The sequence below is a fragment of the Pleurodeles waltl genome, chromosome 1_1 (assembly GCF_031143425.1).
Source record: "Pleurodeles waltl isolate 20211129_DDA chromosome 1_1, aPleWal1.hap1.20221129, whole genome shotgun sequence".
Lineage (NCBI taxonomy): Eukaryota > Metazoa > Chordata > Amphibia > Caudata > Salamandridae > Pleurodeles > Pleurodeles waltl.
In genome coordinates, this window is record NC_090436.1 from 617,613,086 (window position 1) to 617,757,264 (window position 144,179).

The 144,179-nt window shown below is 46.5% G+C and overlaps 1 protein-coding gene across 1 annotated transcript; it reads right to left on the bottom strand.

Annotated features, from left to right (window-relative positions):
• Positions 1-430: 430 nt before the first annotated feature.
• NREP (neuronal regeneration related protein) lies at positions 431-78,328 on the bottom strand. The gene is made up of 4 exons (XM_069226474.1): positions 78,096-78,328; positions 76,778-76,844; positions 22,418-22,495; positions 431-2,131 (listed from the first exon to the last, which is right to left on the bottom strand). The coding sequence occupies exons 2-4, from the start codon at positions 76,811-76,813 to the stop codon at positions 2,018-2,020; spliced, it is 228 nt and encodes a 75-aa protein (XP_069082575.1). The 5' UTR covers positions 76,814-76,844; positions 78,096-78,328; the 3' UTR covers positions 431-2,017.
• Positions 78,329-144,179: the final 65,851 nt, after the last annotated feature.

Consider the following 144,179-nt stretch of genomic DNA (forward strand, 5'->3'; position numbering starts at 1 on the left):
TTAACTCGTCTCCCTGTGATGGTTGAATGAGTCTTTATATGGTGAAAGCAACTTGGATGGATCTGGCACAGAGCTATTTTAGTATGGTTATTCCGTTTTATGAACACTATTGAGTACCAATGGGTGTCTTTATTTTCCTCTAGAGTGCCTCTACAAGAACGAGTGGAAATCACGAATTGAGGAGCTCGCTGTTTGGCTGTGACGACATCCAGAAAACCCTGTCCGTCCAGTGTTGTCTTTCTGTCCTACATCTACCTCTGTTCTCGCAGGGAAGGCTGCCAACACTTGTTCTGAGTTGTGTGTTTTGACTTGCTCTGGGCGGGGGACTGGTTGGGCCATCTTCGCTCCTGCAGATTTGGAGCCTCAGGTTAGTGGAAGCTCGATAGACACGCAGCAGTATATAATGATAAAAAAAAAAACACTCAGACACTTGGACGATCCCTAGAACTTGCATATTTATTGAACAAATCCTACTAAAACAGTTAGAATACATGGGTTACTTGCAGTGCATTGTTAAAGAAACACATTGTTACAATACAAAAAGCCTGCCATTTTGGCAGTACACAACGTTAACTATACATACTTGTCACATCTATAGTATACTATTTACCGCTCTATTATATACAGCCCTGTTAATATATCTAACAAATATTTAAAAAAGGAAATCCTTAAAATGAAATTGCTACAGAAAATCAAAAGAGAGTAAGAAGTACAAGAACATGCATTAGTAAGTAACAGTCAGAAGCTAAAACGGTTCACAGGACAAAAGATGCCCTGAAAAGGAAGAGCCTAAGGAAGAAGGCCTATAAAAACACAAGGTGGGCTTCCAGAGTGCGTCCAACACAACAGCTTCCCAGATGTAGATAGTAGTGTGGATTGGTGGTGTTCTGTCACTGAGAGCAAGAACAAAAGTGTAACAACAAGTGCGTACTGCCAAAGACCTTACCCAGAACTGCTTGACCTGTTGGAATTTTTTGTGTTTACAAATTTTTCCATAATATCACCTGCTTCACCCCCTAAAATAAAGTGGCTTTTTTAGGAAGTTTTGATAATGGACTTTCACCTATTGAAAATATAATCTCTCAGTAAAAGACGAAGTGCTCTACAAGGTGAATTAGAAAGTATAGTTTTTTGATTTGTTAGGCAGGCATTCATACAGAGATGGATTTAAGTACATTACAGTCTTGTGATTGCTCCCGCTAAATTGCTCAGTCTCAAGTCTGAGGTTTGAAGGCTAGCTTCTATTTCTTATTTGCTGTTAGCATTTACTCACTCAATGATACCGGATAGGAAAGCCACACAGCAGACACAAGAAACACAATTCAGTCCTCTCTAAAGAACAACAGTCAAGAAAACAAAAGTACCAACACCTTCTTAGAACATGAAAATAATAATAAAAAAAAAACTCCCCTTCATAGCTACCTATCCAAGGAGCCTGTTTAAAGTCCAAAATAGCACCATTCATCAGTGTCTCAATCCCGTGGCAGCATCTCATTCACTTACCACAAGGAAGCAATGCGTTTCATACAACTACTTCTATACATTGAAAGTGCGCATGGTTAAAATATAGAGCAATATACGGGTAATGGGTGAAAAAAAACTACCTGGCTGGTTACATTTAAATGGGATCGGGGGACTCTCAGCCTCTGCGAGGATACGGTTAAGGAGAAGGACATCAGATTAGTCTCTGTGGGGAGGCAGGGGTTCACCAGTTGAATGTGGGCAGTAGAGTTTGATTAATGGAAGACGTTGTTGTGATAGAAACTAGCCTCAAGGCCCACCTGTAATGTTTGTAAACATGGATGTACATTGTGAAGTTTTGAGAGCTTTGACACTTTGTCCAGACTGTTCAAAATGATGTATGATGCACATGTCTCCACTGCAGTTCTCTAAAGCAAGGCTCAGAGTCCCAAAGTCTCTTATATTGGATGATTTACAAATAAACAATTCCCAGTAAAATACACCATTTCATTGTCAACACCCATAAACTAAATGTGATAACATGGAAGAGTAATGATTAAAAAAATGTGAGGTAATTGATTTTAGCGAAACTAAACCCATGATGGTTTCCTGTGGCTTCTGTATCGTTGCTCTCCTTATGGTTCACTTCTTTAGAGATGTACAGACGTCCCTGAATGTATGGAGAAAAGAGAACATAATTACTATTATTTGAAAGATTAACTAATTATGGAATATGATGCTTCTTCCTGGAATGCAATATTTGTGATGTTTCGTGTCGGTTTTACACTATGGCTCAAACCAATGTTACCAACCTTTTGACTCCTCAGCACCCCCACTGAATCACTACTGGAAGCCAGGGACCCCCAAGCAATTTGTACGCATTACATTTCAAACATTAAAACAGTAATTTGCACACAAAAAATACGCAAATAAGTACACACCAAAGAAATACTCAAAATACAAAATATATAATTATTTTATATTTTTAAAAAATGCAAAAATTGAAAACTTTTAAAGGGAAGATTGGTGCTGCATCTCGTGGCTAACTTTTCAATGTTTGTTTTTATTTTGTAAAGTTGAATCCTCAGGCGAGATTCTACAGCTACCAAGCAATTTCTGTATTTATTTTGTAGGTACATAAGATCTGAGAAAGCTTTTTTACATCAGTATGTGGTGGGGAAAGGAAGTAAAACCTTAAGTGCCTCTCATCTCTCCATAGCCCCTCTGTCACATGTATTTCATTTGTTTTATGGCGCCTCTCACACCAGTGGAGGGTGCCACAGCACTTTACATCACATCCATACAGAGGCAATTAATCATATGTGCATAAATCAGTGTACAGAAAATGTTACATATGACAAAATGGATTAAAGGGTGTAGGATTCACAGGTCATCCATAATGGTAGGCATTTTCTAATAGTGCTTGGTCTGGAGAAGCACAAACCCAGGGTTCAGAACATTACACAGCGGTTAGTGTCGAATTTATTAATAATTTATTTCTACGCAAACCTTTTTTTAGCAGCATGAGCATAATGAAAGACTGGGAAAAATACATAACTTTCTAACCTGTATCATGCAGTTTACATGCAGCTCTTTGATGGCAGTTCATGGCTCACTGTGCTAGATTACGATTGTAACTTAGGAACTGCACAATTAAAAAAGAATATCTGTGACAAAAGCAGTAACCCGCTGTGCTATGCACATAAAATAATGTTCTTTGATATGCATGATACACGTTCTTTGCAGCAGGCATTTTAACCATCTGTGCTACCTTAGATAAATCAAAACTGCCACTAGACGAATCTCCCTTCTCTCTCCAGCAGGTACATTAATCACTAGAGTTATCCTGACACTTTTATTTTTGCCCTAAAGCTGCTGGACATACACATGGAACTTTGTAGTGTTTTTAAAACTGCTGCACAAACAAAGTAAGGAATATAAAAACACTCCTGCTTCTGTCAGAGGCCCCAGCTGGAGAAGTGCCTTCTGCCAGCCAGGCATTGAGATGCCTGTGGACCCCTAGGGAATGTGTCACAGACCCCTGGGGGTCCACAGACCACAGTTTGGGAACCACAGGCTTAACATATTTGCTGCCTTATTTAGTATTTAGTGAATGCCAAAGAGAAGTAGATGTCCCTTCCGTCCTATTTAGAGTGTGCAGAGCCTCTATATGCCAAACTCTAAATTAGGCCTTTGGCTCTGTTCTAAAGGAGACTACAGGCACAAAAACCTCTCAGAGTGGACATCACTTAGCAATGGCTGGGATTTCAACCGTGAGCCTCTTGTGTTTCCATTACTTTCCTTTTTCTTTGTTTTAGTGCAGTTTTGAAAATCTTTATTAACAGAGCACTGATTCTAGCAATGTTTTAATGTACTTGTGATTACATCAGGGTTAAAAGCTTTGTTATTTCTACTTATGTCACCGGGATCAAAGGTCAAGTCAGTGGTTTTCAAACTTTTTTAAAGCCACCACCAAGTGGGTAAACATCACTGGGCCCCACTCAGAAATTTTCATTTCTTTTAAGTTGGCAATGTTTAAATATGTCTAGACTTATTAAAAAATTGAAGTTAAGTACTGTTACCTTTTTTTTAAATGCACTAAATGTTTTTCTGCTAAAAAAAAGCACTGTTATGTACATAATGCTTCTTTTGGCCAGAGCCTGGTGCTGCCCCCCCCACCTGGGATCACTTGAGGCCCCCCTAGGGGTGCCCGCTCCCCAGTTTGAAGACCCCTGGGTTACGTGAAAGCACTTCCTCGTACGTCATGCAGAATGGACCTGATATATCTCTTCAATAACCCCGTTATTTTCTTGAAACCGTACCATTGACTAGGAACTCTCCTGCAGCGGAAATATAAGCTGATCTCTAAACAAAAACAGGAAAGGTGCAAAAAAATACAGCCACCAACTACACTGCAGATTGTAATATGCTGGCTTCTAGGGTACCTGGAAACGTAATAAACATACATTTAGAAGCACAAGTAAGAAGTAAAAGTGCACTTGATATTCCTCTGAAATTTCAAGACACAATTATTGCTTTTAGGTTTCCATTCTACGCCTGTCATCAAATGCGCATTTTCCGAGCAGGGGAGCCATTCAAATGAGTAAGACCCTCGACTCTGGAATGCGAGCTGAGTGAGCGTCAAAGTTGTGGGTTCTTTTTATCGCTTACTCACACACCAAAATCTTTGCCTGGCGTGCACAACCAGAAAAAAACAAATCCCTTCCCAACTGTCCAAAGTTTCTTGAAAACAAACCAGGAACCTACTTCATTTCCTTTGCTAGCCTCGCCTTTTCACAAAACAGAAGACCTTGAGCACCGGCACAATACCTTTTAGGGAAAACCTGCCTGTAAATCGCAATATCCATGTGCATGTCAAAAGTATGAAGCAATTAAGAAAATTAAGCCCAGAGAAACCCCTAGTTTCATTGTGGAGGGGACCTGCACACATGGTAGGCTTGCGCTAACACACTCTACATAGGACCATATTTTCATGACATATTAACTTTAAACCAACACATAAGGGGTCTAATGATATGCCTCCCACAATCCTGATGCGAATAGTGACAGAGTTACCATCTCTTTGCAATGATAAGGTCATGGACAACCCCACTGCCTGTCAAGTCTGTCCCAGAGCTGGGGGAGAACTGCTGGGAAGAATGAGGAATTACCAGGGTAATCCAACAGGGAGTTGCTGATCCTGCCGGCCACTCCTCATTTGCCAGGGTACAACCTGCAACAAAAGTTAACAAGACTCCCATAAACCATCACCAGCTACAGGGGTACAGAAACAACTCCATCCTCCCCACTGGGTCACTCATAATAAGGCCTTTAACAAAAAGCAAACATGTTTGAGGTTCATAGTGGAAGAGCAAAAGACATTAGTTATTATGCCCACTGGGCGGAAATGCTATCCAATGCTACGTAGGTAATCCAGCTGACGCTTCTGTGCTTTAACACGTGACTACATCAAATCTGTGTCTCAGTCCACAGCACTGAAGTCTACCAAACAGGGAAATCAGGTGGCGAAGAACAGTCTAAGTTGTACACGCAAAGTTTACTATTGAAAATAACAATAAAAAAAAAACTAATTAATATTTACAAACGCTCCGTTGCACATTTAAAGTCACAAAACGTTTAAACAACGACCTTTTCGGAACTTGAAGCAGTAACTATCACAACATTTGTCTCTGTTTTAATAATTAGCCTCCATCAGCCACATTTGTGCTGCCTTTCCAAGGTAGTTGGAAGGCACCACAAACATGAGGGAATCTTGCTCATAGGGTCCTGCACAACAGGATAGAATTGTTGGTGTTGCAGGAGCAGATTGATTAATAATCTGTTTATTTTCATGTGATTAGGTTAGCACTAGTGGACTACAATTGAATTTACTGGGCTTCTAGTCTAGCTGCACTGACAGCGTAAGAAACTTGGCTTTTAAAAAGTTGCACTGCATACATGAGTTCTCGCTCTTTCCGTGTTTTTCCTTTTTCATAAAATAGAAGAAAAGGTGAGCTTTTCCATGATGTTGTTTATTTTCGCTACATCAATTAACCTGCTTTGAAAGAAGCCTGCTGGAGACGTTTTCGTAATGTTGCAAATATTCAAGGCTGATGAAGCCGCATGCTGGATCAACTGAGCGCCTCTTCATTGTTCCATAGTTCATTGTTTTTGTTTAATAGTTCATTGTTTAATAGTGCCATGCCATTTCCCCCTGCATGTTGGTTAAAGGAAATACGTCTTCATTAATTTTAGATGAGTTCCTTGAGTGTGCCTGCTTTACTTAGCACAATTTTTGCAACGCTGATTGGTTTGTGTGAATGTAAGTTTATTAATAAAGCCCATGGTGCCATGTCACACCATGTAAAGAGCGTGGCTTCCTTCTCCTGTGACCCTATAAAAAGTAACTTAGTGGGGACTGGTGCCAGGTCTTTCCTGGCTTTCATACTAAGTACATTCTATGGTAGTCTGTTATTTGACTATATACTTATACGTTTCTCTTGACTTATGATACATTGATGCTGGGTTGGATTGGCTAACCAATTATCTTTTTGCTTTAAATGATTCTCAGTTTTAAATAAACCTACATGGTTTTGACTTTGAATCTTGCTTCGTGTGGGTTTCCCTTCTTTGCTTTGGGCCCTCGTCCTTTGCTCTAATTGCACTGGTCCATCTACTCGGCCCTTTGCATTTATCAGTAGAAGGCGCCAACTGTGACATCATCTCTCTGTGAAGTTATCGCAGATCGCTCTATTATTCAGTCGCCCTTCAGCCTTCTCGTGCAGCAAGAATCTCCTTGCATCCGCTGCAGTGTCCAGTGCAGGGTTGGTTTCTGCACTGAGGTCCACTCTTAAAAGTTTTTCATGTGGTAGGACTAGCTTTAAACATTGAAAAAACGAAGGAATGGGATAACTAAATGTGGCAAAATGATCCCAGATAGATCAGCACATATTCAACTTGTGAAAACCACTCGTATACTCTCTTGAGCACCGTTTTCTGTTGTGCAGCGACGCACTGCTGCATCAAGCTCACAGGCAGCTGCATGGTGAGCTCCGAGAGTTTCTTCAGAAACGCAAGTGTACAGTGAATCTCTTTCAAGACTCCGCTGGGTCACTGCAGTAGAAAGGCACAGCTAGAAGTCTGTTTCTTCAGTGACGTTTTTAGGAGGCTCCATTTGTGATTTTTCTGGGACTGTTTGCAGGATGTGGGAAGAAAAACAGAAAACTAAACTGCATAGGCAGAACACACAGGCTGGGCCCGCTTCCAAAAGCATTGTGTTGGGCAGTTCCTCTCAGCTGCAAAAACAATCTCGCTTTTGAAAATTTGCCATGCAGTCATGAGCTGCGAACCCCACGCGCCCCTCCCGGATCGCAGAAACGATGGCTCGGTTGCACTTTTTCCTAGACCAGTAGATCCAGATTAAAACGTGTACCAGGCCCTGCGAACAAGAGCGAGATGAGAAACGACTTCGGATTGCATGCACCCACAAGTGATATGTTAAATACAGTCTACTTCGTCATCTAGGTGCAATCACTGCATGACTTGTAAGCTTCGTTTTATTCATTGCATTGGTAATCAGGTATATTTATTTCAATTCTAAGCCTATCCGTAAAATCAATCGATTTTCTGAACGTAATTTTTATTGAAAAAATATATATTTTGTTTTATATTTATGCCTTTAATAATTCTAATTCTAAAATTAAAAGTGTAACTCATTGCATTTAGTTATTGTACTTTATGAATGGGATTTGTGTTTTGCTTTGTTATTAAAATCCATTTTAAAAAGTTGTATGCCCACAAAAATTATTTAGGCAGCCTGCAAGTTCTCTGTGAGATCAAAAGAAAGGACATAATTTATTTTAATTTAGTTTTGTAACAATTTCCTCTGTACCAGTCTCTAACCCCTGTCACCAGTCCTCATTCTATGCGCGAGTACACACATAGGAGGTGGAGTCCGTACATGGTTTAGTTGACTGGGTTTAGGAGTGGGTGGAATTTTTAAATCCGCCTGCGGAATTGGAGTAATTTAGTAATTCCGCATTACTCATGTAACATGGAGTTACTAATTAATTCACTATAATTGTTTTCAAACAGAGCTGGAAGAGGGATCAGTCCCTCTATGTTTAAAAACCACTGCAGATTAAATTTAAATCTGCAGTTATTTGTAAACATAGAGGGACTACTCCCTCTTTTAGCCCGGTTTCAAGGAGCCACTGCAGGGCAGTGCATACCCATCGGCGCCCTTACGCGAGTATATAAGGGTGCTGAGTGGTACGCACTGGAGTGAATGCTGGTGCTCGGTGGTATGCACTGGAGTGAATATCGCTCAGTGCCCTTACATGGTAATATAAGGGCGCCGAGGGGGTATGCAATGCACACTGCAGTGACCACTATGCCCCTTCACGAAATTCAGAGGAATTTTTAATGTAATTCTGTGGAACGAAAGTCTGCCAATACCGCCCACGCCCTACTGGCCATTTGCCATTCTCTGCCAACTGCATCATTCCCATTGAGGACAGAAAATGTTACTTTTTTCTGCGAGATAACCCCGGATATTCTATCTAGGACTCCTGATTAATTGTATCATGTAATCGCTGTGGCTTCAAACCAGTATACTTCCCTGTGATATGTAACTTTGCCAGACACTGGATACAAACGCCTCTCATCTCTTTTGCATGGCAGTACACCGAACGTACATCCAGCAACTGTGCAATCTCTTCTTGTATACTATTATTCCAAAGCATTCAGATGAGAGAACACTATTCAAACAAGAAGGGATCTTTCTAAAGGAGCAGTGAAGTGGCACTAGTCATAGACACATTAGGACAGGGAACTGCCGTAAGAATAGTGAGGGGAGCTGTCATGCCTAAAACTGAAAACAGAGTAAGTTCTAATGACTCTGATGTCAAGTCGAGCCAGCTGACGGGTAAGTATCATAACATCATCCACTGAGAAAGAAAATCAAACTCCTGGATGGTCGTACATCCAAAGGTAGGCCAACACTAAAAAAGTCTCAAGTCTGTACCTATTCAAGTGATTCTTGCACAACGAAAACACGAGGGGCGGCTCCCCCATTAGAGCTGAGGAGCATCGCCTCACTGAAATGCCCCCAGTGGGACTGGGGAGAAAATACTCCCACAATTAATGGGGGGCATTGAGTAAATAGATACTACATAGAGAAAAACGCTTTCCTGTGCAGAAACAAAAAATGTCAGGTGCAAAAGAAAATTGTATCAGCTTTCTGCTGAGTGCATTAATTATCTACCTGGTTAAAGTTCTGCATGAGTACATTTTTACATCTCAATCTTGAAAAACTATGACTATTGTAATTTTCAAGCGTACTTTCAGTAATTTTTGCGAATCTTTGAATAGTTAGGCATTTACTCAAAACAAAGGTGTTATCCTGCAGAAGCAAATTTTTGACTTTTCTTCCTTCAGTCAATCAATCAGGAATTTGTAAAGCGCACTACTCACCCATGGGGGTCTCAAGGCACGGGGAGGTGCTGCTACTGCTCGAACAGCCAGGTCTTGAGAAGTTTCCTGAAGGTAAGGAGGTCTTTGGTCTGGCACAGGTGGGTGGGAAGTGTTCCACGTTTTGGCGGTGAGGTGCGAGAATGATCTACCACCGGTTGTAGTTCTGAGGACGCGTGGGACGGTTGCGAGGGCAAGGTCGGTGGAGCGGAGATGCCGGGTCAGGGTGTAGAATGAGGGTCGTCTGTTGAGATATTCTGGTCCGGTGTTGTGCAGTGCTTTGTGAGCGTGGGTGAGGAGTTTGAAGGTGATTCTCTTGTTGACTGGGAGCCAGTGCAGGTTTTTCAGGTGGTCTGCGATGTGGCAGTGGATGTCCAGGATGAGGTGTGCAGAGGCGTTCAGGATGCGTTGCAGCCTTTTCTGGAGTTTGCCCGTGGTTCCTGCATAGAGGGCATTGCCGTAGTCCAGCTTGCTGCTTACGAGGGCTTGGGTGACTGTTCTTCTGGTTTCAGAGGGTATCCCTTTGTAGATCTTTCAGAGCATGTGGAGGGTGTTGAAGCAGGAGGAGGAGATGGGGTTGACTTGCTGGGTCATGGATAATGACGGGCCCAAGATGAATCCTAGGTTGCGTGCGTGGTCGGTGGGAGTCAGAGTGGCAGGCCACCAGGAGTCATTCCATGCAGAGGGGGTGGAGCTGAAGATGACGACTTATGTCTTGTCGGAATTTAATTTGCGGCAGCTCCTCTTCATCCATTCGTCAATGGCCTTCATTCCTTTGTGGAGGTAGGTCTTGGTGGAGTCCTTGGCGATGGAGAGGATCAGCTGAGTGTCGTCGGCGTATGAGATGATGTTGAGGTTGTGGGATTGGGCGTTGTTAGCGAGCTGGGCCATGTAGACGTTGAAGAGGATCGGGCTGAGGGACGAACCCTGGGGGACGCCACAGGTGATTTCGGTGGCCTCCGAGCAGAATGGGGGGAGGCGGACTCTCTGGGTTCTGCCAGTAAGAAAGGAGGTGACCAAGTCCAGGGCTCTGTCACGGATTCCAGCATTGCTGAGGCGTGAGCGTAGGGTGTGGTGGCAGACAGTGTCGAACGCGGCCGAGAGGTCCAGGAGGATGAGGGCCGCGGTTTCGCCGCTGACCAGTATGGTTCTGATGTCATCGGTGGTGGCGATGAGGGAGGTTTCGGAGCTGTGGTTGCTGCGGAATCCAGATTGGGAAGGGTCCAGGGTGCGTTTCTCTTCGAGGAAGCGGGTTAGTTGTCTGTTGACGGCCGTCTCGATAATTTTGCCAGGAAGGGGAGCAGGGAGATAGGCCGGAAGTTCTTGAGGTCCTTTGGGTCCGCCTTGGGTTTTTTGAGGAGGGTGTTGATCTCAGCGTGTTTCCAGCTCTCAGGGAAGGTGGTGGACTAGAAGGAGCTGTTGATGATCTTCCGTAGTTGGGGTGCAATGATGGAGCTTGCTTTGTTGAGGATGTGGTGAGGGCATTGGTCAGAATGAGAGCCGGAGTGGATGGTCATGATTTCGATGGTGTCGTTGTCATGGACGGGGGTCCAGGAGAGCAGGAGGTTGGTCGGAGGTGAATCTGTGTTGTTGGTTGTTGCCGGGGGGTCTGGATGCTGAAGCTGTCATGGATGTCTGCAATCTTGCAGTGGGAGTAGGAGGCTAGGGAGTCGCAGAGGTCTTGGGATGGCGGGATGTGGTTGGCATTGGAGCTGGGCTTGGAGAGTTCCTTCACGACATTGAAGAGCTCCTTGGGGCTGTGTGCGTTGTTGTTGATTCGGTCTTTGAAGGCGGTTCTCTTGGCAGCTCGGATGAGTTGGTGGTGTCTGCGGATGGCGTTTTTGAAGGCTGTGAGGCTGTCCAAAGCCTGATCTTGGCGCCACTTTCTTTCGAGTCTTTGCCAGCTTTGCTTAGATTCGTGGAGGTCGGCAGTAAACCAGAAGGCCTTTCTGTCGGTGCATCTGTTGGAGGGATTCTTGATTGGGGCAAGAGTATTTGCACAGGTGTTGACCCATTGCCTGAAGTTACGGGCAGCTGCATCAGTGTCTGTGGTGTCGATGGGTAGTTTCTGGGAGAGGGTCGCAATAAGTTCCTTGACGTTTATGAATTAAGGCTCACTGTTCTTCCTTCATTCAGTGTTAAATCAAAGCGCTGCGAAATGAAGCAACCACATGCAAGACTTAATAAATTTAGTTAAGATAATGCTAGCTTCCATGTAGCATTACAGGAGAATTAGAAGTCAGAATTTCAATTAACAAAAATTTGAGCTGGCTTATAAATCACAACCTATCAGTAAGTACCTCGACTCTCCAAACTGATCATTGTAATTACTCGAAGTCTGACTCCGTGATATCATCTCTAAAATTATCTAATCTACCCCTAATCAAGATCAGAGAGCAAGATGCAGAATTGAAAGGAAGAGGGAAAGAATTCCACAGCTCAGTTGCAATAATAGACAGAGGTACCCTCCCAAGTGAGATGTTTTGATTCAATGGACCATGAGGAGCTTTGAAGAGCAGGTGTCAAGTGTTCAAGGAGGGCAATACATTTTAAACTAGGTTTTAAAACAGCTAGGGCTAGAAAGCTTCGTGGACTAAGCATAAAGCTTTGAAGGGACTCAGAAAGGAATAAATGTCAGATGTAATCACTTTACATAATGGATTATAAATTTCATATTGCATCATTCCCTTTCGCTGGTACCCACCACAAAAAGCTATGTAGGTGAGGAGAGTTCTCTGCTACTGGATTGTTAACTGCAGAATTTGCAGACGGCATCCTAAAAGCTGATAAAACCACTAGTAGCTATCGGAGGGTCTTATTTATTTAGGTTTTTAAAACAATCTTTTTAATTGAGGAGTTTTGACACCTATTTCCTTTCCAGTAAACTGATCCTTTTTTATTAGAAATATTTATTAGAATTGGTCCTTTTTTGCTTCTGCTTATTTGTGCTCATTAAGTGATTCATTTTTGTAGTGAAATGATTTGTTTTCAATAATTAGTTGTTAAAAACTTTGGTCCAAATTTCGACAAATTTCCTATTGTTTGAATTAAATTCATCGAGCACTACTACTCTGAAGTTAGTGGTATGGGAAAGTGTACATCAAGGCCATCGCCTCATTGCTTACCATAAGCAAATTGATAAAAGCTCTGATATTCAGCAGAAGTTGTCCAGCTTTGATCTTAAAAAGTAAAAATCTGTACACCAATTCATAACTTAAACTACTTTCACAGGCAGGCCGATTCTTGCACAGACATACTGTATTACAATCTCAGAACGTAGTTTTATGGCCAAAAATTGGCATTAGGATTTTGCATAAGTCTATTGTTAATATTAGGCAAATTGAATGATCATTTTGCAGCAACATGTTTATAGTGCTTAATGGGTAGGTTAGTCCCTGGGAACGAGTCAGCTACTCAGAACAATATTCTCTATTAAAAACAGGAGGCTTTCAAATGTTTATAAAACACAGCAAAGGATTTACACTGTTGTAGTTGTTACAGTAGCTTCTTACAACCTAAAACGAGTTGCACGGTACTGAGGGTGAAGCAACACGGTTAATAGCTCAACCAGTGATTGCAATGTGATACCTGCCAGGTTCCGTTGATCAGATGCTGCAGGCTACGTTTTTAGATTATTATTAAATGACAGTTTGAACTGGACAACATTCTTCATTGGCAGTCAATGTAAATGCTTTTAGACTGCTCAGACATCTTTCAGTCTCCTCAACTCGTCCGCCAGGTCAACGACAGTTCCTGTGCTCTCCTCTGACTCAGTGAAAGCGACAGCAATAGAGACCGACACACCGTGCACTTCAGTCATTTATGCTGCCGTCCAAGGAGGCCCTTGTCACGCTGGTTAGTTACACAGGGGCCAGAAATTGAAACATATCTTTAACTATCTTTCTTTAACTTGATGTGTTTACCAAAAACAATTCGAGGCATAATTACAGATTTGTTGCACCTTAGTCCTGACAAGATCCAGCAGGACGAGTCGGTTTTTTAACTGTAGACAGTACAGACAAGTAAAAGATAATTGCCCCCCACTAAAGTTGCGCTCACGCCAAGTATTCCTCATTCAGTTTTTAATACTGGCTTAATGGGCAGGTTTGGCAAATCAGGCGAAGACGATCCCATTGTTAGCTACCAATTGAGAGGGCACTGGTGTTCAGATGTAAACCGCTCTTCGTACTCGTGTGCACTTTTTAAACTTTTGCAAAGGTCTACGGAAAGGTCTGCAATTTTATGACGGCTCCAACGTTTTCACTTAACCATTTTTGGCTTGAAAGTCATGACTTCTGTAACAACTTATGCAACACAAAATTTTATTTGACACTAACAAAAAAGTTGTGCGTTAGATACACTTCTCAAGAAAAGAGTATTATTCTGCAAAGAAAAACACAACACATAAACGTGCAGAGAAAAAATATGCAAACGTGCCACCTTACATAGAGAAACGTTAAAAAAAGGTTAACTTGAAGATGATTCTGCAAAATATTTGTAGTTTGTCTGGGTCGGGTGGAGCAGGAAAGATCTTTCTGTGAAAATATTATTTCGCAACTGAGAAAAAACATCACTTGTGTAGGGCAATCCGGGAAACTGCATACAAGTTTACAATCAAGATCTTAGCTAAACTTTACAAAACATACTTCCACACCCCTAATTTCCAGGGCATCCAAGGGTTTTGGGCCCTCTGTTCGGGAATAGCTTTGAAATTATGATCCAGTTTCACCACATTCATGCCCTCCTTGGCCAGGTCACTACCAGTGCACAGGCACATTCATCCAAATTCTGAATGTGTTTACATCTAATATTCAGGGATGGTGAAGTGTGTTTTCAATATTGTAACACAGCAACAGCTCACTAATATTATTGCAAATAATCTCTGTGACACCCTCCAATTTCCCATATGTGAGGTCTTGTTTTTATCTAGTAGGGACTTTTTCCAGGATGTTGTATGAAACACAAATACACATTTCTCTGCAAAATGTCTGTATTAGACTCTCACAAATCACTCACATTAAAGATAAATTAAAGAGAAACACCATTTAGAACAATCTATTTAAAATGACTCAAGGCTATTAGGGCAGGACTCTGCAGAACATAGTTGGCTCTATCGGAGGGTGGGTATGGGGGCTGAAAGGCTGGGGCCCTGGGCCAGAGACCACTTTGCCAAAGCCCTGTCTAATTGTGATGGCAGGAAGAGGAATACGTCATGCATTCAAAAACGTTTTGAAAGCTTATGCTACAGGCTGCAACAGTGTTCCATAAGCTCCAGACAGACATTTTGTACAGTAAGATGGCCATATTTAAAGATTTTTGTGTGTGTGGCAAATGTAAATAGGCAACATTATTTAAAGTTGTGGATGCCCCCTAACCCTCTCTTGAGGTAATTTGGAGACCAGAGTGGTGTGCGGCAAATCGAACACAACACAATATAACAATCAACCTATTCCAGTCACTTAATATCAGTGTTATAAAGGACTGTCAGCACTCTGAAAGAGCCACAGGAGGGCATGAGCTGCATATAGGCCCTAATTATGACAATAGCAGTATAAGCCGCCTACCGCCGTGGCGACGGCCACCAAAAGACCGTCACCACGGCTACCATCCGTGTGCCAAATTATGACCACAGCCGGACTCCCACCACAAGAAGGGCGGCAATCCGGCTGTGGCCATACTGGCAAATCGTGGTAAGGTGGCGCTGCTACCACCAGCACCGCCATGCCAGTAGACCACTGCCAGCCGTATCATGACATATGATACGGCCTGGTGGTGTTCTGCTGGTGGGTGCCGCTGGCGGTAGCAGCGCCCGTTCTGTTCCCTGCTGGAAGACCCCCTGGATGCAGGTAAGTTGGGCTTCCGACCGGGGAGTGGGTGGGAAGGTGTTGTGTGTGTGTGTGTGTTTTGAGGTTGTGTGAATGAATGTGTGAGTGTGTGCGTGAATGCGACTGAGTGTAGTGTTGTTTGCGTGGGTGTATGCATGTGTGGGAATGCATGTAAAAATGTGAATGTGTGTCTGCATGTCAGTGTGAATGTGTGTAAGGATGCATGCATGAATGAATGAGTGTATGCCAGTCTGAGAGAGTGTGTGTATGTGTGGTGCGTTTGCGAGTGTGTATGAATGGGGATTGGAAGGGGAGGAGCATAGATGGAGGGAGTTGGGGGGCGTCTGGGGAGTGTTTGGGGTGGTGGGTGAGCCTCCTACCAGAATTCCTTCCCTGTCACTGGTAGGGCCTACCTCCCTGGTTTTTGTGGCGTTGCTAACGCCACGAAAACCATGGCGGTAGGCAGGGTCAAAATGCAGCCGGCTGTACAATAGCGCCCGCCGGGCTGAAGATTGTTATCTCCGGCCCGGCGGCTGCTACTGTCATGGTGGTTCCAATGGTAAATTAGGGGGTTGGCTGCAGCCAACCCACCAATGTCATAATGTGGTGGCATATACCACCAGCCTGTTGGCGGTACTATCGCCACATTATCACCTACCGCTGGGGTCATAATGACCCCCATAGTCTTTTCAGGTCTATGGATACGTCGTTTTCCTTGCAGACTCATTTTTCTTGTCTACTCTATTTGCTGTCAGCAGAGAATTGTACCATGGTTTCTCTCCTCTATCCGAAACCCCACTTCATTTTACCAGCCTCAAGTTTCCATTCCTTTCTGTGGCAGGCTCTGTCTCTCTCCAAGCAGCTAACTACACTCTCATCTCAACCAAATAAATCTCTTAGTCCTAAATGTTCGGCCATCGTGCCTCGTCGTCAATCTCCTCTCTCCCTAACCACAGTAGTACTTCTTTCCTTTAACACTGCTGAGAGTCCTAGGCTTGCTTGTCAGCCCCAGCACCCTCAATGACCTCCAGGTCAGTTGGTCCTGTGAGATCTGGACCTCCTCCTCTGCACCTCCAGGGCCCTCCTCCAATAGTGTCAGATACCCCCTCCCCCCCAAACACCCCTCCCCTGTGGGGAACCAAATTTGCAAGTGCTGAGACCAGTAAGATAGATAGATAAGATAGAGGCTTCATCAAAAAGGGTCAAATGAATAGGATTATGGAACTAATGTTATCTCCCAGTGCATCTGCATTGTGGTGTACAGGAAATATACTGTCAGGCATGAAAATCATGTTTTTAAAGTAGCATTTCTAATCCCTAGATATGAACTCATACATTCAAGACCACGCCACAGCACGTGTTCTGAGCTTTGATCTACTGAATGGTTCCTTCAGCTTCTTTCTGTAGAGGGAGAAATAGTATACTCAGCTTAAATGTAATTAGGTACAGCTTGAGTTTGTTTTCTGGCTAAATCTGCAGCCAGGCAGTGAGTCACTAGCAGACCCCGGTCAAACAGAGCAAAACAGTGTCTGTGGTTTTTCTTCTACTGTTTTAACGAAAAAAAATATGCTGTCTAAGGTCATATTATAGTTGTAGGTGTTGGCCACAATGTCTACCAATGGCACAGATGCACAGCGTTGTTGGAGCACTATTCCACAGGTTTCCATTAATGTCTGCCAAACTTAAAAGATGACAAATACAATGATTTTGTTTTGATGAACTGCTGTTTCTAAAGGATGGCATCATATGATTTATTTCAAAACTAAAAGTGATCTACCAATTAGTGGCAACTCATCCATTATGGTGCTCCGGCATTGACCCTCTGTTTTCTCTCCCTCTCACTCTGAAGGTCTACACTAAAGCTGCAGATCCATTTTTGGGCTCTCAGAGTGACGAGGCTGTGGAAAAATGATACATAAAATGAATATATCTTGGCATGCGAGAAGACCTTGTCCATGTTGTCATGCACAGTTTATGTATGTAGAGTGCTCAGCAGAAGCGGGTCTTCAAGCAGTCCTGACAGCTCTCAAATAGAGTGCTACCTCTTAGTGATCTAAGCAATTGCAAGACCTCGTGATACATTTACAGTGATAGACAGTGCAGGGTCAAGTGAGGAACTACACCGACAAACAAACTTTACGTATATTTTCAGCCCCCACAGTGCAAGGAGTTCAACTGCCAGGACAGAGGCAGAACACTTTCTGGTGGTAGGGCGTAAATACCATTTTCAAAAAGACTGTTAAATGCTGTGTCGGTGTGGGTGACCGTGTGCATGTTTGTGCATGAGAACATGAGAGATTTAGAGTTAATGTGTGCATGCATGAATAAATACATGAGCAGCTGTATGTGTGGTATGTGTATGTGGGTGCAGATATATACGTAGCCCCAAAACTATAACAATAACCAGCTGCTACTGCTAACAAAAGCTGTGCCATCTTCACATATTTAGGCATCTTTGAGGTTATGCGCGCCATGGGCTAGACTGCAGAAGGGAAGCTACAGGCTGGAATTCATGCAGTACTTCTGAAGCAGTTTCATTTGGTGGCAGTCGTGTGAAGTTTCCCATCATTAGAACCAGCAGGCCTAGGTAAAGTGTGTAGGTTCAGAGGGTTCCAAGAATTCCTTAAGTAAACTGCACAGTCAAATCTGATTTTTGTATTTCACACTGTGACCTGCATATTAATACACTGCTTGTGCCTTCACAGTAGTCTCGTGAAGTCTCGTGATCACAGAAGGTCACTGAGGTCTAGCAAGAAGGAGTTAAAATCGTTTACTTGGGCTTCCAAGTAAGTTAGACTCTGAACTCAGATGTCTAACTTACGTATTGCATTCCACCTCACATTTTGTGTAAAGCTAATAGCCAATACTTAATGGGTACAGCACCATTCAGAAAACCATTACATTGAAAAAGTAAATACACTGTCATCATGTCAATCGGGAGTACAGAAGAGTCTATGGTCAAGGACAATGGATTAGAGGCACTTGTGAATGAATCCAAGATCGGTGACTAACACGTTTTGTTCTGTCAGACATTAGTTATGTGGAATTTCCCACAATACCTTTGTCTGACACTCTGAAAGACAGGAAATAGTGGCAGAAACAACCAGAGCAGGGCAGGTCTTCAGCTTAAGACCTCATTTAGAATTTAGCGGACAGAAACCTCCATCAAAATTTCTTTGCAATCCACCACTACTGTATTGTACGTGCCATAGGCTATAATGTACTTTTAATATGACAGATGGGCATCCACCACATTTTCAATGGAGTATTACATCTGTCAAATTCTAAATAAGGCCCAAAGACAAGGATGAGACATACAGTCTTCTACCTATCCCTTTTCTTATGCTTGAGACCGCCTGGAGATTGCTATGGGTGTACTAGGCAATGGGAACAGAGTTGGAGACCAATGCTAACCTCAGAGGGGCATATATCCAACTACAAAACCAACATCAGACCTTCCATTAGCAGTTGATGTTCACTTTGGAGAGGCATTTAGCTCTGGTGTACAATCTTAAAAATCACCTCACTCTAATTGATAACAGGGAGACCATTGAACAACTAAGCATTTTTTCACATGCTTGCCTACAGCTGGCACTGAGTGGCCAGAACATCTTCTGAAGGATAAAGGTTTCCTCTGGATGCTCTTCTCAGTTTTTAATGTAGTGCTGTACTTAATACGTAACCACCTTAAAATGGATGGCAGTCCTCAAGGTTTGGTCGTATCTCATGTACTTTGTTTGAAAAATCATATAACGCCTATATATGATGCAGCTGATCAGCTGGAATTACATTATAGTACTGCAACAGGCAGCAATAATTATGTATGTTTACATGTATGTATATGGTATTTCTATAGCGGAGTGCTGCACATGGATAAAGACAAGAATGGGTAATAGGAGTGGAAGCTGGCTTGTAGATGGTTACTGCACTGTGATGTAGTGCTCTTTGAAAAGGTGAATCTTCAGCTCTTACCTACACTGGAGCAGCATTGGGGTGGTCCTCATGGACTGATTGATATAGGGATGTATGTTGTGGGTGCATAAATGGAAAATGCCTGCTTTTCTTTCATACTGCTTAGTCAGCCATCAGATGGAGTTGGTGCAGTTGATGGATTCCTGGCTGCTGGTGAGCTTGTCTGCAACATATAAGGGGTGCTGGTCGTGATGGCTTTGTCTATAATGCAGCTGGTTTTGAAGATGGTGCGGGTTGGCAAAGGCAGCGAAAGTTTTTTTTATTAGGATTGGGGAGATCTGATCATATTTCTTCAGTCCCTAGGTAAGGTCTGCTGCAGCACGTGGGATGCCAGTAAGGTGTGCAAGTGTGAAGTCTGGGAGACCATTGACTTGGACATTACCATAATCCAGATGCAAGAGTAAGAGGGTGTAAACAACAGTTCTTAAGTCTCTTTCTGGAAGAAATACTTTCCCTTTCTTTAGAAGAGAGAGCTGGTCCCAGGCCATCTTTGTTTTTTTGGGCAACATATTTCTTGATGGTAGGTGTCCAGGGTGAATCCTTGTGACTTGTCTTTTGGTGGAAGAAGAGGCTTGAAGCTGTCAAATTTCATAGCAATGAGTCAGGTTTGTACTGTATCTTGTTTTTTGTCCTTAGCAATAGCAGGAACTCTGTCTCGTTTGGGCTGAGCTTCATGTAGGCGCTGGACGTTCAGCACCATAAACTCATCAAGTCAGCATCAATAATTCTTTAATTGGAAATGTTTGTGAACAGCTGTAGCTGCGTGCTTCTGATGGTTGGTTCAAGTAAAAAAATAGCCAGTTCAATTAAGTTTCATAAAATCTGGGGACAAAATATCCCAAAATCGGTCTTTTCTTCAGCAGGCTCAAGTATCCACCAAACTGCGGGTCCTTGCTGCTGCCATACTACGCACCACAGAATTGAAAGAAATACGTTCCAAACTTGCTGCCTTGTATTATCAACAAAGAGCATCAAAAGCAACCTAACTGTCCTTCAGAATGTCCACTGCCTAGCTACTAGTAAACAGCCTAGATCAAAATCATAACTACTAACCATAAGATCTGGTTGTTTTACCTAAAATATATGCATGGATTTTCATTTACACTTTCACCAGTCTAACGTGCAATTCACATTTCCTCCCTAACATTTCTGCCTGTTAGAAAACCACTTGCCTGGACAGTCATTTTCACCCATATCGCAGAGCGCTGGGATCACCATTGTTGTCCACAATGCATTTAATTTTAGAAGTTTTTCCTTTTCACTGTAGAAGAACTAGAAAAAAACCTTACAACCCTTGGATATCCTCTTTTGGGGTATGGGATTCTTTTGGTTGCTAGCACTAAATGCTGAACATTACTCAAGAGAATAATTCAAACTTGGAATGGTTTAACCGAAATGAAGCCATTCAAACAAGAGAGCTGGCCGATTCCCTATCCAATTTCTTTTTAATAAACTTAACAACATAAAAAAAGAAACTGCAAAAGAGAGTATAACCTTCTTATGTATTCATGTACTGAATGAAGCCTAAGGCCTGGAGTTTTCCAAATTGATAAAGAACTTCTCTCATTTAATGAGCATGAGAAACTGATAACTTCCCTGAAACCAACTGGCTCTGCTTTGAAACGCTGCTATTACAAAAATGTTGTAGAACTGTGATTCCCAACCTTTTGACTTCTGTGGACCCCCATTTTATCATTACTGCAACCCAGGGACCCACACTGGATCATTATTGGAATCTGGGGACCACCCACTGAGTGATTACTGAAAGCTGGGGACCTAATCTGTTAATATTATTTCATTTTCCAAGTAGTCGCAGACCCCTCCCCCCATGGGACCCCGGACTATAAGTTGGGAGCCACTGTTGTAGAAGTAAGAACTCTGCAGGGCAAGTAGTCCCCAGTGTCATGTTACATCATTGGCGAATTGGTACGGATTACTGCTGGATTCTTGGATGAGAAGGTACAAAGACAGGGGCTGCCCCTCCAAGCATGATAGCATCTGGGAAACTGTGTTGATGTGATGTAACCCAAGACCTCCCAGTGGAAATATTCACCTTACACCCCCACATATCACTGGCTACCTGTAGCCCCATTGGCATCTCCGAGTTTTACTCAACTATCTTGGAATAAATAGACTGATGGGGTAGCGGACAATATGTCATTATCTCTGTGTATATAATGTACGGCAATTAGGACGATTTGTATCAAACTTACTATATGTCCTACTCATATATCAGTAATGCTTAGGCGTATGCCATGTTTATTTGTTAAAAAACAATTTTAAAAAAGTTTGGGGAAAAAGTAAAAACTGTGTGTCATTCTCATTTGAAAATGGTCAACGGCTCCTTATTGACATGTATGATTTTTAAAGTACATTAAGTCAACACCAGTTCATCCTTTGAATGCTGCACAATCAAGAATATTTTCATCTGCATTCCTTTTGATGGATTTTATCAGTTTGTGTTTTTTCCTAAAATGGTGATTCCAGGTCTCGGAGGAGAAAAATATTGTGAAGGTAAGTTTCTATGGGAAAGCAAAGTTTTACTATCTTTAACTCCAAATCTACACACCCTGCTGAGATATATATATATATGTATATATACCTTCGAGGTGCGTAGATGTATCTTGAAACTTTATGGTTTCTACATCTGAAAATGATGCCTACATGTTTCAGCCGAAATCAATAAGCTCTCGCAGGTCACTTGGATTTCTTCAGGTCTAGCTCTCGTTATTACTAAGGGAGTCTATATAAATCAGGTAGCATAAGGTTCTCCTACCTGTGTCCTCAGTTAATTAGGGTGCTGATTAGCTTCCTAGGCCACTCTTATCAGCCAAGAGGGAGTGGGCATTTCCCTGTAATCACACTTACATCAAGGGTACTATGCCTCATTGCAACCTAGCGTACCTCTCCTCTGCTGCACTGGATAAGATAGGTTTTCAGGCAATACTAAGGGCATTTTGAAGCAATAAGTGAGAAAAATGAGGTCTAAGGAGAGGATGTTAATGCTGTTTCCTACCCTTGACGTTATTCAGGGGTTTATAGTGAATGTAATGCAACTGTGAATTCTGCCATGTTCTGGTACCCTAGTCTGGAATAGGGGTACAATCTATGTCTGAGGACCTACAAATAATTGTCAGACTGCGCTATACCTGGGCAGTTCATAGACTGTTGATATAAAGTGTACTTACCCGAGGAAATCTTCCATCTCTTTGGCTGGTTACATACGGCTCTTGGTTGCCCCACATGTTTAGCGCTGGTTGATAGACCTGTAGGTCAAAAACACACATATCAACTCAAAAACCTCTTAGATTAATATCATAGTAAATGACTAAGAAATTGTAAAAGACTTCAAAGCTAAGCCATACAAAGCATTTAATGAATATTCAATATTCAGATATTACATGTAACACAATAGCCCACCAAAGAGACCTGTTTTGGAAAAAGGTTAAAGATTGAACTCTAAGGTTTGCAGGTCTTTAAATGGCCTCTTGCAGCTGAAACAGCCACTAGTTTACGAACAGTGATTTACTATTATCAGTTTACATTTCATTTTTAAATCATTGTTTTATGTCATCTTTACATTAAGTAGAACCATACCAAAAGCAATGCAAGTCACAGCACAGCTTGATAGGAGTGGAAACATTTAAAATAGTTAAATTAAAAATAAAACAAGGCGTGCACACACAAGGTACAAACTTAGTAAGGTTGATTTTCTCTGCCATGTGCAACTGGCATGTCTATTTCAATTCCAACAAAATATGTGAATGTAGCAGACTTAAAACACATGAACATCTTGCAGAGGTGGGCAGGTCAAGGTTCTATGATATGCTATATTCGTGTAACATCTGCTATATGAGCAAAGGCAGTGTAAAAAAGGAATAAACAATAGTTACGTTCAGATACACAAATATTGTTTCCCAATCGGTGCATAACACATTGGGATAAACAATTTTTTTTCAAGGTATAATTCACAAAAGGATTTGTGTACACCCAATTTGCACTGCACGTGAAAACTTTAGTGCACACACACACACACACGCACCTTTACCCCATGGCAAGCGTTGAGGGCTATGGCAGGCGCAAGGCCTGGCTTATTCTCAACTGGATGCAATACGCAGGCCTCCCATCACTTGAGCGAGTTCTGGGCTGGTGCAGTGCTCCCACAGAGGAAATTCAGTCTATATTGTTTAACCAAGTACAACCAATGGTGCAATGCATGAACAGTGTTGTACAGGATAAAAATCACCCATAAATTAGGACCACGACTGGGTTCCTGACCATGTCAACGAGCCACATGGATGGAGGGGATTGTTAACATAAACAGGCCTCTACCCTATCGCTCTACCAACATAGATTATGGAAGTCAATGAGTGCTACTTTAATATTCTTGAGGAGTTAGCCTACAATACCCTTACTAGCACACTAGCTCTCATGCCTTGAAAGGATATTGAACAGGAAGTATTAGAAATTCCCTGGGTCGTGGATATGGCTGGATCACCGTGATGGTAAAGGAGTTACAAAAATCTCAGGGTGGCCTAAATTAATTCCAAATATGGGTATTCATTGATCTTGGTGCTCTTCCATGTTCACAAAAATCATTGTTCCCAAGATAGTGGAGAAAAAACGAATGCTTTCCTAATGAAATCCTGTTCATACTGATGGATAAGCCCGTTAGTACCGCCACCCATTGCACATCCTCTGTACCCCTTGGCTGCCATTCCCCATGTGCACAATGGTAACCCTGTTCTAGTCATACAGGAGTCAGCTCCACCCGAAAGGTTTCATCTGTGCTTGCTAAGGCCACACAATAAAAAGGTTTTCATTTGGTTATTTTCACTGGAGCTATTTTAGTCATATGAGCGAAAATCCTTTACTCCCCATAAAATGAGCAGTTCTCATAATACAAAATGGAAACATTGACATAGCTAATAGGGCTTTTAGACTGCATTCTCAAAAGCAGAGCCCTTAAGATTGAAGGAGTCCATTGTCTAGGCCGTCGAGGTCACATACTTCACACATGAGCTAGTTTTGCACACTCACACAGCAGACATTATAACTGAATTGATTACACAACAGAATGATGGGCGTTTCTCAGAGACTTCATGAATAGCATGTCTGCTTTGTTGAATTGATGGCTCTCTTCACATCCGTCCATCTGTGGGAGCGCTTTCATGTACTAAAAACCCTGCAGCCAAAGGCTTTGTACCCTGCCTTGGCTGCCCATTCCAATATCTATGACATCCCTGGCTATGAAACTCCTTTCTCTCTCAGACATCTATATAGTTATATTATATATATTATATATGTTGAAGATGGCTCTAGTGCTAAGGACGTGATCACAATGTCCTGAGCAATAGTATTCCTCTATTCGTAGCACTTCAAGTGGCACTGAGCAACGTTTGTTAACCATGTAAGTTTGCCAACAACACGTAGGACAGGGAAAGGTTGGCAATGTAATTGAAGCATGTGTTCTGTTATTTACTGATGCACTACATTCCCAATGTGCCAAGCTGAGCCAAGCGGTCACTTTTAGTAAACTGATGCTCCAGACATTATTAGTGACACCAGCTGCTACCATGAGGTTGGCACAGTAAGCCCGGTACTCCACTTCCAGAGAGAACAATTCAAGGTGTTACAGTAGCAAAGCTTTAACGGATGGTGTACAATTCTTCCTACATATGCATTTCTCATGCTTTCAGAATTCCCTTAGGGTATACACCTTTCAGAGCCATCTACATGCCTCGCCGATGCCTTTATCTTTCACTAACAGACTGTGTGCTCTAACTGTATAGGTAAGGCTGGCGACATCGGACAGGTGGCTGGAAAACACTATATATATGATATAATAATTATATAGATTTTATATATGTAACATACGATGATTAGTTTCAATATTATTTACTCACACCATTAGAGAATTCAGAGCAGCCCACCAGCATCAGTATAGAATTGAGATGATGCATCAAGCCATACAACTTGCTGCTGTGCTCTCTCCACCAATGCGTGGGGCCTAACCACCACCCTCAGACAGCTAACATGGACTGTTCTAGTCCCCTCTGAATCAATGAGCAGAATCAACCAACGACAACACAACACTTGTACCTGAGACCGAACAAAAAAGTACAGTACAGTCTTGGGCATCACATTTATTACATTGAGAGCTCTTGCTTCTATCAGTATGGGTCCAGCAGCTCCTAAATAAGCCATTAAAACAGCTGAGCTCCTCTAGGTTCATGTCATCAAAATATAGGTTATGGCACAATTGAAGTTTAATGTGGAAATCGCAATTAGCTCCCACGTTTATTAATGGCTTTCAGGCACAATTCAAGTTTTACATGGTAGCAAAATGCTGCTTTGTGTGAGGAACCGGACTGTGTGGAATGCTCCACATTTAAGTTTCTTTACAAGCAGGACTCAGTACAGGCAAACCATGGTTGATAATTTGCTCGAGTAAAGCTAAAGATTTTTTGTGAATAAACACTGACGCTATTTTATGTCATTTGAGCCAGCGCTTGGTGCAAACACCTTTCAGCGCTGTATTATGAAAGCAGATTTCCGGGGGTGGTATTGTGAGAAGAATTGTTCTGCGAATGTTTTGTGTTGCATTCTGTGGTGCTGTTGTACCAAAATATTCCTTTGTAACAATACAGCCAGTATATAAAATAAAGGATGACTGAAACTGTCCCTCTAATTGCAGCGCTACGCCCTAGCAAAAATATTTGGTAAAATATGCTAAATCAATTCAAGTTCTGGTTGAGATCCACTGTCAATTTCCGGCCTGCATTCGACTAGATCGAGGGCACCATTCCTGGAAAGCTTCGCCAGCTGGTTATATGCCTGAGGGCAGACTTACGGAAACCTCGGCCTGGACGCCATTCATCTCTATCGGGCCCTGCACGGCCTTCTCTTCAACTCCACCACAGTGCATCTGGGTCAATCAGAGCAGCAGCGCTCGTGCACAGTGGCAGATCCGGAAACAGATCAAGATGGCAGTGTGTGCGCTGCTGGACCCGCTGTCCTTTGTGTAACCCCTGCCCCATGCCACGTGATCTCTCTTGCATGGACTGTTTGCAACGATTCACAAAAAACATACATTTCACATAAATAATAGTGGGGTGGATGCTGTTAAGCTTACTGGGGCTGTCGAGCATGGTAACTGCAATCAAATTCGAAGCAGAAGGCAGGGAGAAGATAATAGCTCCTCCCCTAAATCCCCCAGAACTCGCGCAATATGTTTTTTGGCACAAACATTTTTTAACTTCGTTACGATAAAATAGATAATTTAAGTCTAGACACTCTCTTAATCCATCAGCTACTGCCCCAAATCCACACAATACTCCGCAGGCAACACAGTCGTACCTTTCCTTACTGTAAATGTGCTGTGGTGCGTTGTGATGGCTTTTCTGGGTTTGTCCCCCAAGTATAGAGGCCACAATATTATGGACAAAATATCGAAGAAAAAAATATCGAGAGGCAAGTAGGTTTGGATTTTCTATACCAAACGCCACAAAAATGTACATACGTAGCACATACATTGTTACGACACACAGATGAGGAGTTAGGAATAGTAAATCTATTCTTCCCAGCATGCCCTTTCCTTTTGATATTTTGTCCTCGAGATTCTTATAACACAATATTATTGGTGCAGATATTTATTATTACAATTTTTTCTCTACTTGTGCTACCACAAAGAATGCTGTAACTAAGGTCCTGATTATGATCTTGGTGGGTGGGGTTACTCCTTCACAAACCTGACGGATATCCCGTCTGCCCTATTGTGATCCAATTATATCCTATGGAGATCATAATACGCTTGTTAAGGAGTATTCCAGCTGTCAACGTAGTAATCAGGCCCTAAGACTTCAAACTGGGCAACTGAGACGATAGGTTCAAAATACAGAGTTTGTAATTGATAAAAAAAAGTCAGAAGTAGTGACTAGTTGGGGGATCAAGTTCACTTCAGTTGCTTCATAGGCTTCCCAGGAAAACAGAAGCAAAAAGTGTTTTGTACAAACTTTCAGGGAGATTACTAGATTCTGGAAGGGTTGGAGAAACATTTGTGCCAGTTACACAGGCAGCATACAGTGTCAGAGAGTTGCTGATGCCTTATATGGTGCTGAATTCCAGGACAAAGCATTTGAAAAAATACATGCAAAATCAGACAGGTAAAGATTTAAATTCAAATAGCTTGCTTCAGAAAAAAACACATAAAACATGTGTGATTGAACAATTATTACAATCCCTTACAGTGGGAACAAGGAACGATATAAACCAAGACTTGATGATCCATAGGGGTTGCACACACAATCTCCAATGGCCAAAATGCGGGAACTGAGGATCAGTATGATCTGGAAGACAGAAGAACATATATGTGTGACAACTGTTAGAAACAGAAGTGAGGAGTGGTGGTTGCCTTCGAGGAATTTACCAAGGAAATGCACCAGTGTGCCGGCTAATCATAAAAGTGAGCTCTTCACAAGAGGAGGGCTTAAAAAAGCATTCCGAATGTACTAGACGTGGTAAGACAAAATAATTTAAAGAAGGACAACGTTAAAGCAGATAAAGCGAGAGAGTGAGAGAGAGAAGTAGAGGAGGACAAGGAGCAACAAAAGGCTCTCTCAGTGTGTGACAAGCAAGAACTGCAGCAGAAGCTTGGAAGAGGTTTAACAGCATTAATAGAAAAACACACAGCTGCAACGTGGCGGCCATCCATTGGGTACCAAGATCACACTGCTTGTCTCTCCATGTTCTGTGCTGAAAGCTGGTGTACCAGGTGCCCCAGAAGAGCAAGGTACATGAAAAAGGAGATTGTGAGCTGGTCCTCGCACAATGAGCCACAGTCACATCTGAACCTGGTAGCATTCTGGTAAAGTATTAGCATTAAAAGCACTCAGTGTTCTCTATATGTATCACACGTTCACAGCCATATAAATGCGCCACTGCAATTAGGATTCATTAGAAAGAGTGATGAGTATTGATAAACCTTTGTTAATTTACCGTTCTTGGCTTACTTCGGAACGTCACATTTTCCCGAGATTTTCTCAAAAATTTCTTTTTAAGACGCATGCATGCATGGTTCCAGCTTTAAACTGCAAGTTAATTTTGGAATTTCTAACCTATCACTCTGTTTTTGAATCATAATGCTGTTGTGGTAGAAGAAAGATTAGGGTTCAAGATTCATATGGAGGTTGTGTTTACTTCAACAGAGTCGATGCTCACCAGCTTGGTGGACTTCCTGGCCACACACCATGGAGCAGTTTAAGGAAAAAGGGAGTTATTATTAGGTGTAGGCGATGAATTCCGCTCCACCTGTGGAGTTTGCTGAGTTTTGTACACTCCGCGATCTGCGCGGTGTTCCCAAAAACTCCACGGATGGGCACAGAGAGGAGTTTTTCCTCTCACTCATGCTCACCAACTGTAGGTTGGCAAGCGAGAAAAATCAAATAATAGACCACTTCCTGGTGAGATTTCTCAACGCTACAGCTCGCATTGAGAAACCTGCAGCTCGCATTGAGGAAGCTGCCATTCGAGTACAACATCTATTTGAGCGGTAATAAGAAGCAGCGCCCTCTTGCGCTGTGCATTTTGCCACTAGTGCTGATTTCACAGCGTGGGACAAACTCCTGGCATTAAAAATCAATGCGAGCAGCACATCTTACAGCAGTTCACTGCTTGCAGAACTCCGCATAGTGGGGCAGAATTTTTTCTGCACTTTGTGGCATTCCGCATAGCAGAATTCCACAAACTCCACCAAGGCCTAGGTATTATGAGCCTCAAAAGTGTACCTGAATGCCTGTCGCTCCCAACCTAAGTGTAAAAGATGACACTGCAAACATAAGAGGTCAAAAGGCTGATTCTACTGTTAAGGAACAAGTAAGGACTATTTAGATATTTGCTCTTATTTTGAGCTCTGGTTGTCTTTTCCTCTTGGTTAGACAGAGAATTCCAACTGGATCGTTCCGAAGATACTGTACTTGCAATGGTATTGTGAAGTGGAGATTCTTTCCTCTACTTTAAATTGACATTTTTACACTGGATGAATGTTTGAACTTCTAGAATTTGAGAGATCCACACAATAGAACTGGCCAGGCCAAGCTGCAACAAATACAATTAGAGTTCTTTCAGGTCTCCTAAACTCTGCAGTATCTTCTACGCCATCAATAGGGAACAGGAAAAGTCATAAAGAATGTTCGGTCCATGGACGAGGCATAAGGTCTGAGGCACCTTCATTTTTGGAGAAGAATTTAGACAACCCATGAGTTGGTATCATATCGGGAGGGGTTGAAGGAGATTATGAGCTTGCCAGGTGCTCGTAAACTCCAGTGGCTACAATATATCCAGGATACCGCAAGACATATAGGAAGGGATAGCCTGTGGAGGAACCAGGAGTTGACTTGCCCTGCAATAACCAAGAGTGATCTGGCTAGGTCCTACAGGGATTTTAAAGTGTTTACACACTTGACTAACCCTGTGCACAGCATCATGACTTCTAGGTCAGTGGTTCCCAACCTTTTGACTTCTGTGGACCCCCTCTTTATCATTACTCGAGCCCAGGGACCCCCTCTGAATCTTTACTGGATTTCGGGGACCCCCCCACTGTGTCATTACCAATAGCTGGGGACCTAATCTGTTAATATTATGTAATTTTCTAAGCAGTCACGGACCTCCTGTGGAGGTTTCACGGACCCCCAGGGGTCCGCGGACCACAGGTTGGGAACAACTGTTCTAGGTTCTTAGTTTTAAAGTGGTGTTCTGAGTGTGATATGTGCTCAGCGTGGGGCGGGATGTGGAAACAGTGGCACACTTTTTATTCTTTTGTAAAGCCTATAAAAGCCCCAGGTTAAAAAGGTTGGTCCCCCTCTGTAGGCAACTAGGCACTGCCCACTAAGAGGCTTTAAGAATTGTGAAATGAATGTACATCAACAAGCATTAAAAATGAGTCAAGAATACTGTAGACTGGAAAGAAGACTAGAAATAGGAATATAAAAAAAGAGTTTCAAAAACGTTTGGAAAAAGAAAATCTTGCCAACAAATGAAGGGTGAGAGGAAAGTGGAACATATGATGGGAGGGAGACAGTTCACATAACAAAAAATGAAGCATAGCTGAAGCTCAATTCGGAAGCATGTATTCTGGGCACAATGAAGCAAACAGAAAGGGAGAGTCGAGGAAGAAAAAGAGTGAAGATGGAATGGGCGAGGTGAAAAAGTGGCAGCCATGATTAAAAGAAGATGTATTCACATTAATAACAGACATAGAAGGGAAGGAGATGTGGCGTTGACTCTTGGATGTTATTGGCATGGTTTCGTAGCTCAATTGTGGAGTTAGGGAATCTCCCCCCTCTACAAATGCACTGCAAATAATATAAATAATATAAATAAAAAAGCTATATTTGGTTTTTAAACAGACTGTGGTATTATTAATACAGGTGGTTGTTTTTTTTCAGGTTCAGTTTATTAAAGCTCAATATTAGTATGGAACATTTATTTCAATACATATAATATTTCCAGTTAGTATTAGTGGTACAGTTCACGTTGATTCTAGTGGGCACACTCTAACATACATTCCTGTAAAATGGAACGATTCTTTTAGCTCGCAGTCATACCCACCAAATGCAGCAAAGCAATTGTCATCTGGAATGAGGGAAGCAGTTTCTCTCTTTAATAGATTTTGTTCTGCCCTCACTTGAAAGTGAAGATGCATTAATGAAGGGAAAGGAAAATGTTTTGATTAGGCAGAAGCTGTGTGCTTCCACAAAAAAGTGCTTGTCCACCACACAGCTATGATGATTTTGTTTATTTAGCCAGCTGCCTACGCTTGAAAGTTTTGGGGCACACATATGCCATCGAACTGCTATAAAAGTGTTTTAGATAACTAGATCATTTATGTTGTTTTTCTCTAGCAGTAGCATCGGTGGGAGGAGGGCAGTCATTAACCTACATGGATTTTTAGTCAAGTCCTGCCTACGCATTTGTAAAGAATATGGAGCCTCTCAAAGTTATACCGCTATTATCCAGATCATATTTAGCTTTCTTCAACAAATAGTAGAGTTTTAAATTGCTTTCTGAAAGTCAATCCCTCCTTAGTTTTGCATATCTTCAAAGGTGAAGCGTTCCAAAGTCTGGGGACGAGATTTGCAAAATACAGGACAACACTACCAGTCTTACAGATCTTGGTGATCTTCAGTTGATGTGAATCAGTTGATTTCAGCATAAAAGATCATATCAAATGACTAAGTAGTCAATGATCTTTAATATATAAGGCTTGGTGGGCCATGCAGAGTACTTCAAATGTAATCCTCCGTTTAACAGGTAGCTAGTGTAAAGAGGCCAATGATCCGGATACTTGCATGTTTTTTGCTATCTTTATTAGGATACATGCAGCAGCATTTTGCATCACCTGCAGCCTTTTTACCACATATTGTGAGCTTCCAAGATAAAGAGAATTCCCATAACCTAGATGCAAGAGAAATAATTACTGAACCACAAGTGTCTGCAATACAAAAGGTAGAAATTCTAATTTTTCCCTAAGCATTCTCAACATTCCACAACAACTAGCTGCCAAGGTCCATACTTGTTATTCCAAGGTGTGTTTTCTGTCCAGCCAAATGCCCTAGTTTTTTACCATATTTTTGGGGGTTGGAAGGCTGCCTAGGGAATCTGGCCAGCAAATCAGTGGCCATCGACTGAAGACATTACCAACCAACATAACTTCCATTGGGTCCTCATTTAACTTGCGACAGCTATCTGACATCAATTTCTCAACATCTATTAGGGACAACTTAAGTTGATCTATGATAAGAGTTGTAGCAGGCGTGAGAAAGTTAACAATCTGAGTGTCATCAGCATATGACACTACTGAAAGGCCATAAGACTGCACAATTTCCATGTGTGGATGTCTATACAGATTAAAAAGAGTGGGCCTCAAAGATGAGCACTGAGGTACTTTGCACTTCAGAGGATGGATCTTCTAATAAAACTGCTTCGTGCATACTTGAAAGCTCCTATCCATTAGGATGGATGAAAACAAGGTCAACACCACCTGCCTCCTTCAGGCCCTGCAGTAATACTGAGTGTGATACTGTATCAAAAGCTGAGCTCAAATCCATCAGTATTACTGGTGCTTAGCTGCCATGGTCAATAATTTTTCTCAGTTTTTCTGTGACAGCTAATATTGTGGTCTCTGTACCACATCCTGGCCTAAAACCCATCTAGGTAGGACTGAAACTACCACAATTTTCCAAAAATAATGATATGGTAATCAACATGTTTTTCTAACATTTTGCTTATCCCTGGAAGGAAGGATATAGGTCCATAAATTTCTACTAATGTAGGTCTAGCAACATTTTTTTAACAAAGGCCTTACAATCACGCTTCCACTCTGTATTGAAAGATTCAACAGTTCTTCCAGAACAGGGTGAACCGAACCAATGTCTCATAAAAGCATAGGAGTTAGTGAAGGGTCTCGTGGAGATTCAGATCTGACTGTTATTAATCCTGCTAAATCTTGCTTACTAATAGGGGGAAATTCTAAGAGATTTTTACAAGGCAGGATATCATGAGTACCAGGTATCAGGCCATCTGGGTATATTTCCTTATCTGAGTACAAGACATATATATCATTGCATTTTTTAGGAAGAAGTTAGCAGGTTCATTATAGTGATTCTCAGATTGCACTCTGGGGTTTGCCAACAAATTAACTATTAGATGACTTATGTATGTGTGATGAATAATAGGCAGAACGTGCCTCTTTGATAGCGAAGTGGTATCTTTTTACTGCTTTTTTTCTATTCTGATTTACAGTTTGTAGCATATGTTTTTCTCCACTTCCTTTCTTGAATTTGCATTCCTTCTTCAGTTCCTGCAGATCGGTATTAAACCATGGGGCTCAATTGGAGTTATGACCAGTTTTATTAGTCCTAAACAGAATACTCTTGTCTAAGGATGAGGTAATCCAAGCGTTACATTTTGGAATTGCCTCACTAATATAATTTCCTAGCTTCGGTTGAGTAGTTGGAAGGGAAAATTCTTAGCTATTAGGGTCTTATCGTGACCATCAATATCTAGCTTCCTAACATCAGGGTGAAAAATTGGGTGAAAAATTGGTCCTTCTCGGGAACTAAGAATAATAGGGATAAGATAGTGGCCCGACCAAGTGACCGCTTTAGGACACATTACTAAGCTACTGTGAAGATTGCAGAAAGTTTAGGTCAAGTAGGTGACCTATCTTGAGGTAGGTTCTTCAACTAATTGAAACAATTGTAGGGAAGCTAGGTCCTGTAGGAGATTCCCTGCAACAGCACAAATAAGCTCATGAAAATGTATATTCAAATCACCCAAAAAAGTAAAATTGGGCTGGTTTAAGATCATGCCAGCCAACGCATCTGGAAGTGTTTTTAAAAATTGTGTGGCTGGTCCTGGAGGGCGATAGGCTAGGACCCCTCAAAAAGAAAAATTAGGGGTAAGAGTGATATAAAAGGAAGTGCTTTCACAACCAGGTATGTCAAGAGGAGTACAACACAGTTTAAAGTATTCTTGTGAATGACAACTATCCCCTCACCAATTTTGGCCTGTCTTGATACTGCAACCATCACATGCTCTTTTAACCTACACCAATATTATTCTGCTGTTCCGTGCTTCCACACAAATACATATTCATTTCCACGCCATTTACTTGTAAGGCTTTACATTACCATAAGGCATCCCTTTAAAGCCAGAAGTACTGGCCTTGCCAATGCTCGTTTTACTTGCATTCTTACCAAGGGGCGCTGAAGTGTACCCTAGGATCCACCCTGGTCATCTTTTTCTCTAGGCAGCAAGCACTGCTGCATTACATGCACTCTTGCCAGTACAGAGAGGAAAAACATCCTGCTAACATCCCGCTCCTTAATAAATTACAGCTCCATTGTCTTTCAAGTCTACTGCCCTGCCAAACAATGGGCAGAATCTGCTCACAAAGGTAGCCTCCATGGATGCCAGAATACAAAGATTTTGGTTCTAGTGAAATACTTGCAAAAGAACCAGCAACCTCAAAGGTCTTTGTGACAGATGTACTTGGACAAGACAGGCAGCAAAGGGTAGCAGACAGGAGTGATCAAATGCTAGGTACCCAAATGTAGAGCCTGCAGAAGGCTTTCAGATGTTTCTGAATTGGCTGGCGTTGCAAAGAGCATGAAACAATGTTTGATCAACTCAGTGCACCAAATATGAAAATGTGGAGCACGACATATAGGGGGTCATTCTGACTTCGGCGGGCGGCGGAGGCCGCCCGCCAAAGTTCCCCCGACAGAATACCGCAGCGCGATCAAAAGACCGCCGCTGTAATTCTGAGTTTCCCGCTGGGCCGGCGGGCGACCGCCAGAAGGCCGCCCGCCCGCCCAGCGGGAAACCCCCTTCCACGAGGATGCCGGCTCCGAATGGAGCCGGCGGAGTGGAAAGGGTGCGACGGGTGCAGTTGCACCCGTCGCGATTTTCAGTGTCTGCTATGCAGACACTGAAAATCTTTGTGGGGCCCTGTTAGAGGGCCCCTGCAGTGCCCATGCCATTGGCATGGGCACTGCAGGGGCCCCCAGGGGCCCCACGACAACCGTTCCCGCCAGCAAGGTTCTGGCGGTCAAAACCGCCAGAACCAGGCTGGCGGGAAGGGGGTCGGAATCCCCATGGCGGCGCTGCAGGAGATTCCTCAGGCCAGGGGAAAACCAGCGGGAAACCGCCGGTTTCCCTTTTCTGACCGCGGCTTTACCGATGCGGTCAGAATTGGCCTGGATGCACCGCCAGCCTGTTGGCGGTGCATCCGCGGTCCCCGGCCCTGGCGGTCTATGACCGCCAGGGTCGGAATGACCCCCACAGATTGCCAAACTATCTCAAAAGAACTGGGAATATAAAATCCAGCAGGAAACCCACAAAATCACGGTTTTGTTCACATGGACTTTTCACCTTGAAAACCTGGTGCAATAGGCGGTGGCTGGGTCATCATGAAAAATCTGTTGGGAATTGTGTAGATGACTGATTAACGAGGTTATAATCCATTCACAAGCTCAAACAAGTAATACCTGCATCTCTGAAACACCAATGCCCGCAGTATTACTGCCAGGGCCCAGAAATACTGATGCAGGGTTCCGTAATTGGGTCCATGATTTTCTGGACTGAACAAGCGGCCCTTTGTTTTCATTAGGAAGGTATGTCTCTTAGGCATTAAAGGGCAAGCAGAGGGCTAGGTGTCATGAAAAAGCAGAAATCTCGTAGAGTTCTTGCCCTGCCCCCAATGTTTTCAACACTTTATTGAAAGTATCCAGTCACAATCACATTCTCAACCAGGCACTGAAAACGGAGTAGGGTTCATCTTGTGGACTCTTGCAGGCAGCCATTACGATACACTCCCTTGTGCACTTCAGTGCCAGTCTTGGTGGTTAGCTTTAATGTGTCCTTATGTAATGCCTGTACATTTCCCTACCATCGGTGATATTTGTACGGTCTTTTGCACAATGTCCCACATTTCTCAACGACCATAATGCACTGCCCATCCGTACATTACCACCTAATAAACATCCATATTATTACACTAACTGCTATTATGAAGAGACAACCATGAGATATTCTCACAGGTACATTTTCCCACGTAAATGAAAAGTCATACAAATGAAATAATGTGTTTATGGTAACAATGGAGAAATATTTTTTAAATTAACAAGGCAAATACAAAACATACATTCCAAATGGTGGCAATATGTTTACTTTCTCTGCAACTACAGGCCCTTTAGTATGTGTAACACTAAAGATATGAAAGTCTAAAGTATAAATTGTATGGCGATTTGTACTTGCAGGAATATGACTGTGAAATCTCAGCAAATAATTCGACTCCAGTGTTTCTTCCCTTCTTTTTTCCACAGTTGCTAGAGTTTTCAGTAAAAGCGAAAAGGGACGGATTGGACAAGAACTGGCAAGTCTAAAGAGCGCCTGGTCTACCAAGCCTTAAATTGTGATGAATCGCTGTCTGGCACTTTTAAAAAAAAGTGATAATATATATCACATTAAATTGTCCTTCCAGACAGTCCACATTGCCAGGAATGTATCTCTGGGAGGAATCTCAGTCTACAATAAAGCATGGGTTGATGTTGAAAACACTTCTGGGCAACAGAGGTACATGGGAATATGGCACTGTGTCCTAGGTTTGTTTTCATGCCAAGATTCTAATTTAGACTGTTAAGGTTACCAAGCTAGCTCTGCAGTCAGTGAAATGGTGCATACCGACCAGCTGCTAACAAAGGACCGGACGGATGTGTGTTGTTACTGCACATGAATTACAATTGTTTCGCATCCTGGAATGCAAATACTGTGCCAAAACCAAGTGTTGGTAATAAATGCTGCAGTGTGGTTGGTCGCACAGTTGCCAGCTTTAGATTTAGAAACTCATTCTTTTGTTGCAATGTAACAGGGGAAAGGTATCAGCTATAATAAGCATTGGAAAGCCACAAGCCTTGCCTCTTTAAGGGTGTTTTTCATGTATTTATTTTTCAAACATATAGAGGGGAAGCACTGGCCCTACAGCACAGGCAGTGAAAAGCACACCCTTTCGGTGGGCTGACCCATTGCCTCTTGCTCCATGCTGTGGTAGGCAGAAGATAAATGTGCATGACGCTTCAAGAGTCCAATGGATGAAGAGATCGAAAACCTCTGTATAGTATTAGTGGGTGCATACTTACTATTTTTTTTTTTTAAACATGAGGCCGGCAAAACAGTTAAAGCTGTCTCCAGGCAATACCTGAAAAAATATTGGGGGTTTACTCACTTTGTGCATTCATATCTTCTCCTATAGCCTTCAGAATCCTGGGAGTTTTAGGAGGTTCAGGCATATCCATTCATAAAAACCCACTACCCCCACCTTAAAATGTATGCCCTGCTTAGACATACAGCATGGTCAATGAGATGAGAAGATCTGAAGACAAGAAATAGCATGTTTGAATCTTATCAGGCACAGTGCAACAAAGCTACTGAGTGCTGTTTTGCACTAGATCAATACTAACCTGATGACATGCTCCACACTTAAGACCCAAATTAAGAATGAAACCCAAAACAAATAATTCCACACATGCGGTAAGAAGCCACCTTCACCCTTTCTCTGGATGTTTACATTCACTGATCTTGACTAAGATGTGGCACCATCCTTTTTCAGAAAAGGAACCAGGTGACCTCCTTTCTCAAATCAGTTTTGTGTTTACCCTTGATATTCGACAGGGTCAAGGCGAGCAATCGGGTGTGGACTTTGGATTCTTTTGTTCTCAGCTGACTAGTTTTAGGCACATCTCCATCTTGTAGTTGTGTGTTAGATAAGTACAGACACTGTAGCTATCCTGGCTTCACTGAAGTTAACAGCAAGCCAATCAAGTAAGAAGTAAGACCGCCTGCTGACAATGCAAACAAGAGCTAATAGTGCATTGATTCCAGAAGAAGCCAGAACTAGAAGCAGCAGAGCTTTAAATACTGAGCAGTTTGCACTGGACGCAGATGCACCCATCTGGTGCTTTTATTAATTTCATCATCCCTGCAATTTTGATCTATATTGGTAGACATGGGTTGCAGGTATCCTCATTCTTTGTGAATCGATCATGCAGAGTATTTTGCCGGTCTGTCGAGTCAGGTAAAACCTTTAATAGTAATGCTTTTTGTCAGTGTCATTCAATAGCTATGAGTGAAGACTAAAGATGTGATTTAGTGTCTGGTTAGCAGATATTTCCATTTTTCCAGCGGTCATGTTGGATGATTTAAAACCACTGCTAAGGATGATGAAAATCTAGCATATTTAGGTTTGTTCATTAGGTTAGCAGAGGTTTCTCCCACAAAGTGGCTGTGCTTCCCAATGGAGGAGCCAAATAGGTGGTAAACATTTTGGTAGTTAATCCAACAGTACTTGTCAAATACTGGCACAGTGACACCGGGGATGTCCTCCAAAGTGGGGGTTACCTAGAAAGTGCGCTACAGCAGTCTTCTTTAACATGCGGGTTTTTAATCCCTGAATGTTAGGGAAATTATACTTATCTTTTCCAAAATGTCTGTCATAACATCCTCTGTGGTCTTCCATGGCGTTAACTTTGTTATTGTGGTGGAACAGTCAGCCTTGACTGGGCTTCTGGTCCCTCACCAAGCGTGGTGGAATCAACTATGGACCTTGGTGGTGTTAACAGCAGAGCCTGAGGGGTGTACACATGCAAACTGTCTGCCACAAAGGCACACTAAACAGACCGGATTACAACCACATGAGCAGATGTCGAATCTGCCTGACTGTTTGCATGTTGACCCAGAAATGTATCTACAATAAATATAATAAACTCCTACTTAAGGAAATAAAGTGACGTTGGTTGTCTAGTAACTTTACTAAGTCACTCAACCTGTGGGTCTAGTCGCAAAGATTGGTCTTTCCTGGGCAGTATAATCTGTTACATCCACTTATATAACAAAGCACTCGGTTTCTACATTAACTTAACATTTCCAAGTTGAGAAGTGAAAACAAGCCTGTTTTGCTTTAAAAATAATACTTATATCATTGTTGCACTGTAATGCTAACAGTTTAACAATTTTCACTACCGGCCCAATGTAGGATGCCAATTTGCGGTCTCAAAAAGTGAAAATTGCCATTTGCGACCACAAAATGGCCTGGTACGATGTACCATCCCTATTTTGCAAATCGGTATACAGTTTCCGACTTGCAAAATAGAGAATGTGACTCACTAGTAGGAAGGGGCGTCCTGATGGTGTCCCTTCCTAATTGCAAGCGAGTCGCAGTGGTATGTATGATTGTTTTGTGACTGTGTGGTCACAAAACAATCGCAGTTAACCCCAATTTCAAATAGACCACTGCCTACTCTGAAAAAAATTAAAATAAAACTTTTCATTTCTTTTTTTTAAATGCAGCCTGTTTTCCTTTTTTAAAAAAACTGCTTTATTGAAAAGCAGTCACTAACACGGTGGTCTGCTGAGCCCAGCAGGCCACCATCCCTGTGAGTGCTGGCCATTCCCAAATGGGTTGGAAATTGTGACCTACTTCATGAATATTGATGAGGTAGGTAATTTGCGACCACACTGGGAATCGCTAAATGTGTCTGAGACACATTAGTACATTTCATTTTGCGAGTCTCTAATTGCAAGTCGCAAAACATCGCAATTAGAGACTCACAAAATGAAATGGTCATATATCTGGCCCTAAATGCGAAAACAAAATCACTAAAACAAACTAGCCAACGAGGCTACTACATCTTATGCCAGAATTGAACACCCTGATCTAATATTAAAATGATGCTATAATGCAGCACAGGTAGGTTATTCTAAATTCACACTGTACGTGGCCAATGCTTCCTTTTGTATATTCCATTCTGCAAGTGGCTGCATTCAGTGAAATCAACTGGGGACAAGGTGCACGTGCAATGAGAATGCACTGGGAGCCTTTGATTTGTGTTACTGCAAGAATTCTGGATTGCACTGAAACGTTTGCAGGACGCAAGCAGTGGACTGATTAATATATGTTGCAATTTTTCATGGCATGACAAAGAAAAGCTAATTTTAAGCCAGCATTCGAAAATGTCTTCTTGAAAAATTCCTTCAAGTTACCTCTCAGTACATGTGGTTATTTGCAAATGAAGTATACGACCTATATTAACTCTAGGGTTTAGTGCCTTCACTGAGGGGATTGGAGCAGGGCGACACTGACACTGCAATCAATAGCACACAAACTGCACATTTCAAAGGCTTGAGATATGGTGTGTGACAAATCCACCCTCGAAGCGCTATTTCATTCACTAGTGAGTTATTAGCATGTGGTAAACCAGCCCATTCCTCCTCCTCCGAGATGCTTGTACAACCCCAGAACTCAAGTGAGACCAGAACCAAGAAGACAAGCCCATCAAACCAGCTTTAATGTTTGAAGGGAAAGCCCCGAAATTCCTCTAGATGGGGCCTATTCTTGTTATTGTTGTTATGAGAAACTACTGTGGGCGGCGTTCGAATAAACAGAATAAATACTGTAGCAGGAAACAGGGCCAAACAGATCCCAGAGGACGACGGAGCCAAACAGCTGCAACCTGGCACAGAAATGGGAAACTGAGGACGACTTAAGTCTTCAGCCTCATCCTGCTCCAAGGTCAGAGGAGGCAGGAAGCAAAAGTACCAGCACAGGGGCACAGTGGGCACTACTCTGAGATGAGTATCACGGAAGTATTTACACAGGAGTCTTGTGCCTGGAATCCTTGTCTTAAAGAACTGCAGAATAAAAAGTGGAAACCATTTTTCTCTATAAGAAATAATATTTCTCTGCACCATACCTCCATGTTTAGGAATCTGAGCTGTGCAGGCTTTTCCCCTATTTGTTTGGAAGAAAGCGAGTGCGCGAACAGGCCTCAGTCAAGTCAGCGTAGCAAGCTCAAACTCCAGACCAATCATCTTTTCAAGGCTAGTATCCAGGAACAATCAGACATGTATGTATGTGTTTAGTTTTTATATTTATATTTCCTACAAGTTTTGACAAAAGGCATAAATATATATATATATATATAAATACACACACATACATGTACTTATATGACTTTTGTTTTACTTTTGACCTCTATCCATTTTCTAACCACCCAAAAAATCATTACTTCCTTTTATCACAACCCACCAAGAGCAGGACTGCAAGGAGAACTGAGGATGAAAAAGGTAACGATCAAAGAGTCACAGAACATCCAGATGAGCCACCCTGAGCCAAAGCATGATGATAGCCAGCACTCCTAAGGTTGGCAAAAAGAGGGCAGGGAGCCCAGGAAGCAGCACATGAGGAGCCAAAGGGTTGGCGTCAAGGAGATGAACCAGTCTGTCCTGACCACACACAAAAAAAGAACGGAGCAATGGAAGATCTAGCCCCAGCAGTGCAACCAGAGAGCACTGCTAAGACATGGTCCAAGCAACAAATCTGAGGGAACAGAAACCCCCAGCTCCCCAGGAGACAAAGTAACATGGGAGGTGGGATGTACCCAGACTACCATAGGCAGAATCTCATCAGCAAGGGCCCACTGACTACAAGACAAAGATGACGTGCTGCCAGTGGAGCCCACACTGTAGAAAGATGTCGGAACAATGCAGCTAGAGCCTTGTTGCGAGAGGGTGGCTGCCCACCCAGACAATAAAAACAAGCTGCAGCTACATAGCGAGGTGCCATATGGTGTCACTACCCAGATCTGACTGACACAGGAACCAGCTAAGCCAGATATAAACTATTAGTGATCAACAGAACACAGAGCAGAGCACAGAATATCTGCAAACTGAGAAACAGAGAGTGGACCACAAGCCAAAAGGTGCAAAAGCAAGAGAAAGCCACTGCCTGTGGCTTCATGGGGCACCTGTAACCATTGATCCCGGGAGCCAGTAACCTGATTTACTTGGACACAAATGAGGCTTACGCCACCTTACAAAGGGAAAAACATGCAGCAACTCTTAAAACAGAGACTTTGACAAAAGAAACATGGTGACACCAAAGAAACATAATTCGTGATCAAAACCTTCAAGTAGGCAGAGAACAGCAACAGAGGGACATTAAATCCCTTAATGCAAGGACACGCTCACAGGAGGAGGAATGGAAAGATAGGCCCATGGGTGCCAAGCAACACTCTAATGATTGCCCCAACATCGAGGAGGACTTGACACACCCCGATCCTGTGAACCCAGGTACAAGACGGGGGTTTCCTGGGCAGGAAAACTGCACTAACACTAGTCGACAAGCTAGTTGCACCTCAAAGTAAGGGAATGGCAGACTAAGGCAGATGGTGTGTAGGAGCCAGGTCTCCTTCTCTATGCACCTCATGAAAAAGTCCTCAACTGGCAGGATATATATACATATATATATATATGCAAAAAAGGAATAGAGAACTCTGGGTAGTTCCCAAGTTTAGGTGGAGAGCAGCTCTAGTAAGGAGGACTCTGCAACACCAAAGACACTCTAGATTTGCTCACCTCAAATGTCTGTTTATCTAGCAACGTTTTAAAGCATTGGATCAGCACAGTGCTATCCACGCCGAGCTAGATAGTGACAAAGTCTTTTGCCATTTATACAGCAAAGTCTTTATTTGAGGTGAGCAAATCTAGAGTGTTGCTGGTGTTGCAGAGTACTACACTCTAACCCTGAAAGGGATTTGTTTTGACTTATACTGGGTGCTCCCTTGTGTCTGGACAAAGCTAAACCTCTCTGATGAGCTCTAATGAGAGCGAAACACGTGTCAGGGGTTGCTTTTACTCATTCCAGGTTGGCTTGGACAGTATTTTACCAGTCCAAAGCTGTAATACTGTGTCTGGAGTGGTAAATGGCTTTTGTCATTTTACAGCCCGGCAAGGTTCACACAGTGTCAAACCCATGCTTAAAGACTTTGCTGTATAAATGGCAAAAGACTGTCACTATCTAGCTCGGCGTGGATAGCACTGTGCTGATCCAATGCTTAAAAACTTTGCTAGATAAACAGACATTTGAGGTGAGCAAATCTAGAGTGTCGCTAGTGTTGCAAAGTGCTCCTTACTAGAGCTGCTCTCCACCTAAACTTGGGAACTACCCAGAGTTCTCTATTCTTTTTTGCATAATTTATGTGTCACTCTAATCCTGAAAGGGATTTGTTTTGAATATATATATATATATATATATATATATATATATGTATATATATATATATATATATATATATATATACATACATACATATATACACATACATACATATACATATAAACACACACATACACATATATTTATATGTACACAAACACACACACATATATATATACACACACACATGTATGCATACTTATACATATACCTGTGTATATTTGTTTTACTCTAAGATCAATTTTTAGTGTAGTTGTGAACATTAAAAAATATGTATATTATTTTGAGTACTGGCACTTACCTACAACATAATGCCTCATGTGATGTAGTTACTCCCGATGTAAATGTGGTAGCCTACATGCAATATCAAGAACTCTTGATATACTTACCTTGATAGAACGCCCTGCAAGCACCTGTGGACCTTGGTGGAGACCGGAAGCAGAATCCTCAGATGCTTGTAGAATTCGAAACCGAAAACATTATTTAATCCCTGAGAAGTGACCACTGCAAAGTTGGGTGACGATTTTTCAGAGTGATACAAAGTGTGGAGGTTAGCTAATCGTCAGCAGGGCCTTGCTTGTCGGGATGGAGAAGCTAGTTTAATAAAGAAGCCCTAAAAAATAGCTTCTGGTCACATCATTCTGTGTAGAAGCCTCAACAGGACAAACAATGAGCACGCCTCCCTTTACAGACTGTTGTGTGTGATTCTTAACCCACCTCAGCATATACCAGAGACCAGTGGTATAATATGGCAGGATTAGAGGGCCACGACATACCCATACTTTTTAAATTTATGTAAAACATTTCCCCTACTTCTTAAGAAAAGAGAACCATCCTGGGACGGTTAATTCTGACAGCTGAAATGCTTCAGCAGAAGTGTAAGGCAGGGAGGGTCATGTGGTTTGAAACCAAAGAAGGGACAGACAGCTAAACAAGCCTTCTTGCCAGGGTGCCTGCTTTCCTGATAGAAATGTAAATGTACATCACTGGTTAATATGCAAATGTAGAGTGTGATTGAAAGCGGTATTAGTTTTAATAGATGGAATCACTTCAAGCTTTCTGGTGAAAGTCTAATTGCAAGGGAGTTACCAGCCGAGATGTGAAGTGTGTGCTTTTAAAGGCCAGTTACAAAAAAATTGCAATATGTTCAATCTGGGTATTACTAAAATCTATATTTTGGAAGCACTTTATCTTTAACCTTTTTGCACATTTTCTATCAGCCTATCTTATACTGTGTGTAATGCAATTTTAAAATAATGACTTACATATTTCCAGTGCTTTCTGTCACAGACTGGTACCTTGCAGCCCTAAACATGCACAAGTCACTATCCTCTACTGCATCAACCAGGATTTGATTCTGCGGCTGTCTGGTTACAGAGACAGACCTCTGCAATGGATTAACTGAGAGAGGTTTCTTAATATACGATAGTGCATTTCCCACTGATTGGCTTAATTTACATTTATTTTTCATTTAATATGTGCCTTATTTTATATGTAGTTACCAGACGCGCATAGAGCAAAAAAAGCTACGAAATATTTTGTGTTTTTTTCACGCCTTTGACCCCAACCCCACCCCACTGACTCACCCTGCCCGATTTGCATGTAGCATCTTAGGGTCGGATGTACGTAGTTATTTTCTGATCGCCAATGGCCCGATTCGCACCAATGCTATTTAGCGATTGGTAATCTTTTTACTGAATCGCAAAATAGGTCTGCGAGTCACTATTTTGAAGGGGCATGCCGAGGACCGTGAATGCGGTCGCAAAACAATCACAGTTGCCACCAACTTCAAGTTGGTGGTAACCCATTTGTGAATGGGGGCGCAAACATTCTTTCAAGGCAGGCAGTGGTCCCCTTACTCTGAAAAGACGAAAATGAAACTTTTCATTTTTTTGTTTGTAATGCAACCTGTTTTCCTTTAAGTTGCTTAAGTTATAGCTATTAGCGTTGCAAATTCCTAACTGGACTTTTCTTGCCACATAAGTTGAAAATGAAAAATAAAACAATTGACATAAACGAGCTAATTCGAAGCGCCACCACTGCCGTGAGAGCGAAGAAGAGACACAAATGGAAAAAGAAGTTCACTCGCAGTCAAACGTATCCGCAAACGTGCAATTATCCATGAAACGATGGCCAAGGCGGTAACAAAACTGCCCCAAGGAGGGACATACGTGAAGCATTTACCAATGATGACAAAGGATTTTTGGAAGGCAAGCCCATGAACGAGTGATAGTGATGGGCGTGCGGTGGGCATGGTTAAAAGCCCACAGATAGATTGAACCAGGTCAGAGCGCTGGCGGGCTCGACTTAAAAGGTTGAAACCTTTCCAGTGAGGTAATTAAGTGCTACAGTGAAAGGACGGAGGAGGTAGGTGGTTGTTAGGTGCATGACGTTAGTGCATTGGTTCCCCCATTGTGTGTCAAGCATCGAGCTAGTCTTATTTTAACATATTTAGAGCTTGCCGTACACTAGTGTTGATCACCGTTAAATATTTCATGGGTTTAGATGCAACATTAGGTTGGGAATAGACGAAAACAGAACAAAAGCATCCCTTTGGAGGAGAAATGTGCACGTTTAATTACATCAAGGCAAGGCAATATAACGACCCTCTTTTACCTCATGCATCTACAGCTTGCCACAACTACAATAAAAGAAATGTAAACCAAAAAATGTGAATACAAAATATTGGGGACATCCTCCAAGGATGTGAATGGATAGACATCCTAAGCAAAGGATGAAAGTCACAGCCCTCTATGACATGCGGCTTAATGATCTAGCACTAACATGTAAACAAACCACTGTTCGACCATAACTATATGAAAAACCCAGAATCAGTATGCGGAAAGTGAATACCTAAAAGGAGAGATAAGACGGTTCAAAAAGCAAGACTTCTGGTGACAAAAACAAGCACTTGAATGTCATGTTTCTGGCTGTAGCACTTGAACTGAAATGGAGCTCATTCTACTAAAATTACTCCTTACTAGAAGGTGCATGCCTGGCTTAGGTGTTTTACTGGGTTTCAAAATAACGCAAGCATGTAAAAACATTGAAGAGGCCTTCAGCGTGGCAAATACTAATTGCAAAGCATGAGGTGCTCCTTCAAAATCCATATGATTAAAGTGGTTTTAGCTGGCCAAACTAACTAGCTGACCAAGCAAACTCGCCAGCCATCTTGTAATATTACTCTTCTTTGAGAACAGAGCTGTCTCTTTGGTACCAGATGTCTTGCGGACACCCATTTGGGAAACTGAACAATACAGAAGGAAGGGCAGCTGCATGAATGGCGGAGAGGGGGCGGGAAGGGACAGGCTCCCATGTGGCTGCAGAGGAACATACTGAAGGGATGGAAGGAGTAACAAGCACTGTTAACGTGAACGCAAGCAGCGAGGACAGTCATCCAAGAATCATCCTCGCTCAGTGCAACTCCGGTCGGATCACTTGGCTGTAAAATAAAAGGGCTGCATGAAAAGTGGAAAGTGGGCGAAGCACCAGGATTTAAAGGAGAAGGCACTTTTAAGAAGAGCTCAATGTAAATAACCAACGTAGGAATGAACGTTGGAATGAACAGAAGAGTATTATTATTAGTGCAAACCAGAATGTCTTACGCAGTCTTTTAGATACTGTGTCAGAGCATAGGGCGGCCAAAGTTACAAGCAGATGTAGAACACAAGGGGAGCTTCTGCTTCTTGTGATAGGCACTTAACTCATCGACTATGAAGCTCTGTACATTAAAAGTTAAAGCACTTGATCTGTTGCTGGCAGCGGGCGGAAGCCATTGTAGGCAGCCTGCTCTGTTTTGACTGTGGGCACAATGTAGGAACCAGTCACAACCCTTCTGTGTGCAGGGCACTAGACGTTAAAACAAAATAGTACCTTGATCATGTCGGGAGCAGCGGATGGGCACTAATTAAGTTTAAATTAATTAGTGCTTGATCCCTGCTCCACATCAAGGAACGGAAATGGTGCTGGACGTGCCTTGACAAATTATGTGTCTGTAAAGAAGAGTGCCACGCAAACCAACAAATGGTGAACGACAGGCAGGCTCCAAGCCCTTTACTGAACACAAGAGTGTCTTGCATATGAGACGCATGCACAAGCGCGTGCACTCGCAGGGTCGACCCTAAAAAAATCTACTTTAGTTAAAAAGCAGTCGCACACAAGATGTCTGCTGTCCCCAGCAGCCCACAATCCCTGTGAGTGCGGCCATTCCTAATGGGGTCTCAAATTGTGACCTACCTCATGAATATTATTGACGTAGGTCATTTGGGACCCCATTGAGAATCGCTAAATTGGTTTTAGACACATTTGTATATTTTATTTTGCAAGTCTCTTACTGCGATTCGCAATGAATCGCAATTAGAGACTCGCAAAATAAAATGGTCGGACATCTGACCCATAGTTCCTATAATTGTTTTAGACCACTGCCAGAGATCATGTAACGCTCTACACCAGTGGTTCCCAACCTGTAGTCAGAGGACCCCTAGCGGTCCGCAAAGTCTCCTCAGTGGGTCTGCAGCTGTTTAGAAAATTAAATATTATTAACATTTATAGTCCCCATCTTTCAGTAATGACTCAGTGAGGGGGGTTACCCGGATTTCAATAATGAATCAGTGGGGGACCCTAGGGTCCAGTAATGAAAAAGCAGGGGGTCCACTTAAGTCAAAAGGTTGGGAATCACTGCTCTACACTGAAAGGGACACCTAACTGTCACACAAGTAGGTAGCTGCAGCAGAATCCGTTCTTAAGACTGACTTAAGTGCTTGCGATGCTACTGGAAGCCCGGACACCCCCGTCGAAGCACACACTACATGAGGGGCGGATCTACCACATTACAACTTTCACAGAGATTTTGGGTACTTGTCGAGTCCAAAATCAGCCTGCAATGAATGAGAATCCAGATTGTTCTCGATTAGAGGCCCAGACATACCTTTCAGCTGAGCCAGTGCGTTTCTGCTGCATCTCGTCTGATTTATGAAATGGAGACTGGTGGGGAGGGCGTAGTGTAGGAATGCAGAATGAGTCTCACTCCTTGGCCACAGGGCAGTGGGGCACGAAAGCCTCGCAAGAGGCAGGTGCCGAAAGCCACTCGCTTAATAAAACTTTTCTTCGAAGAACCAATTAATCACCGGGCGTAGACGGGGAAGAGGGAAGTGCTGGAGTTCATTCGGGACAGATGTAAGACAGAGACCAGGAGCCGAGAAGCTCCCCGCTCACTTGTAATCCAACAACGTGTGCTAGCAACACGGTGATTTGTGGGCACCCAGCTGATTTTATTTGGTAAAATCCGCAGCCCTTGCCTCTGCAGTGACAGCAGCATGGAGCACAGCTCCTCGATGTGTGGCTCTGCCCTTGCCTCTGCAGTAACAGCAGCATGGAGCACAGCTCCTCGATGTGTGGCTCTGCGTCAGGGCACTCCCCAGACTTCACCAGTTTAACAAGTTCACGCATTTACTGGCTGCACCGCGGCCTAGTTTTGCAGACCTAGTGTGGGGCCAGGACTGAACGGGGGTCTCTGCTCCTGGCCTGTGGGCTGAAAGGTGCAGATATGAGAGGTAGGCCGCTGGAGTGCAGAAAATGACATCCAATACACACTGCTCTGTTTGGCCATGTGGACCCGAAGTGACAAACCCCCGGCCCCCTCGTATCAGTGAGATCAACGAAACAGCGAGAGAGAGAGCTTGTGACAGAGTGTGTGTGTGAGAGAGAAAGAGAGAGAGTGCGTGTGAGTGGGATAGAGTGAGAGTGAGAGGCTCTCTCAAGGTGACTCAGATAGCTGCTCTACTCCAACAGGTACGAGCGAAGCACTTACACGTGGCCCCTTCACTGCTACATTAAATGCACCAAGGATCATCCTAGCCAGGCCCTGCTTTTTGTACCCTTCATATCAGTTTGAGAGAGGCACATCAGCCTGAACCCCAAAAACACAGTTTAGGAGAGAATCACTTTAAATGTCTCTGCATGGTTCAGCACCTTTTCAATTGTTCAAGGCAAACTGTAGCATATATACCTTTCAAAACTTGACAATCACCTAGCATTGCTCTCAATTCTGCAGATTTGATAACAACTCTCAGGTTTTTAGGAATTCCCTTAGTCTGCATATTCGCTGCTGGTCGACCTATCTCATCTTTTGTACTCATTGAAAACGCCTCTCTTCTCACAGTAAATCTCTTTTTCTCCTTGAGCTACCTGAAGCCAAGCCTTGTTTCGGCACCAGGAACACTCGGGTATCTGTGCGTTTTACAAACGTAAATCAATCGAAACTAACCAACTCGTAGGCCAAGTCCTTCTCCTCATCATAAATGAAATAGCATTTTGGGTCAGCTGCAGCAGCCATGTGATCCAACAATATTGACCATGAACTCCAGGGCAGGGCATTTCTGTGGTGAATTGGAGCTGGAGGCAGGCTCTGCCACAAACTCTGCCAGCGACTGATGCATTCGCCAGACCATGAGACCTGGCATAGCAGCAACAGCTGGCAACGTTCACGGCACTCAACATTCGGTTGCAAGTAACTCTAGAGTAGAGGATGCGCGGCCTTTCTGTACACGGGAAATGAGGAGGCAGAAAGCCTATGCTGGCTGGCCAGTCGGATTACGGGCCATGCACAATTTGTCAAAAGCACAGTCCTCCAGTAGAAAATAACTGGCCTTTCTATAAGCTGTTGTATTTGTGCCTCTCAGGGAGGGTCAACAGAGATGCACTGTAGGAAAGGACCCTCATTTTGGCATGTTACCCCCAATTTCTGCCTGATATCAGTGTGTTTGACTGTGTCACTGGGATCCTGCTTACCAGAACCCCTGTGCTTTTGCTCTCTCTCCTCTCAAATTTGTCACTACATACTGGTAACCCAGTATCTCATCCCAAATTGGCATACTGTTTACCCCTTGTAAGTCCCTAGTATATGGTACTTATGTACCCAGGGCATTGGGGTTCAAGGGGATCCCTATGGGCTGCAGCATTACTTTTGCCATCCATAGGGAGCCCATGCTAAGGCTTCTGCAGGACTGCCATTGCAGCCTGTGTAAAATGGTGCATGCACCCTTTCTAAGCCATTTTCACTGCACCAGGTCACTTATAAGTCACCTACATGTCAGGCATTCCAACCTGAAGACTAGGTGCAAAGTACCTGTGTGTGAGGGCACTTCTGCACTAGCAGAGGTGCCCCCACGTCGTCCAGGACCATTTTCCCAGACTTCGCGAGTGCCGGGACACCATTTTACGCATGCACTGGACATAGGTCAATACCTATGTCCAGCTTCACAATTGTAACTCCAAATAGGGCCATGTAAGGAGTATAACACCTCGGAATTGTACACCAATACTGAATATAGTATTGGTTGTACAATTCTATGCACTCTGGGGGCTCCACAGTGTGCCCCTGGTACTGCCATACCAGCCTTCTGAGGTTTTCCAGGCAGCCCAGCTGCTGCCACCTCACAGACAGGTTTCAGCCCTCGTGTTGCTCAAGCAGCTCGAGCCCAGGAAGGCAGAACAAAGCATTTACTTTGGGAGAGGGGTGTTACAGGCGTGGGAGGAGTAGCTCCCCCAGAGCCTCTGGAAATGCTTTGAAGGGCACAGATGGTGCCCTCCTTGCATAATCCAGTCTACACCAGGTCAGGGACCCGAGTCCCTGCTCTGGCGCGAAACTGGACAAAGGAAAGAGGAGTGACCACTCTCCTGTCCATCACCACCCCAGGGGTGATGCCCAGAGCTCTTCCAGAGTGACCCTGGGTTTTTCCATCATGGATTCCAAGGTGATGGGGCACTCTGAGAGCATCTGAGTGGCCAATGCCAGCAGGTGACGTCAGAGCCCTCCCCTGATAGGTGCTTACCTGTGTAGCTGACCAATCCCCCTTTCAGGGCTATTTAGGGTCTCTCTCCTGGGTGTTTTCTCAGATTCGGATTGCAAGACTCCGGACGGAATCCTTTACTTCATCTTCTACAGACAAAACTGCATCTGGACCCTTCAGGGACTCTACAAACTGCAACAAAGAAGCAAGGATGACTTCTGCAACATTGTATCTTCAGCTCCTGTCAGCAACTGCAACTGTTTCTAGGTTGTGCATCGTCCGAGGACTGCCTGTCTTCAGCCTGCACCAGAAGAAGCAAAGGAATCTCTCTTGAAGTTAAAGGGTCACTTCCCTGTTACAGCCGGCACCCCTATGCAGCGACGACCAGTGGCGTGGGTCCCCTCTCCTGATGACGAGCGTAGATCCAGCAACAGCTGTCCAACTTTGGTGGAGGTAAGAGCTTGCCTCCCCACGCAAGACAGTGCACCGTGTGTTTTGCAGTTGTCAAGGCTTGTGTGCGACCTTCCATGAAGTTATTCGTGCACAGCACAGCTCAGACCCCTAGCACTCCTTCCTGAGTGGTTCTCCGGCGGCGTGGGATTCCTTTGCATCGTGCTGTGTGGGCTTCCATTTGCACCTTCTTTGTCCCTGTGCTGTGGGATTCCTGTGCACGTGGCCTGGTCTTCTGAGGGCTCGCTGAGTTGCTGAGAGCCCCCTCTGTCTACCCCTCCTGGGTGGGGGCCACTAGGACCCTACTGGTCCTGGGCAGCGCCATTTTCCACTAACCGCAAACTTTGCATGTGCCAAGGCTTGTTGGAGGAATGCAGCGACACAAACCAGACTGCAATCTTCCATCCGGCGTGGGACATCATCTGCACCAACCAGGAACTCACATCCATCTTCTTGGGCGCAGTACTGACAGTTGTTCTTCACTGGTGGTTCTTCTTTTGCACCTTCATCCGGGTTAGCAGGGGCTCCTGTTGTCCCTGGACTCTTTAGTGCTTCTTGGACTTGGTCCCCTTCTTCCACAGGTCTTCAGGTCCAGGAAATCGTTGTTGGTGTCTTTCAGTCTCTTCTGGTTCTTACATAATCTTCTATCAAGTGTTCTTGTGTGTTCTAGGAAACTTACTGTGATTTACTACTGCTTTCCTGGGCTCTGGGGTGGGTTCTATTACTTACCTATGGTGTTTTCTTACACTCCCAGTGACCCTCTTCACACTACACTTGTCTAGGTGGGAAACCGAATTTCACATTCCACTATTTTAGTATATGGTTTGTGTTCCCCCTTGGCCCATTTCTAACTATTGTGATTTTCACTATTTGCACTGTTTTCTGTTTTTACAGCTATTACTGCATTCTAGTGTATAAACTGTGTATATAACTTACCTCCTAAGAGAGTATATTCTCTAAGGTATTTTTGGCATTTGTGTAACCAAAATAAAGTACCTTTATTTTTGCAACACTGAGTATTTTCTTTCATGTGTGTAAGTACTGTGTGACTACAGTGATATTGCATGAGTTTTGCATGTCTCTTAGATAAGCCTTGGATGCTCAGCTACAGCTACCCCTAGGCAGCCTGGCTTCTAGACACTGACTACAATTCACTAATAAGGGATACTGGCCCTTGTATAAGGTGTAAGTACCTTTGGTACCCACTACAAACCAGGCCAGCCTCCTACAGGCACACAAGAGGCAAAGTGGTAAATTACTTAATGGATGCCCAAGTAATCCATCCTGTGGGCATTCAGTGTTTTTCAGTGGACTTCATCTGCCCAAAGTGATCACCGCCACACCTTTCAGGAAGCGGATGGAATGCTAAAAATAGCATATGGCATGAAACAGCAGTATAGCCCAATATAAACAGCTTGTAAGTCACCTTAACAAGAAGAGCGAAGGCAAATGGTGAGAGACAGACCCACCTGTCGTCTAAGTGCAAGACACCAGGTTCAGGTTTGAATCAAACACTCCATCTTCTTTATCATCAAAAAGGATGACTTACAGCTTTCCAGTTTGGCTTTATTCAACTATGTAAATAAACCATCTTTCTTGAGAATTCAATGTCCGCATGGTCTTAAGCTTGATTTCGTAATACGAACCACAATTGTCAATATCTAGTTATGTATGTAATACTTACCAAATCCCTTCCAGATGTGCGAGAGACCAGCTCGCTCCCAGCCGCAAATATACACCAGAGACTTTGCTGGAGTTATAACGGCCATAGTTTATTACTGTTAGAAATGGGGTCTTTGGTTGGCAGTCAGGTTGCCCCCTGTCCAAGCAAGGACCCTCACTCTAGTCAGGGCAAAAAAGAAACACACCTGGTTAACCCCCGCTTACCCCATTGGTAGCTTGGCACGAGCAGAAAGGTTTAACCCACAGACAATGTGTAAAGTATTTGCACCAAACACACAGTAATAGTGAAAACACTACAAGATGACTCAACACCAGGTTCGAAAAATAACCAATACGTATCTGAGCAAAACAAGACCAAAATGACAAAAATCCAACATACACAGGCAAAGTTATGAATTTTCAAACATTAAACTTCAATATAGTGATTAGAAACACAAAGCTTCAATTAGGTGATATCACGGCGTCGTGACGGAGTCGTTCCCAACAATCCAACGCCAATGGCGTCAGTCACAGAGTCACACGGAACCCCAAGTACAGTGCCTTGTGGAAATGAGGAAACAAGCAGGTGCACGGTGCCGGGGATCGCGGTGTCGCTGGATCCGGTGCAGCAGAACGTCATCATCACATATAGGTACTGGGTCCTTGCTGTGGAGTGGTGGAGGTGGGGTGGCGTCTGTGCGAAGCATTGGATCCGCGCACTTCCGGCGGAGTCGATATCTGGCGGTCACTATGTGGTGCGGCACTTCCACGGTGTTGCAGACTTCAGTGAGGCTGCAGCAGCATTGGGCCTGCAGGGTCGTGGCACTCCAGCGAGGACCCCGGCTTTGGTTGCAGGCGGCGTCACAGGATTCGACAGTGGCTTCAGTCCGGAGACGGTTTCCTTGGATATTCTTGATTTTCCACCAGACCCAGCTTTATGCAAATCAGTCTTGACCCTGTTCCCCCTGGGAATAGTCCAGCCTGAACTGCCAAGCCAGGTCCTCTCTGGACCGAAAACAAGCGTCCTAGGACCGGTTTCAGGGTATCACTCTTCATTAACCAGGGTAGCTTGAATCCAGTGGCACAGCGAGCAAGGGAACCTCGTCTGGGCATACTGGGGTGGCATGGTGAGCAAAAGAATGATGAATTAAACCCAGATCTGTGACTGGGGGTGAGTGCTTGCATTGTTCAGCACTCCATCCATCATCCTTTTACGTTGCTAAGGTCTAACAATTACACAACTCAATATCATTACATGGCTCATAACCCATCACACAACTGATCGTACACATGTGCCATGTTGTTTTAACATTCCTTTCTGTTTACTTATCCACCAGTAGCATAGCTTGTTAGGTAACCTGACCTGCTGGGGGTTTCAGCGTATGCCGGCGGCTAGGCTTCCCCTGCTGCCAGAGTGACTGTCCGTCTTGATTTGTGCTTTTTTAGGGGCTGACAGAGTGCCTCTCCCACCATGCTACCTGCGGTCCCCCAACCATGTGCAGCTCCCCCTTTTCTGAGACCTATGAGAAACAGAGTAAATACATCTCCCATACTATGTTAAGTAAGAACATGTCAATGCCCACCCCTGTCAAGTGTACTCCGTGGGCCGCACGGTACCCAAGTAAATGAGCCCGTGCCTCACGAACCTCCACCCATTTGCTCTGCAAAGCTTGGACTTTGAGATATTCAGTTTTCTCCTAGATCGCTCCACCGCCCTGCGGTCCCTAGCCCCCCTCCATTGTGCTCTGACAATGATCTCAGACCATACTAAATCTGCTGGACATAAGAGTCTTGCCACTGCCAGGAGCCCCTACGCCCAGGCAAGCCAGATCATTCCCTCCAATGTGTATGTCCATCGCATCTGGTCTGTGTTTTTTGGTCAGTGCATCTTGCAGTGTCGGAAGCAGTTCATCCTATCTCATGCCCGGGCAGCCCAGCCATACCATTTCTGTGCTGCGCAGCCATATGCCCTGGCAGTCCGTTTTAGCTTCCGCCCAAGGCTTCGCCCTGGATACGTAAGAGTAGCCTACGATTCACACCAGGCGTTGATTTCCATTTGGCCCTGGCGTAGAAAGAAATAACACTTAGGAGCTCATAGGTCGTAAGTAGCTCTTGAAAGCTCCCGGATCCCACCACCCTATGCACTTAAAGAATCCTTCACTCAACCCGCGTGCTACTGTGGTGGATGCTTCCCCGATGCGGAACGAATGGGACCCAAACAATTTTGGGGGAAGTCCCAACTTTTTTTAGGGCCAGCCGCAGAACAGTGATGAATTGGAAATGCCTCAAAAAGGCAGCATCCTCATGCCTGAGCAGGGGCAGTCCCTTTGTGAATCCTTGCCTCATGTATGCACGCAGCTGGCAGACATCCATGCATCCAGTACAATTCAGCCTTGTCACCTTTCCCTTTTCTTCCTGGTCAGTCTTCGATCTCTGCAGAAGGATTTTCACCAGCTTTCTCCCATGGTTATAGGCTCCCCCTGGATGCACGCCTTGCCAGTATGCCTCCTGGACTAGGCTACGAGCTTACTCACCCTAAAAGCCCCGAAGAATTTAAATGCTGCTGTGAATAGTGTCACTTCTCCCCTTCTGCTGCACACCTCCAGTAGTGCTACCAGCAGACGTCTAAGTATAGAGAAATCAATGGGGCATCTTTTTTCCCATGGTTTGGGGTGCAATCTTCCCCAGCCCCTCATGGCTGCTCTGCATATGACTGAATTGGTAGAGTCTGCCCCCCAGCCAGCTTAGTGTAGTAGGCTACAGCACTGAGATGAGCTTGAGCCCACAACTTAATCATGTCCGAAGAGTACGCCCATGCTATGAAACTCTGGACCTCCAGATCTGTGACCTCGAACTGGGTGCCTACCCCAGTAGCCTTTTTGTAAGTGTCCCAGCACTTACGGTATCTAGTGCTTGTCTTGGGGGCGAGCGCATTGTCCACTAACCAACTCAGATCTGCTCCACCAGTCTCCACAGGTGACTCGGTATCAGAATCCCTTCTGGCTCCACTTGAGGGGATAGCTCCTTGAATGTCTGACATTAAAAACTGGAGAGGGCATCAGACTTATTATTCTTGTTGCCTGAGATGTGCCTAGTTCAGATTGCAATGTTTACCCGTAGCTGAAAGCACACCAGATGACTCAAAAGGCATGCCACTGCCAGCCATCTCTCTGTCCCCAGGTTGATCGCTTGCACAACTGCCTGGTTGTCTGTCCAAAGTGTGATTTGCTTGTTCGCCAGTTGGGCTTCCCACAACGTGAAGTCAACTATATTCAGGAAGAGTTCCAAGAGTGTGATGTTGCGCGTTAGCCTTTTCTTATGCCAGTTGGGGGGGCCAGGGCGCCACAGCCCATACGGTCCCAATATTGCCTCTAGGCCGTCATCTCCTGCTGCATCTATAAAAAAAATCCAGTTGACGAGAAGATACCCATTGGTCCCTCCATATCAAGGCCCTGTTAAAGATGTCAAGGAACCCTATCCATTGCACGAAATCCTGTTTCACCTCTGTGTTCAACCTCACTCTGTGATGTTTTTTGACCAAACCTTTCATCAGCCATGTTAGCCTCCTAACAGAGGGCCGGCCTGCGGGGATTATCGTGCTGGCCAAGTTGAGTTTCTCTATCAGCTGTTGCAGTTTACCCAGGGTAGTCTTCCTTTTGCAGCCCAGTGCCTGCAGACATTGCTTGAGATCTGTTACCTTGTCTTTGAGGAATCCGGCTAATGCCTGGCACTGTGTCTAGCTCTATCCCCAGAAAAAACCGATGTGTAATTGGTCCCTCTTTTTTTGTGGTGGCCAGTGGCACTCCCAATTCCCTTGCTAATTTTCTAAATACTTGAAATAATGACTCACATTCGGGAGAGTTCCTTCTTCTTATGAATAAGAAATCATCTAGGTAAGGTGTACATTCTCCCAACATGACTCAGGACCAGAGCAGCCACTCCAAGAAACTACTGAAGACTTCAAAAGTTGCTCAAGAGATAGCGCACCCCCACTGGGAGACACTTGTCGTAGTAGTATGATTGCCCAAGTTTGAAGCCCAGGAGGTGGTAACTATTTGGGTGCACTGGTAAGAGCCGCAAGGCGGATTCAATGTCTGCTTTTGCTAGTAAGGCACCCCTCCCCGCTGCTTGTATCAGGTCAATATCATTGTCCACAGACAGAGACAGAGCAGATATTCTGCTACAGGTCGTCGTTCACCAACTCCCCTGGTGGGTAAGACAGATGGTGTCTCATCCTGAATTTGCCATGCTCCTTCTTTGGTACCAAACCCAGGGGGGAGACCACCATGTTGTGCATAGGTGGATTGAGGAAGGGGCCCGCTACTCTACCTAGCAGAAGTTATTTTTCTATTTTTTGTCTTGCCACCCCCGGGTTGTCCCTGACTGACTTCAGATTCTGGCATAGCCATTGCTTGATGGGGCTGTAGAATGGTATGGTGAACCTTGTCATAAAATCCTCTGATAGCAATTGTCTGTCTTTCTTCCTTGGGTAGATGGCGGGCGCCCTGATTAGCCTCCTATTCTCAATGGGTGTTGGGAGGGGAGCTGTTCGCTCCTGTATTTCTTCCCTCCCATTCCCCTCCTGAGGGGGGGGTAATTTATTGTTGTCCCTGTGGTCTCCCGCTCCTCTCTGCTTTTTGCAATCCACTGATAGGTGCCCCCCAACCCCACAACTGCTGCAGCAGTGCCTCAATTTACAGGCCTGCCCCCATTTACACTCGTCCTTTTCGTATCTCCAGCATGGCACTGGTCTGCTTCTGTGGTGCTCACTCCCTGTAGGATTCTTGGCATTTGCTCCCTTTGAAAAAAAAAATCATATTTCCCCCCCCCCCCCCCCCATGGGGATGAAAATTTGGCCCCAGATTGATCACTCCCTCCCTGGCTGCTACCATGTTGTTGGTAAAGCCCTCAACATTCTGTTGGTCCCATTCTATTACCGGACAGGTCTGCATTTTTTCTCTAAACCCTTCATCATAACGCTGCCAGGCACCCCCTTGGTATTTTTGTTGTGCTGTGTGCACCCGTTGTTCGTGTAAAAACAGGGCTGCTGCACTGCTCGGGAATTTTTCCACGAATGCACATGCTAATGTTCTGGATGCCTGCAGCCAATTCCCAATCGTTCTCTCCACCTTAGGATTGTGTCCATCCCTCCTGCCTTCCTCTTTTTTCTCTTGTGTCATAAGGTTGAGATCTGCCTTGTGTATTTCTAAGAGGGAGAAGATATCTATGAACTCTTTAGGCCACATCCTTTCCTTTATTGTTAAAGGGATTAGGCTGGTTAGGTACGTCTCTTTTGCCATTACTGGTGGATCACCTGGGGACGACAATGTATTCGCAGGCTGGCTTATCTTGTTCTGTTGACCCTGTCTTTGCGGGCTCCTTTTCCCTTTCCTTTGTTCCTGAGCACCTGCTGAGGTATCCTGTGGTGGGTTCATGTTGCTGCCTTTATTCGTGTACACTTGCACTCTTCTCTCCCCTTCCTTTGGCATAAGTTTTTGCGTTATGGTGTTGGGTCCTTCCACTCCTCCTGCATGTTTGGGCCATGGGGGCATCCCAGGCCAGCAAAAGGTTGGGAAACCCATGTTGTGGCTGCTCCCCACCACTGGCCAAACCCACCACGGGGAATTCACCTGCTGTGCCCCCATCACCCTGGGGGCCCACCCCCCTTGTCTTGAGTTCACCTGGCTACTCGCTATGGGGTTTTGCCCATCACTCTGTGGTTGTATACCTTGCTGCGTTATGTTAACGAAATGCCCAATTGCGCTTACAAAGCCCCCATCCATATTTGGGTCGAACTGTGCCGAGAGCCCTCTGGTGCAATTCTGGACTAGGATAGGGGCCCAGGAGACTGGACTATCTAGGGAGATATGGTCTGACTCGTGCTGCACATCAGTCACGCACTTATGAACCACCTGTAAAGACATTTTTTTTTAATGTAATCTTGACAATGTACCTGTCCCTCATTCAATTAAAATGTGGCTTTGGGGCTCTCTTGCCTTGTCCTCTTTGCCGTAACATCCATATAGCGCAGTTTAGGGAGGAAACGCAATGTAAAGTAGATTTGATTAAAGGCTGCGTTTGACTTCATGCTTCTAGTGCCAAGCCTAGGCACAGCTTGTTGTTAAGCGTGCATTTAGAGATTTACATCACTTAACAAGTCATTTGAAAATGTTGGATTATGAACACTGATATCATGATTCAGTAACTGCACAACTGCTAATTGCGATACTCTCAGGGACTTAGGACTGCAAGCGGATAAACAACGATTCTGTATAATGTCTGAATTGAAAGATGGCAACCTAGCATCATCTTTTTCTGAACAGACACAGCACTTCCGTGGTGCAGTGATGCCACATCACTTAAAAGAGCAAAACTGGATTAATTGGGCAGAAATCCCGTTATCCGCATTGAGCACATGTTTTTGCACTACACCACCGTCTGAAAATGAGAGATTTAACATTTCCTGTAATAGTTACAACTTGAGACTTTTTTTAAAGTTTGTTTCTTTTTACTGATGAACTTTAAGTGTCGACTGAAAGGATCATATGTCGCAATGTCTTGTAAACTCCTTACCTTATGCCAACACAACAGGAAATGCTACTCTATAAAATGACCACACAAATATTCTTTCCCATTCTCAAGCTAAAGCAATACACATTGTTCAAGTTTTTGGCAGTAGTTGATATTGCATCACACACCAAGCGTGGACATCTTTTGCTACAACTACAACAGGAATTGATTTGGAAAGATATTGCACTAGATGGCCCCTGGCACAGCAAAGGAAACAAACAAACATTGACAAAGCCAATAGGTTTCGCCTGTGTGGGATCTATTGTCTCTATCAATTTTTTTTAGACATGTTGGATAGCAGCGCAGGCTTTTGGCAACATAGCTTGACGTAAAAAAAAGCACTATAATAGAGCTCGCCCCTTAAAGAAAATACAAATGTGTACCGTGTCACAGTGCTTCTTTTTCTTTACTACTGTGTAATATATCTAAAAGCATTGACAAAGTCGGACAGCTCTTTCGTACATTAATTTTTATTGTGGCAGACAGGGGGTTGGAGGGAGGGGGAAATGTGGGGGGGGGTGCAGCAACATAATGGACAGTGTGAAGAGGATGAGTGTAAGCAACACAAGGGAGGGAGCAGTAACACAACGGACAGCGGAAGGGGAGCAGGGGGCAAGCAACGTGAGCGTGGTGCAGGGGACAAAGGGGGGAGCAGCAACACAACGTACAGCAAGAGGAGGACAGGGGCAAGCAACATGAGGGAGGGAGCAGCAGCACAACGGACAGCAGAGGCAAGCAACACAAGCGACAGGAAGGTGTTTTGGGGCAAGAGCACAGACAGGAGGAGGGAGGGCGAAAGGAGGGAGCAAGCAAACCGATGGAAGCATGATATGGGGAAGGACTGCAGACACATGCACTTTTATAGAGTGCATGAAAAAAGTAAAAAAATAAAATTAAAAACAGCAGGAGCGAATGGCCAGTGGAAGGACACTGGCTGCACTCAGGGAGCTGTACTTGGTCCATGCTCCACAGGTAGGGACAAACACTCGAAACCTCAGGAGGAAGCAAGTGGCGCAGAAAATAAAAAGCAAGGAAACAACAGTGACAGTGACAGTGAAGCCAACCAATGGTAAGTAATAGTAAGCAAGGGGAAGGATCAATGCCCGTTTCTAGCTTTTGTATTTGCTTATAAAGGATTTTGCCGAAAGGCCATGCGCTGTCTTAGGTGAAACGTAAAAATTATGAAAAATTTTGAGGAGTCATACAAAACCCTAAGCCAGACTTTACCTTGACCTGCAATTACTTTCACGTGCCAGTTACAGTTCTCACTCCAATTCTAACAACTTAGAGATGAGAGCCTAGTCAATAAAATGTAATGGTCTGGTGGTAATGGTGCATTTTGATGCTACATTAGAATGATGACAAAACAGGATGTTCTTTGGGTGTATGTAAGAACAAATATCTACAAACATGGTTGCATCACATTACATACATTTTGTGATTCAGTGAGGAAGTTACGAACAGCATTACAAAAATGGCACAAGTTCTAAAAACATAATTCCCTTAACAGAACATGCTTTCTGGACTATGGCAGCCCTGCCACTGAATATTTTGGGTGCTGTCAGTCAAGGTTTTAATTTCAGTTACACACAAGTGTCCGAAGATGGTGCCACATGGGCATGTTATGTGATCTCAGCTTTATTCTAATTCGAAAGCCATCACAGAGCATTTACAAAAGCCCAAATGCAGACTAGTGCAACACATAATTTTGCCAATATTACCTAAGGTTTTATTATCATTTTTCTTCTGCAAGCAAAATTCTTAATGGATTCGCCCGATAGTGGCACATGTTCAAAGAGGGGCTAGCTTGGACTAGATGCTTCTGCGAGAGATCCTGAAGTGAAATGGCTACACAAGTGAACTGATTTGCACCCCTAATGCACTTCAGACGTGTCGAAAGCCCTTGCAGGTTATAATTATTTTCGATCCCTGAAGGCTCTTAGTAGCTATTACACTGTCAGCCTAGAACACTGGCTCTCTACTCGCATTGGAGCAAAAAAGTCCTACAGCCTACACCTCAACATTCCACATGGACGTCAATCACCCTCAAATCTTGATTTCTCTGCTCTGTCACAAGCCTGAGCTCTCACAGAGATGAAAAGGCTTGCCACCGAAAGACCCTAGTTCCCCCTTCTCTCAACGGGGAGAGTGCTGTGGCAAACAGAGAGAGCTGGACGAAAATGGTGTGCACTGCCCTGCAAGAGCAGGTTCCTGGCAGTGCACACTAGGAGTCACACAAGACCAGTCCCTGTCGGTAGATGCTCACCGAGGAATAGGGTTTTTAGCATGCATTAATCAGGAGGCTGCACACTAACCTTGAAACTGGTAGTCTCCCACCTGAATCAGGAGGGTTGGCATGTGTAACATTGTACACTACCACCCCAACAATGCCAGTGAGAAGGGAACAAGCAATCTCAAGCATTAAGCTGTACAAGTCTTGCAAAATGACTGTGCTACATAATTGCTTGAGGACCTAGGTATGCTGGAATGTACACCACAAACCAATCACAAAGCAAATGGCATGCCATGCATCTCTCATCTTTGCATACTCGTAAACTGGCAGTAAGTCACAAGATTGGATTGGCTCCCACCAAGACTTCGTGATGATAACTTACAACGAAAAGTGAAGAAATGGAGCACAAGTGACATGAGAGTAGCTCGCCAAGAAGCGGAAATGCTGACTAGAATAACAAGCATTTACAATGCAACGGGTCTCGCGTTTGCTCATGTTAGAGCTGATCGCGTTGTAAACTCCTAACCCGACTTTTCACCTATCGGGCAAAAGTGCATTTATGTACATAACCCGAAAAAGTGAGATTAACTATGTAAAGCGCTCGACTTCTGCCAAGCGAGTTCGCGCTCGTAAATTAGAGAAAAAGAAGTCCACGAGCCCAATGGAAAACAGCGAGCCTCGCTTGTTTTCTGTACTTGGTCGCTGCGCTCGAGGAGGGCTAGCTACCGGAAAAGGCATGACGTATACGTGCCTTCGACTAATGAAAGCAAGCAGATTTTATTAGGCAAGCCCACAAACAAATAAAAAACACTGGCGTGAAGTTGACAGGGGTACGAGCCCTTTTCTAAATACTAAAGCGTCTCGCTGCGATACGCATGCGCGAGCGCATGCAACGCAGGCTCGACCCTAAAAAGGGACAAAAACGCTCAGGGTAGACAATACAATTAAACTAGGGCTACGCAGACACTGGGCTGGGTTGAGGTTGGAGGGTTTGAGATCTAATCGCCAGAAGAAAGGATTACTTTTTGGGTTAACCATTGTTAGGCTATAAACAACAAACTGCCTAGATGGACCACAAAAGCATAATATAGCGTTTAAAAATCTCACCTTTTACTGAAGAACAGTACATACTATGAATGCGTTGGTAGAGTGCTCTGTCAAATTAACCTTTAACAAAAAAATGTGAATTTCACACTACAATTTAGAGGAAAGTGGAGCCTTGAGGATTTTTCAAAAGTGCTCCAAGACACATTTAAGACTGGAGAAATGGTGAAGTGTCTTCATGAAACAGCAAGCCATAAGTTGCCTGATGAGATGAGCATATGTATCTGTTTATCTTAATACTCCCATGTCGTATCAACCACTTCCTTCAGTAAAAGCAGAGCCACTTTCAGAGGGTGAATGGAAAAACGCAGTTGATTATGTTTAGAATATCACAAAGTTCACCACAAAGCACTTCTCCCCATGAGATCGCTAAATACCGAAAAGCTACAATACAAGAGCAGCCTGTATGGAAGGATGGAGTTGTGTGCTTTCTTGGAACCTCTGAGGCACGACCAGGGTGATGGGTAGGAAAATGCTACTGTTGGCATGGTCACCCCCCAATTTTTGCCTAGTGTTGATGCCAGCTTTGATTGGAAGTGGGCTGGAACCCTGCTAACCAGGCCCCAGCACCAGTGTTCTTTCCCTAAAACTGAACCTGTTTCCACAATTGGCACAGCCCTGGCCCACAGTTAAGTCCCTTGTAAAAGGTACCCCTGGTACCAAGGGCCCTGTGGACAGGGAAGGTCCATAAGGGCTGCAGCATGCATTATGCCACCCTCAGGGACCCCTCACTCAGTACATGCACACTACTTTGCAGCTTGTGTGTGCTAGAGGGGAGAAAAGATAAAGTCGACATGCCACTCCCCTCAGAGTGCCATGCCCACAAACCACTGCCTGTGGCATAGGTAAGTCACCCCTCTTGCAGGCCTTACAGCTCTAAGGCAGTGTGCACTATACCACAGGTGAGGGCATAGCTGCATGAGTGTCTAAGTCAATTCTTAGACATCGTAAGTGCAGGGTAGCCATACTGAGTATATGGTCTGCGAGTTTGTCATTACGAACTCCACAGCACCATAATGGCTATACTGAATACTGGGAAGTTTGGTATCAAACTTCTCAGCACAATAAACCCACACTGCCAGTGTGGGATTTATTGAAAAATGCACACAGAGGGCATCTTAGCGATGCCCCCTGTATGTTAGCCCAACTGCTAGTGCAAGGCTGACCAGTCCGTGCCACTTCCAGACAAGTTTCTGACCACATGGGGTCAGTGCCTTTGTGCACTCTGTGGTCAGAAACAAAGCCTGTCCTGGGGGGTGGTGCTTCACACCTCCCCCCTGCAGGAACTGCAACACCTCAAAGGCTCAAGCCTAGTGTTACAATGCCCCACGGCACTCCAGACAGTGGAGATGCCTGTCCCCCTGGACGAGCCCCCACTTTTGGCGGCAATTCAGAGGGATAATGAGAAAAACAAAGAGGAGTCACCCCCTCAGCCAGGACCATCCCTAAGGTGTCCAGAGCTGAAGTGACCCCCCTCCTTGAGAAATCCTCCATCTTGTTTTGGAGGATTAGGACCAATAGGGATAGGGATGTGCCCCTCTTCCCAGAGGGAGTGGGCACAAGGAGGTGTAGCCACCCTCAGGGACAGTAGCCATTGGCTACTGCCCTCTGACCCTAGCACACCCCTAAATTTAGTAGTTAGGGGCGACCCTGACCCAGCTCTTCAGATTCCTGAAGACCTCACAAGAAGAAGAAGGACTGCTGAGCTGAAAACCCAGCAGAGAAGAGAAGGAGATGGCAACTGACTTGGCCCCAGCCCTACCGGCCTGTCTCCTGCTTCAATGACACTGCAACTGAAAAGCGACACGTTCTCCAGGACCAGCAACCTCTGAAAAGCCTCCAGGGAACTGCCTGCATCACCGAGGACCAAGCACTCCCATGGGCAGCGGCTCTGCCCAACCAGAAGAAAAGACATCCATCTTTAAAGGGACTCCAATCTCACTCTAGAAGCATGAGTCCCAACTACTCTGCACCCGACGCCCATGGCCCATGTCCGGAGAAACCAACTAGCCAGAGAGGTTCCCCTGGCGATTCTGACGATGTGTCCACCCTGGGCCAAACTCTCTGAACCCCCATGACAACACCTCCAGAGGGACTCCAGAGGACCCCCCTGTCCGCGCCCGCCTGGGATGAAGATATCCATCGCCTGGAGAAGCACTACACCCGCAGCTCCCAGGCCTGACAGAAACCGACCACCAGTGCAGCAATGACCAGCAGGCAGCCTTCAACCTTGCCCAGTCAGTGGCTTGCCCGAGAAGCCCCCCTGTGCCCTGCCTGCAGCGCCTAAGTGACTCCTGGGTCCCTCAACTGAGTTCTATTAAGAACACAATGCCCTGTTTGCACACTGCACCTGGCCGCCGCTGTGCCACTGAGGGTGCAGTTTTTGTGCCTGCTTGGGGCCCCTCCAGTACTCCTACCAACCCCCCCCCATAGTCTGCCCTCCGACAACACAGATACTTACCTGCAAGCAAACTGGAACCGGAGTACCTATTGTCTTCATAGGTGCCCATGTTATTTTGGCTCCTGTTTGACCTCTGCACCTGACCGGCACTGTTTTGCTGGGTGTTTGGGGTTACCTTGAACCCCCAGTGGTGGGCTACCTATGCCACGGAGACTGAACCCGTAAGTTTGTTACTAACCTCCAAAACTGTACTTTCTTTTCCTCCCCCAGGAACTGTTGAAAATTGCACTGTGTCCACTTTTAAAATAGCTTTTTACCATTTTAAAGAAAACGTTATTATTGTCGATGTAATTCAAAGTGTTGAACTTACCTATGCAAAGTACCTTTCATTTAATGTACTTACCTGCAAACTGAATCCCGTGGTTCCAGAAATAAATTAACAACATATATTTTTCTACATAAAAACCTATTGGCCTGGTGTTATGTCATGGAGTGTGTGTTTTCACTTATTGGTTGTTATTTGAAACATTTAGGACATCTGTATAGCACCCCGCACTGAGACAACAAACAAATGAATCAAACAAGCATATGCCAGAGACACCTTTATGGCTCATCCTGGAATTTAGATGACTGTCAGCCTCTTAATGCTGACAATCTTATCGCTCATTCTAGGGGCTCCTTTAGAATTTGACAGCGCAAGTGAACCATCATAAATTGTTAGCTAACCCACCCAGCAAAACACATGGTTCCCCCACCTCATATCCAGGTGGGGGGGCTGTAGGATAGCCACAGGTCAGGGCTCAGCTGGCGAAACCCTTGACCTGGCAGTCTACCAAATTACAGAATTAAAATCACCTCGTCCTAATGAAGGCAGGGGGACCATCACTAGATTTTCTTTACCCGGGACAGAAAGCCAAGGCAGGCAGTCCCACACAGAGAACTCAAACAATGGACCTTAAGCAGAGTGAGAATGCTCACTACGCCTCAGGACAGCTGTTTTTGTGTTTTTCAAAAAATAACTCCAGCTTTGGATAGTTTAATTTAAAAAAAACAAGAGTTTGCAGAGCAGATCCAAAACAACAAGTTGTTAACTCTGCCAACTCGTTTACCTCTGGAGCAACCACTACTGTAGCAATTGCTCTAAAGGCAGTTTGATACCCGCCGCATAGGTGGGAATCTCACAATAGCGTGGCCCTCTTACCCAACTTTTAATGATCCCTAAAGTTATGAATGTAAGTTAGAGAACGACACAAAGACTAAAGCGAGGTTTACTTACAATCAATACTTAGCACAACGTAAACAATGAGAACTGCATAACAGTACAGGATGAGGGTAAAGTACTACGTAAGTCAAGTTCCAAAATAAACCATGTTACACAAACACATTAACATCTCATAAATCTGAACTCACAGACACAACAACTGTACCTAGAACAATGAAAAACTGCTGGCCTTTGTAATGAGTGATGATTTAACCCAGCCAGAGTAATAAGAGGTAATGGGGAAAGGGCACCCTATCTCAGAATACTTTACAGTCTATCTCTGATTACCATATTTTATTTTTTACTTAAGCACACAGTCGTCTTAGGACCACTTGGTTCTCGGAGTACTAAAAGACCAAAAGAAGGAGAAACTAAGATAAAAAGAGGTTTTCTGGATTCTGCAGATCAATTCAAAATGTGAAATGTTCAGTTTTTTAATGTGTTAAAAGGACTGAGAACTTCATAGCCGGGGGCCCGGACTCTGAAAAACATGCAACCCCCACAGAGTCCACTTGTCGCAGGGAGCCCAAAGCAGAAAATGAGTCTTTGATTTGAAAGGCTTGCTTGGGATGTAAGGTACCATCAGATCAAACAGAAAGATCAGGTCATCCTCGGATTGTTCCCGTGTGCCAAAGTATCTTACACTAAATACTTGACTGGTTCAACTGCAAAGACTGCTGAGCTGTGAAACATGCTCAAACCCGCGGGGCCTACCTGTTCGTTGACTGCAGCATTCTGCAGTCCATAATACTATCATTTTTCGTCAAAAATCAGTTATAACACTGATTTGAATTATGTTTAAATGCACATTTGCTTTGCTTTGTCTGCTATACATAGTGTACCCTGTTTTGCTATAGTAACATGAATGGCACTGTGCTTGAAAAGTACTTTGGAACATAATGTGTAATTGTAAAAGAAACTATCAAAAAATCCACATATTCAACCAGGCAAATGGTTGTCAGCAGCCTTTGAAATTGTGAAATGCAGATGCATTCCTGATTAATGAAATGGTACATTTAAACACTCTCGGGTAAAAGGACAAGTGCCTTGTATTTTGTGAAGCCAGTTACTGTTAAACACGGGCTGACAATTACAGTAATCCACTCAGCAGCTTTCCTATGGTTAGGAGGCATACTGGCAAATAATGCCTGCTTACCTCCCAAGTGTGTCAGCGGAAAAGAGATTCATGTAAAGTCAAAAGGATTTAGTTAGATATACATACACACACACACCAGTGAAAAGACGTGTACCCATATAACATGTTATTAGGAGCAAATGTAGTAATGATGGAAGATTCGATTCATACATTTATTATTACAGTGCAAAGGTCAAATTCTATATTATGCCCATAGTTTAGCTCCACAAGCTTGACAATAGTCACACTACGGCCTATCCAATGAGATTGTGCTCTGGTTCTGCTTAAATGCCTATTTTTATAACTCATCTACCTGAAAAGGGAGCATGCCATAAACCATATATGTAGATGTGAAGACAGTAATCTGCTATATGTTACCTTTGTTGAGGGAGGGAAAGTATCATGAGCCACTTGAGGTTTTCCATGTTATCTCCCACAGGATCATGCCTACAAAAAAACTTCTGAACACCAAAAGTGGCATTAAAGCAGAATATTACCTAAACACGTGCTTTTGTTGGTTTGATGAAAATATACTCAGTGGGTTTTGAGAAATCAACGTTCGAAAAATATGCTCGGTGGACTTTGAAGTGTTAAAATAAATTGCATATCTCTGCTGTTTAAAGCTTAAGTCAGTGATTCAAAAATCTGGGTAATCACATTTGAATTTGATGAGTTCTCTGTACATTTTTGTCATCTTAAAATTCATAAATAGATTATGATTCGTTACTACAACAAGTACCTTACCTCAGGGCACTGGTAGGGGAACCAAGAGGCGTGGAAAATTCAAGTAATAGACCAGAAAAAAAACATACAAAACTGGTGTGAATGGCAAATCAAACTGCACTTGCAATCTCATTAGCGTCCATTTTAAGTAGTGGATGTGTGTGCTATTTTGTCAATCGAATTCGACTGGTTACTTTTAGAAAGGTTAAAAAAGACAGAAGGGGTGTGAAACGGAGAGATATGGTAAATGAGAGCAACTGAGGAAAAGTGACACAGAGGGGGAGAGTGAAAGTCCTTGTGCAATGCGGTTGTGCACAACGGTCTTGGCTGCGGCCAACCCACTGCACAGGGCCAAAGGCCTTGCTCAGGGAGGCTGGAGGCACATGACGGGGTGGGGCAGAGCCATTCCACAGTTTAAGCCACAGGCTAGGCCCGGTGGCCGACTCCTACTGTGCAGTGGGTTTGAGAATAAAGTTTATTATTTAAAAAAACATAGAAATCCACTGAAAAAACACTGTTAAAAAATGAGTTGTAATTCGAGCGGCCCCACTGAAATGTGCCAGTAATGGCATACAACACACACCATAACTCACATCCCCCACCATACACAAAACACCCATCTGCAAACTGCACTGGAAAAAATGCAATGAAGCAGGAGTTAAAAATGGCTCCACCTCTACGTACCGTGAAGATGTATACATATCATCACAGTACATTTACGTGAAGTTAAGCAAATAAACCTATACTTATATACCTACCTTCAAGGCATTTTTGTTCTCAAAACTTAGGCCTCACAATAATTGTGCCTCAATAATCTGGTGGAAAACTATTCAGCATGGGGCAGTAGGTGGACCTAATTTAGATTTCAGCGGGTGGGTTACTCCATCACAACGGTGACAGATATCCGCCGAAATATAAATCCCATTCCTAAGGAGTTTATATTTCGGCGGGCGGGATATCTGGCACCGTGGTGACGGAGTAATCCATCCACCGAAATCTAAATGAGGCCCTTAATCCCCTTCTAAGTGAGTGCCTGTTTTCTCCTCAAGCACAATGTCATCCACTCAGGAAAGTGTGCCTTTCAGTGCAAGTGACTTGGGGCAATGTGCCCTTTAAAACTTTTTTTTTTTTTTACTTTTTTTAAATTTGCAAGGACCTGGCAGCTCCCCAGACACTGATACCAGGCCTTCGCTGCGTCCCATTCAGGCAGTGGGTGTGGTGCCCATGTCTGAATGGGCTTTAAAATCATTCAAAGATCGCCGCCTATGCAAAACTTATACATGTACGTCCACAGGTGTCCAATCTTAAGAAGGGGAGGAAAATCCGGATATTAGGGACGCGATTTGCAAAGCTTTTTGAGAACCCACGTGACACTTAGGTTCACAAATACCTTCATTAAATTAAAAGTGAAAAATCATCTTTGATTCAAAGAATGTGAATTTGCACTGGTAAATGGATTTCCTCACAAGAAAATCTGCAAACATGAGTAGTTAACATTCCAGAGTGGGGACACCTGTTAAAGTTGGTGAAAACCCACATTTTTTAAAGCTTTTTTTGCATTAACTAAACTTGCTGTAACTTCCAGGTGTCTATCTGCAGAGGGAGTTTGGGTGTCTCAAAATGACCTGCAGTTTAATAAACAGAAAACTGATATGTTAACGGTGGGAAAAGTCTAAAACAGCTTGACTAAAGACTGGTGGCCTAACAATTTAGGGCCTACGCCCAAATTCTCGAACACAATAAAAAATCAAGGGTTACTTGTTGGGGAACCAAGGGGCGTTGAAAATTCGAGTATTGGACCAGAAAACGAAATACAAAACTGGTGTGAATGACGAAATACTGAAGTGAGATACCTGCACTGCAATATTTGCACAGTGTAGCAAGACGGAATCCTTTAGGCAGTCCGTTCTTAACGACTAGTAAAAAGTGTGGAGTCAGCAGTGTTACAGCACCAGTAATATCACACGAGGGCTGTAATCGAGAAGGTGTTTACGGCTAAAGCCCAGAATGAGCCCAGACAAAACGACACCCTTCTTGAGGAGATGGAGAGTGTGCAGTCCCCACACCAGTGTCCTGTTCCGTCTGCAACAATCAACTAATGCAGGAGATTCACCTCCCCATGCCACCACTGTTTCAATCTCCATCGACATGAGACACGAGACCTGTCTTCCGACCAGTCCAGGAGCAGCCATTTGCTTACCGCATATATTGTGCAAATGCAGCCTTCGGTTCTGCATTCCACACCATGAACAAGAACTGGTGCAAATTCAGGAATTTCAACTCGCCACAGGAAATGTACGAGGAAGAATGCCAAATCCTATTCAATTAGGTTATCAGAGACGTTCAAACTTGCTTGGGCAGCCCATCGTATCAACCTTGCTATCAACATGAGTTTCAATATGGTAGCTGAAACAAAACAAAAATATTTAATGACCTCCAGAGACGGGAGGGTGCTTAGCGAGGGGCATCCCTAAGAAACTAAAAAGTTCTGAGGCAGGTTGTGCAAAATGACTACAATTTTGCAGAACTCCTTAGGCTAAGCGCCCCTCCACGTATGTATACACATAAAGCATAAACTCTGATTTTCAAAAGCCTAAATGCAGGTCAGTGGTTTTCGTGTGAAAGTGTGGGCACTGTTCCGACTGGGCCTCTTGAGTTGTTGCTTGACAAAGGGACTGATAAAGTCAATATCCACAGCCGGACGTGGCAGCCAGTCATCTTTCAGAGCCCAGCGCATGCATGCGATGATTGTTTCATCGGCTTTTCCGCATCAGCAGACACCTGCGTGTTTCTGCATCCTATGTAATAGAACATAGGAAGGAGCACATTAAGTGCTATATGTGACTAGACGTTTTTGTTTGCTTTGTAGAAATCCCAGTCGTTAGCTCCTGTGTCTGGTATATATTCAGCAAGCGCCAGCTGAGCTGCATTAGCTTATGCTAGACAAGTGTCTTCTGTTTCTTGGCTACATTTTTTACAACAAAATGTGGTCCGTAGGGGTGGGCTAATGTGTGATGCATGTAAAACAAACCAAGGGCCTAAGTCCTAAGTGGGTGATGTCTCATCATGATATTCGGTATGGGGCAATTACCAATACAATTTCTACATCCATGAGTGTCGTGGAGGTCAGCACCACCGATGATCTGCACGTGATGGGGCAAAACATGCTCCTGTTCTGGAAAACCTTCTTCAGGTTGTTGTGGCAGTGCCTGGTGTGCGTTCAATCAATGGCTCCCAACCCACATGAGAATACATCAATATGAGAATACATCAATGACACAGAAAAGTCCTTTCACAGCTCTGGCATTATATGCTAATGCCATAGTATGTTGCCAAGTGCCTGTGGTCAAATAATACATGCCTATCAACGGCTTGAAAATCGGTGGTGTTTCTGCCTGGTAGTGATGGTTGGCATGTTCTCACCCTCTATGAGAACCCCTATGATGAGTATACTCCTCACATGAAAATAACAGGTGGTCAAAATGTCCCGTCCAGTGAGTCTTGCTGCGTTGATGCTGCTAATGTTTCAGTTCCTCTTGCTTGAAATTCATAAGTATTAGGAATATTTCCTGCAGCCTCACAAGGAAGGATGCTGGAGGACTGACTGTCTCTGTGTGAGTTTTGTTTTTCAGCACTTTTTCCCAAGCTAGCAGCTGCCTTACAGTGGTGGCAATTTCTGGAGCTAATGTCAGTGCCACAATCTTTGTGACGTCCACTTTAAATATTTCATGCTGGAGGGACCAGTTCTTAAGCGGAGAGCTGAGAAGCCACTGCTTCCGGGTGCGGTATTTCAGCACTACTCTATACAAGAACTGCACTCTTTCAGATTTACAGCCGAACTCTGAAGGATAGCATAAGTGAGAATCCAGGTACTACAACATGCAGGGGAACAGGCAATCTAGCTTGGTTTGATTTTATTATTCTGCCACTAAAAAAATAAAGGTGTAGTTCTCTGGTCGCCATCCTTCTGGTCCAAGGCGGAGAACTTGGTTGAAGACAAGCTAAACTACATGGTCTAAGTTATTCTTTTAAACTTTTAGCTTCCTCTGCAAACTCAGCACCGAAGTTACCCATGACCACAGGTTTGTGTTTTATCAATAAATATTTATATTTAACATCAAGTGTGACGGGTGAAGAAGAAGGAAGACAACAGTGATCAAACTCAAGTCCGGGCTCTATAGAGAACAGTTCCATTACGAACTGCAATTTTATTATTACATAAATAGCAGAGTACAATGTCGTGCAAGGCTGCCTCATGCTCACAAATTGGCTTGTTTTTATCCTGTTTTCTGTGGGAAGGTCAAATTAGCTAAAATAAATATATTAGATGGAACCTGCTTTTGTGAGTTTGCAGTGCATGGCATATTGGGTGTTCCCACGTATTTTCATTACATGTTGCGACTGATTATGCATTCTACATTGAATCCACAATGAACATGCCAAGGGTTGCTCTTGTTGAGATGGGCCGTAGCCTGGCAGTCTGGGATGGCTTGTCTTACTGGAGCAGGTCCCAGACTGATCTGCATGTTGGCCACAGTCTGCAGTGACAAAGTGAGCAACAAAACGATGGACTAGGATGCGACCAAAAGTAATTATTACAGAGGCTGAGATTAATTCACACATTGCACCCATAGGATTTTGCTTTTCTCTGTGAGACGCCCTATGATGAATGTGCCCAGTCACGCACCCTGCGATCACTGTACCACAGGACTCAAGCTTTGCCTCATTACTGAGGTAAAACCAGGCTGAAACCAAGCTGGGGTTCCTTTTGTTCCCTTTCAGAAGGGACTGGCAATTTAAGCTGAACTGTTCCATCTGGAGCAGGGCCAGGCATGATTCGCACAACGTTGGTGCATGTGTGTAGAACCATGGTGAGCAAAATACATGGCAGGCCACAGCCATGCCCAAAGATTACAAGCAACTCGGATAAATTCAAGTATTGCACCTTTCACTTTTATGCTTTTCTAAAAAAGAAGCTACAAGCGGTGTTGCGCTTTACAAAAATGAAGGTACCTCACTTAGTGTGAGGTGGCACTCGGCTCCTCGAACTCACTAATTCCATATGCGGCAGAGCGCTTCCCTTAACACAACCAACTGAAGGATGGGTCTTATCTAATCAGATAGATTAATGTGTATGCTTCAATCCCTACAACCTATCTTTGAATCTTTCCCCCAATTCGGTTATGCTGTTCACGGCACTCAAGTGATAAAATAAATGATAAACAAAGGTGAACACGGCGATCGCAGAGTTCACAAACAAACTGTACACACGCATTCACCGAGGCTGGGAGTGTCATGCTGAAACTTGTTGCGCGGTTCCCTTCTGTCTTATCCTGAAACAAACCAGTATGTTGCCTTCATCAGCTGCTGACTCCACATTCAAGTTTTTCAGGTCAAGGTCCTGTACTTCCTCCGTTTGTAGTAGTGGCCTCGTTGGCTTGGATGGAGTCCTCTTAGCATAGATGGATACAATGTTTGAATGAAGCCAGGTGAAATGAGCCGGCACGTTTACCCTCTTCTGTTCACTATAAGAAGATGAGGTGCATTTTAAATTTAAGGTCTAATTTAATGCTGTGCCTCTCAGACTGGCACTTAATGTCTAACCTAAAGATGAATTCAGGGTTGGGCAGTTGGGAATGTTGAAGTGTCAACTTCTGGAGAAAGTGCTGCTTAATCTTCCCATAATGTGTCCATCCATGAAAATCGTCTTTCATTTTGCAATGCACACTTGTAATGGCTGTTGTAAGCAAAGCTCATTATTTTACTGTTAATATTGCGGTCACTTGTGACTATTTCATGTGTGAATTAAAAAACAGATATCCAATTCTAGGCTAAAAGTGTGAGACACATGAAGCAGACAAATATGAAGCAGTGTATATGAAATGGGTTTTAAAATCAAGGAAAAAAAATCTCATCAGAAAAGCTTCAAGGTGCAGATTTAGGTAAATACATAGTAGGCTATCTGCCTTTTCGGCATGTTCAGCCCAGAATTTTCATCTTTTTTCCAGATCCAATTATTGCTTGACTTGGACCTCTATGTACTGTTACTCCTGCTAAACTACTGTAAAGCGCCTTTGCTCCCCTTTAAACATAGTTAAGTTGGATTATCTCTGATTGACATATTTAACTTGCCTATGTGTCCCTAGTATATTATGGTGCAGAAAATGCACCCAGTCCTGGAAGGTAAATGTCACCTGTAGACTGCAGCACCCACTGTACCATCCAAAGAGTGAGCCTGTAAAATATGGCTCCAGGTCTACCATGTGTAGCCTGACTGCAGCAGCCTAAAAGCATGCTATCACACCTGTCAAAATAACCCTATTGCTGGGAAGGAAATCCTGCTTTGAAATAATAATAAAATCCCCCCTAAATACACCTTGTTGTCCACAAGTTAGGGTGGCTCATTTTTAAACGCAGAGCATGTGAAAAATTGAAATTGACGTATTTTCCAGTGACAAGGCACCAAAAGCTATTTTCACCAGAAGGGTTGAAGTACAAATAATAAACTTTACTCTGTAAGTTTAGATAGGAAATGCCTACAAAAGTAATTCGAAGACTATTTAAAAATATTTAGTAAAATTCCAATTTAATGGTATCATCGAATTGTTATAACTATTTAGAAAAATTAACTTTTAGAAAGTTACTTTTTACCTGACTGAACCTCTAGTAGGCTAATAGCCACTAGCCTACTGACATCCGGTCTGCAGTTTGTAGCCTTAATGAGGTATGAAAACTGCTCCAAGAGCAGAACAATGGCTTAGGCCAGGATACAGGAGGGACTTTGTGTGTGGTATTTGATTCCTATCAGCACAGGAAGGACAGCTGGCGTGGGGCTAGGAACCTCATTAACTTGGACAGGACTGAGATGCAGCCTACCAATTCAAAGTTAAAGGTAAGGAGGGAACATCTTTCTCTCCAAGGATCACACTAGCGAGGCTGGCTCACAATCCAATGGGATGAAAAATTATCCATGAACTGGTGTGAAGAGGACACAGGGGAGGGTACTACTCACTTCCCTTGCCACGCCTCTTGGTGGGCACAAAAGTTCTATAAAAAGGAAGAAGGATTTCCCTTTTTGGATTTTAAGAGTGAGGGGTACTGTAGGATTGTCTGCAGAAGGGCAAAAAGGAACTGTTGAAAAGGTGGACAGAATTGCCCTTGGGGCACACTCCACAAAATAATTTCTGGATCTGTGGAAGATCACCAGTGATCTAGACCCTGCTTGCTGTGATGTGATAGGAGCCCTGGAGGAACAGACTTGCTCCATCTTGTAACCAGGACAAAGAAGTGGACTTAGCCTGTGGGTGACCTCCTGTGTGACTTGAGGGACCTCCTGTGTGACTAGAGCAGTACCGACTGGTCCTGGACTGCACCTTGCAGGCGGCCTCTGCTGGAGGGCATCCTGGCCCTGTAAGTGCTGCCTCTGAAGTCCTGGGAGCCTTAGAAGTGCCCAGAGGAGCAACTCCTGAAACTTTGGAAATGTGTGACTTAAAAATGTTTTTGGACTTCCAAATCCTTCAAAGCAGCCATGTGGACCTTGCAGCAAAGGAGTCCGATTTCAATGCACCCGCCTCAGATACAGCTTCAAAGGTGCCCAGCTACAGCATTTTGTGCTCCATTAAAAAAAATAAGTAAGAAGGCAAAATCTTTGACCAGTATGAACCCGCTTGGTGTATCCACCATGAACTCCATCGCATTCTGCCTCAAATCACACCTAGATCTGGGTCTACCACTTCCATATTCTATAATTGGTGTGTAGTTTTTTTGTTGTTGCTATTTTTACTTAAACTTTTAAGATGTCATACCTCCAGTTCCCCTGACTGGATTTTTGTTGATTTGGTGGCATTTTGTTTATTCAATTTTACTCTATTTTATTAATATACTTTGTGTTTTTATTATTATTTTGTGTTTTTACTTTCTTACTGTTATTTACGCCAACAATATTTTAAAAGTTACCCTAAATTAAACATGTTCGCTCTGTGCCATAACTACCACGGGGTTGACCTCATGTTGAATGTAGTGATTTGGGTGTTCACCCCGACAAGTTAGTGTCATTATTTCGTAAAGTGGGCAACCGCCCATCCCCAAAAAACAAATTACTTTCTTCCACCATAAACAAATGAACCAATAGGGTTCCTTTAAACACTTCTGATCCCAATACCAGACCATCTTACCTTTGCTTTCCTGGTGAGTCGTTTGTACACGGAAGAAATCACATAAGTCACAGGAATCTCTGAAATGAATATATGCCCTCTTTTATAGCACCAGTGCTCGCGCCGGTCACTGGGTTGAGCGCCAGTATGGGAACCGGGGCATAACACTGCCACTTTTGCATAGGATCACTCACACAGCCCATTCGACCACCAGTGAGGTCCCGAAGTGTGGTCCCGGATCCGAACTATCAGCACCACTCCATAGCGTAAAAATAACATCCGCTACTCAAGAAGCAAGATGCGTTTTACCAATAACCAAACACAGTCACAGCATGCAATTCTTAATTATGTACATTAACTAGACTATTCTGTATATATGAAATGTCAGATTTAAGTTAATACGTTTCTCAACTGGCATGGAGTACCTCCAAAGAAACACTTTAAAGGCTACTTACCATGCTGATGTGCTCATAGCATTTGTTCAACGTCATACTCGCCAGAGATACAGGTAAAACGAGCGCCCTGCAAGAGAAGCGTTGAGAAGAAATCAGGTGGTTGCGGGGCCTGAAGAGGCGTCACGAGGGAAACAGCCGGCGGTCACACGGTGCGCTTGCCGATGGCTAGAGGCGCAGGCTGCAGGAAGCCTGCAAGGTGCTGCGCCGGGATTCCGGCTACCTACCTGTCTGTGCAGAGCTGGGGCTAAGAATAGCTCTGAAGTCATCTCTGCCCAGGGCTTCACCCGCCGCATCAGAAAGGGGAGGAACCGAAAATAGCACCCTGCCCAGACTCCTCCATCCCTGCAAGCACCAACTCCAGCCTGCACGTCCACAACCGGGGAAGAAGCCGGCTGCTGAACAAAGAGCCTTCTCCCCCTCCCACAACGACTGCAAAATCAGCTCTGGATTACATAATGTGACTGCAAAAAGACCGCTACTCACAACAGGAAATCCCCATAGCTGTCAGACCCAGGACTCAAAGGCTGAGCAAACAGTGGACGTGTACTCAGATCACGGTTGAGGATGCACCGGGCGCAGTGTTTCGTAAACGGGAATATAATTAAATATCCACAAATTACTTGTAGAGCAAAATGGACGTTTCCCCAAATAGCTACCCCATGCCGATCCGGAGTGCTTCCGTCGTAACGGAAAAAAATATTTAGCCTGAAGCCAAAATCAAATAATTTGGTGCACTGGGAGCAATTGCTTTCTGCGTTTTCTGTTGAGAATGCTCTATTCGTTTGTACGAGACAGCCATTCATTCCATGGCACACGGGGAAATGATGGCCACTCACTGTGTGCTCTCTACAAGGCAAAAAGATGCCTTTCCGCAATTATAAGCACATACATACGGACCCCCCCCCCCCAAATATTATACATAGCAAGTAAAAGCACATACATACGGACCCCCCCCCAAATATTATACATAGCAAGTAAAAGCACATACATACGTCCCTCCCCCCACCCCCCTAATATTATACATAGCGAGCGCTAAAAAAGAAATATTATCTACACATATGCACGCATACTACAAACGGGCTGCAGGCGGTGTCCTTAAGTACACCGTGCCAGCCTGTGAGGGCTGAGGGATCCCCGCTCAGAGCTGCACACTGCATTGGGTGCACAGAGAAAGAATCTCACTGAGTGATGCTGTGCCCCCGGAGCATAGCTAGCACGGTGCATCCTTGCAGCACAGGGGTCGGTGCTGCTGCAGGAACCGGCCCTAGATGGAACACCTAGAAAAAGAGAGGGGCATGCAGGGACAATTCATACTCACGGCAAAGAGGAACTCTCATGGTCTTCCCGGTGAGCTGGGGACGCACCGCCGCTCCTCGGCGGACTGCGGCGGAGGGGACGCCCGGCCCGGCGCACACTGCCTCCAGAGGAGGCAGCCTGCTCCGCACACGGGGAACAAAGACCGAATTCTGCCTACTGGCCGCTGCAGAGGCAGACTGCTTACTCGGCACTCGGCAGCGGCTCAGGGTGCCCCCCGCCCCCACGAAACACGTCTGGGAGCCCGGCCAATGAGGAGCCCCGCCGAGCCCGCAGCTCCCCGCCCCAGCCCCGCCCTCCCACCGCCCGCGTCCTCGGTTGCACCCGGCATTTCCTAATTTAGCTCGGTGCTAGGCTCCGTCCCCATCTGGTCCTTCCCCGCCCGTCTACTCGCATCGTAGACTGCATATTGCTCCAGTCCTTACAAAAAGAGAAAAAAAAGCCGGTTCTGAAGCAGCCCTTGGTTGAGGTGATGCCCGACACTGGCCGAGGCAGCACCGGGAGGGGGCGCTGTAACCGACCGGTAGCAAAGGGCGTCTGAGGAGAGCGGGGCAGACGCGCCTGCCTCTTTCCATTTTTGTGCATGTCCATGGAAAGAAAATGCTGCTCACGTTCCCCGGTGCGCCGCGTTTGTCTACTGTTAGGCTGTCTTTGTCTCTTTTTTTGCCTCTGGTGTCTGAAATGTTAAAGTGCAGATTATGGTTCTGATAAGCATATATCATGGCTGTAATAATGTAAATCTATATTTGTTACAGTAAGGTGTGGTTTGTGTTGCAGGACTAATTTCATCGTGATTTGTTCTCGGGAAATCGGTTTCCCATTAGCAATCCTAACGGGGTTGTGTTGTACTGAGTGTAGCACACCAAGTCCATTGTCTGATTTGACAGAAATATATAGTCTGATTTGTCAAATAATAGTTTGTTAATTCGATGTATGGTAGTTAGATAGCATCTGGGATCCACCAAACTGCAGTTTAATTTGCTGAGCGAATGTATCAATAGCATGACTCCCACTTAGGGCTGGTAAATCCAGACTTCAGTTGATGTCCTCTTACCTCTGAAATAATGTATCAATAGCATGACTCCCACTTAGGGCTGGTAAATCCAGACTTCAGTTGATGTCCTCTTACCTCTGAAAGAATGGTGATTGCACAGGAATACTGTGCAGAGCAGTCCCATCTTTGGTCCTAGAGGACTTCTAACTGGAACAAAGTGGGGTGATTTGGGTCTCATTTTGTAGGTCAAGCGTGCAAGCGCTCTGGCCTCTTATAATATATCTGTTGGCATTTAACCCAGCCCTCCGCATGCCCATCACTATCACTCGTTCATGGGCTTGCCTTTCAAAAATCCTTTGTTATCATTGGTAAATGCTTTACGTTTGTCCCTCCTGCCTTGGCAGTTGACCCTCTTACATGGAAAATAGTACGTTTGCCGATACGTTCTACGGCAAGCAAACTTCTTTTTCCTTTTGTGTCTCTCTTTCGTGCTCATGCTCATGGGAGCCATGTCGCTTTGAATCAGCTTGCTTATGTCAACTGTTTTACTTTTAATTTTCAATTTATGTGGCAAGAAAAGTCCAGTTAGGAATTTACAACGCTAATAGCTCTAAGTCAAGCAAACGCGAGCCCCATACATTGCAAATGCATGTTATATACAGCTTCCAGGTAGAGGCTGTTGATCCGCTGTCTGAAACTGCGCAGCTGGTTTGAGGTGGTTCTCCTTTCAAGTGTCTTTTTCAGAGTGTGCTCCAGACACAGGCTTTGTGTAGGGTGAGGCTTCTCACAGCAGGTAGCTCTGGGTTGTCTCCACCCTTGAGCACCCACAACAGAGGCACAAAGAGGTGTGTGATCTCCACACCTGGTCATCAACAGCCCAACTGATTAAGTGATCATTGGAAGACAAAAAGGCAGGTCACAACAAAATCCGCAGTCCCACTCTTCACTGTTATCATCTACCAAAAGTTAGTTCTTAGGAAAAGTGATCAGCCGCTGCTTGCTAACCAAAATGCCTCGTAGAATATCGAAAAGCAGTCCTGTCTCCGCCCCCCTCCCTTCGCTCTCTGGGTTTTCTCTGTCAAGCAGCAGAAATGTAAGCAATACACTTCCACTGTCTGAGAGCCCAGTCGTCACCTTCCATCTTGTGTTAGAGCAGGCCAGGGATATCCCAAATGGACCCCAATGGCCTCCTCATTGTGTCTCACTCACACATGATACATGTGCTACACCTCCTACATACACAAATATAATTAGCACACATGGTATGGAAATTAGGGCGTGCTTGGTGGGCCTTTCCAGGTCACAGGCAGGTCGAGGGCCTCTCATAATCCAGGAACAGGCCTAGGCCTTTGCACACAAAGTAGAAGTCAGGAAAGCAAATTCACATGTACGCTGCCACTCAAGGCGGGTGGAACACACTTGTATGCCATGCAGCGGACATTCTTGTCCTAAGAAGGGCAATCTAGTAAATGCAAGAAAATTACAAATCTTTTCACATGATCACTACTACTAGAATGGCATTACAATTTGGACTTTTGAGCAATTCTGCAATAACATGTTTGGATACTGTATGGCACAGCTTGTTTGGAACAGAGAATGTTTTCAATAGACCCATAGGTCTACTCAGTGAACTTTTAATCTGAGCTCCAGTAGAACATGCCTAAATGTATTAACATCCGTAAATGAAGTTGGCCACAAAAATACCCTTGTGACTACAGCTCACATTCTGCTTCTCAATTGAGCAGCAGGTAAATACAAAGGCCCTCATTACAACCCTGGCAGTCGGTGATAAAGTGGCGGTAATACAGCCAAATTATAACCATGGTGGTGAGAACTCAGATAGACAGCCACTTTACCACACCGACCGCCAGTGCGGAAACAACAACCACCATGGCGGTAGCCGCCAACAGCCAGGCGGAAGTCAATGTTCTGCCCACCGCATTATGAGACAGGAAACCGCCAGCTTTTCCGGGGAGGTTCCGACGACATCAAAAGCCTGGCGGAAACACTGCACAGAAGGGAAAGGACTCACCTTTGGAGACACATGGAAGAACCATGCCGCCATGGAGCCCGAACTGCAAATATTTCCAATGATTTTCTATGTCCTGCTCCACCACGAACACCAATGACGCAAAGACGACCATGGTAAGTACAGTCGTCTAGCACACAGGGTGGGGGGGAGGAAAAAGAGAGTGACACACACATGCAACACACACTCCCCCACCCCCAACACCATACCCACATACAGCTGCAGTAATAAACATATTTACCCCGCACCCCTGAGAAATAATGCAAGGACAACAGGAATGTGCAAAAGTGAGTGTAATAATAACAACACAGTAGAAATACGAAAATACAATGTAATTTTATATACATATGTACAGTTCAAGGGACACTGCCCAGTCCTCATTGTGGGTGGGCCGCACGCCAAAGTCCAAGGCCCCACTTGTCACCTGCACCAACATGGAGAGAACACTGCAGGGGCATCAGTTGGAAAATAGGCAGGCACCTCAGGGGGACATGGAACGGGGGCACCTAAGCCGGCAGATGGAACAAGACCACTGGTACTGGTGGGGCAACATGCCCTGTGCTTGTTCCTGGGGAGTGCAAGGCCACAGTCTCTCAAGTGGGTGACTTGCCAATATGCTCTGGAGGGGGCAACATGCCCTGTGCTCTGACCTGGGGAGTGCAAGGCCACAGTCTCTCAAGTGGGTGACTTGCCCACTGGCTTTTGTGGGGGCAACATGCCCTTTGCTCTGTCCTGGGGAGTGCAAGGCCACAGTCTCTCAAGTAGATGACTTGCCCACATGCTCTGGAGGGGGCAACATGCCCTGTGCTCTGTCCTGGGGAGTGCAAGGCCACAGTCTCTCAAGTGGGTGACTTGCCCACTGGCTCTGGAGGGGGCAACATGCCCTGTGCTCTGTCCTGGGGAGTGCAAGGCCACAGTCTCTCAAGTGGGTGTCTTGCCCACATGCTCTGGAAGGGGCAACATGCCCTGTGTTTGGTCCTGGGGAGTGCAAGACCACAGTCTCTCAGGTGGGTGTCTTTCCCACTGGTTCTGGAGGGGGCATCGTGCCCTGTGCTCTTGATCCTTGGGAGGATGGGGTTGGTCGGTGTCTTACCCACTGGTTCTGGAGGGGGCATCGTGCCCTGTGCTCTTGATCCTGGGGAGGTTGGGGTTGGTGGGTGTCTTACCCACTGGTTCTGGAGCGGGCATCGTGCCCTGTGCTCTTGATCCTGGGGAGGCTGGGGTTGGTGGGTGTCTTACCCACTGGTTCTGAAGGGGGAATCGTGCCCTGCGCTCTTGATCCTAGGGAGGCTGGGGTTGGTGGGTGTCTTACCCACTGGATTTGCAGGGGGCAGGCCGCACAGCAACCCGTGGAGGCAGGACTACATACCATCCGCTGGCGGTGTCGGCTGCTCAGTGGTGCTAGTGGTGCTGTTGCAGCTGCTGGGGGGGGAAGGCTTCAGCCCATCCCTTGCAGCCTCGGTCGGCTGCCCACTGGTGGTGCTGCTGCTGCTGTTGCTACTGCTGCTGGTGGTGGGGTGAAGCTCCTGTCCATCCCCTGCAGCCTCCGATGGCTGAACAACCATGGTTGGTGGTGGGGGCTCCGCCTGAGTCCCTGCACCAGGCCCCTTGTCCTTCCTGCCTGCTGGTGCTGGCTTCTTGCCTTCCTGGCAGCAGCTGGGGCAGGCTCCTTGCCCTTCCTGGCAGCAGCTGGGGCTGGCTCCTTGCCCTTCCTGGCAGCAGCTGGGGCAGGCTCCTTGGTCTTCCGGCCCGCAGCTGGGGCAGGCACCTTGGTCTTCCGCCCTCAGCTGGGGCAGGCACCTTTTCCTTGAGGCTGCCTGCTGCCCTGGATCCTTACCCACCACAAGTGGGTGTGGAGCCTACTGGGCCCGTGGAATGGGTGGCTGAGGTGCTTGCCTGGGTTTTGCCACCCTGGCCAGACGTGAAGGACGGGGGGAGGGGTAGGGAAGAGGTAAATGGTGGAGAGGAAAAACGTCTTAGGGACATTGGGGTGGGCAGAGGGAGAAGGTTTGGGAGTGGAGGAAGAGGAAGTGGTTGTAGGAGGTGTCTGTCTGCTGTGTTTAGGTGCAGGTGCATGGGCTGGATGCTGTTGTGAGGTGGATGGCTGTTGGGTGTCTGAGTGCTTGCGTTTGTGTACCTTGGGAGGGGGGGTGACGGACACAGTGGGAGAGGACACAGGGGACGTGTGCATGGCTGTTGTGGAGGTGTCTGCCAGTGAGGTGTGTGTTCTGCTATGTGTGGTGGTGATGCTGGTAGTGGATGAGGATGTAGTGCATGGAGGTGTGATTGTAGACGCAACTGTGAGGGAGGTGGAGGAGGAGGAGTAGGGGGAGTCAGTGGAAATTGTGGATGTTGGAATTTCTGCATCTTGATGGTGTTTGTGTGAGTGCCTGTGGGATGATGTGTGGTGCTTGTGTTTGCCTGAGCCACTCTTGTGTGTTGTCTTGTGTGCATGCTCGTCTGCCTGTGTGCTTGGGATAGGTTGGGGTTGAGGGGAATGGGATCGGGAAGAGGAAGTTGGAGGGGGGAAACAGGGACAATGGCTGCCATGAGAGAGGAGGCCAGAGCCTGGATTGATCTCTGTTAGGCTGCCAAGCCAGAGTGAATGCCCTCCAGAATGCATTAGTCTATTGCATCTGGGCTGCCAGCCCCTGGATGGCATTTACAGTGGTTGACTGCCCTACAGAGATGGATCTCAGGAGGTCAATAGCCTCCTCACTCAGGGCAGCAGGGCTAACTGGGGCAGGGCCTGAGGTGCCTGGGGTGAAGGAGATGCCCACCATCCTGGGTGAGCGGGCACGGGCAACTCGATGAGGGGCTGCTGGGAGGGCAGTGCTGGTATGGGGGGTGGCGGCTGTACCTGTAGCTGGGGTGGGCATAGAGGTGTTCGCCACCACCAGGGAGCTTCCATCGGAGGAGGTATCTGTGTCCGAATTGCCCCCTTCTGTCTCCGCCGTGGTGCTCCCCTTGCCCTACGTCCCACTGGTGCCTTCACCATCGGTGGACTCTGCCTCCTGAATCCTGTGGGATGTAGCTCCCTCCATTGCCAGTGCCTCTGCTCCTCCGCCAGGCGATGCTAATGCACATAAGGACAGACTGACAAAACAAAAAGGGGGGAAGAGACAAAGGATACACTGGGTCAATGGCTGCACCAACACCACCGTTGGCATACACACCACACTCACTCATAGGGAACAGCCCTACGCACTGTGCATTGCACTACCAGTTATAATGCTAGACAGCAAGGCATGCGGAGGGGCACATACCGCCAAATGCAGCACACGTGGGACCCAGACAACTCTGACCAGTTGTGGATGCCTACGAGCTAGGTAGCAGGATTATCACTTCAGAACCCTGGCCCACATGGGACCTACTCTGCAATGTCAGGCCTGGCCTCTCCCATGCGTAAGTTGTAATGATGGGCAGTGTACTCACCCCCTTTTAGCTGCTTTGATGCCCTCAAGTGCCCATCCAGCTCCGGATAGGCCACCATCAGTATGCGGTCCATCAGGGTGGTCAGGGTTCGACGGGCACCCCTTCCTCGTTGGGAGGCCATCCACAGCTGGGCCTCTGCCGTCTTCCATGCCCAGCGTCTCATGTCCTCCCACCGTTTCCGACAGTGGGTTCTTCGCCTGCCGTAGACCCCCAGGGTCCACACTTCCTTGGCGATGGCACACCATGTACCCTTCTTTTGATGGGCGCTGACCTGCAGAGAAATACACACAGGAAATGGTATCATTCAGACCGTCCTGCCTGTTACACTTATGGCCCACCATACCCCTTCACATCACCATTTGCACACAAATGGCCAAGCTGTACGCCACCCAGGGGACATCCACCCACCCCCTTACACGAGGCCATCACACACATCAATCTATGCATTCATGCCACATTCATCATGCTCACATTGTACTCACCTGTTGGTCTGGAGGCCCATACAGCAGTCCGTACTGGGGTAGGACCCCATCCATCAGTCACCCCAACTCCGCCGAGGTGAAGGCAGGGGCCCTTTCCCCAGTCACACGAGACATGGTAGGTTCCAGACACAGGTCACAGCAGCACATGCAGTGTAGGTCCTCTCCTGCTAAAGGTCAGGTAGCAAGTGAGTGATCAGATAAAAAATGGCGGTCACATCCACAGCGGTGCATACCGGCACCACCGGCGTACATCACCATTGGCCACTGTACCCCATAGGGCCCAATGTTAACCAATGAGGAGTTGCACGGCGGTTCCCGACCGCCTACTGCAATGGCGCACAACATCAGCGGAATTACCTCACTTCCACCTGTCCCTCCACAAAATACAGGTGGCGCCATTTCAGGGGGGGCAGGCCCTGGATAATAACTGCATCACAGTTAAAAATAGGACATGCAGGACAAATACCACTTACCCATTACAAATTAATATCATGCATTGTACTTTTGTGGCTCCGATGTTCAGTTTGTGACCGGCTCCTTGCTCTTTTGTCCCTTAGACTGCAACTGCTGTGGATGAATAGGAGATGGAGACGTAGCCCTGTGTACTGACCCCTGGTGAACTTGGCAACAATGGAGGACAGGCACATTATCCTCACCTATAGACTTGACAGGGCAACAATCACTGAGCTGTGTGCCCAACTGTAGCCTGACCTGATATCTGCTATCCGTCACCCCACTGTGATCCCCCCTCTTGTGCAAGTCCTATCTGTGCTCCATTTCTTGGCACTGGTTATTTCCAAGTGACACTGGGCTTGGCAGCAGGAATGTCACAGCCAATGTTCTCAATAGTGCTGGCAAGAGTGTTGTCCCTGATTAAACACATTTGCAGCTACATTGTTTTCTCCCAGGTGGAGGATTTTGCCACAGTGAAGGCTGACTTCTATGCAATGGGACATATCTCCCATCATAATTGGGGCAATTGATGGAACTCATATTGCATTTGCCCCCCGTGGCAAAATCAACAGGTGTTCAGAAATCAAAATGGTTTCCACTCCATAAATGTACAGATGGTGTGCTTGGCAAACCAGTACATCTCCCATGTCAATGCTCAGTATCCTAGGTCGGTGCGTGATGCCTTTATCCTGAGGAATAGCAGCATCCCAAATGTGATGGCCCAACTACAGAGGCACCAGGTGTGGGAAAAAGGTGAGCCCTGGTTCCCACCCAGTAGATGTTGGTGTATGGGTATGGTATGGGCCATGTAGGATAGTGTGTGCCTAAATGTTGTCCCTCGATATTTGCAGGTGACTCAGGTTACCCAACCTATCATGGCTACTGACCCATGTGAGGAATGCCAGGACAAGGGCAGAAGAACATTACAATGAGGCACATGGGCGAACAAGAAGGATAATCGAACGGACCTTTGGCCTCCTGAAGGCCAGGTTCAGGTGCCTCCATCTAACTGGGGGATCCCTGTGCTACTCATCCAAGAAGGTCTGCCAAATAATCGGGCATGCTGCATGTTGCACAAACTTGCCTTTAGACGCCATGTGCCTTTTTTGCAGGAGGAGGAGGCTGGAGATGGCCGTGTGGCAGCAGTGGACAGAACGGCAGTGATACGACAATGCTTCCAATGACACAAAATTAAGACAGTGTTACTTCTCATTTTATTGTCATTTTTTAGATTATCTTTGGCGCTGGCATGCTGTTATTTCCCACTTCCATGTACCCTTTGGCAACTCATTTTGCAGATGTTGGTGCCCCACTATCGCTCCTGGTGTGATCACTGTAGCCAACTACAGGTCTTTCCTATGTGAACATTACTGTACAGTTGAATTGCAATGTTTGAACCTGGTTAAACTAATACATACTTTAATAAGTTTGACATACTCCATACTTGTATGTTTTCAAAGGGTGTTTATTGAAGTGCTAAGAAGAAGAGGGGCAAGTGCATTGGGATGGGGTGATGATGGTGGAAAGTCCAGGGTATTGTTCCAGTCTATTTGGTGCACAGGTGCATTGTCCAAGGGGACATAGGTAGGGGAGCAATGGCAGTTCAAGGTGGACAGGGTGACAGAGTGGGACACAAGGGTGACAATCAGGAGAGTCTCATTTCCTGGCGTGGGTCTTGGCAATAGTCTCTGGCTTCTGCCTGGGTCGCAGGGAACATTTGCAGGGTGGTTCACCTTCTGCAGGGGGAGGGGTGCTGGTGGCCTGTTGGTCCTGTGGTGGGGCCTCCAGTCCACTAGCGGAAGCGGAGGTAGAAGGCAGTTCAGATGTTTGGCTAGTGGCAGGGGCCCGCTGTTGTGAGACTGCCTCCCTCATAATGATGGCCATGTCTGCCAGCACCCCAGCTATGGAGACCAGGGTGGTGTTGATGGCCTGCAAGTCCTCCCTGATCCCCTGGTACTGTCCCTCCTGCAGCCGGCTGTTCTCCTGCACGTTGTCCAGGATCTGGCCCAGCGTATCCTGGGAATGTTGGTAGGCTCCCAGGATCTCGGAGAGTGCCTCCTGGAGAGTCGGTTCCCTGGGCCTGTCCTCCCCCTGGCGCACAGCACTCCTCCCAGTTTCCCTGTTGTCCTGTGCCTCTGTCCCCTGAACCGTGTGACCACAGCCACTGACCCCAGGTCCCTGATTGTCTTCGGTATGAGGTGTGCCCTGGGGTCCCTGTACAGGTGTAGTGGTGGACACACTGCTGATTGATGTGTCTTGGGGACAGAGATATGGGTACGCTGGGTGGGTGCTGTGGTGGTGTTTCCAGATGGGGGAGGCTCTGTGGTGGAGTGTGACTGTGCCTGGGTAACCGACTGTCCAGAGGTCCCCGATGGGCCAGGTTGGTCATCCAGATCCAGGCGACCAGAGTTGCTCTTCAGTTGGGGGACTGGATAGTGCTGGCACCTCTTCTCCTGTGACATTGGCTGGGATACCTGTGGGGATGTAAATGCTGTGTTATTGTTTCTGTTTGTGACATATTGTGCATTGGTGGGTTGCCCTCTTTGTTTGTATTTGCCCTGGCAGCTTTCACTTGTGTACGTTGGTGTATCGTGGGATGATTAGTTCTCTCTAGTGTGCATGCTTTAGTGATAGGTGTCCATGCAGGTCTGTGAGTGGTGTCCATGCATTGGTATGGCATGAAGGGCTTGAGATTGGGAAGAGTGAGATGTGATGGTGGGGGGGGTGGGAGGTGGTGAAGTGATTGGAGTGAGGGTGAGGGTGGGGGTATGTGATGGCATGCAGGTAGGGGGATGATAATAGTATAGAGTTGACTTACCAGAGTCCAGTCCTTCTGTTACTCCGGCCAGGCACTCAGGATGCATGATTGCCAAGACTTGCTCCTCCAATGTTGTTAGTTGTGGGGGAGGAGGTGGGGGTCCACCGCCAATAGTCTGTACAGTGAGTTGGTGTCTTGCTGCAATGGAACACACCTTCCCCCGTAGGTCGCTCCGCCTCTTCCTGATGTCGTCACATATTCTGGGGTGCTGTCACATGGCGTTGACCCTGTCCACGATCCTCTGCCATAGCTCCATCTTCCTAGCGATGGATATCTGCTGCCCCTGTGCTCCAAATAGCTGTGGCTCTACCCTGATTATTTCCTCCACCATGACCCTTACCTCCTCCTCTGAGAATCTGGGGTGTCTTTGTGGTGCCATGGGTGTTGTGTTAGTTGTGTAGGTGAGGGTGATGTGTTGGGGTATGTGATATGGGGTGCATGGGTGGTGTATAGGTGTAGGTGGTGTGTGGCTCTGGTTTTGTCTGTAGTCGTGGTGTCTGTCTCGTGCCAATGGTTTGTAGTCGTAAGTGGTTGTGGGTAAAGTGGGTGTGTGTTTTATAGTGGTGTGGGTGTGTGGGTGTGGTGTGTGTATGGGTGTCAGGTGTGTGTTATTTAAATTGACCAATGTAGTGTTGTTTTGTATGTGTGTGTGTGTATTTTGAGTGCAGCGGTACAATAGTTTACCACCATTGAATGTCCGCTGTGGTGATTCGTGGGTCATAATGTGGTGGGCGTTGTTCTGTTTGCGTAACGTGTGGGTTTAGATACCACCAGTTTATCACTGACCTTTGGTGTGGCGGACTTGTGTCTGTGGCTGAATAGTGACGGATTGATGTGTGTGTGTCATAATATGGTGAAGAGATATCCGCCGCTGCCGCGGTATGTTGGTGGCAGTCAGCATGGCGCAAAGTGGGATTTACCGCCAATGTCATAATGAGAGCCAAAGTCTCCTCTTGGTACAATAATTCATATTTATCACCTCTGCCTTCCTTTTTGCTAAGGTAGACTTTCTAATAAATAGATTGTAACTGTCTGAACTTATGCTAAGAAGGTATCAACAATGATCAATGCTAGCAGTGTGACTATTTTGTGTTCTAGTTAGCAAAATCAATTGAGATTCTAATATTTTCAATTTCAGGTTATTTCTATCAAGATAAGGCATGCACCTTTTCATTATTTTGAACAGATTTATATTTTATCACAAAGTCATAATCAGAAAAGAACACTGTCCATCTGAGTTGTCTGGGAGCTAATGCCTCCACTGATTTAAGGAACTGTATATTTCTATGATCTCTGTAAAACTCTATGTATGTCCAGTTCCTAATAAGTAATACCCCCACTCTTCAAAATATCTCTTTATTGCTAAACGTTCTTAGTCTGTGATAGTGTTATTTAATTCTATGTCAGGACCGGCGGTGGGGATTATGCTTATACTTTCATTCCTTTATTCTCCATCAGCGTTAAAAGCAAAAACTATATTTCCCAGAACTCCATCGGGAGTGAACGGTCAATAACCAATCAACACTCAGAACGGCAGTCTATGTATTTGCTCGTCATGTGTGTCCCTTCCTCTTTCTTTCCTGCTCCGGCGGCGAGATAAGTACTCTCCCATTTAATCTCTTTTGCTGCATGTAATAGAAGTTATGAGCGCAGCGCTAGTAAACTAAGGCAGCGCGCTGAGTAGCGAGATGCCGCAGGAGCACTTTCATCGCTTCAGTCACGACAGTTCCCTGGCTCACGTGCCTGCAGAGTGCAGTGAGGACAGACGGCCCTTAGAGGGCAACTCACTCACGTAACCCACGTCTCAGTGGTTACACGGGGCGCGCACTTTGAAGTTTGTTGCAGACCGCATCAGACCTGCTATGCACTCCCCCGTTCTCCGCCTTGAAGCCTTGAGACCCCAGAACCGGGGTCTGTACAATAAAACGCGCGAAGTGGCGAGACCCATTTTTCACGGGTCAGTGCTCTCCAGAAAAGAAAAAACATTGTGCACCGCTTGAGGGACAGGCCCAGCCGACTTTTCCCCAACTACCAAAGGTGGGGTTTGGAGACCAGGGCTTGACCCACCGTACAACTGTGCATAGCACACTATTGCTGGCCTACCCAGGCCCTCATATATATATAGATATATACAGATAGATATATATATATACAGATATTTACTTTGCATATGTGCCTGCCTTGCCTGCACTCCCTTGAAGGGTTTTTTCTTTCCTTTAATTTCCTTGAAACCCAGGGCACCAGATTTATATATACGTTCCCACTGGTCAACGCGTAAACGCTCTGGCGCAACGCTTAGGCACAATGCAGGCTAATGATGATTATGCTGAGGAGGAGACCATCTCGGTCCTTCCCATTGACTCAGAATTCTGTGAGGCAATGGATGCTTCTATCCACCATGCAGTGGCCTCCGCAATTGAGCCGCTAGAACAGTGACTGCTTCAATTGGCACATACATGCCCCATGCCAGTGAACCTTACAGGGTTTCTGCTCCTGACCAGAGATCCCCTGTCAGGGGTAGAACAGTTGGTGCCGCATCCTCCCAAGCGAAGAATGGGGGCGGGGATGGATCTCTCTGCTTTTGATAGGGTCAACCAGGCCCTCTTGGAACACCCATCCCCTCCCCTGTTGGCCACCTTGGGTGATGCCCTAAGCACTACTGACCTTCCAGGGATATTACCCTCAGGGGAGGCGAATGAAGATGAATCCCAGGGAAATTCCCCGGATGAGACGGGCCCTTTGAGCCCTTGGCGCCCTACCCCCATGGCTGGCCCCCCGGGGGTCGGTTCACTTCCACAGGAAACTTTGGATATGCTCCATCCCGACAAGCTAGTCCATACGAGATCTTCAGAGTGGTTCCCTTCGGACAAAGTGGGCACCTATGTACCTAACCACCTCAGGATGCCACTTGAGAAGGAGGTCCGCACGAAGCTCAAAGCTGAGTACCCGTGGCCCTCTTTGTCCGGCAAAGTGGAATGTCCGCTGTAGATTGATATGCACATGGCCACGTTCTTGCAGAAGTTCATTAAGGACCCTAAGAAGGGGATTGATAGATCCTGGAAGTCCTGCCAAGATAAACTCCTGCTTCTCATTAAAGTGGACCTGAACCTGGGTGACTTCGCTTCCACTGAGGCGGGAATGCAGGTGCAAGGGGGCCACTTTGGGGAACCATTTGCCAGAGAGCTGGCCAAATTTGTGGCCACCTTCACATCTTTAGATAAAGCGCAGAACTCAATAAAAAAGGTGTCCCAACCCCACCTTTTCAATGGGGCTGGTTGAAGCAGGGGCTGATCTGCCGTCCGCTTATACGTTCAAAGCCCCTCCAGAGGGCAACCTTATTCCAGGGGCCAGGACGCAACCAGGGCTAGGGAGTTCTTTCCCACCAGAAGAGGCCATTGTGGCTGTACATACAGTGGAGCCTCCATAGGTTTCTCTCAAGGACCCGCAACAGGTAAGGCTGTCACGTCTCTCCCTCTGAAAAGTGGGGGGACATTTGGCACATTTTGCTCACAATTGGGAGGCTATTATGTCAGATGCCTGGGTGCTGGAAACAATGAGGGTTTTTCGCATAGAATTCTGTGGGTTTCCTGTTCAGATATTGTTACACTTGACAGCCTTAGGGTGGTCACCCCTAACTTTTTGCCTGCCTCCCTCCACTTTTTAGACACTGTTTTTGCTGGTTTTAAGACTCTGCTCACTTTACCACTGATAACCAGTGCTAAAGTGCATATGCTCTCTCCCTTTAAACACAGTAACATTGGATCATACCCAATTGGACTATTTAATTTACTTATAAGTCCCTAGTAGAGTGCACTATATATTTGCCCAGGGCCTGTAGGATAAATACTACTAGAGTGCCTGCAGCACTGATTGTGCCACCCACTTAAGTAGCCCTTAACCGTGTCTCAGGCCTGCCATTGCAAGGCCTCTGTGTGCAGTTTCACTGCCAATTCGACTTGGCATTTAAAAGTACTTGTCAAACCTAAAATGCCCCTTTTTCTACATATAAGACACCCCTAAGGTGTTCTCTAGGTAACACATAGGGCAGGGTGCTGTGTAGGCAAAAGACAGGACATGTACCTGTGTAGTTTACATGTCCTGGTAGTGTAAAACTCCTAAATTTGTTTTACACTGCTGTGAGGCCTGCCACCCTTCATAGGCTAACATTGGGGCTGCCCTCATACATTGTTTGAGTAGTAGCTGCTGATCTGAAAGGAGCAGGAAGGTCATATTTAGTATGGCCAGAATGGTGATATAAAATCCTGCTGACTGGTGAAGTTGGATTTAATATTACTATTTTAGAAATGCCACTTTTAGAAAGTGAGCATTTCTCTGCACTTAAATCTTTCTGTTCCTTACAATCCATGTCTGGTTGGATTTAGTTGACAGCTTCTTGTGCATTCACTCAGACATACCCCAAACATACGATACTCAGCCTCACTTGCATACATCTGCATTTTGAATGGGTCTTCCTGGGCTGGGAGAGTGGAGGGCCTGCCTTCGCACAAAGGACTGCCACACCCCCTACTGGGACTCTGGCAGACAGGATTGAACTGAATTGGGACCTGGTGCACTTCTAAACCACTGTTTAAAGTTTCCCCCACTTCAAAGGCACATTTGGGTATATAAACTGGGCCTCTGCCCCTAGCAACTCAGACACTTCCGGGAGAAGAAACTTGTAACCAGAACCTGCATCCTGCCAAGAAGAACTGCCTGGCTACCCAAAGTACTCACCTGAATGGTTTCTGTGAAGGACTGCTGCCTTGCTGTTGCCCTGCTGCCTTGCTGCTCTCTGGCTGAGGTGAAGAAGTGCTCTGCAAGTGCTTGGATAGAGCATGCCTCCTGTTCCCTGAAGTCTCAGGACCAAAAAGACTTAGGGCCTCATTCCGACCCTGGCGGTCTAAGACCGCCAGGGCCGCGGGCAACGGAAGCACCGCCAACAGGCTGGCGGTGCTTCAGTGCCCATTCTGACCGCCGCGGTCAGAAAAGGGGATCCGGCGGTTTTCCGCCGGATTTCCCCTGGCTGGGCTGAACCTCCATGGGGATTCCGACCCCCTTCCCGCCAGCCTGCTTCTGGCGGTTTTGACAGCCAGGAACAGGATGGTGGGAACGGGTGTTGTGGGGCCCCTGGGGGCCCCTGCACTGCCCATGCCCTAACAGGGCCCCAGCATGATTTTCACTGTCTGCATAGCAGACAGTGAAAATCGCGACGGGTGCAACTGCACCCGTCGCACCCCTGCAACACCGGCAGCTCCATTCGGAGCCGGCCTCTGTGTTGCAGGGCCTTTCCCGCTGGGCTGGCGGGCGTTCCCTTGGCGGGCGCCCGCCGGCCCAGCGGGAAAGTCAGAATGGCCTCCGCGGTCTTCTGACCGCAGAGCGGCCATTTGGTGGTTCCCGCCAGGCGGGCGGCGTCCGCCGCCCGCCCCGGTCAGAATGACCCTCTTAATCTCTTCAAGAAGGACTCCTTGTGCGGTGAAATTCGATGCACAGATTGTCAGAAACGACGTACATCCTGTCCCGTGGTGAAAATGTCACTGCATGCCGAACCAGAACGACGCAGCCCGGCTTCGCAGCGAGAAGATTGACACAGCACCAGCGGAGCGACCGGAAATTTGATGCACGGCCCACTGGCTCGACGCACAGCTGATCCGGAACGACGCAGCCTGACATCCAGAGAGGAATCGACGCAGTGCCTACCCTATGGTAGAAAATTAGACGCAACGCCCACCGGATTGACGCAGCTCCTGTGACTTTGTCCTGCCGGCGCAGGAAATCCACGCATCGTCCCCAGGGCGTATGAAAACCCTGCAACCCGAAGAGGATCCACGAAGGAGCGCTAGAAATCGACGCACAGCTGTCCCTGCGTGAAAACGAAATGACGCATTGCCGTGTGCGGCCGGAGAAGTCGACGCACACCCCCTTTGTTTCCACGCATCTCCTCATCTGCGGGTTTTTGCAGAGATTTTTCACGGAACCAGGTGCTTTGTGCTTGAAAAAGACTTTGTTTTCTTTTAAAAGACTTAAGACACTTTATATCACTTTTCAGTTATATCTCAACATATACCTATTGCATTTTAATCCTTTTGACCTGCATCTTATCAGATAAATATTATATATTTTTTTAAACACTGTGTAGTGTATTTTTGTGGTGCTATATGGTGTTATTGTATGATTTATTGCACAAATACTTTACACATTGGCTTCTAAGTTAAGCCTGACTGCTCAGTGCCAAGCTACCAGAGGGTGGGCACAGGACGATTTGGATTGTGTGTGACTTACCCTGACTAGAGTGAGGGTCCTTGCTTAAACAAGGGGTAACCTGACTGCCAACCAAAGACCCCATTTCTAACAGATATCACTCCCTTCCCCCTAGTTTTCTCAAAGGATCAAGCCCGCCTGATAGATCAGGAAGTACACAACCTGCTTCGCAAGGAGGCAGTAGTTTGTTCACAGCTGCACCCCAGGTTTTTTTTTAGCAATATTGTCTTGGTGGAAAAGAGGGATGGCGGACAGGGCCTGATTCTAACTTTGGAGGACGGTGTTAAACCGTCCCAAAAGTGGCGGATATACCACCTACCGTATTACGAGTTCCATAGGATATAATGGACTCGTAATACGGTAGGTGGTATATCCGCCATATTTGGGACGGTTTAACACCGTCCTCCAAAGTTAGAATCAGGCCCACAGTGCCCAGTGATCAACCTTTGGGAGTTCAACGGTTGGGTGGTGTATCGCCATTTCAAAATGGAGGGGATTCACCTCCTACACGATTTGCTACACCCAAACTATTGGATGGTACACCTCGACCTCAAGGACACGTATCTCACGGTTCCTATTTTTCCTCCATATCAGTGGTTCCTGCAGTTTCAATGGACAGACAATACCGAATTCATAACTCTTAGGTTCAGCCTCTCCTCTGCCCATTGGTGTTTTACCAAGGTACTCAAACCTGTGATTGAGCATCTGCGCACTCAGGTTTATTGCCTCATAATCTGTCTGGACATTATACTTATCATGAATCAATGCACAATATGCCTACAAGACCAGCTGCAGGACGGGACCACACTGCTGGAAGGGCTGAGTTTCATTATAAACTCGCAGAAATAAGTGCTCACTCCCTCCAGACAGACAACCTTTCTGGGATTTGTCATCAACTCTGTAGGCAAAATACTCAGTCTTCCCTCCAGAAATCAGACGGCAGATTGTTGCTCAAAAGAATGGCCTGACATAAGTTTGTGGCAACTAGATCCAAGGTTTTTCTCACAGATAGATTCTCTTTGGGGTCCTCTATCTGTAGATCTCTTTGCCTCATGACTCAACCACCAGCTTTTCAGTTGGAAACCAGATCCACAGGCAGCGGGCCCCTTCCTCCAGGACCGGTTGAAGGAACAGGCGTATGAATTCCTCCCCTTTGCAGTGATCATGAGGACCTTGGCTCAGATCCGTAGGCAACAGGCAGAAGTGGTCTTGATCACGCCAGTGTGGAGATCTCAAGTTTGGTTTCCAGTTCTTCTGGAAATTTCGTGTGATTTTCCAATCCGTCTTCCCCACACTCCAGATATTCGACGTGATCTAGTCCTCCAAGGCAATCTACCGCTAATGGCATGGACGTTTACCGGGAAAGATGGAAAGTCCCAGTGCTTTCACAAACGGCTGGGAGACTCATTGCTACGACCTGGGCCAAGGGGACTATTAAACAATACAGATCTGCGTGGTCCAGATGGGTATGTTGGTGTCTTCAACGCAATGAGGATCAAATGGGAGGTGGCATTGTCTCAATTATGAACTTCTTGGACAGAATTGGCATAGACTGGCCTACAGGATTACAGGATGGTTAATTCATATTGTTCTGCTATTTCGGCAGGCCATTTTCCCATTCTGGGATCCCAGTGGGTGAACACCCATTAGTGTGTAAATTACTACAGGGGCTCAGACTAGTGTTGCCTCCAGAGCCTCGCTATTCAGACCTTTGGGACATTAACGTAGTGCTGAATGTCATTAGCTCCTGGTCAAGGAATGAATACCTTTCCTGTAAACAGTTATCTGCAAAGCTAGCAATGGTTCTATGTTTGGTTTCCTATCGTAGGGTTTTGGATGTTAGAGCCCTGGATATCCTAAACCGGACCGTTACCCCCGAAGGGGGGTTATTCCAAATTCATAGGCGCACTTAAACCGACATGTGTAATGTTTCCTACCTCAGTTTCGATAATCAACCAAAGCTCGGTGTAGTTCATTGTTTGAAGGCCTATGAGCAACTTACGAAAGAATATCACCCTCTGAGAGAATGGCAATTGCTGATATCTCTCACAAAACTGTTCAAAGCAGTATCGTCTCCCACCATTGCTTGTTGGGTCCAATGGATCATGCAGGAAGCGGGCATTAATATGTCCAGATTTGGCGCACACCCAGTCTGAGGGACCTTGGCCTCCAAAGCCTTTTCTCTAGGGACTAGATTAGAGAATATATTTTAAATGCGGCCGATTGGTCTCCGGATTCAATGTTTAAAAGATTTTATTTCAAACCAGTTCCTCGTATGGCAGCTTTGGTGATGGATAAGCTTTGAAAAAGCATAAGCCTCGCCTTCCGGTCCTGACATAGAATGAAAACGTTTCTGGCAATTGTAAAGGAAAGTTTCAATTCTATTAAGGACGCGGAGGCGAGGATTATTCCCTCCCACCCATAAAGGCGCCCTCCCAGAGGAGACTAACATGAACAGTTGAACGACGATCTGCAGAATGACATAGGTCCTTACGTTGGTTCGAGTATGTAATCTTATGTAACTTTCTTGAATTCAATATGTTCTTGAAAAGTTCTTCATTAGGAAATGTGGTAATTGAACTGTTTTTTATTTCTCTGATAATTTGTCACAAGAAGTGTATACAGAGTCATGTTAGTTGTTCCTTTGTCTGTTCTTCTGCTTGGTAATGAGCCACCAAAAAGTCAGTGAAGGAAAGAAGACCACCAGGCGAGTCAAGAAAGAGGAAGGGGAACACATGACGAGCAAATACATGGACTGCCGTTCTAAGTGTTGATTGGTTATTGAATGTTTATTCCCGATGGAGTTCTGGGAAATGTAGATTTTGCTTTTAATGCTGCTGGAGAATAAAGGAATGAAAATATAAGCATAACCCTCTCCTCCGTGTCCTTAATAGAATTGAAACTTTCCTTTACTATTGCTAGGACATTTTTCATTTCTGATGGGGTAAATGTCTGAGAAAAGAGTCCCCCTGGATTTACCTTTCTAGTTGGAGGCTTCCTCTGGGACAAAACCCTTCTCCATGAATGATACAAAGCATCCGTTTTTAAATAATCAGAAGTTCCACATTTGAATAATAGGGACATGTGAAAAACGTTTCTTCAGAAAACAAAGGGTTTGGTCAACCTCTTAAGACCATACAAAGGCAGTTCTTTTTTTGAGAAGTTTAGTAATGGGTTGTGACGGGCTGGATTCAGATCACCCGCACATGGCCCTGACTTGTGCTGACGCTGCCACTTGTGATCCAGACCTTCCCGGCCTCCCTTCCCGTGATTGGTGGAATGGTCGGTGGTGGCGGGATGCCGGGAGTCAAATATGCCGGTGTCAGAACATGCGGACGTCGGAGGAAGAGGAGAGGAGACAGGAGTCCAGGAAGAAGACGGCGAAGGACAGATGGACGAGGAAGACGGAGAGCGGAGAGCGGAGCCCGAACAGAACCCGAAGACGGCGAAACCAGTGTTCTTCACCGGGAGAAGACCGGAGATGTCTGACGGGATCACTGGCAACAGGCAACCGGGAGGACGGAACGCTGCACCCCGCCACACTTCTGGAGAAGCGTGGCAGTTCCAGGTGCGTGGGACCACTACACTGAGAGAGAGAGAGAGAGAGAGAGAGAGAGAGAGAGAGAGAGAGAGAATAGGGGGGGAAGAAGTAAAAGGCACAGGCACAGAAAGGGGAGAGAGTTGGGGAAGCACTATCACCAGACCACAACAAAGCACAGTATCACGCATAGTCTGCACCCAAGGCACCGCGCACAGGATCATACGGTCCCAGAAGAGAATAAAAGATGCATGAAGCAAGAGACTTAGGCAAAGATTAAATAGGGAGAGAAAAGTGCCTAGAAAGAAACAGTAACAGGAAAAGACCAGATAACGAGTACCAGAACGGAAAAGAGAGACAGGAAGAGAGAAAAAGTAAACCTTACAGAGTGGGAAAAAAAAACCCTGACCACTTACCGCTGTTCTGTTCTCTCCACATGCGCTTCCCGGGGAAACCTGTGAGACAAGGAGACAGAAAGAGAAGAGTGAAGAACGAACCACGAGAGTAAAAGCCACCATATCCACGGCAGTCGAAGAAAGACTTAAACGTACCTGAACTGTAACCCACCAAAACCTAAAAATAAAACACCTTGTACATAGAATACGCGAGTCCTGAGTGATTCCTCCGCGCCAATACGGTTACATGGGTCTAAGAATTTCAGAGAATTGATGAATGAATCCTCTATGAAAATTAGCAAAGCACATGAGACTTTGCATACCATTTACAGAGGGTGATGTGGGCCAATGGATTATTGCTGAAACCTTTTTATCATTGATTAATGCTCTACGTATTGATTATGCACACCACAAACTGTACAGAAGTAGTGTGAAATGCACAAATTTTCACTTTAGCAAAAATACGCTGTTATCTTAATCTCTGCAACACTGCTCTATCATGTTGCAGATAAGATTCCAATGAATCACAGTAAATTAATGTAATCTAAGTAAACTATAGTAAACTATAGAAATCATATCAGAAAACCTCCTTAAGGCTTCATTAACAAAATATTTAACGAACGCTTTAGCATCGAAGAGTCCAAACGGTTTGACTTGATATTCAGTTAAGCTAAACTTGGTACGAAATGCAGTTTTCTACTCTTAGGACTCTGAAAAAAATGCTAGGCTCCTCTGAGATTAAGTTTGGTAATATTATTTGCATGTTTAATCTCATCTATAAGGGCAGTTATAAAAGATAATGCATATCTATATTTTTTTTATAATTTTGTTGTTTGTTGTACAATAAATGCATGTTCTTGGCTACCTCCTTCCTAGGCACAAAGCACAAATAACAAAGGTGAAGAGATGAATGACTGTGATGACAGATAAAGCCAATTAACAAACTTTTCATCTAACTATTGTCTAAGCTGTTTTTTTCTCAAATTCTGCTACTGTATATATTCAACTGCAGGGTATAAGTGCTTCAGGTTGTTGATCGATTTTACAATCTCTGTGTGGAGGTTGTATGCCTGCTTTCTTCCTATCAAACACATCATGGAGACTTTTATAATAGTTGAGGTACTTACATAACTAATAACATGAGGCGTTAACATTTCTGCTAATGCCTTTAGAGGGTGTCTATGCAACAACTCGCTTGTTGACAAGCAGTTGTTGATAAAATAGCTAGAATTCAATTGTAATGTTCGTGTTGCCCAAACAATACTTTGATTGTGCAGCATCACCCATGGAGTGTATAAAAATGACATTAAATTGATGCGCATCAATCAAATCAAAAGAATTCCATTCATTATGATTTCCAGAATATACCTAGAGAATCATATACATATGGAAACATACATTGAGCCATCTACTACCTTAACCTCTTCAGCAAACCTTTTCTTAATTACTAGTATCTATAAAGATTGCACAGGTGGAATGTCCACATAATTTCCAGAAATTCCTGAATTTAATAGGGGTAGGCAGAGTTTTTAATTCTGCCAGCGGAATTGGAGTAATTTAGTAATTCCGCATTACTCATGTAACCCGGAATTACTGATTGATTCTACCATTCCACCAACAGAATTCAATCAGAACTGTTAAGTTTTAAACAGGGCTGGAAAAGGGAGCAGTCCCTCTATGTTTAAAAATTGCTCCCTCTTCCAGCCCTGTTTAAACCACTGCAGTGCAGTGTATACCCCTCGACACCCTTACTTAAGTATGTAAGGGCACTGAGTGGTATGCACTGAGAGTGGATACCCCTCGATGCCCTTACATACGTAAGAGCACCAACTGCACTGTAGTGCGCTGCATATTCCTTGGTGCCCTTTCATACTTATGTAAGGGCATCGAGGGGTATGCACCTCACTTTGCGGTGCCCAATCTGCTCCTTGGTGGAATTCCATGGAATTCTTCTGAATTTTTATGTACTTCTGTGGAATGAAACTCCGCCAATTCCGCCCAACCCTAGAATTTAACAGTCCTCAAGCAATCTTATAATGTCAGTCTTGCAAAGTAATTTTCATAGGAACCATCACGTGAGCAACTGAAGAGTGTTTTTGGCAGGACTTCGAGACCCGGAGGTTGTTTGGGACCTAGAGGCAGCCTCTCCCGCAATTGTGACTCTGTGAGCTTAAGTGTAGAAATTGAGCCTGAGCTGCCGAACACCCCTGGGTCTCAGTTACAACAAGGGCCTGCTGCTAGGAGGAATAAACCACCAGGAAAGACCCCAGGGGCAACAAAAAAGCAAAATCACTAGCAACAGGGTCAACTTTCCTCTTGGCTACGAGCACAAAATGAACCACAGCTAACTCAGACTTGTGTCCCTGTAAGCCCTGGCTCCTTAACTTACAATGTTTTATGTGGCAAATTATTTGTCATTCTAGAGGAGAAACTGAAACCGATTATGGAGCGCTTCGACCACATTGAGCGCCGCATTGCTGACTTATTCAAAGAGCCAACTGCTACTACAAGGGGAAGCACTCCATCCCTGCAGTTAAGCAATATTGCTTGTTGTATAGGAGATCACAACCCATAGGAACCTGCAAAGACCTCTGAACCAACCCAGAGAACCAATAAGAAACACACAAACATGTAGTGACAGAGTCAGAGGGCAGATCCAGCCCCCTCTCATGGGGGCAGGGCAATTAACCTATTTTCAACTGAAGCAAATCTTTTCCCCAATACAGAGATTCTGAGTTTGCCCCCGCAGCTTGCCCTTACATTTTGGTCCTAGCAGGAGTCGCACCCCCCTCACCCCACCATTAGGAGTGACCAAACAGAATCTTGGATGCAGCTTCATAACAGAACTGCTCTCTGGCTTACCAAATACACACATTTTAATCCTAGGGGTATGAATGAGATCATAATGGCGAAAGTGTGGGATGGGTAGGATGCTTAAGTGAGGACATTGATGGGGGTTGCATCGTGGTGAATTTCCAAAACCTTTCCTGCGTAAATATTATCTTGAAGGTGCAAGAAGTCACTGATTGCAATAGATCCAATGGATCTAGAATCATTTCACTTCCCATAGGTTATTTTTTACAAACCAAGACCAATGAATGTCCCTCCTAGTCCTTCTGACCAATTTAACTACAGGTCCCTGTTGGTATGCCGGAACAGGTTTTCTGCTCTGAGCAAATTAGCTGAGGTAGATTCACTGAGATTAAGAACCATTGATTGTAAGGAGTCAATACCCACCTGTCCAGTGATACCATCTCGACTTGCTATCCTGCCCTCCCCAGGAGAGACCACTGGCCCATGCGACGCTGCATTAAAGATCCTAAGCTGGAACGTGGCAGGGCTCTACTCCAAGATCTCTTTACCTGAGTGGCAAACCTTTATAAGGTGTTACAATATTGTTATGCTCCAGGAAATCTGGGATATGCAGGCAACAGTTAATTGATGGTTTCCAGTGTTACAGCACTCTGGCACTCTGGCCATGCATCGGGGGGGGGGGGGATTAACCACTGGGATGAACTTAGCGTCCGGTGTCTGTGTTAGGGCTTTCAAGACTCCCAATAACAGTTTTCAAGTTGTGAGGCATAAGAAGGGTTTGACTCTGTATTTAGTTAACTTTTATGACAGGGATTTCACCAATATCCCCAATACCAAATTCCAAGTTTTATTTGATTATATCAATTCACTGCTAAGTAGTGTTGTAAATAAGGGGCATCAGGCTCAGCTCTGCTTAGCTGGAGATTTTAAGACTAGACTTCCCTCCCAGATTAAACCATCCAACACTGCTATAAGACCCTTGGCCAGCCCCTTGGTTATACCTTTGGCAAGTCCGGGTCCTAAATGCTGATGACCTATCTTGCCTTCCATGGTTTAAACAATGTAATTTAATTGTCAGGTGTAGACAACCCTCCATACCAACCTACAGGGTAGCGGTTGCTCCTCTACAATTGACTATTTCTTCATTTCGACTAATTTAAAAGAGCTCCTTGAGTATGGGAAAGTAATCTTCGCTAATTTTGGGGACCATAGTCCCATTGAAATAGCACTCAGTGTCACCTAAACCTCAATTTAGAGTGGATGGGGGACAAATAATCTCCAACCATCAACAGACAACCTAAGATTGGTGTGGAGATTACGGGAGCCAGCACATTTTTTCACTTGAAAATTAAGGAGAAACTAGGGCTTGTCGAAACCTGCCCAATAGAAGACAATGTAGATTTTCAGGTGGTTGGAGCTTATTCTAATCTTTGTATTAATACACGTAAAGCCCTACTAAAACCCTTTTGGCCCGCATCTAATACGCCTGGGTGGTTTGATCACTAATGCTCAGTGGCTAACCACCGATTGCGTAGGGCACTCGCCTTAAAATCTAGAGATCCCTTTGTGGTGTCCACCTTACAAAGGGACTACAAAGAGGTCACTTCCAAGTGCCAGAGGGAGGTGCTAGCGCAACAATGGAATTTACTTGTAGTGGTAGCAAACAAGAAGAATAGTAAACTCTTTTGGTCCACAATTTCACCCATGAAAAGAATGAACCAAACTGTGAGTGCAATCAGTTGTCACATCCCCAGCGAGACTTGGGAGGCTCACTTTACAAAAATCTATGCTGCCACGCTCATAGAAATCAAGCCCTCCCTGTTCATTAATAATTGCACAGGCATTCAGATATCCCTGAGTGAAGTAGAGGTTGATATTGATCAGAGCATTTGTGGTAAGGCTCCTGGCTCAGACGGGATACCAATTGATCTTATAAAGTGCAACCCTGAACCCTGGGCCCCCTTATTAACAAATGTTTTTAACAATCTTGCTAATTCTCCATTACCTAGCTCCTCGATGATCTTTATTATTGTACCCATATTTAAGAATGGTGATCAATCTCAGCCTGGGTGTTACAGGCTCATATCCTTAATCGACGCATCAGTCAAAGTTCTAGGGAGGGTCCTGTATAATAGAATTAAGGAGTGGCTACAGGATATGTCTATTCTGTTTCTTTGCCAGTACAGGTTTAGAAATCGGGTTGGGACAGTTGAGCAATGTTTGACTCTGTGCTTGATCATGGGAATGTATCCTGTTGCTAAACAATCTCCCCTATATCTGGCATTCATGGACCTGACCTCAGCGTTTGTATGTGTCAAATGCTCAAAACTATGGGAAAACCTCCTTTCTTATGGGCTGGTTGAAGCACTTGTGCACTTCTTGGCATATCTGCACAAAGAAATGAAACCCAAAATTAGAATTAGCACTCACGGAGAGGTGTCTGATGACACAGGGGTTTTTCGTGGGGTGAGACAAGTGTGTGTACTGTCCTCACTTTTATTTTGTTTATATATCAATAAGCTTCACCCTTTTTAAACTACTGTTACACCTGATGTACCAAAAGTAAAAGGCCTATCACCCCCTCTGCTTCTCTATGCAGATGACACAGTGCTGATGGCATGACCGCCAAATCCCTGCGCCAGCTGGTGCATGCCTTTGTGGATTTTATGGGCACCTTGGATCTACAAGCTCATTTTGCCAAATCTTATATCATGGCATGTGGCCCAAAGTGCAAGCAGCTAACAACTATTTCCCTTGGTACTAACAGTTTGTAATGCACTAGCACTTTTTCTTATCTGTGGATCACTTTTGCTGCTACTGGTTGCGGTACACCACATATTATGCAGAGTAGGACTAAACTGTCTGGTAATAGGCTTATTACATAGCTTACCCCAGACGCCAGAAGAGGAACTCTTGTTCCTCTGTTGCAATTCTATGAAACTCAGTGCACTTCTGTTGCAACATATAGAGCCGAATTCTGGGGGTATCTCTAACTGTGAAGCCATTCCCAGACTGAAGAAAATAGTTTTTTAGGAATGTTATTTTAGCCACCACATAGGTTTCCCATGTAATTTGCCACAAAGAATTGGACTTGCCCTGTATAAAAGACTATATTAGAGCACCCCCCCCCCATTATTGTGAATAGAAGCATGTAGCGATGAGGAGGCCATCGTGACTAGGGACATCATTAATTCCATAGTTAGCATGTGTGGAGTCAGTCCTTTGAAACATTGGTCTCCAGCATGTTTTTATGGATCCCGAGCGTAATGTCCATGTAAACAAAAACCCTGCAGCAAGCCCTGTTGTGGTATTCTAAGTTAGAATGTATTTATTGGAACGATAGGGTCTTCGAGGAGACAACGACAGTTGGAGTTGAGAAGAGGCAGAAGGAGAACGGGGAGAGAATTGTCTGTAGGCTGAGGTGTTTTATTTATACAAGAATTATAAATAAACTAGTGTTTCACATGAAGAAGCTGTGTTCCTGTGATTCTTCACTGGCGACGAGGATAGTGAAATTCCTTGTGGAGACGTGATCAAAAAACACCTCAACTACCTATTCCGGTACAGTGCGATCTCATATGACTTTTGTTGCTGCGCTTTCTAGCCACGGCGTAATCTCTGGGAGCGGCTTGTTTATTTTACGTAGATTTTTGTGCCTGGTGTACATTTTCTCTTGGCCGGACTAATACACGCCGTTTTCTTTGCTCGCGCTGCACTCTACCGGCTGAGCACGCGCTAATCATTTATCACGCGCTCACAGGCACAGCCTGTGCTCACTGACACAGCTCATCTGGTTTGGCACACGCTAACTTACAGAGGGGCACGCGCTAACTCACGTAAACACGGAGATGTAGAGCTACGAGAATTAGCTTCGGAACGAGTTTGGAAGAACTCTCCTCTTCCTTCGCCACGCCAGCCTCTGCTCACCTGCTGTTCCCAGATTCTTCTATGATTTGTTTCCCTTGGGGCTTCTACACACGCGCTTTGCGGAGCGTGTCAAGCCTCATTCTCACGTTGGATGACACACCCCGGATATTTTGGCGGCCATCTTGCTAAATCAAGAAACATGCAAGGTGATGTTCCTGGCGGCCATATTGAGTTGCATCCAGCATGTTAACAAATGCAAGAATCTTCTTCACAGTTATAGAGGCAGTCATCTAACTTTGTGGTGTTTCCAATACACCTATTAAAACTCATACATATTGAAGCATATTAAAGACAAACGCAGGATACTACCAGACACTGATTTTTTTTTTTCTTTTCATTGTGTTTTAACTCTGTATCAGGCTCATTGCACATCTACAGTGTCTTACAACATGCAGAATGTTACCTGCCCACTGTTTTTTTTGTCTTCTCCTGGGGAACCACAAATTCCATGGAAGAAATGGAAAAGTGTTTTTGCACACTATGCTCGAGTTTGTGGCACATCTTTAAGTGCAGAAAGGAAAATGTCTCTTCTGATGCATTGTTTAGGTCCTGAAGGACAGGAAGTCTTTGAAAATCTACCTGAACTTACGGTTGAAGATGCTGGTGATCTCAATGATTTTGAAATCTGTATAAAAAAAACTAGACCTACACTACTTACCCAAGATTTCCACAGTTTTGGAGAGGTATCATTTTGGGAAAAGATTTCAAAGGTCCGGAGAATCTGTAGAAGAGTACATTACAGTGCTAAGGAAATTAGCTTCCACGTGTGGTTTTGGAAGCAGTAAAAATGAGAGGTTGAGAGATCAATTCATGTTGGGCTGCAACATTGATAAAGCAAAAGAATCCTTTTGGACTAAGGACAATCCTTCACTTTATGAGGTGGTATCTATTGCCAAAACACATGAACATAGCTCGGCTTGTCTTGATGAAATCAGGAAGACGAGTTTGCAGGGAAAAGAGGATGAAATTCATTTTGTCAGTCAAGGGGGTTGCGTACAAGATAAGACAAACTCTCAGAAATTAGTAAAGGATAATTTTAATGGCTCCAGAGTTAAGAAGGGTGTGCAGGGAAGATGTTACAGGTGTGGTGAGTTTGGCCACTATGCTAATTTTAAAGGTTGCGTAGGGTGGAAGGTTTTTTGTAAAATCTGTGGCAAGAAGGGACATGTTACTTCATGGTGCAAGAATTCCAATTTAAAGAAAAAAGGTGTTCAGGAAATAACGTTTGTTCCATTCAATACATGGATAGATTCACAGCCAGTAAGATATATATCTCCATTAGAGGAGATTCCCTGATCAGTTGGACTCATCAGAAAGATTTGAGGGTTTATCTTGATCCAAATGAGTTCCCATCAGTTAGACTGAAAGATTTAGGCTGTGTTAATACTGTAGAAAATGGTAGACCATCTTATGAACAAGAATTCTCTGACCTCTTTCAGCCTAGGCTTGGCTGTTTGAAGGGCTATGTTCATGAGATCAAGATGAGAAAGGGTGTAACTCCAGTAGTCAGCAAAGTGCGAGATGTTCTCTTGATGGTGAAGGAGAAAATTAGAATAGAATTAGAAAGGCTGGAACAGGATGGAATAATTGAGAAAGTAGAGGCCAGTGACTGGTTGGCTCCAGTAGTGATGGCAGTAAAAGCTAATAGCGAGCCCAGATTATGTGTTGACTCGAGAGAGCTGAATAAATCTGTGATAATAGATCACTATCCCTTGCCCAACATCAATAAAATGTTAGCTCTTCTCCGTGACGCTAAGGGGGTCATTACAACATTGGTGGTAAAAGCCGCTTACCGCTGTGCAGAAAACTGCCAACACACCTCCGCGGCCGCAGAATTCCGCCACAGCTATTATGACCCACAGCTCGGAATCCGCCAAAATCTAGACACCCACACAAGTCCTCCACACCAAAGGTCAGTGACAAACTGACGATAACAAAACCTCCACCGTCACGCCAACAGGAATACGCCCACACTATCACGACCCACGAATCCACGCGGCGGTCTTTCAACCGCGGTATTCCATTGGCGGTGCACACCGCCGCGCCAAAAATACACACACATTTACAAAACACTATCACATTGGACAATTCGAAATACACACACCTGATACACATACACACACCACTCCCACACACCCAATACAATATAAAACACACACCCACATCACCCACAAACCCCTACGACAACAGTTGCGACAGAAGGCCAGAGAGAGATACCACCAGAAACAACACTAGCATCCACAGACACTCAACACCATCACTCACACAACATCCACGCACCTCACACAACACACCTCTAAATATCACCCCACACATCACAACACACACCACCCCACACATCACCCACACCACCCCATGGCACCGCAAAGACACCCCAGGTTTTCTGAGGAGGAGCTCAGGGTCATGGTGGAGGAAATCATCCGGGTAGAGCCACAGCTATTCGCATCACAGGTGCAGCACACCACCATAGCTAGGAAGATGGAGCTATGATGCAGAATCATGGACAGGGTCAACGCAGTGGGACAGCACCCAAGAACTAGGGATGACATCAGGAAGAGGTGGAACGACCTACGGGGGAAGGTGCGTTCCGTGGTCTCAAGACACCAGATTGCGGTTGAGAGGACTGGCGGCGGATCCCCACCTCCTCCCCCAGAACTAACAACATGGGAGGAGCAGGTATTGGCTATACTGCATCCTGAGGGCCTCGCAGGAGTAGTTGGAGGAATGGACTCTGGTAAGTCAAACCTTTAACTACCATATCCCCCACCCTACCTGCATGCTATCACATACCCCCACCCTCGCCCTCACCCCCATCACTCCAACTCCTCACACATGTCCCACTATCACAAACCACACATCCCAAACCCAAGCCCTGCATGCAACACCAAAGCATGGACACCCATCACCAAAGCATGTCCACTGCACATACCCATACACCCCCCTAAACCATTATCACAGAAGGTCCCACACTAGAATGGAAGCACTGGGGTACAGGGTGACCCACCCATTGCACACCATGGCACACACAGATGCAATAATCATGCCTTTACACCCCTGCAGGACCCCTACCAAACGTCACCGGACAGGAGGGTCCAGACATGTCCACTCCACCCACAGAAGAGGCCCACAGTGATGACAGCAGCTCTTTCCAACTGGATCAAGATGACCAGCCCGGCCCATCTGGGACCTCGGGACAGTCGGTTCCCCTCACACTGGCACAGGCCACTACAGAGCTTCCACCCTCTGGAAACACCAGCACAGCACCCACCCAGTGGGCCCATCCCTCTGTCCCCAGGACATGTCAAGCAGCAGTGTGTCCACCACTACAGGGAACCCAGGCTAACCCACCACCCCAACAACACCAGGGACCTGGGGGCAGTGGTAGTGGGCACACAGTTCAGGGGACAGAGGCCCAGGAACGCAGGGGAACTGGGCGGGCTGCTGTGCGACAGGGGGAGGACAGGCCCAGGGAACACACTCTCCACGAGGCCCTCTCCAACATCATGGGAGCCTACCACCATTCCCAGGAGACGATGGCAACGGTACTGGCCAAGTTTCAGGAGACCCAGCGGTTGCAGGAGGAACAGTATTTAGGGTTCAGGGAGGAACTCAAATCCATCAATTCCACCCTGGGCACCATTGTAGGGGTGCTGAAGGAACTCGTCAAAACCAGGAGGGACACTGTGGCACAACAAGGGGCCCCTGACACTAGCCTGGACGATGAACTGCCCACCACCTCCGCCGGCGCTAGTGGACAGGAGGCACCACCACAGGACCACGACACCAGCACCCCACCCCCTGCAGATGGAGAACCCCCCGAAAGCGGTCCCTGAGATCCAGGTCAAAGACAGAGAACAATGCCAAGACCCCGCCAAGAAGTGAGACCACCCTCATTGTCATTCTTCTGTCCCACTTTGTCATCCTGTCCATACTTAAACTGCCCTAGCTCCACTTCCTATGCCCCTTTGGACAATGCACCTGTGAGACTAATAGACTGGACTCTGCCATGGACATTCCTCCACCATCACCCATGTCCATTTTACAACCCTCTCCACTATTTAGCACTTAAATAAACGCCCTTAAATCACAAAACAATCCGGAGTCAGTCTGTGCTTTCGAAAATGTGTATTTGCAATGACTGTGGAAAAATGCTATATCCAATGTAATGTCAACATACCTATGTCACACAGCTCTAGACCATGCGGAAACAAAGCAGAGGTCACACAGTGGGACCCACATCTGTGAAATCGAAAGGGAAAGTGACAACTCAGTGTCCATACACTGGGTGAAAATGACAGACAGATGAGAGGTAGAACAATTAAATTAGATGTAGCTGGCAGTGTTGCCTTCTTACCTGTGTCTCACTGGAAGTATTGCTGGATCACTGTGTTCCTGTTGTCTATGTCCTCTTCTACTGCTTCCTCGTCTTCACTGTCCACAGGCTCCACAGCTGCCACAACACCTCCTTCTGGACCATCCTCCTGCAGAAAAGGCACCTGTTGTCGCAAAGCCAAGTTGTGAAGCATACAGCAGGCCACGATGATCTGGCACACCTTCTTTGGTGAGAAGAATAGGGAACCACCTGTCATATGGAGGCACCGGAACCTGGCCTTCAGGAGGCCAAAGGTCTTCTCTATAATCCCCCTAGTTCGCCCATGGGCCTCATTGCAGTGTTCTTCTGCCCTTGTCCTGGGATTCCTCACTGGGGTCAGTAGCCATGACAGGTTGGGGTAACCAGAGTCACCTGCAAATGGCGAGGGACAACTGTTAGACACACACTAACTCTTAGGGACATCCCCAGACCCAGACACCTAGTCACACTGTATTGAATCCATGTCCTCACCTAATAGCCACACACCGTGCCTCTGGAGTTGCCCCATCACATAAGGGATGCTGCTATTCCGCAGAATGTAAGCGTCATGCACTGAGCCAGGAAACTTGGCATTCACATGGGAGATGTACTGGTCGGCCAAATACACCATCTGCACATTCATCGAATGGTAACTCTTTGGGTTTCTGTACACCTGTTCACTCCTGGGGGGGGGACCAAGGCCACATGTGTCCCATCAATGGCACCTATGATGTTGGGGATATGTCCCAGGGCATAAAAGTCACCTTTCACTGTAGGCAAATCCTCCACCTGAGGGAAAACGATGTAGCTGTGCATGTGTTTCAGCAGGGCAGACAACACTCTGGACAACACAGTGGAGAACATAGGCTGGGACATCCCTGATCCAATGGCCACTGTTGTTTGAAAAGACCCACTTGCTAGGAAATGGAGTACTGACAGGACCTGCACTAGAGGAGGGATTCCTGTGGGATGGCGGATAGCTGACAACAGGTCTGGCTCCAACTGGGCACACAGTTCCAGTATTGTGATACGATCAAGTCTGTATGTGACAATTAAATGTCGCTCCTCCATTGTCGACAAGTGCACCAGCGGTCTGCACACCGGAGGATGCCGCTATTTCACCTGCCCCAGCGGACGTGCTCTATGGAGGAGAACAGCGAGCAGAGAGTCAACCAACACTGAGGTACATAAACACAACTTTATAGCAAAATGTTTGAAAAACAATATATTGCTGTATTAGTGTTTAAGCAAGGCCTAGATATGTGTGACACAGTCAAAATTAATGCCATGTGGGCCCCTGAAATAGCGGCTGCCTGACCTGTAATGTGAGACAAGGGGATATGAGGTAACTGCGCTGGCGTTGTACACCGTCGCGGTAGGCGGTCGAAGACCGCAGCGCAATCCTGCATTGGATAACATTGGACCCTATGGGTCCCAGGAGCCAATGACGATGTACGCCGGCGGTGACGGTACGCACCGCTGCGGACCTCACCGCCATTTTCTCTCTGTTCAATCACTTGATAACTGATCTTCGACAGGAGAGGGCCTACACTGCAAGTGCTGCTGTGACCTCAGTCTGAAGAGACAATGGCTCATGTGTCTGGGGAAAGGGCCCCTGCCTTCAGCACGGAGGATTTGGAGAAACTAGTGGATGGGGTCCTCCCCCAGTACACGCTACTCTACGGTCCTCCAGAAAAACAGGTAAATACACTGTGAGCATGCCGAATGGGCAATGCCTGTGTGGAGTGGTGTTGATGAAAGATAGTGGGGGGGAGAATGAGGCGTGCATGATACGACGGTGAGTGCATGTGCGTCATGGCACAGGTAGGGATGCGGGCCAATGTCTGTGACGGTGCGGACGGTCATATTTTCTCCTTTTCCCCTGTACCATTCCTGTAGGTCAGCGCCCACCAGAAGAAGGATATTTGGCGTGCCATCGCCAAGGAAGTCCGGACCCTGGGGGTCCACCACAGACGGAGCACCCACTGCCATAAAAGATGGGAGGACATTCGCCGCTGGAGCAAGAAGACGGCGGAGGCCCAGCTGGGGATGGCCTCCCAATGTGGGAGGGGTGCCCATCGCACCATGACCCCCCTGATGTTCCGGATCCTGGCGGTGGCCTATCTGGAGTTGGATTGGTGCTTGAGGGTATCACAGCAGCCACAAGGGGGTGAGTACACTCTCATTCTGCTGATTCAGCGCGCATTGTAGGTGTCTGGGTGGGGAGGTGGGCTGTGGGTTCCCCTAGGCCAGGGTGAGTTTAGTAGGCAAGGTCCCTTCTCAGGCCCTGTGGCACCCCACCCCACCTGTGTTCAAAGCCACCTACACCTAGTCAGGCTCCTGTGACTTCCATGTGTGCAGCAATTGGGCATAGGCCTTGTAACCCATGTCCCTGTGATTAATTAGGGAACTCTAAGTGCACGGCGTAGTGCAGGGGGCTTCTGTGGCTGTAGTGTCCGCCAATGGCAGTGGTATTGCATGCACTCAACATGTCTTTCTTCTGTCTTCCCCCCCTTTTTGTGGTCTCCCTGTTCTTGTGTGCATTAGCATCTTCGGGTGGAGGAGCTGTGCCATAGGAGCAGGAGGAAGCTGCATCCCACATGGCCCTGGAGGGCGACTCAACGGAGTCAGAAGCCACCAGTGGGAGGGAAGGCGAGGGGAGCTTCACGGCGGGGACAGGAACTGACACAAGCGACACCGACTCCTCCTCTGATGGGAGCTCCCTTGCGGTGGCAGGCCCCTCTGTTCCCACCGCATCTACAGATACAGCCCTACCAGCACCGCCCTCCCAGCAGCCCCTCAGTGTGTGCCCCGTGGCCGCTCACCCAGGAGGGTGGGCATCTCCTTTGCCCCAGGCACCTCAGGCCCTGCCCCAGTCATCCCTGCTGCCCTCAGTGAGGAGGCCATTGACCTCCTCAGGTCCCTCACTGTTGGGCAGTCTACCATTTTGAATGCCATCCAGGGTGTAGAGAGGCAGTTGCAACAGACCAATGCATACCTGGAGGGCATTCATTCTGGTCAGGCAGCCCAACAGCGAGCTTTTCAGACTCTGGCCTCAGCACTGATGGCAGCCATTGTCCCTGTCTCTAGCCTCCCCCTCCAACTTCTTCCACCCAGACCCAAACCCCTGTACCTCAGTCTAACCAAAGCACACCATCAGACCAGCATGCACACACGTCAACAAACAACGGAAGCTCAGGCAAACATAAGCACCACACATCCCACAGTCACTCACGCAAGCATCATACACATGCAGACATACCAACATCCACTGACTCCACTGTGTCCCCCTCCTCCTTGTCTCCCTCCTCCCTCCCAGTCTTGTCTCCACTCACACCTGCATGCACTACATCTTCAGCCACTACCTCCATCACCAGCACACCCACCACCACACCCCGCTCATGTGCAGTCACCACCCCCACTACCATTCACACATCCCCTGTGTCCTCTCCCAGTGTGTCTGTGAGCCCACCTCCCAAGGTACACAAAGAAAGCCACACACCCACCCAACAGCCATCCACCTCACGACAGCCTCCAGCCCATGCACCTTCACCCAAAGTCAGCAAACGTACACCTCCTACAACCACTACCTCTTCCTCCACTCCCAAACCCCCTCCATCTACCCATCCCAGTGTGTCCCAAAAACTTTTCCTGCCCAACCTTGACCTCTTCCCCTCACCTTCCCCACCCCTTCAGTCTCCTAGGGCCCGCCTTTCCAGGTCCCAACCCAGCACCTCAGCCACAACATCTGCGGGAACAGTGGTGCCAGTAGTAACCGGCTTCTGGAGTGCGCCAAACAGCAGGGCAGCCGGTGTGCCAAGGAGCCAGACCACGGACAGTCCCCCACCTCAAAAGCACAAAAAGTTGGCCAGTGCCCGGCGGGAGAGAGGCAAAACATCTACCACCAAAGCCTCTCCCAGGGGTACAGTTGGGAGTGGGAAGACAGCTGCGCCACCATCCAAGGTGGGGAAGGGGCACAGAAAAACAGGCAAGTCTGTGAAAACCTGCACTGCGGACAAGACCGCCACCAGCACCGCTGCCAAGGACACCGCCACCACCAGCACCGCTGAACAGGACACCACCGCCACCAGCACCGCTGCCAAGGACACCGCCGCCACCAGCACCGTTGCCAAGGACACCGCCGCCACCAGCACCGCTACCAAGGACACCGCCGCCACAAGCACCGCTGCCAAGGACACCACCGCCACAAGCACCGCTGAACAGGACACTGCCGCCACCAGCACCGCTGCCAAGGACACCGCTGCCACAAGCACCGCTGAACAAGACACCGCCACAACCAACACCGCTGGCAAGGACACCGCCGCCACCAGCACCGCTGAACAGGACACCGCCGCCACCAGCACCGCGGGCCAATGAGCGCCAAGGCTTCCCACGCTACTGAGGCCGCCACAAGCAGGATGAATCACTCTGGGCACAAGGCCTCCTCCAGAACCAGTGGAGATTTACATCCACTACCTCTGTCCTTGGCAGGATGAAGCACTCTGGGCACAAAGCCCCCTCCAGAACCAGTGGAGTAAGGCATCCACTACCTCTGTCCTTGGCAGGACGAAGCACTCTGGACCCCATGCCCCCTCCAGAACCAGTGGAGTCTCACATCCACTACCTCTGTCCTTGGCAGGACAAAGCACTCTGGGCACAAAGCTCCCTCCAGAACCAGTGGAGTATCACATCCACTACCTCTGTCCTTGGCAGGACGAAGCACTCTGGGCACAAAGCCTCCTCCAGAACCAGTGGAGTATCACATCCACTACCTCTGTCCTTGGCAGGAAGAAGCACTCTGGGCACAAAGCCTCCTCCAGAACCAGTGGAGTAAGGCATCCACTACCTATGTCCTTGGCAGGATGAAGCACTCTGGGCACAAAGCCCCCTCCAGAACCAGTGAAGTAAGGCATCCACTTGAGAGACTGTGGCTTGGCACTCCCCAGGATGCAGCAGTGGGCAACCCACCCACTGTAAAGACTTGTGAGACTGTGGCTTTGCACTCCTCAGGATAAAGCAGTGGGCAACCCACCCACTGGAAAGACTTGTGAGACTATGGCTTTGCACTCCCCTGGATGCAGCAGTGGGCAACCCACCCACTGTAAAGACTTGTGAGACTGTGGCTTTGCACTCCCCAGGATAAAGTAGTGGGCAACCCACCCACTGGAAAGACTTGTGAGACTGTGGCTTTGCACTCCTCAGGATAAAGCAGTGGGCAACCCACCCACTGGAAAGACTTGTGAGACTGTGGCTTTGCACTATCCAGGATAAAGCAGTGGGCAACCCACCCACTGTAAAGACTTGTGAGAATGGGGCTTTGCACTCCCCAGGATAAAGCAGTGGGCAACCCACCCACTGGAAAGACTTGAGAGACTGTGGCTTTGCACTCCCCAGGATAAAGCAGTGGGCAACCCACCCACTGTGAAGACTTGTGAGACTGTGGCTTTGCACTCCCCAGGATACAGCAGTGGGCATGGAGCCCCCTCGTGGATCTGGCGTCTTGCACTCATCCGGCTGAGGTGCCCAGCCATCCCTTGCCCCTGAGGTGCCTGTTGTATTTCTATCTGATGCCCCAGCAGTGTTCTCTCCATTTTGATCGGGTATTGAGTGTGGGCCTCGCCCATGCATTTTGGGGCCAGTGGTCCACGGACTATGATGGTGGAATACCTTGGACTTGTATTCTTGGTGTATATATTTGTTTATAGTGTAAATATATATATATATATATTTTTTTTTTTTTTGATTACTGTATTTTAATAGATTACAAACATTCGACTCATTTCCTTTTGTCCTTGCATTCTTCTAGGGGGTGTTGGGGGTTGTAAATGTAATGTATCTACATGTACTTGTGTGTGTGTTGTAGTGGGTGAGGGTAGGGGTAGGGGTGGGAGTGTTGCGTGTGTGTCACTCTTTTTTCCCTCCCCTGTGTCGTAGGTGCAGTACTCACCGTGGTCTTCGCCGCCATCTTTGTTGTTCCTGGTAGAGGAGCAGGAAGATAAAGGCTGGGAGTATCTGGAGCTCGGGCTCCATGGCGTCCTGGTTCCTCGTGGGGTGTGTAGAGGTGAGCGTTTTCCCTTCTAAGTCCTGTTTCCACCGTGTTTTTGTTCGTGGTGAATCCACCCCGGAAACGGTGGCAGATTGGTGCCTTGTAATACAGTGGGCAGAACCTTGTCTTCCGCCTGTCTGCTGGCAGTTACCGCCGCAATGTTTGTTTGTACCGCCGTGGTGGTCGGAGTGTTAAAGTGGCTGTCTATGTTGGCGGTTTCCGCCACGGTCGTGATTCCATTTTTTTTACCGCCGCCCTGTTGGCGGTAGCTTTAACACCGACCGCCAGGGTTGTAATGACCCCCTAAATGTTTTTCATTCATTGATTTGACCTCTGCGTACCACCAGATTAAGCTTCACCAAGATTTTCAAGACGTTACAGCTTTCATAACACCCTTTGGCACTTACAAGTTCGTCCGGATGCCTTTTGGTTTAGTCTCTGCGGCTGCTGTTTTTCAACGTGCCATGGAGAGGGTTCTTGAAGGAATTCAAGGCATCAAGATATACCAAGATGACATTTTAGTGCATGGCAAAGATGTATTCGAACATAATACAAGGGTTCGGCAGGTTGTCCAGAGGTTAAGGGAAAGTGGTCTAACGTTGAAAGCAGAAAAATGCAAGTTTAACCTTGGTGAAATTGATTATTTAGGCCACAAGATCTCCTCTCTTGGTATTGAACCCAAAAAAAACTTAGTTCACACAATTGAAAAACTTGCGAGCCCAACTTCAAAGGAAGAGGTTATGAAGTTTTTAGGGATGGCTGAGTTTTACAGTAAATTTGTGGACAAGTTCGCAGAAAAGACCAAAGCCATTAGAGGGTTGATTAGGAAGGGTGTTACGTTTCGATGGGATAAGGCATGCAAGGATGAATTTAGGAATGTGAAACACTACCTGAAGCGTGCTCCATGTTTGCAAAGCTTTGATCCGGGTCAACAAACTATCATTATGGCTGATGCTAGTGCCAAAGGTCTGGGTGCTGTTCTACTTCAAATTCACAATGGTGTGGAGAAAACCATACTTTTTATCTCAAGGTGTTTAAGGGGTGCAGAATTAAATTATTCCGTGATTGAAAGGGAGTCACTAGCTGTATTTTGGGCTGTGAACAAACTAAGAAAATTTGTTTGGGGTAGCAAATTCTTTGTGAGAACTGACCACAAACCCCTGAAAGAAATGTTTGAAAAAAATGGGCTAGATAGCATTTCAGGAAGGATTAGGAAATGGGTAGTGACTTTACAAGAATTTTGTTTTGAAGAACAATATGTACCAGGCGCTCAGAATCTCGTTGCGGATTGCTCTTCTAGACTGGTGAATGAGGTTTCAGATCCTGATGATCACCTTACAGCTTGCTAGGAGCCTTGATGAATTTGATGTTTGTATGATTAGGGAAGGGATAATTAAAGAGAGTGAGTGGATGACTGATATAAGTAATTATATAGTGGTGCAAAATGTTCTTAAAAAAAATCAAATATGGATGGGATGGCACCGTGAAACAAGATCAACACTTATGTGGTTTCTGGAGGGTCAGAGATGAGTTGTCCTCTCAAGGGGGTCTATTATTGAGAGGGACTAAACTTGTTCCTCCAGAGAAACTAAGGGATGAACTTATCTCTATAGCACACAAGAGTCATCCAGGAATCTCTAAAACTAAGGAAAGATTGAGGCTCACATATTGGTGGCCGGGAATGTATGTCCAAATTGAGCGGAGTGTTAGGAAGTGTGTGGAGTGTTCCAGAGCTGATAAGACCTTGATGTGTAGAGTTCAAACTATGGAAGTGAGGGAGCTACCTAGTGAACCTTGGCAGGAAGTTTCATTAGACATCTTGGGACCTATTAGATATTCCAGCACTGACAAATATGTTTTGGTTTTAATAGACATGTATTCAAGGTGGCCTGAAATTGGGATCACATCTTCGGTAGAAACGCAGGTTGTCCCAGACTTCCTTAATCAGATCTTTGATAGGGAGGGGTTTCCATCTTCCATCCTCACTGACAATGGTGTACAGCTTGTCTCTCAAGACATGGAAAGATTCCATGACAAGGGATTTATACATAAGAAGTCCTCTCTCTATCATCCCGAGACTAATGGTATGGTAGAGAGGTTAAACAGAGTACTAAAGGAAACTATTCAATTAGCTCTAGTTAATAACAAAGGTTGGAAGGAGGACATTTTGAATAAAATCAAGAACTACAGGTTGACTCCACATACAAGCACAGGTCTCACGCCTTTTGAGTCGTTTAGGCGCAGAAAACCTAACACACAAATATGTCTGTCTTGGTTAAATGACAAGGTGGGCTTAGAACCTGACATTGGGCGTAGAGTGGAACATAAGATGGACAGAGAAATTAGAAAAGCTTTTGAAAGAAAGGCCAACTTTGATAGACGGAAGGCGGTAAAGAAAATTGTAATTTCTGTAGGTGATGTCATCAAAGTGAGAAATCCTCGTTTTGGTCTATCTAATAGTCATTCTAAATTCTCTTCTCCCCTCAAAGTGATAAAAGTCATGAAGAATGCTGTGAAGACTGAAGATCATAGGATATGGAACATTGGGAGAGTGGTAAAAATCACTGGGGATGGAGAAGATAATTCTGTGAAAAGTGGTGCGAAAGAGTGTGAACAAGGGGATAGCCATGTTAAACTGAGAAAGAGCTCTAGGATCATTAGGCGTCCTAAATCTTTAGAGGACTTTGTATAAATCATGGTGAGAGGTAAGCACCTCAACCTTAAGGTAACAATGTGTATAGCTGTGTTATTTCTTCTTGTTGAGAAAGAGCTTCAATTTCTCCAATGTTCTAAAAACTTTAGGTAACAATGCATATAGTTGTATAATTGTATTATTTCCTTCTTTATTGTATTGTGTTAAGATTAAAAATGTGTTCTTTAGTTTTGTTGATAAAGGGAAGATGTGTGGTATTCTAAGTTAGAATTTATTTATTGGAACGCTTGGGTCTCCGAGGAGACAACGACAGTTGGAGTTGAGAAGAGGCAGAAGGAGAACAGGGAGAGAATCGTCTGTAGGCTGAGATGTTTTATTTATACAAGAATCTTATAAATAAACTACTGCTTCACATGAAGAAGCTGTGTTCCTGCGATACTTCACCTGTATAATCTTGATTACTGTACAAGAATGATTGAATAAGGTGAGAAGTCTGCAGAGGCAGCTTATTTGAACATGGTTGCAGATAGTCCGCTCTCTAGTTATCTCTCTAGAGGGAGGAGTTGCTGGGAGCGCAGTTTGCTGTTCCGCTTTAGGGCTGGTACAGTAAAATATTTAGTATGGTTCCCACTGGGCTTTCAGGTGAACCTCGATGCGAGTCCTTGCCCCTGTGATGGGAGTTCTGGGCTGTCCATGTGACAATTTGCACTTTTCTGTAAAATGAATTCTAGATACACAAAGTACCTTTTACTCTCGCTCCTTAAAAGACACAAAATCAGGGATTTCAGGACTGCCTACAGATTTGTGTTACATCTGGCAGATGATGAGACAAGTTTGCACATAGGTTCTTTCTTGAGAATGGCTATTCGGGCCAGCCACACAATGCACTCCAAACAAGATGATATTGCTGAAGGACATTTGATGTGTTAATTAATGCAATAACTGGTTGGCTTTTATCTTTGTTTTTATGAAATGTATTTTATTGTGTAGTTTATATGTTTTTAATTTGTGTGTATTGTCTTTCTTTAATAGACTCTATGAGCATCCGAATAAAGTTATTATGAATAAATGAATGAATGAACTGAAGATCGCAAGGTATTCAGTAACAAATTCAAAACTGACTGAAATTTGTCAGTCAATAAGGCAGCCCCCTTCCTTGTCAAGAAATCCAGCTTTTCACCGGCTATGTTTCCCAAGTATGATGTTAGCTTTTCTTGACACTTAGGAACCTTAGGTTTATGTCAACAGTCTTTTGCAAAATGTCCACATTTACCACAATGCATACAATAGCTTTGCATACATTTTCTTTTCCTTTTTTCTTTTGACAGGACATTTTACGCTACCTAATTGAATAGGCTCAGGAACTATTTACTGTCTTCTAGTCCAGGATGCACTACAAACTCTTTAGGGTCATGTTGGAAAATGGGTTATTGGTAAGGGCAAGTAAGTACCTACACTTAGCAATAGACCACTAACCTCCACTTAGGTCCAGTTAGGTCTCAGTAAATTAAACCTAGCTCAACCCTTGGTAGCTTGGCAACGAGCGACAAGGCTTAACTTAGGAGATAAAGTGTAAAGCATTCAAATATCACAAAACAATAATTAAATAAAACACAGGAAACAGTTTAAAAATCCGAAATCAATTTATAAAAATAGATTATATTTTTATCTTTATAATGACACCAAAACGAAGACAATTGGATAAGGGGAACCAGAGATGTGAATTTTTAAAGAATTAATGCTTTGTAGTGCATAAAAGCAACCAGCGCTCAAAGGGTTAAAAAAGGTCACACTGGAAAGGAACAAAGTCGAGAGTTCAGGCCACCCATGTGGTAACACTGTCACACTTACTTTCAGAAGTGTTTGATTCAGGAAAGTGGTGAACAGCACCAGCCAAGGTTTCAGAGGCTCTGGTGTGCCTCTTGGGGTCTGGGACTACGACTCCCACAATGCACCTCTTCAACTTATGGAGTTGCTCCAAACGTCTCCAAATTTCTGGATCTTCTTCCAGAGGTCCTTTTTGTGTCCTGAAGTGTCCACAACTTGATCCAAGGTTCCAGAAGCTCTGAGTTGCTCCTTGGGAGTTGGTACTACAATTCCCAGAATGCACCTGGTCAGAATCCTCAAATGGCCACTGGACGCTGGTCAGCTGGGCTCTGCTTGCAGGACTTGATGCAGGGGACTCTGGGCAGCTCCTTTGTACCTGTAGCAAACAGGGAGTCCCTTCTTGAAGCAGTAGAAGACAAGTAAAGTCCTTTTAGTGGTTAAGCCCAAGTGTGCAGCTGGTGCAGTCCTCCAGAGTGCAGTGTCCAGGTGCAGGTCAGGGGTCCAGCAGGGCAGTCCTTCTTCCCCTGTAGTTCTTCCTTGTTGGAAGCTGATAGGGATCTGACGTGTGAGTGCAGGTCTGCCAGTTTTATCCTTGCTCCTGGGTGAAAAACAGGGAGGGTCCTGTTCTCCAATCAGGGGCAGGGTCCTTCCCCCTGTGATGACCACTTCTTGGGAAGTGTGGCAAAAATCAATCCCAGGGAGCAACATTCCTCTAAAATCCATCATGGCTGAAAGTGATTTTTGGAGGTTACATCTGGCTGAGCCCACCCACTGGTGTGGCTAAACATCCTAAACACACCACTCTCCTGCCCTCTCCTAATCTAATCAAGGGGGGCCCTAATTGTCTGGGTTTGCAGGATGTGAGGGTGTTGCTGGGTTGCTCCAAATGTCCTTCTCTGCCTTTAAAGACCAGTTTGGCAGCCCTCCCCCTTCCTGCTTCCCCATCTGCTGAGGGGAGATCTCCTCTCCCAGGCACATATCTTTGTGTGGAGCCATGCCAAAAAGTTAGGGGGCCTCTGAAATCAGCCCTGTTCTCTCACAGGTCAGTTTCGTTTTTGTTTGAGAGTCACCCAGACAAACAATGATCTAACTGCATCAGCATGTCTATGGGCTCCTCGCACTATGTAGGAAGATTGACTTAGCCAAATCATCTTTTAGTTTTTTTGGGACTATTAATGGAATCTTGGGGAGCTTTTCTAAGCAGGCCAACCAGTAACCAATAAATGATTAAAGGTGGCAATGTAAATTACTATGGCGGTCATTCTGACCCTGGCGGTCATAGACCGCCAGGGCCGGACCGCGGATGCACCGCCAACAGGCTGGCGGTGCATCCAGGCCAATTCTGACCGCGGCGGTAAAGCCGCGGTCACAAAAGGGAAGCCGGCTGTTTCCCGCCGGTTTTCCCCTGGCCTGAGGAATCCTCCATGGCGGCGCTGCAGGCAGCGCCGCCATGGGGATTCCGACCCCCTTCCCGCCAGCCTGGTTCTGGCGGTTTTGACCGCCAGAACCTGGCTGGCAGGAACGGGTGTCGTGGGGCCCCTGGGGGCCCCTGCAGTGCCCATGCCAATGGCATGGGCACTGCAGGGGCCCCCTAACAGGGCCCCACAAAGATTTTCAGTGTCTGCATAGCAGACACTGAAAATCGCGACGGGTGCAACTGCACCCGTCGCACCCTTTCCACTCCGCCGACTCCATTCGGAGCCGGCATCCTCGTGGAAGGGGGTTTCCCGCTGGGCTGGCGGGCGGCCTTCTGGCGGTCGCCCGCCAGCCCAGCGGGAAACTCAGAATGACCGCCGCGGTCTTTTGACCGCGGTACGGTCTTCTGGCGGTTCCCGATTGGCGGGCGGCTCCCGCCGCCCGCCAAGATTAGAATGACCCCCTATGTCTTGAAAGCCTTGTTCCAAATTCAACAACTCACTGTGTAATGAAAGAATATGTGATTTCCTATCAGAGAACATATGCATACATCTTCATAAGACAGAAAAATTGAATAACAATAGATCTTTATTTTCTACAAATGGAATAGTCCTATTGGCAGCAGTAACACTCAAGTAAGATAAAGAAAATGCTTCTTAGTATGATCATCTCCAAATGATACTATGATGTTCTTAACCTCTTGTAACTTTTTTCATGAAGTAACTATTTGTGCAGATTATGCTTTTTTGCTTCTTTTTAGTAGTTGATTGCAATGGTTTTTATTAATCATGCAAATAAAGTTAAAGTAAAGTAAAGCCACAGGTTTACATAGGAAATTTATCTGACACTGATTAAGCAGCACAGTAGATTTCATGGTGTTACATTTTTACAGGTCCACCTGTGAATATGTCTTAGTAGATTTTCCTTGCCCCTTAGGGAAGTGCAGGTTGAAACCAATTACCAGCACCATCTCCTGTCACTGAACTAAAGATAATGCCCATTTAAAACTATTCAGATACTGCCAGAAACGCCAGGAATCATTTTATATTTTTGTTGGTGACTGGAACACTTTTCCCGGATGGATGCGCACAAAGAAATATCAACATCATTATTTTAAAAGATATTGGGGGTGATTTTAACCTTGACGGACGGCGGAGGCCGTCTGCCAAGGTACCGCCGTGAAATGACCGCACCGCGGTCTTCGGCCATTTAAACATTTCCGCTGGGCCGGCGGGCGCTCTCCGAAAGAGCGCCCGCCGGCCCAGCAGAAATGCCCCTGCAACGAGGACGCCGGCTCAGAATTGAGCCGGCGTAGTTGCAGGGGTGCGACGGGTGCAGTTGCACCCGTCGCGTATTTCAGTGTCTGCAAAGCAGACACTGAAATACTTTGCGGGGCCCTCTTACGGGGGCCCCGCGGCACCCCCTACCGCCATCCTGTTCATGGCGGGTTTCCCGCCATGAACAGGATGGCAGTAGGGGGTGTCTGAATCCCCATGGCGGCGGAGCGCGCTCCGCCGCCATGGAGTATTCAATGGGGCAGCGGTAAACCGGCGGGAGACCGCCGGTTTACCCTTTCTGACCGCGGCTGAACCGCCGCGGTCAGAATGCCCTCGGGAGCACCGCCAGCCTGTTGGCGGTGCTCCCGTGGTCGGTGACCCTGGCGGTCACCGGCCGCCAGGGTCAGAATGACCCCCATTATTATTATACAAAAGCCAGGTTCTAATGCAGAGTATTTGAATAAGTGTAATTGTAGAAATAAATTATAGTCAGTAAAAATAAAGGAAATACATGTAAGAATGATATAAAATTAGCAGCATATTTGCTTCATATTCACTTCATATATGTCACAGCCAAACTTAAAATTAAATATGTGTTGGAATCCCTTCTTTTCAAACCTAGATAATGTTTATTCTTAGCATCAACATCTTGCCCAAAATGGAAGCTTCTTTAAAGGTCCACACACACATGCCTGCTCATAATTTAGAGTTTACCCAATCTGTAACCTTCTCATAAAAGCAAGGCCAACCTTCATTTATGTCACATTGTTGTACTTTCAGGAAGCAAGTAGCTAGCACCAGCAAGGTGCAGACTTGATGCAGACTGTTATGGGAAGGATGCTATCTCCGGAAATTTCACTCTCCAGGGAAGATAATAAGAACCCAGATGGATGCCATAAGGGAGCTCAAAAGCAGAAGGCACTTGACACTGGGGTTTCCATTAATTATTTCAGGTCAATCTATAGGTATTTATGGATGGACCTTGCCAATAAGATTACATTCTAGGCTTACAGTCTTATATATGGAGAGGAAAGTCCTATGGATCAGTGGTCCTAGGTTCTGTAACTAACCTTACATGACCGGCATCTTTATTGTCCGTCGTTAATAAATAGCACCCTTCTTGATTAATTTGTAAGTATTAAGGGGGTCATTACAACATTGGTGGTAAATGCTGCTTACCGCCGTGCAGAAGACCGCCAACACACTGCCGCGGAATTATGTCACAGTTATTACGACCCACAGCCCGGAATCTGCCAAAATCCAGACACCCACACAAGTCCCCCACACCAAAGGTCAGTGACAAACTGGCGAAAACAAAACCTCCACCGTCACGCCAACAGGAATACGCTCACGCTATCACGACCCACGAATCCACGCGGCAGTCTTTCAACCGCAATATTTCATTGGCGGTACACACCGCCGCGCTCAAAATGCACACACATTTACAAAACACAACCACATTGGACAAATCGAAATACACACACCTGATACACTTACACACACCACTCCCACACAACCAATACAATATAAAACACACACCCACATCACCCACAAACCCTTACAACCACAATTGCGACTGAAGGCCAGAGAGAGACACCACCATCTACAAACTAGCATCCACAGGCACTCAACACCATCACTCACACAACATCCACGCACAAAACACCACACACCCCTAAACATAACCCCACACATCACAACACACACCACCCCACATATCACCCACACCACCCCATTGCACCGCAAAGACACCCCAGGTTTTCTGAGGAGGAGCTCAGGGTCATGGTGAAGGAAATCATCTGGGTAGAGCCACAGCTATTCGGATCACAGGTGCAGCACACCACCATAGCTACGAAGATGGAGCTATGGCGCAGAATCGTGGACAGGGTCAACGCAGTGGGACAGCACCCAAGAACACAGGATGACATCAGGAAGAGGTTGAACGACCTACGGGGTAGGTACGTTCTGTGGTCTCAAGACACCAGATTGCAGTTCAGAGGACTGGCGGCGGACACCCACCACCTCCCCCACAACTAACAACATGGGAGGAGCAGATCTTGGCTATACTGCATCTTGAGGGTCTCGCAGGAGTAGCTGGAGGAATGGACTCTGGTAAGGCAAATCTTTAAATACTTCATCCCCCACCCTACATGCATGCTATCACATACCCCCACCCTCGCCCTCACCCCCATCACTCCAACTCCTCACACATGTCCCACTATCACAAACCACACATCCCAACACCAAGCCCTGCATGCAACAACAAAGCATGGACACCCATCACCAATGCATGACCACTGCATATACTCACAGACACCCCTAAACATTTAGCACACAAGGTCCTACACAAGAATGGAAGCACTGGGGTACAGGATCACCCACCCATTGCACACCATGGCACACACATATGCAATAATCATTCCTTTACGCCCCTGCAGGACCCCTACCCAACGTCACCGGACAGGAGGGTCCACACATGTCCACACCACCAACAGAAGAGGCCCACAGTGATGACAGCAGCTCTGTCCAACTGGATCTAGATGACCAGCCCAGCCCATCTGGGACCTTGGGACAGTCAGTTCCCCTCACACTGGCACAAGCCACAACAGAGCCTCCCCCCTCAGGAAACACCAGCACAGCACCCACCCAGCGGGCCCATACCTTTGTCCCCAGGACACGTCAAGCAGCAGTGTGTACACCACTATAGGGAACCCAGGCTAACCCACCACCCCAACAACACCAGGGACCTGGGGGCAGTGGCAGTGGGCACACGGTTCAGGGGACAGAGGCACAGGAACACAGGGGAACTGGGAGGGCTGCTGTGCGACAGGGGGAGGACAGGCCCAGGGAACCCACTCTCCACGAGGCCCTCTCCAACATCATGGGAGCCTACCACCATTCCCAGGAGACAATGGCAACGGTACTGGCCAAGTTTCAGGAGACCCAGTGGTTGCAGGAGGAACAGTATTTGGGGTTCAGGGAGGAACTCAAATCCATCATTACCACCCTGGGCACCATTGTAGGGGTGCTGAAGGAACTCGTCAACACCAGGAGGGACACTGTGGCACAACAAGGGGCCCCTGACACTAGCCTGGATGATGAACTGCCCACCACCTCCGCTGGCGCTAGTGGACAGGAGGCACCACCACAGGACCACGAAACCACCACCCCACCCCCTGCAGATGGAGAACCACCCCGCAAGCGGTCCCTGAAATCCAGGACAAAGACAGAGAACAACGCCAAAAAATGAGACCACCCTGATTGTCATCCTTCTGTCCCACTTTGTCACCCTGTCCATCTTTAAACTGCCCAAACTCCGCTTCCTATGCCCCTTTGGACAATGCACCTTTGAGACTAATAGACTGGACTCTGCCATGGACATTCCTCCACCATCACCCCTGACCATTTTACAACCCCCTCCACTACTTAGCACTTAAATAAACACCCTTAAATCACAAAAGTATCTTGAGTCAATCTGTGCTTTCGAAAATGTGTATTTGCAATAAATGTGGAAAACTGCTATATCCATTGTATTGTCAACATACCTATGTCACACAGCTCTAGTCCATGAGGAAACAAAGCAGATGTCACACAGTAGGACCCACATCTGTGAAATTGAAAGGGAAAGTGACAACTCAGGGTCCATACACTGGGTGAAAGTGACAGACAAATGAGAGGTAGAACAAGGGTATCAGATGTAGTAGGCAGTGATGTCTTCTTACCTGTGTCTCACTGGAAGTATTGATGAATCACCGTGTTTCTGTTGTCGATATCCTCTTCTTCTGCTTCCTCGTCATCACTGTCCACAGGCTCCACAGCTGCCACAACACCTCCATCTGGACCACCCTCCTGCAGAAAAGGCACCTGTCAACGCAAAGCCAAGTTGTGAAGCATACAGCAGGCCACGATGATCTGGCACACCTTCTTTGGTGAGAAGAATAGGGAACCACCTGTCAGATGGAGGCACCTGAACCTGGCCTTCAGGAGGCCGAAGGTCCTCTCTATAACCCTCCTAGTTCTCCCATATGCCTCATTGTAACATTCCTCTGCCCTTGTCCTGGGATTCCTCACTGGGGTCAGTAGCCATGACAGGTTGGGGTAACTAGAGTCACCTGCAAATGTTGAGGGAAATCTGTTAGACACACACTAACTCTTCGGGATATCCCCAGACCCACACACCTAGTCACACTGTAAAGGGTCCATGTCCTCACCTAATAGCCACACACGGTACCTCTGGAGTTGCCCCATCACAAAAGGGATGCTGGTATTCCTCAGAATGTAAGCGTCATGCACTGAGCCAGGAAACTTGGAATTCACATGGGAGATCTACACATTCATCGAATGGTAACTCTTCCGGTTTCTGTACACCTGTTCACTCCTGCGGGGGGGTACTAAGGCCACATGGGTCCCATCAATGGCACCAATGATGTTGGGGATATGTCCCAGGGCATAGAAGTCACCTTTCACTGTAGGCAAATCATCCACCTGAGGGAAAACGATGTAGCTGCGCATGTGTTTCAGCAGGGCAGACAACACTCTGGACAACAGGTTTGAGAACATAGGCTGGGATGTCCCTGATGCTATGGCCACTGTTGTCTGAAAAGACTCACTTGCCAGGAAATGGAGTACTGACAGGACCTGCACTAGAGGGGGGATTCCTGTGGGATGGCGGATAGCTGACATCAGGTCTGGCTCCAACTGGGCACACAGTTCCTGGATTGTGGCACGGTCCAGTCTGTAGGTGACAATTACATGTCGCTTTTCCATTGTCGACAGGTCCACCAGCGGTCTGCACACCGGAGAATGCCGCCATCTCCTCACCTGCCCCAGCGGGCGTGCTCTATGGAGGAGAACAGCGAGCAGAGAGTAAGCCAACACTGAGGTACGAAAACACAACTTTATTCCACAAATTTTTAAATCCGCTATGTGCCTGTCTTAGTGTGTATGCAAGGCCTAGATATGTGTGACACATTTTAAATTAATGCCATGTGGCCCCTGAAATGGCGGCTGCCTGACCTGTAATGTAGGACAAGGGGATATGAGGTAACTGCCTTGGTGTTGTACACCATCGCGGTAGGCGGTCGAAGACCGCGGCGCAATCCTGCATTGGTTCAAATTGGACCCTATGGGTCCCAGAAGCCAATGACGATGAACGCCAGCGGTGACGGTACGCACCACCGCGGACGTGACCGCCATTTTCTCTCTGTTCACTCACTTGATACCTGATCTTCGACAGGAGAGGACCTACACTGCAAGTGCTGCTGTGACCTCAGTCTGGAAGAGACAATGGCTCATGTGTCTGGGGAAAGGGCCCCTGCCTTCAGCACAGAGGAGTTGGAGAAACTAGTGGATGGGGTCCTACCCCAGTACACGCTAACCTACGGTCCTCCAGACAAACAAGTAAGTACACTGTGAGCATGCTGTATGGGCAATGCCTATGTGGAGTGGTGTGGAGGGAAGATGGGGGGGAGAATGAGGCGTGCATGAAACGACAGTGAGTGGATGTGCGTCATGGCAAGGGTAAGGATGCGGGCCAATGACTGTGACGGTGTGGACGGTTATATCTTTTCCTTTTCCCCTCTACTAGGCCTGTAGGTCAACACCCACCAGAAGAAGGATATTTGGCGTGCCATCGCCAAGGAAGCCCGGACCCTGGGGGTCCACCACAGACGGAGCGCCCACTGCCGCAAAAGATGGGAGGACATTCGCCGCTAGAGCAAGAGGACGGCGGAGACCCAGCTGGGGATGGCCTCCCAACGTGGGAGGGGTGCCCGTTGCACCATGACCCCCCTGATGTTCCGGATCCTGGTGGTGGCGTATCCGGAGTTGGATGGGCGCTTGAGGGCATCACAGCAGCCACAAGGGGGGCGAGTACACTCTCATTCAGCTGATTCAGCGCGCATTGTAGGTGTCTGGATGGGGGAGGTGGGCTGTGGGTTCCCCTAGGCCAGGGCGTGTTTAGTAGGCAAGGTCCCTTTGTAAGGCATGCCATGTGGCACCCCCTCCACATGTGTTCTGAGGCAACTACACCTAGTCAGGCTCCTGTGACTTCCATGTGTGCAGCAATCTGGCATAGGCCTTGTGACCCATGTCCCTGTGATTAATTAGGGTACTCAAAGTGCACGGCGTAGTGCAGGGGGCTTCTGTGTCTGTAGTGTCCGCCAACGGTAGCGGTATTGCATGCACTGAACATGTCTTTCTTCTGTCTTCCCCCCTTTTTGTGGTCTCCCTGTTCTTGTGTGCATTAGCATCATCAGGCGGAGGAGCTGTGCCACTGGAGCAGGAGGAAGCTGCATCCCACATGGCCCTGGAGGGCGACACAACGGAGTCTGAAGCCACCAGTGGGACGGAGGGCGAGGGGAGCTCCACGGCAGGGACGGGAGCTGATACCAGCGACACGGACTCCTCCTCTAATGGGAGCTCCCTTGCGGTGGCGGGCCCCTCTGTGCCCCCCGCATCTACAGGTACAGCCACCACCCCCCCTACCAGCACCGCCCTCCCAGCAGCCCCTCAGCCTTTGCCCAGTGCCCGCTCACCCAGGAGGGTGGGCATCCCCTTCGCCCCAGGCACCTCAGGCCCTGCCCCTATCAGCCCTGCTGCCCTCAGTGAGGAGGCCATTGACCTCCTGAGATCCCTCACTGTTGGGCAGTCTACCATTTTGAATGCCATCCAGGGTGTAGAGAGGCAGTTGCAACAGACCATTGCATACCTGGAGGGCATTCATTCTGGTCAGGCAGCCCAACAGCGAGCTTTTCAGACTCTGGCCTCAGCACTGATGGCAGCCATTGTCCCTGTGTCCAGCCTCCCCCCTCCAACTTCCTCCACCCAGCCCCAATGCCCTGTACCTCAGCCTATCCCAAGCACACCACCAGACCAGCATGCACACACCTCAACACACAAGGAAAGCTCTGGAAAACATAAGCACCACACATCCCACAGGCACTCACACAAGCATTATACCCATGCACACATACCAACATCCACTGCCTCCATTGTGTCCCCCTCCTCCTCGTCTCCCTCCTCCCTCCATGTCTCGTCTCCACTCACACCTGCATGCACTTCATCTTCAGCCACTACGTCCATCACCAGCACACCCATCACCACACCACGCTCACGTGCACTCACCACCCCCACTACCATTCACACATCCCCTGTGTCCTCTCCCATTGTGTCTGTGAGCCCACCTCCCAAGGTACACAAACGCAGCCACACACCCACCCAACAGCCATCCACCTCACGACAGCCTCCAGCCCATGCACCTTCACCCAAAGTCAGCAAACGTACACCTCCTACAACCACTACCTCTTCCTCCACTCCCAAGCCCACTCCATCTACCCGTCCCAGTGTGTCCCAAAAACTTTTCCTGTCCAACCTTGACCTCTTCCCCTCACCTCCCCCACCCCTTCAGTCCCCTAGGGCCCGCCTTTCCAGGTCCCAACCCAGCACCTCAGCCACCACATCACTGGGAACAGTGGTGCCAGCAGTAACCGGCTTCTGGAGTGCACCAAGCAGCAGGGCAGCCAGTGTGCTAAGGAGCCAGACCACGGACAGTCCCCCACCTCAGAAGCATAAAAAGTTAGCCACTGCCCAGTGGGAGAAAGGCAACACATCTGGCACCAAAGGCTCTCCCAGGAGTACAGTTGGGAGTGGGAAGACAGCTGCGCCACCATCCAGGGTGGGGACGGGCACAGAAAGAAAGGCAAGGCGCCGCAAACCTGCACGGCGGACAAGCCCGCCACCAGCACCACTGCCAAGGACACTGCCGCCACCAGCACCGCTTCACCGCCACCAGCACTGCTGCAAAGGACACCGCCGCCACCAGCACCGCTGCCAAGGACACCGCTGCCACCAGCACCACTGCCAAGGACACTGCTGCCAAGGACACCGCCGCCACCAGCACTGCTGCCAAGGACACTGCCGCCACCAGCACCGCTTCACAGGACACCGCCGGCACCAGCACCGCAGGCCAATGAGCGCAGAAAGCTCTGACGTTACTGAGTCTGCCACGAGCAGGTTGTAGCACTCTGGGCACAAAGCCCCCTCCAGAACCAGTGGAGAAAGACATCCACTACCTCTGTCCTTGGCAGGATGAAGCACTCTGGGCACAAAGCCCCCTCCAGAACCAGTGGAGAAAGACATCCACTACCTCAGTCCTTGGCAGGATGAAGCACTCTGGGCACAAAGCCCCCTCCAGAACCAGTGGAGAAAGACATCCACTACCTCAGTCCTTGGCAGGATGAAGCACTCTGGGCATAAAGCCCCATCCAGAACCAGTGGAGAAAGACATCGACTACCTCTGTCCTTGGCAGGATGAAGCACTCTGGGCACAAAGCCCCCTCCAGAACCAGTGGAGACTGTTATCCACTTGAGAGACTGTGGCTTTGCACTCCCCAGGATAAAGCAGTGGGCAAACCACCCACTTGAGAGACTTGTGAGACTGTGGCTTTGCACTCCCCAGGATAAAGCAGTGGGCAACCCACCCACTTGAGAGACTTGTGAGACTGTGGCTTTGCACTCCCCAGGATAAAGCAGTGGGCAACCCACCCACTGAAAAGACTTGTGAGACTGTGGCTTTGCACTCCCCAGGATAAGGCAGTGGGCAACCCACCCACTGGAGAGACTTGAGAGACTGTGGCTTTGCACTCCACAGGATAAAGCAGTGGGCAGACCACCCAGTTGAGAGACTTGTGAGACTGTGGCTTTGCACTCCCCAGGATAAAGCAGTGGGCAAACCACCCACTGGAGAGACTTGTGAGACTGTGGCTTTGCACTCCCCAGGATAAAGCAGTGGGCAACCCACCCACTGAAAAGTCTTGTGAGACTGTGGCTTTGCACTCCCCAGGATAAAGCAGTAGGCAACCCATCCACTGGAGAGACTTGAGAGACTGTGGCTTTGCACTCCCCAGGAAAAAGCAGTGGGCAACCCACCCACTGAAAAGAATTGTGAGACTGTGGCTTTGCACTCCCCAGGATAAAGCAGTGGGAAAACCACCCACTGAAAAGACTTGTGAGACTGTGGCTTTGCACTCCCCAGGATAAAGCAGTGGGCAACCCATCCACTGGAGAGACTTGAGAGACTGTGGCTTTGCACTCCCCAGGATAAAGCAGTGGGCAACCCACCCACTGAAAAGACTTGTGAGACTGTGGCTTTGCACTCCCCAGGATCAAGCAGTGGGCAACCCATCCACTGGAGAGACTTGTGAGACTGTGGCTTTGCACTCCCCAGGATAAAGCAGTGGGCAACCCACCCACTGAAAAGACTTGTGAGACGGTGGCCTTGCACTCCCCAGGATAAGGCAGTGGGCAACCCACCCACTGGAGAGACTTGAGAGACTGTGGCTTTGCACTCCCCAGGATAAAGCAATGGGCAAACCACCCAGTTGAGAGACTTGTGAGACTGTGGCTTTGCACTCCCCAGGATAAAACAGTGGGCAAACCACCCACTGGAGAGACTTGTGAGACTGTGGCTTTGCACTCCCCAGGATAAAGCAGTGGGCAACCCACCCACTGAAAAGTCTTGTGAGACTGTGGCTTTGCACTCCCCAGGATAAAGCAGTGGGCAACCCATCCACTGGAGAGACTTAAGAGACTGTGGCTTTGCACTCCCCAGGAAAAAGCAGTGGGCAACCCACCCACTGAAAAGAATTGTGAGACTGTGGCTTTGCACTCCCCAGGATAAAGCAGTGGGAAAACCACCCACTGAAAAGACTTGTGAGACTGTGGCTTTGCACTCCCCAGGATAAAGCAGTGGGCAACCCATCCACTGGAGAGACTTGAGAGACTGTGGCTTTGCACTCCCCAGGATAAAGCAGTGGGCAAACCACCCAGTTAAGAGACTTGTGAGACTGTGGCTTTGCACTCCCCAGGATAAAGCAGTGGGCAAACCACCCACTGGAGAGACTTGTGAGACTGTGGCTTTGCACTCCCCAGGATAAAGCAGTGGGCAACCCACCCACTGAAAAGACTTGTGAGACTGTGGCTTTGCACTCCCCAGGATCAAGCAGTGGGCAACCCATCCACTGGAGAGACTTGAGAGACTGTGGCTTTGCACTCCCCAGGAAAAAGCAGTGGGCAACCCACCCACTGAAAAGAATTGTGAGACTGTGGCTTTGCACTCCCCAGGATAAAGCAGTGGGAAAATCACCCACTGAAAAGACTTGTGAGACTGTGGCTTTGCACTGCCCAGGATAAAGCAGTGGGCAACCCATCCACTGGAGAGACTTGAGAGACTGTGGCTTTGCACTCCCCAGGATAAAGCAGTGGGCAACCCACCCACTGAAAAGACTTGTGAGACTGTGGTTTTGCACTCCCCAGGATAAAGCAGTGGAAAAACCACCCACTGAAAAGACTTGTGAGACTGTGGCTTTGCACTCCCCAGGATAAAGCAGTGGGCAACCTACCCACTGGAGAGACTTGTGAGACTGTGGCTTTGGACTCCGCAGTGTACAGCAATGGGCATGGAGCCCCCTTGTGGATCTGGCGTCGTGCACTCATCTGGCTGAGGTGCCCAGCCTTCCCTTCCCCCTGAGGTGCCTGTTGTATTTCTATCTGATGCCCCTGCAGTGTTCTCTCCGTTTTGATCGGGTATTGAGTGTGGGCCTCGCCCATGCATTTTGGGCCCAGTGGTCCACGGACTTTAATGGTGCAATACCTGGACTTGTATTCTTGGTGTATATATTTGTTAGTAGTGTATATATATTTTTGATTACTGGATTTTAATAGATAACAAACGTTCAAATCATTTCCTTTTGTCTTTGCATTCTTCCGAGGGGTTTGGGGAGGTGTAACTATAATGTATCAATATGTATTAGTGTGTGTGTTGTAGTGGGTGAGGGTGGGGGTATGGGTGGGGGTGTTGCATGTGTGTGTCACTCTTTTTTCCCTCCCCACCTCCCCTGTGTCCTAGGTGCAGTACTCACCGTGGTCGTCGCCTCTGGCGTTCGTGCTCCTGGTAGAGGAGCAGGAAGACAAAGACAGGGAAAATCTGGAGTTCCGGTTCCATGGCGTCCTGGATCCTCGTGTGGTGTGAAGAGGTGAGCGTTTTCCCTTCCAATTCCTGTTTCCGCCGTGTTTTTGTTTGCGGTGAATCCGCCCCGGAAAAGGTGGCGGATTGGCCAGTTGTGATACTGTGGGCGGTACATTGTGTTCCGCCTGTCTGTTGGCGGTTACCGCTGCGGTGTTTGTTTGTACCACTGCGGCGGTCGGAGTGTTAAAGTGGCTGTCTATGTTGGTCGTGATGCCATTTTTTTTACCGCCGGCCTGTTGGCGGTTTTACCGCCGCTATAACACCGTCCGCCAGGGTTGTAATGACCACCTAAGTTTGTAGAATTTTATTCTCAAATCTTCATGAACATACCTCTTGGTATATCTTGGGTACTACATCTAAAAGTTGGGACAATGTGAGGTTTGTATCCATTGGTCAGGTTGGAATGGTAACAAAGGCCAGGTAATTTATTGAGATAGACTAACATTGTAATCCAGATCCAATTGGAGTTATTTGAACTTCCAGACTTCTCTGAACCCACTGCACACCTTACATTAACAGCAAATAGCTCAGACATAGACAAAGGAAATGAAGACTGGGACAAGAGAGTGAAACAGAGACACTGGATATTGTTACATTGCCTGGTTGCACAGCTGGGCTTGATCTGCACCACAGGAGTGTTATTATCTAAAGACAAGAGAAGACTTTTATTATGACTATGGCACTGTCTTTGACATTTACCTTCTGTTATTCAGTACAATATACATGCTGACATTTTCTGTATTTCCAGCCTCTCTGCTGTTCAATAAAACTCAATATTTTCTCAGAGCTGAAACTCAATTAGTGCTGATTTAAGCTGATTCTCAATTAGTGCTGATATAATGTCTGCGAACAACATTGTTTTTATGATGTTTGCTAAACAGAGCTATCTTCAAGATTTTTTTATAACATTCTGTGATTCTGCTTAAGTTCAAAGTAACTAGCTGATAACTTCAAAATGAAAAATGCTTACTGATATTATATAGTTTGTCAGCACAAGCAAGAATTATGATTGTTTAAATTAATACATTAATCCTGTATGTATTCTAATAAAATAAAACATCTGCGGAAGATGTGGTTCCAGTGACTCCTCTTCTAGAAACAATTCAAGTGAAATGAGAGTTTGTAATCTTATTGAATGACACAGTACAAAACAAAGTGCAAGATAATAGTTTGTAAACGAAATAGATGACAAAATGAGGGCAATATAAATTCATAATTCTTAATGAAGAATTCCTGAAATAAAGTTCAAGTACAAAGTCTGTTTTCCTTATACAAATATTATGCGAGATCATTCCTCCGAACCTATATAAATGTTTTCAGTCAACTTCAAAAAATAATAGGTTGTGAGAATTCCAAATTTCTAAACAGCAAGTGCTGGCTGCATCAGCTATGTATTGCGATTGCCCAGCAAGGATTCTGTGGATCACATGTAACTTTTACTTTAATCATTCAACATGACCACCACCATTTGCAGGTCTTGTGAGAGTTCTGCAGGTCCTTAGGGCATGTAGTCCTTCTTGTCTTCACTCAGGTGTTTAGCATTGCACGTCCGTCCGAGGCGCAAGACTTCTGTAGAGACGGCTCCTACACTTTGCACACTCCATCATCTTTTTCTGCCCCTGAAGATACATTGTAGTAGACAGCCACATGTGACACCAGCCCAGAGCTCAGAAACAATTTTTGTTTTGGAAAAAAATACAGTTTGGTATTGAGTGGGTAAGGGCAAAGTCAGTGATTATTTTCTTTTCTTCTCTTTTTCCCACTCTTTCAGCAGTTCTGGACTTCATCTTCTCTTCAGTTGATTTAGATTAGAACATATGGATCCTTGAGAGAAAATAAATAATGGTCCTGGTTGTCACGTTTTCTTTATCAAGTTAATATCCCGTCACCATCACCCGTGCCAACAGTGCTTAGTAAAGATCAGGCGCACTCAATGTGACCAGTCCAGGAGATTCCCCTTCTTCTTGACTGACTACTCAATTCATAAATGGCCCCAGTGACCAAGGTGAGGAAAACTTCTCCACCCCCTCAACTAGTTTTATTAAGGAAACACCCCTGACTTGCCTTGAGCTGCAATTCATTGCCAGGACCGCAGCCGTAGGGACCAAGGTGCCTCTCTCGTCTGGGTCGGGGCATTTCTTCCGTGGTTTTTCCTCCTCGCTTCCCTCATCAGCTGGCACTTGTTCCTCTGGAGGTGCCTCGCAGTCTTCTTCCCGTTGTTCGTTTCGCTGTGTCAGCACCACCAACACTGTCTCCTGGGGTCTTTTATCTTCTGCCTCCTATCTCGCCTTGGTGTGGGTTGTCAGCCAGTTGTCTGCTTCTCCCTTGTGCTCTTCACTCATGGTCCTCCCCTCACCTGGTGTTCCAAAACCCCCAAAAATATTTTACTCTAACCCCTCATTTTTTCTCAGCCCTGTGTGGTAATGTGAAGTTATTTACCTGTGTTATGCTTTTGTCCCCATGGGAGACAGCAGTGTTCATGACAAACTCCTTCCACTTGGAGATATCTGAGTAGAATGTATATTGTTAAAGCTGAGGCTGTGAAAGGCTACCTTGCTGAGACTGTGGCTGGAGTTTCCTCTGTACAATAAACCAGGTTTTATCACCTCTACTTTGCGTGGGAATCCTCTTGGAGCCACCTACTTCACATTGGTGATGACTGGCTGAGCACCCGACGCGATTTACAAGAAACTCCAACACATCCACACTCTACTTTGTGAGTAACTCAACACTCTGAGCATACAGCTTTTACAAAATCAGCCTGTGCTTCTATTATTTCAATTTACGTTTCAGAGGTGCTAGCTTACGCTCTTCAGTCAATTTGTACTTATCTTAATCTTAAGGGCTACAGGCTTCATTGGATTTCAGTCTACCACCCCTGCAAGGCTTACTCAATCCTTAAAATAATAAGGCAAGACTTTGCTACACTGAGGGCCTGCAGGGAGCCCAGCGAGTGAGGGAGCTGGTGCGCTATGTTTGAAGTGTATTTTTTTTACTTGAAATGACAAGACATTGCTGCATAGAGCGCTGGCACAGAGCCAAGCGAGAAAAGGTACTGGTGGGCTGTGCTTGAACTGACTCGATTGATTTTTATGTGTCCGTCCCCACGCCTGGGTTTTTATGACAGTTTCATGTGTGTATTATCAGCATGCGGGAAGCAGCTGTTGACAGCAAGCTGCACGAGCGCCTTATGCCTGAATTCTGATATTGTTTTGCCCCGCACATGGTGCAACATTTTGTTTTTTTCAACTTGCGACATGGAACGATCGGTCTACTTGTGTGCTTGATCTGTCAGGGTCTTCAATGACTGATGTTGTTTGCTGGTCCTGATACGACGGTAGGAGTCAGGACTTCGGAATGTGAAGGGTTTAGTCTTCGTAAGGTAGGGGCAACGCTTTCTGGCAAATGGAGACTCCTAGGAAGTGGATGATCACTGGAGGAGCAGAAGAATCCAAGGCTAGTAGCAGGACTCAGAATAATACAGCAAGAACTCCAGGAATGGAAACAAGGATCAGGACAGAAAACAGGAATCAGGATAACCAAAAAATAGGATTACAGGCAGGAAAGCGGAACCTACGCAGAATCAGCAACCGAGCTAACACACACCAGCAGTGTTGCAATACACAGAGAAAGGCAGCTCTGACCCTTATATATCCAATAGACAGAAAGTGATCAAAAAAGGAAATAGAATTCCACTTTGATGGATAGCAAAAAGACAATAGGAAAAACAAGTCAGTGCCTCCATGATGGATAGGTGCAACAAGACCCCTCCTGAGGAATTCTGGGAAGAAGAACTACAGAAGATAGAAATATGGCCCCCAAGAAGAATGTCACCCAACCAACCGCCCTTCAAAACTAAGGATGGACCTCCATATTCCTCCACCTGGTCCCCCAGACTTCAGGTAAGCGTGATGAGCATCCCACAGGACAATGCAGGATGCTAAAAGGTCACTGGCAGATCGCCGTGCAGACCTGCAGACCGGTAGAGGGGTGCTTCAGCCCTCATCCTCCTAGACCTCTCTGCTGCCTTCGATACGGTCTGCCACCGCACCCTACTAACTCATCTCCACGAAGCCGGAATACAAGACAAAGCCCTCAATTGGATCTCCTCATTCCTCTCCGGCAGAACCCAGAGAGTCCGACTCTCACCCTTCCGCTCCGAAGCCACCAACCTCATCTGCGACGTCCCCCAAGGCTCCTCGCTAAGCCCAACGCTGTTCAACGTCTACATGGCACCCCTCGCACAACTGGCCCGTCAGCACAACCTCAGCATCCTCTCCTACGCTGACGACACCCAGCTCATCTTCTCCCTCACCAATGACCCACACACCGCCAAAGCCAACCTCCATGAGGGATTGAAATCCATCGCCGAGTGGATGAGAAACATCCGCCTGAAATTAAACTCCGACAAGACGGAAGTCCTCATCCTCGGACGCACCCCCTCGGCCTGGGACGATTCCTGGTGGCCCACCGTGCTGGGACCCCCCCCTACTCCAGCCAACCACGCACGCAACCTCGGTTTCATCCTCGACTCCGCCCTCACCATGTCCAAACAGGTCAACGCAGTCTCCTCCTCCTGCTTCAACACCCTTCGCATGCTCCGTAGAATATACAAGTGGATCCCGACGGAAACCGGAAAAACAGTGACCCAGGCCCTCGTCAGTAGCAGACTTGACTACGGCAACGCACTCTACACAGGCATCCCAACAAAAGACATCCAACGACTCCAACGCATCCAGAACGCATCCTCCCACCTGATCCTCGACATACCCCGCCGATGCCACATCTCCCACCACCTGAAGGACCTCCACTGGCTCCCCGTGGACAAGAGGATCACCTTTAAACTCCTCACCCACGCGCACAAAGCACTACACAATGCCAGACCCGCCTACCTGAACAACAGACTCAACTTCTACGTCCCCTCCCGCCAACTCCACTCTGCCAACCTCGCCATTGTTCCCCGATTCCAACGCAAGACCTCTGGCGGCAGATCCTTCTCCTACCTCGCCGCCAAGACCTGGAACTCCCTCCCGACCCCCCTGCGCCAGACCCAGGACCTCCTCACCTTCAGGAGACTCCTCAAGACCTGGCTCTTCGACCAATAGCAGCTGCCCTCCCCCCTCAGCGCCTTGAAACCCTAACGGGTACATAGCGCGCTTTATAAATTGAATGATTGATTGATTGATTGATTGATTGATTGTGTCATGGGCCTGGGATCATCTTGCGGTGTAACATGATCATACTCCACTTCAGAACGACCAGTCTTGTGACGGCAAGCTTACCTGCATGCTTGGCCATGCTTCACCGTGCTCCAGAGCACTTCGTACTCACGCTCCAATGCACTTCACACTCACTCTTATCACTCTCACCTTGTCTCCTCGATGCAACTCTAGCATATTCCTGCGGATAGCTTTTGCTGACTCAGTGGACCTTGGCACACTCGGGAGACTTTTAGACAGGTTCAGGATCAATCTTGATCCTCCAATTGGATTATCCATCAACTGGGAAAATAAAAGGACCTCGTCTAGTTCTCCCACTAATTGAAGAAGGACTATGGCAATTCACACGAAAGCAAAGTAGAAAACAGACTTAAGCGCAATATATGTATCTTTCTTCTTACATCTAACATAATTATTTTGTAACAGGTATATCTCGGATACATTGTTGTGTAATAGTGGTTATGCTACATTGGGCCAGATGCAGAAAGCTGTTTGCATGGTGCAAACTGCGAAAATCGCAGTTTGCGCCATGCAAAAAGCCTTTTGTGATGCACATTCACAATTTGCGAGTCGGTACAGACTCGTAAATTGTGAATGCGACTCACAAATAGGAAGGGGTGTTCCCTTCCTATTTGCGACTCGCATCACAATGCAGAATTGCTTTGTGACCGCGAATGCATACTGGTGGTAACTCATTCGCAAAAGAGAAGGGGTTCCTAGGGGACCCCTTCCCCTTTGTGAATGTTGCCAAAAAGGTTTTTTCAGAGCAGGCATTGGTCCAATGGACCACTGCCTACTCTGAAAAAACGAAACCAAATGGTTTCGTTATTTTTTTTATTTTGCAACTCGTTTTCCTTTAAGAAAAACGGCTGCAAAATAAATTTAAAAAACTGCTATATTTAAAAAGCAGTCACAGACATGGAGGTCTGCTGACTTCAGCAGGCCACCATCCCTGTGAGTGCAGGGACTCGCTCTGGGGTCGCAAAATGCGACCCACCTCATTAATATTTATGCGGTGGGTCTTTGCGACCCCATAGCGAGTCGCAGATGGTGTCTGAGACACCGTTCTGCATCCGCATTTGCGATTCGGAAATTGCGAGTCGCACAGACTCGCAATTTCCGAATCGCAAATGCGGAAGTTGCTACATCTGGCCCTTAATTAGTAATCCGGTTATCTACAACATAAATTATGCTTTCCTTTTTTTCTTCTTCTATTCTTTCCTTTCTTGTGCTTGTGTTAATTTTTCTTCATGTACTTTCATTTCTTACTTCATTTTCTCCATAATATTTATATTTTATCTTTTTGATTTTTATATTTTTTTTCTCTAGGGTGTGGAACATGCAACATATTTCACCACCCCATTCTTTCTGTCTTCTCCTGGGTTACCATGGCCATGGTCACAGTGGAAAAAAATGTGTTTGTTAACCACCTGACAGTATGTGGTTCTACTTTATCTTCAAAGAAAAAAAACTTCCATGCTAATGTACTGCTTAGGAGCAGAAGGTCAAGAGGTATGTGAGAACTTACTTGACTTATTTGAGGAAAGTAATGGTGATACGTTGAATGATTTTGAGACAGTACTTAAAAAATGGGAGACTCACAATTTGCCCACAATTTCTCTAATATTGCAAAGATACTGTTTTGTTAAAAGGAAACAAATTGATTATGAGATGGGGCGTGGTCTAGCCACAGATAAAGATGGCTGCTTGCTGTTAAAGCCCTGAGCAACGGACTGACCATGGGAGCAGCGATATACTGATCGGAGTTGTGGGCAGTCTCCAGACCTGGTTCATGTTGCCTGAGCCCCCCCGGCCCTCATTAAAGCCCACAGTGGTCGGCTGACCGGCAGTTGCCTGTGAAGGCAGAAGCCTTTTACTTTGCTGCCGGAGTGCAGGATGCTAGGCCACCGGTGGCAAGATCCCCATAATCGGGGCCGCATGGAGCTGACACCACTCGTGCAGCCTGCCTTCTGCCTCCTACATGTGACGAATCAGGGGGTAAAGAACCCTGGCGCCTCTGGCCTCTTTGTGGCCTTTTATTCCCATGCCCTCTGCTGCTCCCGGAGCTCCCGCTGCTGCACTGGGCCTAGTGCTATGTCACAGGGACACAATTAGAAATGAGACACGGGCAAGGGCCGCAACGTCATCTCATCACTGTCCTGCAAGCCGCCCAAACTAGGGGAGTCGCTAGGGACCCCCACCTCTATCACCACCCGGGGACTGCCGGCGGGCACCCCAGATGTCTCTTGCCCCCAGGTGGACTACTGGGAGGGAGGGGCTTAGGTGAGGCCTGCACAGTACAGATTACAGATCCATCCCCAGAAGAGACCTCCCTAACCCCACTGGACACATGGGGATACTGCACAAGGACCACTGGACAGTAGACGCAATCACTAGGCTTGCCCACCATTGAGTTGGAACCCCACCAGCACTGCACATACACCAGCCCACAGCCTCACCCATGGAAATCGCTGTGGTGCTCGCTCTTTTCTCTCTCCCTGCCTGCCACCTCCGTCGGGGCCTGCGTGTGCCTTCCTTGCCCAACCTAGAAGAAATCAGACCAGCATGCACACTTATTCGGCCTACGGGGGCCACTTCTACATCGCCTAACATCCTCTTCCCCTCTCCTGGGCCTCCCTGCATCATTGGGTGCATAGACTGCCTCTCCTATGAAACAACCAAACCAAAGGCTCCCCCACGGTGAGTGTGGGTCACCGCCCAGTGCTACTGCCCACCTCCTGACCCTCCCATCACCCAGACACCAGGGTGTACGGTGTCCTTGCATCAATTGGGGGCCCTTGAGTGGAGCAACTGGAGGACGTACAGATACACTGAACCCCAGCCTGGCCAGGCCTCCTGGATGGGTCCTCTGGTTGCTACCAACGCCACACTGCTCAGACCCACCTCCACTACGCTCTGTGGCCCCACATGGCTTTCTCTCCTCCACTGCTGTGCTGTGCTGCAGCCCCACTGCTGTGCTGAATCTTCCACCCCGGTCCACTTGATCCTTCTGCATGTCAGTGACCGCACACACCTCTCAGGCATGGCAGACTGGGCTACGGCTGAGTCCCTCATTGCAGCACCACTTTGTATGATCCTGAACACCTTGAAGCCTTGGTGAGTGCAGACTTTCTTTCCTCCTGAAACGGGCCTGAATCTGCTCTGACGACCGGGGCCCATCAGCCATGGCATGCCCGCAATGACACTTGGGGATACAACCTGCTGGGTGGCTGACCCTCCTGCTTCTCCACTTAACGTCGCAGGGATGCCCTGTAGAAAGTCCACCAGGCAGCTTATCTTTACGGAAGTCATCTCCCAAGGGCTTCCAGGACAGAGTGGAGGGAGTGGAGCTCTGCCTCTCCTTGGTGGAATATAGTCTTGCCTGCATCCCATACTGAGATATGGAGCTCTGGCTGCTGCGAAACAAACCCACGGACCTGCAAGAAAGGAGCCACAGGAATAATGTATGTTTCTTTGGCTTTCTAGAATGTGCAGAGAGCACTGATGCCCAGAGCTTCCTCAGGGACCATCTCCCCACACTCACGGGGCTAGCATTTTATCCTCCCATAGCGATTCAGAGAGCCCACTGTCTGGGTCCATCCTGCACGACACCATCAGGGTGGGCACACCCTCTCATTGCGTGCTTCCTCCGCCATGATCAGATACAACTCCTCTCCGTGGCCCGCTCCCATGTCTATACGCTTACAAGGAGCATGACGGATACACATTGCTGCTGACTTCTCCCAGGAAGCCAGTGACAAGAGGAATACCTTCTTGACCCTGAACCTCCAGCTGCAGCAACTGGCTGAGTATACCTGCATTGCCAGCTTGCCTGTTTTTTGCAATGTGTTGCTGTTCACTTCTGACCTGGTTTTCCATGTATTAGACTGTTCTTATTATTCCTTGCTTTCATATGTATTGTTGACTAGTTTCATCGTCTTATTTACCACAGGTGCAGCAACCCCTCCCTCACCCCCCACACCAGATGCTGAAGGCACTGACACTGGACCACGGGGCCTCAGCTCACTGTCAATATTGCCCACCTTGACCCCTCCTCCTCCTGGGTCCAACCACCCTTTAGTGCCTTCGTCCGCGTGTTTGCACCCGGCTGTACAGCCCCCTACTACTGCTCCTTCCCCCTGCCACCCTGCCACCCCCTGCACTTCCAGTGCTTGCCGGGTCCCACCGTCCTGGGGCTTTGTGGGTACACATGCTCCAGGCTCTGCCTCCCCCCAGGCCCTGCAGCTCTGCCTCTCCCACTGCTCTGGCTTCTCATCCCCGGCTCACTCATTCCCGCTCCAGGGGTTCACCGCCATGCCCAGACTCTCAGGTTTCGACCCACAGTCTACAGTCCCCAGCTCTCGCCGAGGTCCCTCCTCCTGGCTTTGAGCCAGCTTAGTTTTTCTCTCCTCCCTCCTCTTACCTGTTCCCCCAGTCCCTCTGGTTCCTTCCCTGCTTAGGAGCTTTTCCCTCAGCCTTCACCACTTTTTTGACTCTCCCTTTCCCCCAACCCCTTGATTCCCCCCCCCCACCCCTGGGTCCCATCCTCCTTTTTTTTTCCACCTCACTTTCTCTACTTTTTTCCCAGCTCTTCTCGCCCTCCCCCCCCTCTTCACCTCTCCGTCTCCACCACAGCTTCTCTCCCCACCTTTGTGCCTTCCTACCTCCACGCTACAATGGCTGCAAATGTCCCCCTACCCCACTCGCCCTTGCACACCGTGTAAACAGGTGTGCAAGGGCGAGTGTCAATGTCAATGTCAACAGCCTTGCGCACTATATCAATCAAAAGAAAATCCTATCTTACCTGCAGTCTCAGCACTTCAATGTAGCCCTATTACAGGAGACCCACCTCTCCCATGAGGAATCAGAAAAGCTGTGTTGCAACTCAGTGGGGAGGGAGATGCATAGCACTTGCAGGGCCGTGGTAATTGATGGGACAGGACAGCCTAGGAAATGTGGTGTTGCAATTCTTTTACGCAAGTCCCTCCACTTTACCCTTCTCTGGATGTGGACGGATCCTGATGGCTGCTTTGTTTGTGCCAAACTCTGTCTCGGAGACCGGACACTCTGTATCGTGTCGGTTCTTCAACTCAACTTCCTCCTCAAAGAAAATGGGGCCACCCACTGGCT

Coding starts and splice junctions, on each gene's coding strand:
- NREP (XM_069226474.1), bottom strand. CDS start 76,813: ATGACGTTGAACAAATGCTATGAGCACATCAGCATG. Junction 22,496..76,777: donor GCTATGAGCACATCAGCATG/GTAAGTAGCCTT, acceptor TTTGACCTACAG/GTCTATCAACCAGCGCTAAA. Junction 2,132..22,417: donor GAGATGGAAGATTTCCTCGG/GTAAGTACACTT, acceptor CCATACATTCAG/GGACGTCTGTACATCTCTAA.